The following is a 144,179-nucleotide window of genomic DNA, read 5'->3' on the forward strand; positions in this document are numbered from 1 at the left end:
GTGAAATGTACGCATCTCAGAGCTTCTTTATTCCAGATCTTCCCTCACAGGGATGGATCCAAAGAACGAAAAATCTTCCCTTTGCCTTTCCAAATAAATAGCAAATATTTACTTAGAAGCTAAGTTGAACATTTTCTCTGGAGGAGTCAGCATGTATCTGTAACTCAAGCCCCTCCCAAGATGTGTTTTATCAGCCAGCCTTTGTTGTCTTTCAGGAAAAAAATGAGTTCCGGAAAAAAAGCCTCTAGGGTTGTTGGATGCTGATTTCCTAAACAGCCTCCTAAACTGACAATTCCGTGACATCTCAGGGCTGGTTCCAGAGAACACATGATACTTTAACCAAAGGGAAAATGCTCCACCCAAAGGCAGCATCTCTTGGACCCAAAGCAATTTTTTCCATCTCTTCCTGTCAAAACAAAACAAACAAAACCAAAAAAATACCCCAAACACAGACACACAAAAACCAGAAACAAAAAACCCCCAAACATGGGCTTCCCTGGTGGCACAGTGGTCGAGAATCTGCCTACCAATGCAGGGGACACGGGTTCGAGCCCTGGTCTGGGAAGGTCCCACATGCCATGGAGCAACTAAGCCCAAGTGCCACAACTACTGAGCCTGGACTCTAGAGCTCGTGAGCCACAACTACTGAGACTGCGAGCCACAACTACTGAAGCCCGTGCACCTAGAGCCCGTGCTCTGCAACAAGAGAAGCCACTGCAGTAGAAGCCCGCTCACTGCAATGAAGAGTAGCCCCTGCTCACCGCAACTAAAAAGAAAGCCCGCACACAGCAGTGAAGACCCGACGCAGCCATAAATAAATAAATAAATAAATTTATTTATTTTAAGAAAAAGAAAACCCGAAACAAAAACTTCTAAAAAGAACAAACCCAAAAGAAAAACAACAAAACGAAACCCAGGGCTCCTACTGTCCTTTGTGCTCCCCCTGCCCTCCCTGGATGGGAGAGTCCCAAGCAAATGAGCTTGTGTGTGTGGGGGGGGGGGGTTCCTCCGAGGTCTGAGGTCTCAGGTGAGGACAGGGTGGCACTGGAGACCCATGGCTATGCTGCCCACAGCATAGCAGACATGCAGGCCCACAGATGGACACATTCCTGACTTCTTAGGCTGGGAAAGCAGTCAGGCTCCACGAGAGCCTGGGGACAGCACACGGTGGTGTCTGGGATCAGAACCGCTATATGTGAGTTGGGACCAAACCTGGGGTGGTGGTGGCAGAGCCAGCCTCAGGGCTCATGAATGGGCACCCCAGCTTCCTCCCACTCCTTGCTGGCTTTGGTGCCTGGCCGCCTTTGCCGGTGAGGGGCAGCAGGGAGGAAGTGACCGTGAAGTCTACAGGTGTTTGAACTCTGGTACTGACGCCGAAAACTCAGCCTCTGTGCACCAGTGCCTAATCGAATCTCGGAGACAGAGTTTTGGGTGAAGCAGAAAAGAATAACTTTATTGCTTTGCCAGGCAGAGGGGGACACAGTGGGCTCCTGCCCTCGAAAACAGTGTGTCCCAACTTGGAAGGATAGGTGAGGAGTTTTACAGCAGTAGTTCAAGGGTGGGATTGCTGACAGGATTAGGGTGTGTGCAGGGCCTGCACGCCTTTAATCTGGTCTCAGGTGGTCTCTTGATGAGCATCTCTGTTTTCTTTAATTTGGCCTCAGGTGGTCTTCTCTGGTATGAAGAATGCTAACATCTTCCATTTGTTGGGTTTTAGTTCTATAAAGAGCTCAAAGATATTGTTAATGTGTATCCCTTGAGGTGGAACAAAGACCCCAAGTCTGCGCTATAGTTTCTTGTCTCTGCACACCCTCCCTTCCCTGATTAGTAACTGTTCAAATCTGCCCTTTGGAACTCAGGGAAGGTCATGGAGGCTGGAGTCTCTTCCCTACAAACAAGAAACGGGGGACTCAGGAGCCACATGGGGTCCTGCTTTGTTTCAGTACCCTAGCTTCCACAGGCCACACCCTTGGTAGGATTAGGACACAGACCCAATAACAAACCAGGAATTCTCTGGCTTATTCTCACCAGCGAGACTACAGAACGCTGGCAACAAAGCCCTCTTTTTTAGGGTTACATGCCTACCTGCTTCTCCCTCCCACTGTCTGCTGTGCCCCCAGCTCCTGAGGGGCTGTATGCAGCCCTGGCTGTGGGTAGGGTGCTCAGCTGTGCAGGACTGACAGGTATCCTGGGATGTGGGCCCTGCAGCGCTAAAACTCGAAAGTCCCAGGCAAACCAGGATGGCGTAAACCTAGGCTGCAGCCCCTGGGCCTGTCCCCTCTTTTAAGGTTATGTCCTCGGGCTGGCATTTGAGTGTGATGGTCCAGCTGTCCCCAGACCGTCAGCCAGCTTGTGCCCTGCAACAATGCCCTCAGGGAGCCTGTCCCCTGACTGGACAAGCTGGAGTGTAAAGGTGGCCCTTGCTCCCCACTCCTTGGAGGTCCATCAACCTCCAGTCAGGCTCCAGGGTCCCTCCCAGTTCCCATGATGCTCCTCATGACCTCAGCTGGCCCCTCAGTACACCTGGTCACGTCACAGAGAACTGCCCATGAACGCTCATTCCTTTTCTTACAACAGCAACAAACTGGACTGTCTCCTGGCTTCATCCCTGCGGCCCATCCATCTTTTAACCATTTAACCATTAAGTGATTTTGCCATCAAGCCAGGTGGGTGTGGGACTGCCAACCTCAGGGTTTGCTCTGTCCCATCTCCTAGGATGACCTGGGCTTTATACACAGGCCATCCCATCCTCCCTGAGGGACGCTGGTGTCACAGAAGTATCCGCTTCTCCCTGTGGACCAGAGCCCTGCCAGGCTCTTGGCAAAGACTGTTGTGTCCATCCTCGTCCTCACTTTGAGGCTCCGACCAGCCGCCTCAGATTAGATTGGCCAAATGTCCCAGCCCCTTGTAACACAATGGAGAATAGGGTGATTTCTGGCTGGTCTGCCGGAGTTGTGGCTGATGAGTTGGGGCACGTTGGTTGGTGAAAGTAGGTGGGGATGGTACAGCGTATGTTGAAAGCTGGGCATGCTGAAAGCATTCATGGGCCCCAGGAAGCCCACATACTGTCAAATATATTGAAATTTCCACATTAACTATAATTTTTTTTTGCCATAAAAATTTTGGAAAGGTTTTTATGGGTTTTTTAAAAATTATTTGACTGTATGTAACTTTGTTTTGTGATTTCTCAGCAGTCATCCTGCTTCTATAGGGATTCTTGTGAACTGAGAAAATCCATCTATTCTAATATAATTTGCAACTTGTTTACAAACATAATAACATTTTTTCTGAATTCCAAAATAATGAAGTTTATTTCATGTTATGTTTGATATCAGCTTACTTACATAACCTTGAAATTTTCTTTTCATGGTTTTTAGCCAATAATTGTTTTTCTCAGGTCACATATATTTTCTTAGGTCCCTGAAAAACTCACCAACCTCTCATGCCAGAGTATAGAATAACTCAAAACGCCAAACTGGCTGCTAATCAGAAACTGTTGTGAGGCCAGCACCTTCAAAATGGGGCATGGAGTGGAAGAGGGAAAGGCTGTTTCCTCAGAGGCAGGGTGGGTCCACATGGAGGGCCGGCTCAGGGCTCAGCTTTCCTTGTGGGTGGAGAAGCAGGGCAGCACCTGTAGGGCTGACAGGATCGAGCAGCAGTCTCCCCCTATTCCAAGTGGCGTCCGGCTATTAAAAGGAACGCATGAAGAGGCCATTCGATGGGCATTTTCTGAGTTTGGTAGGCTGCGGCCAGGTGAGAGAGTCTGACCCTTTGAGTGAGTCAGCCTCCGACCATCACCTGGGCCCTCCTTGCACACCTGTCCGCTCTCAACCCAGATCAAGCCTGGGCCCATTATGGTCAGAGCAGTGACAGCTGCCTCTGTGCAGGGTGCTGGGAGGGAGGGTATCTTAGGTTAATTTCCCCAAAGCAAACCCTGAGACACCAAGTGTAACAAATTTATCCGCAGCGCGTTCCCAGGAGGCACTGGGAAAGGAGTGAGCGAAGCTTGATGGGAAACGGGAAGAAGCCAAGGAGGGTGGGATTTCAGATGTGGTCCCGAGGAGGGCGGCCCCCGCCTGACCCCTAGAAGATGCTGGAGGTAATTGTCTGGGTCCCCAGAGTGTGTCCCCAACCAAGGCAAGGGGCCTGGGCTTTTGTGCTCTTAAACCCCTCGGTCATTGCTACGGGCTTCACATCCCCACTGGATGTGTAATTTTCCAGGCACTTTTGACTGTGTGTGGAGGCCAAGGACACCAGCTGCCCACCAAAGAGGAGCCACAGGGACAGGGGCAGGAAGCAACGCCTGGACAATTGGCTGGATGGGTAGGTACCGTGGCACCCTGGCAGGGCGGCCACATTTAGCAGCTAAATATACAGAGCACATGTTTATTTAACATATACCAAGTACTGTGCTATGTGTGTTTGTCAAAGATTATGTCATTTAATGTGCCCCTGTGGCCTTCGCCTGTGGGTGGGTGACCCCCAATATTTAGGCTAGAGCTTGGTGCTTGGAGCAAGAGCATTGCCGGCGGACCTGTTTTGACCCCAAGCTTTGCTGCCTGCTCACTTGTGGCCTTGCATGAGTTCCTTAGCCTCCCTAAGCCTCAGTTTCTTTATCTATAAAATGAGGGCAGGGGGAATAGTATCATGGAATTCAATTAAGGGGAGACAAATGAAGTGATGATCGTTCTGAGCTGAATACAGTGCTTGGCGCATAGTAAATGCCCAGTGAATAAGAGATATGCTTATTGTTGTGTGTTTAAAAAAATTTCTTTAAATGGTGTTTTGAATGTGAGGCAGGCTTATCTCACAGGAGAGTAAATGGTGATGGAAGTTTTGAGCAGTGAAGGAAAGGTAAGAAATAGTTCTTGCAGTGGTGAAAGAATAATTTTACATTTGTGATTGGTTGGTCATGGTGCTGGTCTGCCCAAAAATATTTTGCATGGAGAAGAGACAGGTAAGTAGGTTTATCCTGGGTGTGGACCTCCAGATGAATGTGATGGAGGGAGAGACACCTGCAGGGTCCTGATGAGGGTGAAGGTGGGCAAAGCTGATAGAGAAAGGAGGGGCGTGTTAGTTGTTGAAACGGAGGTTTTCCTGTGGGCGTGTTGGGGCGAGTTGGGAGGGGAGGGGAGACTGTGGCTGAGGGGAGGGAGAGGAGCGGAAGTGCTCTGGAGAGTTTGAGGTTGGGGAACCCAGAAGCCAGGTGGGTTGTCTGCTTCAGACCTGGGGGTCCCGCCTCAACACTTCGTGTCTTCTTTTCACTCAGTATTTGTCAGGTCTTGGAAAGCAATTACTGATATCTCTTTTTTTTTTTTGTAAAAAAATTTGAAAAAGCTGTACCACCTGTCAACTGAAAAAAAATGCACAACTTAAAAGCTGAGAATGGTGTTTTAGTCGGTGGTCTTACTGAGGACTATAGCCTGGGAGACTGCCTCTCAGAAAGCTCTGAGGAACTGTTCCAAAGAGATAAGGGAGGGGCCGGGATATATAGGATGGAAAAAAAAACCAAAAAACACCTACGTAGTCGAACATCAAAAGATTACTGTGAATCACAAAAAACAGACATCCCAAGTTAATTAATTTAATGCTTTTTTATGTATGGGAAGATGCAATACTCTGGGCTTATTGTAATCATTCCTTTGGTATACATCTTAACTACCTAGGGCCAGGTTCCTGTTTTCTCCATCCTGAATTTCTCTCTGGTAGGGGGCAGCTGCAGTGACTGACGGCTTGATGGCCACAACATCCTTTGTTTACTGATGTGGCCAGTGACATTCTTAGTCCACACACCTTTGCTCATGATTCTCAAGCCTTTGCCTCTAGCCCAGGTATCTTTTCTGCCCCAGTCTCCTCTTTTCACCTCCTGCATATGCATTTCTGAAGCCAACTTGACTCTCCCCAATGCATTCTCTTCCCACTTGACTGCCTCTCCTCTCACATTTGGTAAAGCAGCTAGAGTGCCCGCTCCCTTACCTACCATATCTAATCAATTGATCACATACTAATGATCCTACCCCATTAAGACCCTCAACTATCCATTCCTTCCTCTTTGTATTCCTGACCCTGTCACTGTTCAAGTCTCTCCCAGAATAAGAGCCACAGCCTCTCCACTGCTCTCCTTGCCTCTGATTTCACATCCCACATTATACCCAAGCATTTCTCCCCCTTGAAGACAAAGTGGTCTTTTAACTCTTTGAGTTATATTCCTACCTAGCAAGCTTAGATTATGTTTGGGACAACAGTGGTGGAACATTTCCTAATCTCCTGATAAATTAAAACTCCCATCCATTGTGTGTCCTTTAATTGATGCCTAGTCTTCCTGAGGTATATTGGGAAGGAAAAGAAAACTTAGAAATTCAGGTTTTGTGTTCTTTCTTTGTACTTTCCGTATCATTTTACTAATGCTAAATGCCATTTATTGAGTACTTACTATGGACCAGTCACTATGCAAAAGTTTTATGGGTCTTATTTTATTTAAGCCTCAAAACAACTCTATGAGGTAGGCTCAATTATTATTCTCATTAAAAAAAAAAATAGAGCTAATGAGATGACATTGCCCAAGGTCATATCACTAGAAAGCGATGGAACTAGGATTCAATAAAATTCAGGTCTGTTTGAGAAAGTTGTGTTCTTAATACACTTAATGCCTCTATCATCACAATAAATTTCAGTGTTTTGCAGGGTGGATTGGGAGCTTAATGTGAATTTAGTTCAGGAGTTTTATGGCTTCAGGTCTTACATTTAAGTCTTTAATTCATTTTGGGTTAATTTTTGTGTATGGTTTAAGATAGTGGTCTAGTTTAATTTTTTTGCATGTGGCTGTCCAGTTTTTTTCAGAACTATTTATTGAAGAGACTGTCCTTCCCCACTATGTATTCTTGGTTCCTTTATCATAAATTAATGGACCATAAATTCATGGGTTTTTTTCTGGGCTCTCTATTCAATTCCATTGATCTATGTGTCTATTTTTATACCAGCACCATATGGTTTTAACTACTATAACTTTGTAATGTAGCTTGAAATCAGGGAGCGTGATGTCTCTAGTTTTGTTGTACTTTCTCAAGATTGCTTTAGCTACTTGGGGTCTTTTGCGATTCCACACACATTTTAGGATTTTAGGTTTGTTCTATTTCTGTGAAAAATGCCACTGAAATTTTGATAGGGGTTGCATTGAATCTTAGGTAGCTTTGGTTAGTGTGGACATTTAAACAGTATTCTGCCAATCCACAAGTACAGAATATCTTTCCATTTATCTGTGTCTTTTATCAATGTCTTATAGTTTTCAGTGTATAGTTCTTTCACCTCCTTGGTTAAATTTATTTCTAGGTATTTTATTCCTTTTTTTGAATATTAACTTTTTTAAGTTAATTTTTATTTTATATTGGAGTATAGTTGATTTACAATATTGTGTTAGTTTCAGGTGTACAACAAAGTGATTCAGTTATATATATATATATATATATATATATATATATATGTCCTTTTTCAGATTCTTTTCCCATATACATTATCACAGAATATTGAGTAGAGTTCCTTGTGCTATATAATAGGTCCTTGTTGATTATCTATTTTATATATAATATAAAATATTATATATTATATCTGTTTTTGTGCCAATACCATACACTTTGATGACTGTAGTTTTGTAGTATAGTCTGAACTCAGGGAACCTGATTCCTCTAGCACTATTTTTCTTTCTCAGGATTGCTTTGGCTATGCAGGGTCTTTTGTATTTCCATACAAATTAAAAAATTTTTTGTTCTAGTTCTGTGAAAAATGCCATTGGTAATTTGATAGGGATTACATTGAATCTGTAGATTGCCTTGTGTAGTATAGTGATTTTGACAATATTGATTCTTCCAATCCAAGAACATGCTATATCTTTCCATCTGTTTGTGTTATCTTCCATTTCTTTCATCAGTGTAGTATAGTTTTCAGAGTACAGGCCTTTTGCCTCCTTAGGTAAGTTTATTCCTAGGTATTTTATACTTTTTGATGTGATGGTGAGTGGGATTGTTTCCTTAATTTCTCTTTCTGATCTTTCTTTTTTAGTGTATAGCAATGGAAGAGATTTCTGTGCGTTAATTTTGTATCCTGCAACTTTACTAAATTCATTTATGAGCTTTAGTAGTTTTCTGTTTGCATCTTTAGGATTTTCTATGTGTAGTACCATGTCATCTGCAAACAGTGACAGTTTTACTTCTTTCCTTTCAATTTGTATTCCTTTTATTTATTTTTCTTCTCTGTGATTGCCGTGTCTAGGACTTCCAAAACTATGTTGAATAGAAGTGGCAAGCGTGGGTATCCTTGTCTTTTCCTGATCTTAGAGGAGATTCTTTCAGTTTTTCACCATTGAGTATGATGTTAATTGTGGGTTTGTTGTATATGGCCTTTATTATGTTGAGGTAAGTTCCCACTGTGCCCACTTTCTGGAAAGTTTTTGTCATAAATGGGTGTTGAATTTTGTCAAAAGCTTTTTCTGCATCTATTGAGATGATCATATAGTTTTTATTCTTCAAGTTGTTGATGTGCTGTATCACACTGATTGATTTGTGTATATTGAAAAACCTTTGCATCCCTGGGATAATTCCCACTTGATCAGGGTGTATGATCCTTTTAATGTGCTGTTGGATTCTGTTTGCTAGTATTTTGTTGAGGATTTTTGCATCTATATTCATCAGTGATATTGGCCTGTAATTTTCTTTTTTGTGATATCTTTGTCTGGCTTTGGTATCAGGTTGATGGTGGCCTCATAGAATGAATTTGGGAGTTTTCCTTCCACTGCAATTTTTTGGAAGACTTTCAGAAACATAGGTGTTTCTTCTCTAAGCATTTCATAGCATTCACCTGTGAAGCCATCTGATCGTGGACTTTGTTGGAAGTTTTAAAATCAGTTTTAATTTCAGTAGTTGTGATTTATCTGTTCATATTTTCTATTTCTTCCTGGTTCAGTCTTGGAAGATTGTACCTTTCTAAGAATTTGTCCATTTCTTTTTTTTATTTTTATAAATTTTTTTTTTTTTTTTTTGGCTGTGTTGGGTCTTCGTTGCTATGCATGGGCTTTCTCTAGTTGTGGTGAGCAGGGGCTACTCTTCATTGTGGTGTGCAGGCTTCTCATTGTCATGGCTTCTCTTGTTGCAGAGCACAGGCTCTGGGCATGAGGGCTTCAGTAGTTGTGGCATGTGGACTCAGTAGTTGTGGCTTGCAGGCTCTAAAGCGCAGGCTCAGTAGTTGTGGCACACAGGCTTAGTTGCTCCACGGCATGTGGGATCTTCCCAGGCCAGGGCTCGAACCCGTGTCCCCTGCATTGACAGGCAGATTCATAACCACTGCGCCACCAGGGAAGCCCTGTCCATTTCTTTTAGGTTGTTCATTTTATTGGCATATAGTCGCTTGTAGTAGTCTCTTATGATCCTTTGTATTTCTGCAGTGTCTGTTGTAACTTCTCCTTTTTCATTCCTAATTTTATTGATTTGAGCCCTCTCCCTTTATTTTCTTGATGAGTCTGGCTAGAAGTTTATCAACTTTGTTTATTTTTTCAAAGAACCAGCTTTTATTTTCATTGATCTTTGCTATCATTTTCTTCATTTCTACTTCATTTATTTCTGCTCTGATCTTTCTGATTTCTTTCATTCTACTAACTTTGGGTTTTGTTCGTTCTTCTTTCTCTAGTTGCTTGAGGTGTAGGGTTAGGTTGTTTATTTCAGATTTTTCCTGTTTCCTAAGGTAAGATTGTATTGCTATAAACTTCCCTCTTAGAACTGCTTTTGCCACATCCCATAGGTTTTGGGTCCTTGTGTTTTCGTTTTCATTTGTCTCTAGGTACTTTTTTTGGGATTTCCTCTGTGATTTCTACAGTGATCCATTGGTTTGTTGTTTGTTTTTTTTTAACATCTTTATTGGGGTATAATTGCTTTACAATGGTGTGTTAGTTTCTGCTTTACAACAAAGTGAATCAGCCATACATATACACATGTTCCCATATCTCCTCCATCTTGCGTCTCCCTCCCTCCCACCTTCCCCATCCTACCCCTCCAGGCAGTCACAAAGCACAGAGCTGATATTCCTGTGCTATGCGGCTGCTTCCCACTAGCTATCTACCTTACGTTTGGTAGTGTATATATATATGTCCATGCCTCTCTCTCACTCTGTCACAGCTCACACTTCCCCCTCCCCATATCCTCAAGTCTGTTCTCCAGTAGGTCTGTGTCTTTATTCCTGTCTTGCCCCTAGGTTCTTCATAACATTTTTTTTCTTAAATTCCATACATATGTGTTAGCATACGGTATTTGTCTTTCTCTTTCTGACTTACTTCACTCTGTATGACAGACTCTAGGTCTATCCACCTCATTACAAATAGCTCAATTTTGTTTCTTTTTATGGCTGAGTAATATTCCATTGTATATATGTGCCACATCTTCTTTATCCATTCATCCGATGATGGGCACTTAGGTTGTTTTCATCTCCGGGCTATTGTAAATAGAGCTGCAATGAACATTTTGGTACATGACTCTTTTTGAATTTTGGTTTTCTCAGGGTATATGCCCAGTAGTGGGATTGCTGGGTCATATGGTAGTTCTATTTGTAGTTTTTTAAGGAACCTCCATACTGTTCTCCATAGTGGCTGTACCAATTCACATTCCCACCAGCAGTGCAAGAGTGTTCCCTTTTCTCCACATCCTCTCCAGCATTTATTGTTTCTAGATTTTTTTGAGAATGGCCGTTCTGACCAGTGTGAGATGATATCTCATTGTAGTTTTGATTTGCATTTCCCTAATGATTAATGATGTTGAGCATTCTTTCATGTGTTTGTTGGCACTCTGTATATCTTCTTCGGAGAAATGTCTGTTTAGGTCTTCTGCCCAATTTTGGATTGGGTTGTTTGTTTTTTTGTTATTGAGCTGCATGAGCTGCTTGTAAATTTTGGAAATTAATCCTTTGTCAGTTGTTTCATTTGCAAATATTTTCTCCCATTCTGAGGGTTGTCTTTTGGTCATGTTTATGGTTTCCTTTGCTGTGCAAAAGCTTTTAAGTTTCATTAGGTCCCATTTGTTTACTTTTGTTTTTATTTCCATTTCTCTAGGAGGTGGGTCAAAAAGGATCTTGCTGTGATTTATGTCATAGAGTGTTCTGCCTATGTTTTCCTCTAAGAGTTTGATAGTTTCTGGCCTTACATTTAGGTCTTTAATCCATTTTGAGCTTATTTTTGTGTATGGTGTTAGGGAGTGATCTAATCTCATACATTTACATATACTTGTCCAGTTTTCCCAGCACCACTTTTGAAGAGGCTGTCCTTTCTCCACTGTACATTCCTGCCTCCTTTATCAAAGATAAGGTGACCATATGTGCGTGAGTTTATCTCTGGGCTTTCTATCCTGTTCCATTTATCTATCTTCCTGTTTTTGTGCCAGTACCATACTGTCTTGATTACTGTAGCTTTGTAGTATAGTCTGAAGTCAGGGAGCCTGATTCCTCCAGCTCTGTTTTTCGTTCTCAAGATTGCTTTGGCTATTCGGGGTCTTTTGTGTTTCCATACAAATTGTGAAATTTTTTTCTAGTTCTGTGAAAAATGCCAGTGGTAGTTTGATAGGGATTGCATTGAATCTGTAGATTGCTTTGGGTAGTGGAGTCATTTTCACAATGTTGATTCTTCCAATCCAAGAACATATATATATGTATATTTCTCCATCTATTTGTATCATTTTTAATTTCTTTCATCAGTGTCTTATAATTTTCTGCATACAGGTCTTTTGTCTCCTTAGGTAGGTTTATTCCTAGATATTTTATTCTTTTTGTTGCAGTGGTAAATGGGAGTGTTTCCTTGATTTCACTTTCAGATTTTTCATCATTAGTGTATAGGAATGCCAGAGATTTCTGTGCATTAATTTTGTATCCTGCAAATTTACCAGATTCATTGATTAGCTCTAGTTGTTTTCTGGTAGCATCTTTAGGATTCTCTATTTATAGTATCATGTCATCTGCAAACAGTGACAGCTTTACTTCTTCTTTTCCCATTTAGATTCCTTTTGTTTCCTTTTCTTCTCTGATTGCTGTGGCTAAAACTTCCAAAACTATATTGAATAAAAGTGGTGAGAGTGGGCAACCTTGTCTTGTTCCTGATCTTAGTGGAAATGCTTTCAGTTTTTCACCATTGAGGATGATGTTAGCTGTGGGTTTGTCATATATGGCCTTTATTATGTTGAGGAAAGTTCCCTCTATGCCTACTTTCTGCAGGGTTTTTATCATAAATGGGTGTTGAATTTTGTCAAAAGCTTTCTCTGCATCTATTGAGATGATCATATGGTTTTTCTTCTTCAATTTGTTAATATGGTTTATCACGTTGATAGATTTGCATATATTGAAGAATCCTTGCATTTCTGGAATAAACCCCACTTGATCATGGTGTATGATCCTTTTAATGTGCTGTTGGATTCTGTTTGCTAGTATTTTGTTGAGGATTTTTGCATCTATGTTCATCAGTGATATTGGCCTGTAGTTTTCTTTCTTTGTGACATCCTTGTCTGGTTTTGGTATCAGGGTGATGGTGGCCTCGTAGAATGAATTTGGGAGTGTTCCTCCCTCTGCTATATTTTGGAAGAGTTTGAGAAGGATAGGTGATAGCTCTTCTCTAAATGTTTGATAGAATTCGCCTGTGAAGCCATCTGGTCCTGGGCTTTTGTTTGTTGGAAGATTTTTAATCACAGTTTCAATTTCAGTGCTTGTGATTGGTCTGTTCATATTTTCTATTTCTTCCTGATTCAGTCTTGGCAGGTTGTGCATTTCTAAGTATTTGTCCATTTCTTCCAGGTTGTCCATTTTATTGGCATAGAGTTGCTTGTAGTAATCTCTCATCATCTTTTGTATTTCTGCAGTGTCTGTTGTTACTTCTCCTTTTTCATTTCTAATTCTTTTGATTTGAGTCTTCTCCCTTTTTTTCTTGATGAGTCTGGCTAATGGTTTATCTATTTTGTTTATCTTCTCAAAGAACCAGCTTTTAGTTTTATTGATCTTTGCTATTGTTTCCTTCATTTCTTTTTCATTTATTTCTGATCTGATTGTTATGATTTCTTTCCTTCTGCTAACTTTGGGGTTTTCTTGTTCTTCTTTCTCTAATTGCTTTAGGTGCAAGGTTAGGTTGTTTATTCAAGATGTTTCCTGTTTCTTAAGGTGGGCTTGTATTGCTGTAAACTTCCCTCTTAGAACTGCTTTTGCTGCATCCCATAGGTTTTGGGTCATCGTGTCTCCATTGTCATTTGTTTCTAGGTATTTTTTGATTCCTCTTTGATTTCTTCAGTGATCACTTCCTTATTAAGTAGTGTATTGTTTAGCCTCCATGTGTTTGTATTTTTTACAGATCTTTTCCTGTAATTGATATCTAGTCTCATGGCGTTGTGGTCGGAAAAGATACTTGATACAGTTTCAGTTTTCTTAAATTTACCAAGGCTTGATTTGTGACCCAAGATATGATCTATCCTGGAGAATGTTCCATGAGCACTTGAGAAAAATGTGTATTCTGTTGTTTTGGGATGGAGTGTCCTATAAATATCAATTAAGTCCATCTTGTTTAATGTATCATTTAAAGCTTGTGTTTCCTTATTTATTTTCATTTTGGATGATCTGTCCATGGGTGAAAGTGGGATGTTAAAGTCCCCTACTATGAATGTGTTACTGTCGATTTCCCCTTTTATGGCTGTTAGTATTTGCCTTATGTATTGAGGTGCTCCTATGTTGGGTGCATAAATATTTACAATTGTTATATCTTCTTCTTGGATCGATCCCTTGATCATTATGTAGTGTCCTTCTTTGTCTCTTCTAATAGTCTTTATTTTAAAGTCTATTTTGTCTGATATGAGAATTGCTACTCCAGCTTTCTTTTGGTTTCCATTTGCATGGAATATCTTTTTCCATCCCCTTACTTTCAGTCTGTATGTGTCTCTAGGTCTGAAGTGGGTCTCTTGTAGACAGCATATATATGGGTCTTGTTTTTGTATCCATTCAGCCAATCTGTGTCTTTTGGTGGGAGCATTTAGTCCATTTACATTTAAGGTAATTATCGATATGTATGTTCCTATTCCCATTTTCTAAATTGTTTTGGGTTTGTTATTATAGGTCTTTTCCTTCTCTTGTGTCTCTTGCCTAGAGAAGTTCCTTTGGCATTTGTTGTAAAGCTGGTTTGGTGGTGCTGAACTCTCTCAGCTTTTGCTTGTCTGTAAAGGTTTTAATTTCTCCATCAAATCTGAATGAGATCCTTACTGGGTAGAGTAGTCTTGGCTGCAGGTTTTTCTCCTTCATCATTTTCAGTATGTCCTGCCACTCCCTTCTGGCTTGCAGAGTTTCTGCTGAGAGATCAGCTGTTAACCTTATGGGGATTCTCTTGTGTGTTATTTGTTGTTTTTCCCTTGCTGCTTTTAATATGTTTTCTTTGTATTTAATTTTTGACAGTTTGATTAATATGTTTCTTGGCATATTTCTCCTTGTATTTATCCTGTATGGGACTCTCTGTACTTCCTGGACTTGATTAACTATTTCCTTTCCCATATTAGGGAAGTTTTCAACTATAATCTCTTCAAATATTTTCTCAGTCCCTTTCTTTTTCTCTTCTTCTGGAACCCCTATAATTCGAATGTTGGTGCATTTAATGTTGTCCCAGAGGTCTCTGAGACTGTCCTCAGTTCTTTTCATTCTTTTTTCTTTATTCTGCTCTGCAGTAGTTATTTCCACTATTTTATCTCCCAGGTCACTTATCCGTTCTTCTGCCTCAGTTATTCTGCTATTGACCCCACCTAGAGTATTTTTCATTTCATTTATTGTGTTGTTCATCATTGTTTGTTTCATTTTTAGTTCTTCTAGGTCCTTGTTAAATGTTTCTTGCATTTTGTCTATTCTATTTCCAAGATTTTGGATCATCTTTACTGTCATTATTCTGAATTCTTTTTCAGGTAGACTGCCTATTTCGTCTTCATCTGTTAGGTCTGGTGGGTTTTTATCTTGCTCCTTCATCTGCTGTGTGTTTTTCTGTCTTCTCATTTTGCTTATGTTACTGTGTTTGGGGTCTCCTTTTTGCAGGCTGCAGGTTCATAGTTCCCGTTGTTTTTGATGTCTGTCTCCAGTGGCTAAGGTTGGTTCGGTGGGTTGTGTAGGCTTCCTTCTGGAGGGGACTAGTGCCTGTGTTCTGGTGGATGAGGCTGGAACTTTTCTCTCTGGTGGGCAGGTTCACGTCTGGAGGTGTGTTTTGGGGTGTCTGTGGACTTATGATTTTAGGCAGCCTCTCTACTAATGGGTGGGGTTGTGTTCCTGTCTTGCTAGTTGTTTGGCATAGGTTGTCCAGCACTGTAGCTTGCTGGTCGTTGAGGGAAGCTGGGTGCTGGTGTTGAGATGGAGATCTCTGGGAGATTTTCACCGTTTGATATTATGTGGAGCTGGGAGGTCTCTTGTGGAACAGTGTCCTGAAGTTGGCTCTCCCACCTCAGAGGCACAGCACTGACTCCTGGCTGCAGCACCAAGAGCCTTTCATCCACATGGCTCAGAATAAAAGGGAGAAAAAGTAGAGAGAAAGTATTAGTAGAAGTAGGAAGGAAGGAAGGAAGGAAGGAAGAAAGAAAGTAAGAAAGAAAGAAAGAAAGAATGAATGAAAGAAAGAAAGAAAGAAAGAAAGAAGGGAAGGAAGGAAGGGAAGGAAGGAAGAAAGAAAGAAGGAAAGAAAGAAAGGAGGGAGGGAGGAAGGAAGGAAGGAAGGAAAGAGGGAAGGAAGGAAGAAGAAAGAAAGATGATACAGTAAAATAAAATAAAGTAAAATATAATAAATTTATTAAATTAAAAAATAATTATTAAGAAAACAAAACAAACAAACAAAAAAAAACGGACGGATAGAACCTTAGGACAAATGGTGGAAGCAAAGCTATACAGACATAATCTCACACAGAAGCATACACATACACCCTCACAAAAAGAGGAAAAGGGGAAAGAATAATAAATCTTGCTCTCAAAGTCCACCTCCTCAATTTGGGATGATTCGTTGTCTATTCAGGTATTCCACAGATGCAGTGCATATCAAGTTGATTGTGGAGCTTTAATCCGCTGCTTCTGAGGCTGCTGGGAGAGATTTCCCTTTCTCTTCTTTGTTCTCACAGCTCCCAGGGGCTCAGCTTTGGATTTGGCCCTGCCTCTGCGTGTAGGTCGCTGGAGGGCGTCTGTGTTTTGCTCAGGCAGGACAGGGTTAAAGGAGCCGCCGATTCGGGGGCTCTGGCTCACTCAGGCCGGGGGGAGGGAGGGGCGCGGAGTGCGGGGAGAACCTGTGGCGGCAGAGGCTGGCTTGACGTTGCACCAGCCTGAGGCCCGCCGTGCGTTCTCCCGGGGAAGTTGTCCCTGGATCCCGAGACCCTGGCAGTGGCGGGCTGCACAGGCTCCCCGGAAGAGGGGTGTGGATAGTTGACCTGTGCTCGCACACAGGCCCCTTGGTGGCGGCAGCAGCAGCCTTAGCCTCTCCCGCCCATCTCTGGGGTCCGTGCTTTTAGCTGCGGCTCGCGCCCGTCTCTGGAGCTCCTTTAAGCAGCGTTCTTAATCATCTCTCCTCGTGCACCAGGAAACAAAGAGGGAAGAAAAAGTCTCTTGCTCTTCGGCAGCTCCAGACTTTTCCCGGACTCCCTCCCGGCTAGCCGTGGTGCACTAACCCCTTCAGGCTGTGTTCACGCAACCAACCCCAGTCCTCACCCTGCGCTCCGACCAAAGCCCGAACCTCAGCTTGCAGCCCCGCCCGCTCCGGCGGGTGAGCAGACAAGCCTCTCGGGCTGGTGAGTGCTGGTCGGCACCGATCCTCTGTGCGGGAATCTCCCCGCTTTGCCCTCCGCACCTCTGTTGCTGTGCTCTCCTCCGCGGCTCCGAAGCTCCCCCCTCCGCCACCCGCAGTCTCCGCCCGTGAAGGGGCTTCCTAGTGTGTGGAAACCTTTCCTCCTTCACAGCTTCCTCCCACTGGTGCAGGTCCCGTCCCTATTCTTTTGTCTCTGTTGTTTCTTTTGCCCTACCCAGGTACGTGGGGAGTTTCTTGCCTTTTGGGAGGTCTGAGGTCTTCTGCCAGCATTCAGTAGGTGGTCTGTAGGAGTTGCTCCACATGTAGGTGTTTTTCTGGTGTATCTGTGGGGAGGAAGGTGATCTCCGCATCTTACTCTTCCACCGTCTTCCCCTCCGCCCCCCCATTGGTTGTTTAGTAACATATTGTTTAGCCTCCACGTGTTTGTGTTTTTTACAGGTTTTTTCTTGTAGTTGATTTTTAATTTCATAGCATTGTGGTCAGAAAATATGCTTGATATGATTTCAATTTTCTTAAATTTACTGAGGCTTGATTTGTGACCCAAGATGTGATCTATCCTGCAGAATGTTCCATGTGCACTTGAGAAGAAAGTGTATTCTGCTTTCGGATGGAATGTCCTATAAATATCAGCAATGTCTATCTTGTCTATTGTGTCATTTAAAGCTTGTGTTTCCTTATAATTGATTTTCTGTCTGGATGATCTGTCCATTGGTGTAAGTGGGCTGTTAAAATCCTCCACTATTATTGTGTTACTGTTGATTTCTCCTTTTATGATTCTTAGCATTTGCCTTATATGTTGAGGAGCTCCTATGTTGGGTGCATATATATTTGCAATTGTTATATTTTCTACTTGGATTGATCCCTTGATCATTATGTAGTGTCCTTCTTTGTCTCTTGTAACAGTCTTTATTTTAAAGTCTGTTTTGTCTGATATGAGTATTGCTACTCCAGCTTTCTTCTGATTTCCATTTGTATGGAATACCTTTTTTCACCCCCTCACTTTCAGTCTGTATGCATCCCTAGATCTGAAGTGGGTCTCTTGTAGACAGCATATATACGGGTCTTGTTTTTGTATGCATTCAACCAGTCTATGTCTTTTGGTTGCAGCATTTAATCCGTTTACATTTAAGATAATTATTGATATGTATGTTCATATTGCCATTTTGTTAATTATTTTGGATTTGTTTTTGTAGGTCTTTTTTCTTCCTCTTTTGTTCTCTTCTCCTGTGATTTGGTGGCTATCATTAGCATTGTGTTGGATTGATTTTTCTTTTTTGTGTATGTACCTATTGTAGATTTTTGGTTTGTGGTTACCATGAGGTTTTGATATAGCAGTCTATATGTATACAAGATTGTTTTAAAGTTTCTGGTCTCTTAATTTCAAAGGGATTTCCAATATCCTGCATTTGTCCTCTCCTCTTCTCATTATTGCTGGCTTTGGTATTGTACTTGCGTGTGGATGATTTTCTACCTTAACTGTATGTTTGCCTTTACCGGTGAGCTTTCCCATTTGTAATTTTCTTGTTTCTACTTGTGGCCTTTTCTGCCTAGAGGAGTTCCTTTAGCATCTGTTGTAAAGCTGCTTTGGTGGTGCTGAATTCTTTTACATTTTGCTTGTATGTAAAGTTTTCGATTTCTCTGTCGAGTCTGAATGAGAGCCTTGGTAGGTAGAGTATTCTTGGTTGTAGGGTTTTCCCTTTCATCACTTTAAATATATTGTGCCACTCCCTTCTGGCCAGCAGAGTTTCTGCTGAAAAATCAGCTGATAGCCTTATGGGGGTTTCCTTGTATGTTATTTGTTGCTTTTTCCTTGTTGCTTTTAATATTTATCTTTGTCTTTAATTTTTGTCAGTTTGATTAATATGTGTCTAGACGTGTTCCTCCTTGGGTTTATCCTGTATGGGACTCTCTGCGTTTCCTGGACTTGAGTGATTCCTTTCCCATGTTAGGGAAGTTTTCTGCTATTATCTCTTCAAATATTTTTTTTGTCTCGTTCTCTCTCTCTTCTCCTTCTGGCACCCCTATAATGTGAATGTTGATGCATTTAATATTGCCCCGGAGGTCTCTGAGATTGTCCTCATTTCTATTCATTCTTTTCTCTTTTCTCTGTTCCTTGGCAATGATTTCCACCAGTCTGTCTTCCAGCTCACTTATTCATTCTTCTGCCTCATTAATTCTGTTACTGATACCTTCTAATGTATTTTTCATTTCAGTTATTTTATTATTCATCCCTCTTTGTTCTTTAAATCTTGTAGCTCTTTCTTAAACATTTCTTGTATCTTCATGGTCTGTGCCTCCATTCTTTTTCTGAGATCTTGGATCATCTTTACTATCATTACTCTGAATTTTCTTTCTGGTAGATTGCCTATCACCCCTTCATTTATTTGTTCTTCTGGAGTTTTACCTTGTTTCTTCATCTGGATCATATTTCTCTGCTGTCTCATTTTGTCTATCTTTCTGTGTTTGTGGTCTCTATTCTGCAGGCTGCAGGATCATAGTTCCTCTTGCTTCTGGTGTCTGCCCCCTCAGTGAGTGAGGTTGGTCCTGGAGCTTGTTCAGCTTCTTGGTGGGAGGGACTGGTGCCCATCCACTGGTGGATGGAGCTGGGTCTTGTCCCTCTGGTGTGTTTGGAGGTGTCTGTGCGCTCAGGACGACTTTAGGCAGCCTGTCTTTTGATGGGCGTGGCTGTGTTCCCACCCTGTTGGTTGTTTGGCCTGAAGTGTCCCTGCACTGGAGCCTGCAGGCTGTTGGGTGGGGCCAGGTCTCTGTTCCAAAGTGGCAACCTCTGGTAGAGCTCACGTCAATGACTATTCCCTGGGGCCCCCATCACCACTGTCCTTGTTCCCACAGTGAACCACAGCTGACACCCACCTCCCCAGGAGACCCTCCAAGATCCGTGGGTAGGTCTGGCCCAGGCTTCTATGGAGTCATTGCTTTGCTCTGGGTCCCAGTGCACAGAACAACTTGTGTGTCCTCCAAGAGTGGAGTCTCTGTTTCCCCCAGTCCTGCACTCAAGCCCCATTGGCCTTCAAAACCAAATGCTCTGGGGGCTCCTCCTTCTGTTGCCAGGCCTTCAGGCTGGGGAGTCAGATGTGGGGCTCAGAACTCTCCTGTGAGAGAACCTCTGCAATGTAATTATTTTCCAGTTTGTGGATTGCCCATCTGGTGGGTATGAGATTCGATTATATTGCAAAAGCTCCTCTCCTTCCATCTCATCATGCCTTCTTCTTTGTCTTTGGATGTAGAATATCTTTTTTGGTAGGTTCCAGTCTTTTTGTCGATGGTTGTTCAGCAGTTAGTGGTGATTTTGGTGTTTTTGTGAGAGGAGGGCAAATGTTAACTGTTTTGCTACATTATACTAATATACTGCTGCTAAGGCTGCCTAGGAGGGTCCAGGTCTGGGTTCTTGTCCTTGCTCCTCTCTTTACCTTGAACTTTTATTCAAATTTAACTCCCTTCTATTTTATTTCATTAATATATGTTTTAAAAAATTGGGGGGAGATCTGGGTTGGAAATTTTCTCTTTCTGATTAGTTGTGTGTGACCTTGGGCAGGCTGCTCACTCTCTTCTGGTATTTTTTTTTTCCCATCTTTTTCTTCTTTTCCTTCATGCTTCGTCTAGTTTCAGTTGCTCACAGGGGACTGCATGCAGAGGCCTTGCACTAGCCCTTCAGACCAGAGTTCCTAGTGCCAAAAGGCTGCCCTGACACTGCAGCTGGGGAACCATGTTCTAGGTTTTTTATCCTTTTTGATGTAATTCTAAATGAAATTGTGTTCTTAATTTCTCTTTCTGATAATGTTATTACTGCATAGAAACACATCTGATTTTTTGTATATTGATTTTGCATCCTGCAATGTTACAGAATTTGTTGATTAGTTCTAACAGTTTTTCTGTGTGTGGAGTCTTTAGGGCTTTCTCCATATAATATCATGTCATCTGCAAATAGTGACAGTTTTGCTTCTTTTCCAACTTGGATGCCTTTTTTTTCTTTTTCTTGCCTAATTGCTCTGGCTAATACTTCCAATATTATGTTGAATAAAAGCTTCAAGAGTGGGCATCCTTGTCTTTTCCCTGATCTTGTAGAAAAAGTTTCAGCTTTCCACTGTTGGATATAATGTTAGCAGTGGACTCGCGATGTATGGCATTTATTATGTTGAGGTACCTTCTGTCTATACCGACTTTGTTGAGAGTTTTTAATCATAAATGGATGTTGAATTTTGTCAAATGCTTTTTCTGCATCTATTGAAATAATCATATGATTTTTTATCCTTCATTTCATTAATGTGGTGTATCACATTGATTTATGTATGTTGAACTATCCTTGCATCCTGTAATGAATCCAACTTGATCGTGGTGTATGATCCTTTTTATGTGTTATTGGATTTGGTTTGCTAATACTTTGTTGAGGATTTTTGCATCTATGTTTATCAGGGATATTGGTCTGTAATATTATTTTCTTGTGTCCTTGTCTTATTTTGGTATCAGGCCTTGCAAAATGAGTTTGGAAATATTCCCTTCTCTTCTATTTTTTTGGAAGAGTTTCAGAAGAATTGGTATTAATTCTTCTTTGAATGTTTAATAAAATTCACCAGTGCAGGGCTTCCCTGGTGGCGCAGTGGTTGAGAGTCCGCCTGCCAATGCAGGGGACATGGGTTTGTGCCCCGGTCCAGGAAGTTCCCACATGCTGCAGAGCGGCTGGGCCCGTGAGCCATGGCCGCTGAGCCTGCGCGTCTAGAGCCTGTGCTCCACAATGGGAGAGGCCACAACAGTGAGAGGCCCTTGTATGGCAAAAAAAAAAAAAAAAAAAAAAAAAAAAAATTCACCAGTGCAGCCATCTTGTCCTGGGCTTTTGTTTGTTGGGTGGCTTTTGTTTACTGAGTCAGTAACCTTACTAGTAATCAGTTTGTTCAGATTTTCTGTTTCTTCATGATTTAGTCTCGGTAGGTTGTATGTTTCCAGAAATTTATCAGTTTCTTGTAGGTTGTCCAATTTGTTGGTGTTATGCTTATTTTTGTTATTGTTACAGATGAGGTAAATAATGGTCACAGAAATTGTGCCAGTTTTGTCTGCCCTCAAAGCCCACGCTTTTTCTAATGGGTAACCTTGCATTGTTTGTTCACTTCTCTGTGGGTCTATCTGTGTAATTGGGAAGAGTTGAACTTGGATGGGGTATAAACCTGGCTTTACTGAGAACCTGGAGAGGGTCTGGGGCAGAAGTCCCACATTTTCCTACCCCCTATCAGTGCCATCGTGCTCGATGCTCTTCACAGACAGAACCTCAGATGAGGCCTGAAGTCACAGGGCAGTGTCCTGGGGAGTTTAGGTAGTTGGCACTGGAATATAGGAAGGAGGGATAAAGGCTTCCTTTATTTATTGTCTTGGAAGTGGAAATGAGGTATTTCTCAGCTCTTTGCCATTAGCAGTTGCCTGGAGACACCCCTGTGACGTTCCCTGTCTAGTCATACCCTGGAAGTCCTCCCTTGCTGTTGGACCCACCCTCCCCAGCTCATAGGTACAGCCAGAGACATGGCGTGAACATGGGCCCCTGAAACCAACAAATTGGCCTCCCCAGGACAGAAATCTGCCAGTCCTAAAGAGGAAGGATGGAACCTGGTGTCTTATGACAAGCACCTAGGACCTCAGGCTTCCCTAAGCGTCTGCAGGATGTCTCTCTTTGGAGACAGCGTCAAAAGTAGGGTAGCTTTTCCTTTGCCTCCTTGGCTCATTTATCCAGATATATCTCCTTTCTCTCTTTCCTGACTGGCTATGTGGCATCTTAAATGTCTTGTGAGCTGCTATTGTCTTCCTGTTTTCCTCCTAGTCTAAGCCCCCTTCAGTTTTCACCAGCATCAGAGAAACTCTTCTTAACAGTTTCTCATTCCAGGCTTTACCCTCTCTTGTCCATTCCTCACTCAAGTGCTAGAATAATCTTCTCAGTCATCCCACTTGCCCAGTTGGAGAACCTGGACAACTTGCAACCTCATATGATGACAGGAAACCTGGCTCCCAGCTGGCTACATGGTCACCAAGCAGGGTGGAGTTCACCCCCAGGGTTGAGCATGTGCACTGAATGTCTCCTTTGGCTCTGTGCCCTGGGCACCTCGCTGGCCTCATCTGAGCATCAGCCCTGTCACCAAGCTCCTGTCTGTCCCACTCACTTTATTTCTTACTATTCCCTCTGTGCTATGGGAGGCCCTGGGGAGGTCTCTGACATCATGGAGTCATGACACTTCATTTTTCATGGGATCAGGAGAGAATCTGACACCTGCAGGACTGTTTGCACAAGCCCTCCTTGTTTGGAAATGGGAATTGCTTGCTTTCCATGATTCTATTGGAGAAGAGAGAAATCTGCTCCATGCTGCCTCAAATTCAGTAAAAATGTGATTGGATGTTTCTATTGAACTTTCCTTAATTTAGGTCAGAAATTTTTTTTAATTAATAAATTTATTTACTTTTGGCTGTGTTGGGTCTTCATTGCTGGGCTCAGGCTTTCTCTAGTTGTGGAGAGCGGGGGCTACTCTTCGTTGCGTTGAGCGGGCTTCTCATTGCAGTGGCTTCTCTTGTTACAGAGCACGGGCTCTAGGCACATGGGCTTCAGTAGTTGTGGCTCGCGGGCTCTAGAGCACAGGCTCAGTAGTTGTGGCACATGGGCTTAGTTGTTCCACGGCATGTGGGAATCTTCCTGGACCACGGCTCGAACCCATGTCCCCTGCATTGGCAGGTGGATTCTTAACCACTGTGCCACCAGGGAAGCCCCGAGGTCAGAGATTTTTGATTAGATGTCATCTTGGGCATTTCTATCTTGGGATTCCCTCCCCCTAGTACTTGACTGCGGGTTGTAGATCAACCTGACTGTGGCCATGCTGAGAAAAATGGAGATGTGACAACTGGTATCCTTGATTACTTTTGGCCAAGGGCTGGAAGCAGGGCAGGTAATATCTGGATGTTGCTCAGAGAGGTTAACAAAAATTATTTTGCCCAATTCTGCAATTTAAATCATACATCACAAAAAGAATTATAGTTCAATCTGACCCCCAAAACCAAGGCAACATTAATATGAGAACAGTTTGCACACACTAGTCCCTCTCCTTTTCACCAGTTCATGCCCATTACTTGTTCAAAATTCCACAGAAAATTATTTTCTTCCAGGAAGGCATGCCTGATGAATACAGCTTTTTGCCTGAATAGAAAATGAGTGTTTCCCTTAAAATCATTTCCTAGGAAAGGAAGAATCCCCCAGTAGTAAATTTCTTATAAGGTTTCTCATTTTACAGGTTCTCTCTCAATTACTTTGAAAATAAGTTCTGTTTAGGAAAAACCCATTCATCAAAATTCACACTAGTTTGGAAAGCATGTGGAGATCACCAGGAGAATTTCCATAAAAGGAACCAAAGGCAAACCCCAAAGATTTAGCAGTAAGTAACTCCTGCAGTAAGATCTCAATTTTTAATGTGTTAGATTTCATTGTAAACAAACTTTTAAAAGACTCCTTTAAAAAACAAAATGATAAGAGGTTACATTAGAGATGATACATAGGCATTTCTAAGATAATTGGGGGAAACTGTGTTAATATTACACAAGTGGTACTTAGGGCTTGGAATGCTGTTTCCATTGGCAGCTTCATCATGCTGTGTCTCAAACAACTAGATGGGCTGAGCTCTGGAAAGATATGCTGATGATTCAAAAAGGGGAGCTTGTGATGACAAGGAAAGGTCTTGCTGTCCAAGAGCATACAAAGATTTGGATAGAATTATTTCATACGGTATGAGTGAAAAAAACAATAGTCTATATTCCTATATTCTACATAGTCTGACTTAAAATATGGACTGTAGTTAGACATCTGACTATTTAATCAACATCTCTGAAATTTAAACATTCAAGGTGTCCACATTTTTTTCTTTAGGATCTTCTCATTAGAAATTGGGGTATAACTACATTTGGGGCTGTCTCATCATTTAGCCTGGAGATAACTCAGAGCCTGGTGCATGGCTTGGATTTATTTGACTTTTCTGATGTGTTCTTTTTTTTTTTTTTTTTTTTTTTATGGTACGCGGGCCTCTCACTGTTGTGGCCTCTCCCATTGCGGAGCACAGGCTCCGGACGCGCAGGCTCAGCGGACATGGCTCACGGGCCTAGCCGCTCTGTGGCATGTGGGATCTTCCCGGACCGGGGCACGAACCCGTGTCCGCTGCATCGGCAGGCAGACTCTCAACCACTGTGCCACCAGGGAAGCCCTGATGTGTTCTTTTTTAAGGATACGCCTGATCCTAAGCCTGTTTATTTCATCTTTTTTTCCAGACAATGACTTCTGAGGGCAGGGCTGTCCTCTTTTTCTATTAGAACCCTCCTGATCGAGTTTTTTCCTCTTGAGGTGTTGTAAAGTTCACTCATTCATCTTCTCATTTTCCTTGTCTGCAGGATGATAAGATTGAATAAGCTAGTTTGTAAGGATCCATACTGGCTTTAATTTTTTTCTTGAAATTAAAAAAAATAATAATTATTTATTTACTTTTGGCTGCGTTGGGTCTTCGTTGCTGCACACAGGCTTTCTCTAGCTGCTGTGAGCAGGAGGGCTACTCTTCGTTGCGGTGCACGCGCTTCTCACTGCAGTGGCTTCTCTTGTTGTGGAGCACGGGCTCTAGGCATGCGGGCTTAAGTAGTTGCATCACACGGGCCCAGTAGTTGTGGCTTGTGGGCTCTAGAACACAGGCTCAGTAGTTGCGGCACACGGGATTAGTTGCTCTGCGGCATGTGGGATCTTCCCGAACCAGGGCTCAAACCCGTGTCCCCTGCACTGGCAGGAAGATTCTTAACCACTGCGCCACCAGGGAAGTCCTTGAATTTTTGTTTTTTGACTCACCAAGTATATGTGTTGCTTTAAAAAAGCTTTTGCCCTTGGTAGGGGTGGAAGTGTGCTGGGGATGGGAATCAGGAGATGCTTTCATGTTGGAGGTGAAGAGAGGGCGGATTCCTAACTTGCCATGGCACTATGCAACTCTGGGTAAAATGAAATCTGAGACACATGCTAAAAATTAAAAAAAGAAAAGTTTCAATAAGAAATTAAAAAGTCTGTTCTGTCTCTTCATCCATCCAGCTCTTTCTATAAACAAGATTTATGAAGCACCTGTAAATACCAAACACTGTGCTAGGTGCCAGGGACTCAGAGATGAATAAGACAGGGACCCTGCCTCCAGGGGGTTCAGCTCCTAAGTCAGAGAGAGACAAACACTGGCCATTAGTCTGGTCTCAGGACACAGAAGGCCCTTAACTGTGCAGGGAAGGAAAGAGGAGGAGAATGGAAGGTCTCACCCAGGAGGATCTATTTGAGGCTATTACTGGTGAGTAGGTAAGAATTTTTCAGCTGAGCTACAGACTGGGGGCAGAACATTTTAGGAGAGGAAATCATATGCATGGGCTGGGAGGTAGGAAGAAACACAGTATATTCCGGAAACGAGGGAGTGTGTACCTGGAGAGGGGGCTATATGAGGCTGGAAAGAGAGGCCCAGCAGGACCAGGAAAGAAGATGGAGCCTGAAAAGCAAATGCTGGCAGTTTGGTCAGAGTAGCAGGACCTCCGCAGGCCCTTCATGCTGCCAATGCTGCCCCCTAGTGGAGCAGCAGGAGATGGGCAGGAGCCGCTGGAAACCATGTTAAAGGGAAGGCCCCAGAGGTGGACAGGCTGGAAGTGGGTCCCTGCGGTCGGCAGCAGACCCGGGAAGTCTGTGGCAGAACCACCTGGGACAGGTGATCTGAGCACTCAGGAAAGATGCCCTGCCCCCAGATCCTTTCGTCACCAGCTGCAGTCGCCAGATCCCACCGTTAGAGGTTCCCCCCCATCCCTGCCCCCAAATAATGAGACTGTAGGAGTTGTGTCAACATGCATTCTGCTCAGGAAAGTGTGACATCTTTACCTCTCTTTTAGGTGTTCCTGTAAATGCATGTGCTGTGGGGAGGGAAGGCAGGCTTCAGAGCTAACTCAGATGAGGGCATAAGGGGAGAGATCCTGATTAAGGAACTGTACCCTGGGCTCAAGGCCCAGTTAGGACTCTTTGAAGTGGTCCGTCGGGGAGGGGGTGACCGTGAGGTGCTGGGGTAGGGAGGAAAGGACGAGGAGGGGGACAGAAACTCAGAAAGAAGTTAGCAACGTCTGGGAAACAGAAGTGCATTCCTGTACGAGCTGGCCTTCCAGCATGCCCACCATCCAGGGTTTTGCTAAGAGTGGTTGGGTACAGTTGGTATACATGGCAGAGAATATAGGCTTTGCAGTCAGGCTGGAGTTGGAGCCCCTTCTCCTCTCTGTCAACCATAAGACCCTGAGTGAGTTGTTCAACTTTTCTGAGCCTACGAGTCTAAATGGTTCTAGTATCTACCTCTTAAGAGTTTTTCAAGGATTTAATGACCCCAAGTGAACATTCCATAGATGGTGTGCATTTGTTAACCTGTATACACCCTGCACCAGCATGGCCCCCAGTAGGTGATCAGAAATGTCTTGGGCAAGGAAGGGCCCCTCGCCGCAGCAACATGAGCAGCCAACAATTTCTAGTCACAGTTCTGAACGTGGAACTTAGATGTTCTCAGAGGTCCTTTCCTGGGCTCTGATGCTTGCTGGTAACTCAGGTGTTTCTAAGTCTAGATTGAACATTGGGCAAAATCCACACTGACTTTGACCTATAGTGAAGAGTGGCTGCCTTTTCATTCCTTTTTTGGGGGGGTTTCTTTCATTTTAATTAATTATTTGGTTGCACCAGGTCTTAGTTGCGGCAAGCGGGCTCCTTAGTTGCAGCACGTGGGCCCCTTTGTTGTGGCAGGCGGGATCCTTAGTTGCGGGTCCCAGCCTCCTTAGTTGCAGCACTTGGGCTCCTTAGTTGTGGCATGCAAACTCTTAGTTGCGGCATGCATGTGGGATCTGCTTCCCTGACCAGGGAGTGTGGAGTCTTATCCACTGAGCCACCAGGGGAGTCCCTGCCTTTTCATTCTTTAAATGTTCCTGCAGAGTTCTTTCTGTGGTCAGAATCTCAGTGCCTTAGAGTACCTTTTTACTTAAATATTCTCTTTCAGGCCATTCATTTAAAACCATGATCCCCTTTCTGGAAGCGTACAGAACCAGTTCCAGAGAAGTTGATACTAATTCATTTAAAAGCTATCACTAGTCAACAGGCTTTTTCTGACTTCAGCCAAAACTGTAGGGAAAACAATTTCCTATAAGGACAGGATCCAGGTGTGTACTTATAAGTTTTATTTTTAACCGTTAAGATTCTTCTAGCAGAGAGAGTGGCACTGACATATATACACTACCAAATGTAAAATAGATAGCTAGTGGGAAGCAGCCGCATAGCACAGGGAGATCAGCTCAGTGCTTTGTGACCACCTAGAGGGGTGGGATAGGGAGGGTGGGAGGGAGACGCAAGGGGGAGGGGATATGGGGATATCTGTATACGTATAGCTGATTTCACTTTGTTATGAAGCAGAAACTAACACAACAATGTAAAGCAATTATACTCCAATAAAGATGCTAAAAAAAAAAAGATTCTTCTAGCAAAGGAAGCCTGGACTGAGTCAAGGGGTGGGATCTCATTCAGTGTTTGAAGCAGTGCTCTGGGGAATAAATCACTTTTGACCGCTTGGTTAATCTGGCCACTCTATCAAAAGGACCATTCACACCCCTAGCTGATGAGGTAGCCGGAGCGAGAAATGCTTGATCTGAGTTGTCTTCTTTTTCCCCTTTTATTTTTGTGTGTGAGGATTCCCACTATGTATCTCACCACATTATCCTGGAAGGATTCTAATTTCAACAAATGCATAAATGTATAAATAAAAACCATTTAATGTTTTTAAAAAAATGTTCAAGAATGAGAAAAGACAATTCTAGTTATACTTTTCTGACATGTAAAACGACAAAACCAGAGTCACAAGGGATAAATGTAAAAGAATTGGGTTTTGAATGTCCAGAGATTTCTAAAACTAAGCTATGCCTTCCCATGTTTGAAACCTTTAGCAATTGGGAAAAAATAACTATAATCTAAAAAATTTTGAACTTTGAATTTAAAGGTAGGTTTTTCTCCCTCAGAGTAGATAGAACTGTTTTAAGCTGTTGAGGAACCAAGTAGCCTTTCGAAGGTCTTTCTAGGTTGGCCAGCAGCCAACCTAAAGGAGCAGCAATGGGGGCATGGGCTGTTGACCTGGGGTCACTCACTACCTGCTTCCCTCTGCTTCTCCACACTTCCTTCTCTTTCCACCTCAGGTCTCTTTTTCTCCTTCTCTTCTGTACTCTATTAAGTAACCAGAGCATGTTTAACTAGACTGAAACATCTATGTAAGAGCACAGTTTGTTGTCCTCTTGTTTATATTTTGAAAGCATGGAAGGAATGTTTTATATTAATTTAAAAAGAAAAAAGTTTAAACCAGAAGTTAAAATTGTTTCTGTGTCTCTGGGCTAGGGAAACTGAATGCCGAGGGAACTCTGTAATCTTTTTGCAGTAGGATGGATTGGATCCATAATATAAATTAGCGTAAGACAAGAGGTACCACAAAGAAGTCAGGCTGAGCCTGTAAGAGCCACAGCCAGACTTTAAACAAACACATAGCCCAAAGCCAAGACACTATTTCTACAACCTTTAGTATATATGTGAAGGGATGAAGTTAACTTGTGTGTTTGTGGATTTTTCATTTACTGCATATTTAAGATAAAAGCACAGTGTGAAGACACAAATCTAGTAGTTCGGATTTCCTTCCAGGTGGAGCTGTTACTTTCATACACTACTACTCAGCAACCTCAGGGGGCAGCAGTGGGATGCTATGGGTCAACCCGCGCCTCACTGTGACAAGACTCTAGTAGAGTGTGGGCACAGCATCTCTGTACTTGGTTGGTCCCCTGGCAACCCAGTTAAAAAATATCCATTGGGAGGGAAGATGCTGGGATTCCAGAAATCATCTCAGTAAATCCAGAAAAATGGTAAATGAATTTGCCACCTCCAAGTCTGTATTTATTAAGGCCGAGATAGGGTATTGATTTTCTTCTAAACCCTATCCATTATGCTAAATGAGCATTTAAAAAGCCACAGAACCCTCAAAAAGCACCTAGTTTACACAAAGGCCCAACACCAGTAATGATAAATCCTGTTACCGTAAACATTATGTTTAATGACATCTGGTAGTGACCACACCCAGAAAAAAACTGAGTTAAGAATTTATTAAATTTACTTAAAGGATGCGAGCTGATATATAACAGAACATTTAGAGTTATGTCAACATAAAAACAATAGCTGTGGTTACAAGTTGCACATGCAATTCACTGTGCAAAAGTGAAAATACATACAATAGTCTTTCTAGACAAGCCTTCTATATGAAGTTAGATTAGGTCGGGGTACAAGAGCAAGTGAACTTAAAAGGATTGCACTTACAATTAAATGGGACATACGGTATAAATAGGAGACATACCTAATGCTACTCACTGTACTGTAGTACTAGCAAATTGCACACTTATTTTTAGAGTATACTATTCAATATATATATATAGAGAGAGAGACTAAGACTAAAGAATTTTCAAATATCCACCTTTAAACTATCCCTTTATTTCTGACACATCACATTTTGATATTCATGTAACAGCATCTGAAGCATGTAGTTATCATTCTCAAAGCTTATGTTTAAGGGATAAAAGGTCTGTAACATCTATCACCATTGGCCTTAAATTCATTTTCATCATGATCTATCAACTTTAAAGAACTGTGTAATGAAGTTTAACCCGTTTTAAGGAACTGACTACAAAAAGCCTTATTAAAAAATTTAGAAATAGGTAACAAAAGAGCTCATCCAGAGCTGCCTTTTTATTTTTAATGCAATGTATATTAGAATATCGTGGGAATACACATACAAGTAGTATATACAATGAAAAAAAATAGATTAACCCAAAAGATATTACATTTAGCTTTGGAAAGTTTTGTTTTGACATACATCTAAATTCTATTTATAAATAGCCTGAAAAGGAACGGCTACCAAGGACCAGTTTATAGAATTAGGCTGTAAGTTTGCTAGTTTAAAATTTCTTAAACCTAAATATCTTGCCATTTTATGGCTTCATATTCTTTTAATTTACAAAAGTGCAAAGAAATTTTTAAAGTAATCTTACCTGGGCAATAGAATCTAACACGACCTCCAACAGAAAGCTATCCCAATATTTTTAAACAATTGAACTTTAAGTTTTATGTAGCTTATTATTTTGACACTTTACCCATTTCAACAAAAAAACTACTGAAACAGAAATGTATGGTATAGAAATTTGTTCCTAACACCAAAGAGAGGAGGAGGTTGGTGTGGAATATAACGGAATAGACTAGGAAGAGTTCTCCTACTTAATTTATAGTTGGTCAGTACATGCCAGTTAACAGAAATATTTTAGGGAATTCTACTATATAGTTATTCTATTTCTAAATTTATGTCATGATTTTAACTAAACTACGTGAGTAGAAAAAAGACATCTTTTAAATTTGATTTCTATTTATAGTGCTATTTTAGATGTTCCACTTTAAATTTGACTTTTCATAAATATATGTTTTAAAAGTATATTTCAACTTCATTAACCCTTAACTTCACAATAAACTAGGGTCTTGGATGACTTCGTGTGTAAAAAAAAAATCTCTATCAAAGAAAAAGGTTGAAATTAAACAAACAACTAGGCACAGAACAGATGTGAACACAAAACATGTGAATGATTCTGCTTTTTCCCTTGCTTCTGGTCACATGTTGGGTATGTTCCCTAGTGCTGAATGATCCATGTTAAAAAAGAATTAAACTTTTAGATTTTAGTGGGTTTGAAGTCTGATAGTTTTCCAACAGTTATTTAGCCTCATGCCTTTATGAAGGATGAGGGTAGGATACCAAAGACACCAGTAACAATCAAATTACAATAACAACACATGTAACATATGCTTATTATTTTTTTAGTCTTACAAGAGGGCAACTGCATCAAATTTTTGCATACTATATATTTAATGAGTAGTTTATCCACTATCTTAAACATAGTCTAATTTTCACATAAATTAACTGGATTTGTTTCTGGGCCTACCTAAAATATAATTTACATATATCAAGACAGATTATTCTAAGACATGCCTTATGAAAGTAATTTTGTACTTAAGTTTCATGATTGCTTTTTTTGGGGGCAAAGATGTATATTACATAAATATATTTATTTCCTGAATGAATTTTTGCACAGTAACTATATCCATTTAATATGCCTAAAGTGCTTTTGTGGCTGGGGGGCATTCACTCACTGCACCATGTTCTACACAAGTTTCAACATACAAATTTGCTTATATGATGTCCTTTCTTAAATAACTATTTGTTCTGATTCCCAGATATCATGAGTTCACATTTTATAACTGCCCACCTCCCATGTACAATCTCCACACTAAAATGTTCTCCACAACACTGCTATTTGTTAGGAGGAAGGTTAGAGCTAAACATGGTTATAACAACATGACTACTTATTTTGAGGAAATGAAAAATGTAATAGATATAAATTTGTTGACATTTAGCAAGATAAATCCTGTCCTGATTTGGACCAGCCTTTGATAACCAACTTAAACGGTGGTAATGCTTATTACCTTGTAGTGTGTAGTGTGTGTGAGTTTGGGGTCTCTCTGTTCCAACCTGACCTGTCTGTGCCTAATTTTCCTCATCTACTACTGATTCTGACATTCTACCAATCTCATGTTGGTTTTGCCTAAAGTAGAACAGGATATATCAGAATAAAGCATCTGCTCTGTCTCGCAAAGACCATATATGAGAAAGAACTCTGAAAAGTATCAGGCAAGAATACAAGGGATAAAGCATAACAGCAAGTCTAATGCGAACAATATTGAGACAGTAATGAGTCGAATTACATCTCAACTGTAAATGTGTACTAATTTTTCTCAGCCTTTTATTCTTCAGTAACCTCTACAAACTATTTTAAGTTGGCTTGGTTTCTGTAAATTAAATATGACAGAAAAACAACACAAACTTACTTGACAGCAGTAGTCAACCACATGACAATTTCTTCTTACTTACTCAGCTCCTAGTTTTTAGCCCCTGCCTCCTCGTCAAACGTGGTGGGTAGGGAATAACATAAATGCGAAAGTGAGTTTAGTGCTAAACTCTGGAAGCCCAACTCACTTTTCCCCTGAAGAACAGAACATGTGGGAAAAGGTTTAAAATATTCCTAAATCATCATGTAGAACTAAGTTCCACCTACCTCAGAACAGGCAGACATTAAAATACTCTCTCTTCATTAAGTGCCTCTACAATAAGGATATTTGCTAACTGCGAGATTTCCTAAGATCAATATGTACATTTTTGGGGTGGTGCTTTGTTTGTTTTGGTGAGTATTGCCCAAGTCTTCTAACTTATTAGTCTGCTTCAAACACCTACTAGAAAGAAAGAAAAAACTCAGTCTTGGCCTACTTAAAAAACAAAGCATATTAAATCAAAACACATTTTAAGGTGAAGACATACTGTATAAAGTGCCTCATCAACCAAATTCTCTGACGTCTTAACAAGAAGGGTCAATAATGTTTATATACATGTACAGAAGAGTGTTAACAATTTAAGCCTTTATAAATGGCAAAGGATTTTTTAAATGTTTAAGATAGTTCGTCACATTCATTCCTAGCTCTTATCTGGACCCTCTGCTGAGTTTGTGAAATGGATCTTCGGAGGTTGTCAATAGTGATAGAAAGCAAATGTTTGAAAATTTACTTAACTGTCTAATATTAAAAAATTAATATTTTTAGTTTGCCAAGTTAAAACTCCAGAATTCCTTTTCTCCAGTAACTGGCAGCATCATTACCAATGGACGAGAACTAATATTTTATATGTTGGTATGATTATAAATGAGCCCAATTTTTTTTTTTTTTTGTCAGACAACAAAAGCTGGGCTCATATTAGTTGTACCATCTGGACTCTTTTTAAATTATGTTGTCACTTGAAGTAGAGGGTCTAGATCTTGCTCCCCCAATTTGTATGCTAATTCTCCCCAAGATTTGATATTTGATGACTATTCTCGTTAAAATCAGTATAGCTGTGCTCACTAAGTTTACCACTGCTTTTAATTTAAATACGCTCTGTTTTCTAGATAGCAAAACCAAAAGTTTCACTTTATAAATTTCAGACAAGCTTTGTTTTTCTTCAGTGCAAACATCCTGAAACAGCACAAAGTCATTCAGCTATTTGGAGGATGAAGTCAGTTTATGTAGTGCTTTAAGTCAAATCCCAGATATTCTGGAATGGAAACAGCCCACATGGGAGGACAGTACCTTCTTGTCCTTAAGGGCAAATGATCATCTTCAGTGAGTGAAGATCTGAAATCACAGATAAAATACTTTTTTTAGCTTTACTTTACAGGTACTTCCAAAGTTGTAACAGGAGTTAGTCCGTCACTGAGGCATGTAGCCACCTCGTCTTACAGTCTGTGGTAAGTAACTTTTAGGCATTCCTTCATCAATTGTAGCCTCCATCCCAACTGTTTCAAATCTCTCTACTTGTCCTTCGATGCCTGGACCAAAAGCATCTGCTGCAGGAACTTCCTGAAACATTTTCATCTGCCCAGATCCATAGGGCTGTGAAATATGATCTGAAATCTGTTGCTGTTTAAGTCTAACAAACTCTCCTTCATTGACTGATGAAACTTGCTTTGACCTTTGAAAATGCGAAATATCTGGACTGGTTTCATGTTGACTGCAGTTCTGTTTGAAATACTGTTGCCTGGGCAAAATGCTGTCACTGCCATCTACATTATCTACCAGCTGTAGGTCTTCTGGCCGTTCTTCAGAATCTAACAAGGGCTGGGTGGACTCGGATCTTGAGAAGACTTGGACCGATGGCACCTGGTGTCTGTAGCCACTATGTACCACAGTGGAATACTGGACAGTACTCGAAGTGTTCTGTGCAGATTCATTTTCATCACTGCTAGAAATGCTTGGCCTAGAAGATGACATGCATGAAGACCCTCCAATACCACTGCTGTGTCCTTCAGTATTAATTTTTTCCTTCTTGAATAGGTCCAATGATTTTAGATCTTCTGGGAAAGGCTTTTTGTCATTTGCTTCTATTTCCACAACACTTACATCAGTGAAATTGCCATCTGGATACATTTGATCTTTTGAATTAAAATGCTAAGAAAGAGAGAAAATGAATTATTACCTATGGTGCATGTTCATTTAGAAACTCTGAAATAATTACATATGACATATTAGTTAAAGCCACAGAGTAATGAATCTCTGAAACTTCTCAGTAGCTTTTAATGGTGCAGCGATAATCTATATCACTAATTAAATCACGTGAATCACGGATATTGTGAAATGATTCTAAAAAGTATGAATTAGACTGTATTTCCTCAGAATTCTAAGTCAATATTGTTGGTGTTACATTTTGATAAACTTAAAGGTCTAGAAATAAAATTTCATATTTCATGCCTAGTCTGGGCAGCCTAGGATTAATTGGATAGAAAAATGAGGAAAACATTAAATCAAACTCAAATGACTGAAGGTTCATAGGATATACATGTCAATCTGCTAATCTAAAATTAAAGGACTGTCAGAAGATAATAAGTACAAATCATTCCCCCTTTAGGGACGTTCAAGGAATTTACTGTAGGTTTCCAGAAGCCATTTAATCATGTTAAAATGGTAGATTTAAAATTTTATTTTAATATATAACCTAAAATGCTTGCCTTACAACAGAGTTATCACACAGCAGCATTAAAACACAGGTTTTCAACTTACAAGTTCAATCAAATATTTTTAATGTATACTAAATAGAATTGGGAATATAAGGACAAATATGCTGTGGTGATAATAAACTCCTAGAATACATAAGTATTATTTTAAATTTTGACTAAAATTCTCGTTTATGTACTATTTTCATCTACTTTTTGATTTAGTCTGATTATCTTTTGCTTGAACTCTACAATATATCCTAATATGCTTGTGTATTACAAGTAAGTCAGAAATATTTTATCTTACCCTTGGAGGTGTGTGAGGTGACCACTGGGCAATATGACTCTTTGAAGGATCTGGAACATTAGGCCAGATGTGTTTTTTAATTCTGGAGAGAAAAGAAATATCGCATATGTAGAACCACATGTAATAAACAATGAATAGTCCCTATTTCTAAACATTATTATCCAAGAATCTTAAGAATCAAACCAATTAAATAAACAAAAAATACCTACTGTATCCCAAAGCTAACAAAAACGTTATTTTTCTTGTAACCAATAGAAAAAGAAATACTGTTGAAAATGCATAAGGATCTTTATCCTTAAAGAAAAACTGTTTGTTTATAAGACTAAAGCTGGTAATCAGTATTCAATTTTTAAAAATCTCTGAAATTAAATCCTGCAATAAAAACCACTTAAAGGGCTTCCCTGGTGGTGCAGCGGTTATGAATCTGCCTGCCAATGCAGGGGACACGGGTTCGAGCCCTGGTCTGAGAAGATCCCACATGCTGTGGAGCAACTAAGTCGGTGTGCCACAACCACAGAGCCTGTGCTCTAGAGCCCACGAGCCACAACTACTGAGCCCGCGTGCCACAACGACTGAAGTCTGTGTGCCTAGAGCCCATGCTCCACAACAAGAGAAGCCACCACAATGAGAAGTCCATGCATTGCAACGAAGAGTAGCCCCTGCTCGCAACTAGAGAAAGCCTGTACGCAGCAACGAAGACCCAACGCAGCCAAAAATAAATAAAATAAATAAATTAAAACAAACAAACAACAACAATAACACTTAAAAACTTTAGCCAGGGTCACAAAAAATTGTGGTATACCTTCTCTCCCCAAAACAAAACCCCCAAAATGTTCAATTTTCACATTGGTACAAGATAAATTTGATTTTTCACAAGGAAGAAAAGGCTAACAATGAATTCAGGATATCCCCCATCATAAAAAATCTATTTAAATATGTTTACCTTAATACAGTCCCTAGCCCAACATTAGAGGTCCATAGTGTACACAGGTACACAGGAAATGAGTCATCTTGAGAATAAGTTCAAATAAAGATGAGTAATAAGATCCTAACAGACTGTCCTGCAGGAACAACTATGAAATCTGGACATAATATAAAAAGCAATAACGTTAACAACCTAAATGAACTGACCAACCAAAAAAAAAATGGATGAATCCCTTGTAAGACACCAATTACCAAAACAGATTGAAAAAGAAAACTTCAATAGCCCTATACTTGTGAGAAATTCAATTTTTAATTAAAAACCTCCCCACAAAGAAAACAGCAAGCCCAGATGGCTTCATTTGTGAATTCTATCAAACATTTAAAGAGGAAATGAAACCAACCCTACACACTCTCCCAGAAAATAGAGGTAATATGTCCTGAGGCCATTCATTTTATGAGATAATTAGTATTACCCTGAGTCCAAAACTACACAATGACACCACAAAAAGGACAAACCAATATTACTCATGAACATAAAAATGCAAAAATTAACACACCGAATCTAGCAAAATCCAAGGGATGCAAGGTATAACACCTGAAAATCAATGAATAAAATTCATATTTATGAAAGGAGAAAAATCATAAGCTCATCTCAACAGATGCAGAAAAAGCATTTGACAAAATTCAATATCCATTCATGACAAAAACTCTTAGCAAAACATAAATATAAGAACTTCCTCAACTTACAGCTAATATAACATGCAATGGTGTAGACTGAACGTTTTTTCGCCTAAGATTGGGAATAATGGAAAGATGTTGGCTCTTACTTCTATTCAACATAGTACTGAAGGTCTTAGCCAGTACAATGATGAAAAGAACTAAAAGTATAAAGACTGGAATCTTTACTTGCACGCAGCATGACTGTGCATGTTGAAAATCCAAAAAGTGACTAAATTAATTTATGAAGATCTCAGTATACAAGACCAATATATTTACAAGATCAATTGCACTTTTCAATATACTAGCAATGAACAATTAGAAAGTAAAAAATTTGAAATTCTATTTATAATAGCACACAGAAAAAAAAACACTTAGGAAGGAATAAATTTAACATAAGATGTGCAAGGCCTGAAAACTACAAAACATTGCAAAAGGAACCAAGATAAGTATAGAGATATACCACATTCACGTACTGAAAGATTTATTGGACTCATGAACATGTGAACTCATGTTCAGATTGCCTTTTACCCTAAACTGATGGACAGATTCAATAAAATTCCAATAAAAATTCTAACAGATTTTTAAAGGAAATTTATAAGCTGATATTAAAATTTATATGAAAAGGCAAAGAACCTAGCAAAAATAATTTTGAAAAAAAATATTGGAGGAATTCTACCACCTGGTCTCAAAACTTACTATAGAGCTATAATAAATCAAGACCACGTGTTATCAGGATGAATAGACATAGAGAACAATGGAACAGGATTGAGAGTCCACAAACAGATCCAGACTTATATGGATAATTGATTTTGGCAAGATAATTCAATAGGAAAAGATAGCCTTTTCAATAAATGATGCTGGGAATGACTAGATATCTATGGAAAAAAACTTTGACCCTGACTTCACAACATGCACAAAAATTTATTCTAAATAGATCACAGCACAGAGTTAAAATGATTAAACTTCTAGAGGAAAATATAGGAGAACATATTTGTGACACTGGGTTAGGCAAAGATTTCTTAAACAGGACATAGAAAGCAAGAACCATTAAAAAAAAAAACCCTGATAAAATGGACTTGATCAAAATTAAACTTTTGCTTTTCTAAAGTCACAGTTAAGAGAATAAAAAGGCAAGCCACAGTTCAGAATTTGCAAAACATATATTTGACAAAAAGTTTGTAACCAGATATATAAAGAACTCTTAAACCTCAATATTTACAAGACAAATCACCCAATTTAAAAATGGGCAAAAGATTTCAAAAGACACACCACAAAAGAAGATGTATAGGTAGCACATGAAAAGATCTATTACTAGTTATCATGGAAACAGAAGTTACAACCACAATGAGATAGCACTACAAACCCATGAGAAAGAATAGCTAAAATTAAAAACCTTGTCAGTACCAAGAATTGAGGATGATATGGAACAAATGGAACGCTCACATTGCTCTTGGGAATACAAGATGGTACAAACACTTTGGAAAACAGTTTGACAGCTTCTTATAAAGTTAAATATGCACTTACTGTATGACCCAGCAATCTCACTACTAAGTATTTACTCAAGATAAATGATAATATATCGTCACACAAAGATCTGTATGTGAATGTTCATAACAACACATATATATTTTAGCTATTCATCATAGCCAAAAATAAAAGAAACAACCTAAACTTTCATAATAGGTGTACAGGTAAACAAATTTTGATATCTCTATACTATAGAATACTATTCAGCAATAAAAAGAAAAATATTAATTTATGCAACATGGATGAATCTCAAAAATATGTCAAGTGAAAGACATCAAACACAAAAAATTACATGTTGTTTGATTCCATATATGTGAAATCCCAGAAAAGGTAAAACTGCAACCAGAGAAAGTAGATCAGTGATTGCTGCGGCCAAGGGGCTGAGGGAGAGGACACAGTACAAAGCAGAATGAAGAAACTTTGTAGAGTGATGGAAATGTTCTCTATCTTGAGTGTGGTGGTAGTTATACATCTATATACAGTTACAAAAATTCATTAAACTGTACACTTAAGATGGATGAATTTCATTGCATGTAAATTATAGATCAATAAAAGTGGGGGAAAAGGCAAAATTATGAATATGGGTACTTACAGGTCTCGCTTATTAAAGCAGAATAATACTCCCAAAAGGGTTGTCAATAGGAATGCTAAGCAAACAGGTACAACAATAGCTTCAATTTCTCCTTGAGCTAAAGAAAAAGAAAGGAGAAAGAAAGAAAATAACTGTTGACACATATGCTAAAGAGAAATAATGCAACATCCCAACCAGATTACTGTTGAAAAGATGAAATGCCATCCTAATATTTTTTTACAACCTTTTCAAACTTAAAGGTGTTCCTCTCCCCCCTCCCTTCCCCCTTGGTAAATCATATCCTAGCTACTTACACCTTACACAGTAACCTGACCACATAGTATGCATAAAATATATGTTGGCTGGGGGAATAAATTGATTAGTTCAGTTTATTGGATAGATAATCTATCTACCTGGTAAGAGCTTTCAAACCTATTTATTATATTTACGGTCTGCACTCAGCAGAATCTTAGCAAAAGCTTATCTCTGAGTTCTAGAACTAATGGGTAGAATTGGAAAAGTTTTTTCTTTTTTAAAATTAATTAATTTTTGGCTGCGATGGGTCTTTGTTGTTGCGTGCTGGCTTTCTCTAGTTGCTGTGAGCGGGGGCTGCTCTTTGTTGCGGTGCGCAGGCTTCTCATTGTGGTGCCTTCTTCTGTTGCAGAGCACGGGCTCTAGGCATGCGGGCTTCAGTAGTTGTGGCACACGGGCTCTAGAGCGCAGGCTCAGTAGTTGTGGCGCACGGGCTTCGCTGCTCCGCGGCATGTGGGATCTTCCTGGACCAGGGATCGAACCTGTGTCCCCTGCATTGGCAGGTGGATTCTTAACCACTGCGCCACCAGGGAAGTCCCTGGAAAAGCTTTAAACAATCTCAATAATTGCACTATAAATGTAATCTTCTATAAGGAATACAAATGTAAAATTCAGGCAAAATTTTTAATAGTTATTTACTATTTTCAAAAAGATGATAAATCTAACATAGGGCTAAGAATTTTAGGAGAATCTTAACAGGCACAAGGAGTGGCAGAAGTAGGAATAATATCTAAAACGCAGCAAGCCTGAGATTCCTAAATACCACATGAATCCCTATCTGCAATCAAAACTACAATGAGGGGTCACCTCACGCCGGTCAGAATGGCCATTATCAAAAATCTAGAAACAGTAAATGCTGGACAGGGTGTGGTGAAAAGGGAACCCTCCTGAACTGTTGGTGGGAATGTAAATTGATACAACCAATATGGAAAACAGTATGGGGGGTTCCTTAAAAAACTAAAAATAGAACTACCATATGACCCAGCAATCCCACTACTGGACATATACCCTGAGAAAACTGTAATTGAAAAAGAGACATGTACCACAATGTTCACTGCAGCACTATTTACAATAGCCAGGACATGGAACCAACCTAAATGTCCACTGACAGATGAATGGATAAAGAAGATGTGGCACATATATACAATGGAATATTACTCAGCCATAAAAAGAAATGAAACTGAGTTATTTGTAGTGAGGTGGATGGACCTAGAGGCTGTCATACAGAGTGAAATAAGTCAGAAAGAGAAAAACAAATACTGTATGCCAATGCATATATATGGAATCTTAAAAAAAAATGGTACTGATAAACCTAGTTGCACAGCAGGAATAAAGAGGTAGACATAGAAAGTGGATTTGAGGACATGGGGTGGGAGGGCGAAGCTGGGGTGAAGTGAGAGTAGCATCGACATATATACACTACTGAACGTAAAATAGTTGGCTGGTGGGAAGCAGCCGCATAGCACAGGGAGATCAGCTCAGTGCTCTGCAATGACCTAGAGGGGTGGGATAGGGAGGAGGGGAGGGAGGCTCAAGAGGGAGGGGATATGGGGACAAGTATATGCATGTGGCTGATTCGTTTTGTTGTGCAACAGAAACTAACACAGTATTGTGAAGCAATTATACTGCAATAAAGATGTATAAAAAAATAAAAGAGGACTTATTAATCAAATGAATCACTAATTGGGACAATTTATATTAGAGATTTTTTTAATGATTTACCTATGGTTGTTTCTGGTTAACTCCTCCAGCCCCCTGTAACTAGTCTTTTACAGGAAAAAGTAGTATGAAAGTAGTACTACAGTAATACAGTATTCGTTTAGTCTTATCTTTCCACCACACGCATCCCTTTGTAAGTAACTTTACCTCCTACAAAGCATGATAGGAACCAAGAAATCAGATAAAGTCTCAGGAATAAACTATAGGTTGGAAAATATTAATTCCTGAATGCTAAGGTTCTCATACATATGCCAAATCAAATTCAGGTGCTGAACTTCTGCTTACTATGTTTTCATGCCTTGGGCCTTTGCTCATGCTGAACTAAGATGCCTTCTTCTTCCTATCTGTCCACATCTTAACTTCAAGGCTCAAGTATTGTCTTCCCCACAAAATCTTCGAAGGTAAAACTCCCCACTTCAGATATCTTTAAATTCCTGCTCTATTTACTATCTACATGGCTCAAATGTCTCTCTGTTTGTTTTGTTTACTTGTACCATATTTCTTCAACTAAGCTATATGGTCCTTGGGAGCAAATTCCATGCCATGTGAAGTAGCCATAATGAATCCATACAACAATAGATAGGCCAGAGGAAAAAGCAGATGATGAAGTAATAAGTATGATTTCGTTTTTGGAAAAAAATGTATGCACAGAAAAGACTAGAAGGATATATAAATATGTTGAGATTATTTTGGATGAGGGATCAGGAGTGATTTTTCTTCCTCTTTGTATTTTACTGTATAGTCTAAATTCCTTATAATGAACACTATTTTTATAATCAGGATAATATTTTTAAAGTTTATTATTACTATTTTTTAAAGATCATGGCACAAAGTTTTATTTCAAATATTACAGGTATCCCCCCACTTTTGGAAAGTTCACATTATGCCACTTCACTTTCAGGAAAGACCTACATCAGTATACTACAAGCTTTTTTCATAAATTACATTAATGTCTGTTTTTGCTAACAGAAATAAATTTATGAAAAAAGCTTGTTAGCGTACTAACATAGGTCTTTTGTGAAAGTGAAGTGGCATAATGTGAACGTTCCAAAAGTGGGGAATACTCTTTGCTCTATACCACTTTGGCTTATGAAAGGTTTCATAGGAATGCTCTACTTTTGGATGGTGGGGGAAACCTGTATTTGTTACATATATATTCTACAAAACATGTCACCACAAATCTTATCCCATAGCCTATATTTATTATTGGCCATCACAGCAAAGCTCAGGATCTTTTAATATCCATCTTATGTAGTCACTTATCTACTTATTTGCTCTCTCAGCAATCATTCAACCAATGAGGAATATGGTTGAATGATTTATTTATTTATATGATAAACAGCTTATTATTTATCACTCACTGTCTTGGTGCTTGGGTGTGGGTGTTACAAATACAATTACAATAAAATAAGGTAATTTCTATAATGATTCAAAATGTAGTAGATACAGGAAAGAATGCAGTTTAAGTCTGCTTTAGGGAGGCTACAGGAATAGCCAAAACAAGAAAAGGTATAGGGCCACATACTGGGAAAAGACAAAAAGTTGGGAAAAATGACGAGAAGTTTAGGGTCAAAGAAAGAGATTATGAAAGCACATGCACAAGCAGTAATTAGAAGGCATGATCTACTGGACCTGATACTTGGTTTATGTAAGTGAAAAAGATATGAAGAAACTTACTACAATTGCACCTAAATTTCTGGCTTTGGCAAAGAGTTGTGGCATGGAACAAAGAAGGAAAAATGTATTTGAGAAGGGAAGAGAGGATGGCTGAAGTCATAGGCAGGGAATTTGAATAGGCAAATCAGAAAACAGTGCCAAGAACAGAGCTCTGGAGAATACTCAGGAGAGTGCTGTTAGAAAAACAAACGAAGGGAAGAGACAGTTTCAAGGATGAACAGGCCAACAGGGTCAAATGCTGGGAAGCGTAGGAAAAAAAAGATGACTAAAAAGCATGCATTGGATAGGACAAGTAAGGGGTCTTCTGTGAGTGACACTAGAGAGGTTTCAGTGGAGTGGTGGGTTGGAAGCCTGGTTTGAGCAGGTTAAAGACTGAGCTGGAGGTATGGAAATGAGACTTCAAGGGTGGACTAGTCTTTACAGCAACCTGCCCGTAAGAGGAAGAACAAGTGAAGAAAGAGACCACATCCAAGTTTTGCCAGTGAAAAAGTAAACTCATTTAGAAAGATACACGATTCTTTTGGGATTTACAGAGTACAAGTGAAATCAGTCAGAGACAATTAAAGAAACAACAAAAAAGTAAGGAAAAAATTTTCTGTAAAGAAATAACCAAAGTCAGATAAACAACAATATAAAAATCATAATTTATGAACACTTCATTTATATGAATCCAAAGATGCACTTTAAACAAAATTTTAGCATATAAACTAAGCCCATTTTTAGTCTGATTAAATTTTAAAAAGAAAAAAGAGAAAAGAAGAAAGATCAAACATCATTATTTCTTACCAAACTTTGGTGTAGTAAAAGTGAATTCTGGACCATCCTTTCCACCTTCGTCTGTATATGCTGCCATTCGTACCATATACAAAGTGTCACTAGTCAAAGAGGACAGCGTATATTCTGTGTGTGAAGAATCCACATTCACAGCTGGAAGAAATCAATAAGTGTGCTTTATTCAACTACTCTTGCTTGGTTTGGCCTATATTTGACATTGTGAGTGTCTTAAAACATATTTTACTAGAAAACAATGTTTCTTTAATAGGACCATGAAAGCAACCATAAAGCATATTCTCAGGTATCTCTTTTCTGAGGATAATATGCTATACTAAGATGTATAACACAAGAAGGTGAGACAAATTAGTATTTAAAAGCTTAAGAAAAAACACCTGATTCTTAATAGCTGATATAGTTTTATTACCAGTTTCATTTCCAATGATGGTTCTATAAAATATAGTATAATTTCTGATAAATCCATTCTGAACATCAACAGGAAGTTGGTCCCACTCTAAGACAGCTTCATTTTTCCCCACTTTTTTTGTCCGGACAGTAGGTCCTTTGGAAGGTGCTAAAACAGAATAGGGTATTTACCAAATGAAAATCATTAGAATTTAGTAAATCATTAAGACTTCGTAAAATTTCATTATCATGAAATTATTTGAACATAGTAAGACATATCCTTATTTAAAAGGGATAAAATGTCTTTGTTAGTTAAAAAACAACATTTTTCAAAGAAAATAGGTCTGGACTTACGAGCTTGTTTAAGGTATGCCTTTATAGACTCGGGGAGTCCTGGTCCATCAGCATACACTGGAGTGACTGTTATCAAATAACATTTGCTCTCTGCTAGGTTTCCTAAAGTAAGAATAGTGGATTAAGCATTTTTTCCCCTATAGTGAAAAAAACCTAATTAATTCCATTACTTACTTTTACATTATAATTTCATGACCACTGAACTTTCTTTTATTTTTATTCATTTTAAAAAATTGAAATATAGTTGATGTACAACATATTTCAGGTATACTAAATAATGATTTGACGTTTGCATACATTATGAAATTATTACCACTGAACTTTCCTTTTTTTAAAACTGCAACTTTTAAAGTAAGCATTGCCTTTTGTTTACTGGATTCAAGCTTAACAGAATAAAACTGTTTGAAAATAAAAGGTTACTTTTATTGCCAATACAGTGAATAAAAAATATTTATACTGTCAATAAAAGTAATGATTGCATTTATATTCAGGATTTATAAAACACTGATCTCAAATTATCCTGGGTCTTCCTTAGAGTTTGGCAATTTTTGTACATTTTACCTACTTCTCTGAGAACTGCCTAAGTGCAAGATGTCACTAATCAGAGCTAGGGAAAGCGCTAATGGCTGTGGTTTGTCAGGTGACTGGGAAAAAAAGAATTAGTGTTACTTCTCCCAGAAAGTAACATAATTTTAAAAGAAAAAATTATCTTAAATGTTTCCTTTATTTATAATCTCTCCAGATTAACAAAGCAATCTATCTATCCCTTCAGCACGCAACAGCAAAAAGTTTCTTTTTGTTATACTGAAGTTTATACTTTCAATAAGAATTACATTTCCTTAACTATTATGCATGAAGTGACATACGCTTTTTTGATTTCTTAAAGAGAGTAATTTTCTTGATGATTCAATACTATCAAGAAGACAATATTTTTATATTCTGCTGTAATACAGTGATGTTTTATCAGGCCTACTGAGCTATGTGGGGATACCTGCAAAACCTGAAGGTCTCCAGAGCCTATGCTATGCTATAGTACAAGTTCCTATTGTCCAGTTATTATCAATCTATCTCCTCTCTAGCTCCACCTTGCTTTTATTTGGATAAGGTTGATAAACTAGACAACCAGGATTAGTAAAACTATATATTAAATAATAGGTTAATGAGGGCCAAACAGCCTATGTTACGAATAAAGCTCATTAAGTTTATGGCTATATATAAAGATATATGGTATATCTTTGTTAACATGTTTTCTCTGATTAATCATATTATTTGAAGCTGTATTCTAATGGTTTTCCTTCTTTACACACATACAAACTGAATGCTTTGTTTTCTCTTTAAAGTTGTTGTATCACTTGATAAGTAGAATCTTACAATGAGAGCAACCCATTTTGGAGCTCTATAATACATTACTTTCTGTCCTTCATTAGTACTTGCAGTTTAAAAGACAAGGAAATCTAAGTTCTAGTTCTGCTTCGCTTCTTCAACAGCTATAAGAAGTTAATAAGCCATCTAGATGCTCAGGGAAAATATTTTCTCATTAAAGGATGAGGGAATTTAATAAGGTACAGAGATACTATTAGCAACAGAGGTTGAATTATCTTGTATTTATCTTACTTTAGTTTTGTGAACATTCCTTTGATGATCAAAACAACAGTGGAAGATTACAAGAAGATAGTATTAACCCCACTTAGTCCATAAACAGACGCTGCAGTTTAGAGAGGTTAAGTGTGACTTGCTGAAAGTCACAAATCTAGTACACAAGACGTAACTAGCAACTATGATAAACTGGGTATCTTTTCAATGGACCACAAAGCAGAAAAGAATATGTAAAAGAAAAATCTGTCTGAAGAGCTAGAAAAAGGACAGCAACTTAAATGTTTGTAGCCAGGTATACCTCTTAAATAGGTGCGATGTACAGTACCATCTTCTTGTTGCCAGTCTGGGATACAGGGCGATTTATCTGATAACACACACCACTCAAGTATATATCTGTTTACAGATTCATCTGGAGCAGTCCATTCTACCCAAAGCACATTGTCTTTGGGAAATGCTTTAAGATCCGTTATGGGGTAAGTAGCTTTAAAACAAAGTTTGAATACTGATATGATAAATGAACATTTAAAAATTTGATATTCCAATATTTTACATTCTTTTCCATAACCATGTGATCTTGCTATCACGTTTTTGTAGCATATAATATTAACATGTATTTACATGAATAAAAGCACTTTATTATAATTTACATGTAAAGTAAATAGTCGATTTATTTTGGAACTTAAATTCTTCCTTTCCCAAAGTTCTTCAAGTGTTCAAGTGTTTTGTGTACGTAAGTTGTAATGTTTTTTTCTTTGAAAGCTACAGATAAAGCTATAGAAAAACAATATATTTAAGTCATATACATATAAAGTTCCTAAAACATTAAAAATATATTTTAAAAAAGATAATCAGAAAATGCTTAAATGAATTAAGTAGCTTACTGCAAAGTTTAAGTGAGCCACAAAATGATCGACCAGGTTTGGCTGCTGACTGACTTCTAAAAATATGATCACTGTTGATACTGAAGAGACAGTCTTAGAATACTTACAATTTTTTTACAGGAGCCCTGTCCATACCTAACAACTACCCTTTCCCATTCATAAGTCAGGCTCCATCTAAGGGACACAAACCTTGAAAGCCCCAGGCAGGGATAGTTAAAACAGATGCATCTGATTTGCCAACCAGATTTCTTGCTGTCAGAGTTGCTATGTAGCGATCATTTGTGAGGTTTACTGTCAGTTTTGTGTCGTTAACTGTGTACTTTTGTAAACGTGATTTCCATCTTGTGAGAGTCACTTCATAATCCAAGATTTTTCCATTGGCTTCAAAAGGAGGCAATGTCTGTAATAAAATAATTTATTTTAAAAATGTGTTTCATAAATCTTAAATAAAGTTAATCAGTTTTTCTTCATGTTCACAAATTCTGCTATTATGTCAAATCTCTAAATATTTAATTGGAAGGGACTGGCAACCTTACTTTGAACTCACTACTGAAGTAAAACTACTATACACTGAATGAAGACTGACTTCAAAAAGCATGACGGGGGTTCCCTGGTGGCGCAGTGGTTGGGAGTCCGCCTGCCGATGCAGGGGACGCGGGTTTGTGCCCCGGTCCGGGAGGATCCCACGTGCCGCAGAGCGGCTGGGCCCCTGAGCCATGGCTGCGGAGCCTGTGCTCCGCAACGGGAGAGGCCACAACAGTGAGAGGCCCGCATAACGCAAAAAAAAAAAAAAAAAAAAAAGCATGACGTCAACTACGAGGGAAAGCACCATTCTCTTAGCCTTTTGTTCTCTACACAATTCTGCACTGTGGCTATGTTGGCCTAAATTATTTTATGTCTTGAGTATTTTTCTTTCTACCTTACTTTAGTATGATCCACTCATGAACATTTATGGAGTGCACAACAACTTTATTTCCTATTACCAGCATACACTTTGATTACCCAAAACATTGATTAATTATTTTCTATGAGGCACTGAGAAAAGTTTGGTAAAATCAAGGCCACTAGGACTTCCCTGGTGATGCAGTGGTTAAGAATCCGCCTGCCAACGCAGGGGACACGGGATCGAGCCCTTATCCAGGAAAGATCCCACATGTTGCGGAGCAACTAAGCCCATGAGCTACAACTACTGAGCCCGCGTGCCACAACTACTGAAGCCCGTGCACCTGGAGCCTGTGTCCTGCAACAAGAGAAGCCACCGCAATGAAAAGCCCACGCACCACAACAAAGAGCAGCCCCCGCTCACCACAACTAGAGAAAAGCCTGTGCACAGCAACGAAGACCCAACGCAACCAAAAATAAATAAATAAATTTATAAAAAAACAACAACAAGGCCCCTCTTCTCACATAACTTTCACGGAACTACACTGAAATATATATGAGGTATCACCTGTAGTTTAGGAACCTGACTTTTTAATAGTATATATAAAGCTTTGTGTTTCTATTTATTATAGTTATCAAATAGATATCAAAAATTAAGCTCCACTCATAACACCATATAAAATACATTATATGAAATAGAAGAATATAAATAGGCAATTTTTTTTTACCTTCCATATGAGTTGTACAGATCTATAGCCATGAGTATGAGATGGCTCTATCTTATACCAGAAGCTTGGTGCCTTGGATGGTCCTAAAGAAATGACATAAACTTTTTATTATAACAGTAAAATAAAGTCCTAGAAATTATTCTCTTACTTTGTTTTTAATATTCTTGCCCTCCAATCATATGGTGTCTCTAACTCTTTCTTTATACCAGCCTTTTCCCATCCCAGCATGATATGCCTGGGTCTTCCTTTAGTCAGGGTGATAGCTTGATGATTTAGAGTACATTGAAACTCTTTTGTAATCTTAAAATTTTAAAGGTACAAATATATCCTAAGCAATAACCAAAGATGTATCACTATTTCTTATTGCTAAAAATCAAACTGAAAAATCATATTTAAATACATGCTTAAAACCCCTAAATGCATACATTTAAGAACAGAAGACAAATTAAAATAAATGGAGTTAAATGTAGTATAAGTTTACTACCTTATGTTGGGATGAGTCAATGTAATGGGATATTATAAAAATGAATTCACAGGATTGTTGTAATAATCACCAACCATGTGAAAAAGCACTTTACAAAACATCAAGTGCTGATAATTAGGTTTTAAAAATTCAAAATTTTTATAAATATAATTGCAAAATATGGTATTCAACAGAATAAAAAAGGATCTGAATAAAATCTAAGCCGTGATGTGCTGATCATGAAGAGATAACTACAGGTGACAAAACAGAGAAAAGAGGAAAGGCAGACCATGAAGGCTGGGGAAAAAGCTGCTGGTACAGGGAGTTCAAATAGATATATACATGAGTACAGTGCAGAGCCCCAAAAGAATAAAGAACATGAAGTTATAAAGGAAATTTTATGGGCTGGAAATGGTTCCTAACATAAAGAGGACCTAGGAGCTTCCTTCACTAATTTGAAGAAAAGCATAATCCAATGGTTCATAACTTTTTGGACACCAAATATCTCTTTGATTTGACAAGGTTATGTACCATCGCTCCAGAAAATTCACACAAGTACTAACCACAATATTTTGTCAACATTTTGAAGTAGTTCAAGAACTCCCCCAAACTGACCCAAGTACTTTTAAAGGCCCCAAGAATATCAGCTTAAGAATTCCTGACTGCGGCTTCCCTGGTGGTGCAGTGGTTGAGAATCTGCCTGCTAATGCAGGGGACACGGGTTTGATCCCTGGTCTGGGAAGATCCCACATGCCGCGGGGCAGCTGGGCCCGTGAGCCACAATTACTGAGCCTGCGAGTCCAGAGCCTGTGTTCCGCAACAAAAGAGGCCGCGACACTGAGAGGTCCGCGCACTGCGATGAAGAGCGGCCCCCGCTTGCCACAACTAGAGAAAGCCCTCGCACAGAAACGAAGACCCAACACAGCCCAAAATAAATAAATTAATTAATTAATTTTAAAAAAAAGAAAAGAATTCCTGACCAAGACAAAGGGATCTGATCGAGGATTCCCAAACAAGCAATAGTAGGATTACTTTCTTTCCTGGCATTTATCAAAATGAGAGAAAATTCTTGGTGGAGAAGGGGTACTTTACTTTTCTGCCTTTGACATTCTCAATTCATGTAACTCTCATGAAACCTCTGGAAGAGCTCCATGGAAGTGAAGGGATACAGGTGGTAGGGAAGGTTTTAAAGCCATGGCTGCTGCCACTGACACCTAAAGAGGGTGACCATGATAGGAAAATGTTCCCAAAAAACCCCCAAAAAACAAAAAAAAAATACTATGCCATAGGATTATTTCTTGATGGCTACAGAAGAAATTATTAACATTAGCTGCTTTGGGGAAGGAATTTGATTTTACATTGTGTATCTTTTTATGCCTTTTGGATTCTATAGTAATATACACTGTATTATCATGAGAAAAAAAGGGAAAATGAAAATAAATCAACCAACCAAAATGCCAGGATGCTTTTCCAGAGGCTTATTAAGTACTGATAAAAAAGAAAAAATAAATAAAAACAATAGTACAAATATCTTTTTGATAGTGAGGGTCTAAAACACATTTTGCTAGATGGTGATTTTAATGATTCAGGATATGATTCTCTAGTTAGAGATATTTCTGGACTACTCTCCTTTAATAAAATGTTCTGGATTTACAAACCGTTAATGGTTTTCTCGTGGTATCTAAGACACTATTCCATAATTTTCTTTAATTAGGTATCAAAAAGATTTGTACTATCAATAATGCATATTAGATTTTATACTTGATATCCTTTAAGAAGTGTAAAATATCAGTTTGAATAAAATGATCACAAAATAAGAAGCAATGAGATCTGTATTATTAAAACCAGACATAATTTATAGTCAGAGTTCCAATGCTTTTTTCTTCATATACTTATTTACTTACTATCTTCATATGTGATCCCACTCGCTTCTTCACTCCAGTCACTCCAAAACCCTTTACCATCTTCCTTCATACAACGAATCCTAAACACATACTCTGTAAAAGGTTTAAGGTCCTGGACAGTGAATGAAGATCGGGTAGATGCTGTATCTTCAGGAGGAATCTGAAAACAAAGCAAATTGACCAAAAAAAAACCCCAAAGGTATTTATTATAGGTCTTCTAAACTGCCTAAGATTTTAAAAGCTAATTAATGAAATAAGACTAATAACTAATGAAAGAAGACTAATTTGACTCAAGCTCTGGAGAGAAATAAATGCAAGTGAATAAGCAGTCAAAATCAGTAAAGTTAATAGGTTTGGGAAATACAGAAACATCTATTACTAATCCTTTCATCCTTTCTTTTCTTTCTCTCTTTCTTCTATGCTCTTATAACACTCAGGGTCTCAGCAGGAAAAAGATGGAAATTCCAATTAGAATTTAATTCAAGGAGGGTTTACTATAGGAAGTATGGGCAGAGTGTAGGGAAACCTTAGATAGTATAGGCAGTACTCTGGGGCTTCTAGGTGCTACCACCTTTAGACCCAAAGGGATGAGGGGTGGTACCAGAACCTGGAAGAAGAGGGTCACAAAGGGTTAACTTGAGAGGAGCAGTGACCTCAGGTTGAGACAGGAAAGCTCCAGGGAGGAAGCAGGGAAAATAAATATGCTGATCTCACTTCTCTCTCTCCTCTCTCTTGCCAGGACCCCTCCTCCCATTAGCTAGGAACTCACTAGGAAACTAGAGAGAACCAACAGATAAAGTCCATACAGGTCAGCATCTCAAGACAAAGAGTAGGGTGGAGAAGGGTACAGTGTAGATCTAGATAGGCAAAAGGAAGATATCCAGCCCAATTAAGAAAAACAAAAGCTATCTTTGTAGATAAACTTGGTTTTCAGGAAATAAAGACAGATAAGTAACAGGTTCTTTCTACCACTCTGCTCTGAGATTTCAAAACTGAATACCAAATAGGTGTCGAGTCTTTTTTGTACCAATGAATTAAGATTCTATGATATTAAAAAATATTTTGAAGAACTTCTGGTATGTATCCTCTCTGTACAATCCTCATGTACAACATGAAGCATTAATCCATTTTGGTTTGTTGCTTTTTCTGATTGTACTCTGAGCCCTTTAGATAAGTGGAATGGAGGACAGCAGTAGGAAGGTCATGGGCTCAATTCCCTTCTAAGCTCATTATTGCAACCAGAGAAACAAAGCAAAAGCATTTTGTTAGTGATAAATGGAGTTACAACAAAGAATAGTATGGGGAGCTCAATGCTATGATGATAGCCTTTTGAAAAGTTCCAAGTACTTCTTTTGCTGATAGCATCATCTTTGGGTACACTGTCCTTTTCCTTTTCAGTCTTACAATCCCTTCCTCATGGGCTGGCAAACTTTCTATAAAGGGCTAGACTGTAAACATTTTAGGCTGTGGGCCAGATGGTCTCTGTTGCAACTACTCAACTCTTTCTATGTAGCACAAAAACTGTCAGAGACAATATGTAAACAAACGTGTGTGGCTGTGTTCCAAGAAAACTTTACAAAAACAGATGACAGGCTGAATTTGGCCTGCAGATGTCATTTGCTAACTCCTGCTCTACCTTATCTGCATAATCTCTTCATTTTTACTCCTCTACTTAATCTACTTCCTGTTATTTGTGGTCCTTTCACCTCTTGTCAAAAATGCTATTCCCTATCATCCTGCATCACTTCCATATTTCACTTAAAAGCTACTGTACTGAGCAAAATTGTATTTTCTATCTGGATGTCTTCCTGTTGGTCCTTGCTTGAGATACAGATCTAGAAGAAGTGTCAAGCAAAATACTTCACATAACCAGAAACTTAAGACATTCAGAAAATGATTGGGATTTTTAGGTTAGTGGGTTGCAAGAAAGACTATTTGAATAAACAGTAACTTTCAATTTACCTGGTTCCAAGTTGAGGCATCTCTGGTCCTATATTGAATGTTATATTTCAGTCTTATAAAACTCTTAATACTTGAGTTGATCCATGTCAATTTTAAAATACTAGACAGTTCCTCTGAGTTGCTGACTGATAAATTATGTGGTGGATTGGGCTTCACTAAAAAATTAAAATAGATCCAATAGATTATAACTTCTTATACAAAGGCAAATATACTCTTTAGATTTTATTTCACAGTATTCTTTTATTCTCACCAAATGAAATAATTTCTCTAAAAGCAATGCTATGCCATACTATATTAATGGAAAGGAAAGGCTCCTAAAGAAACTCTAGTTTTTTTCCTTGTCAGTTTATTACGTGTGTTAATCTTTTCAGGTTCAGATATTAAAAGACAGTTAAGTATTTATGATATATGAAATTTTAAAAAAGAATAAAAATAGAACATGTATATTATGATTACAATGCTATAAAATGTTTGATATTTGGACAAATACCAGAAGATAACAGTCAAAGTGAAAACAGCTGTGAGTGTGGTTGGATTATGGATATTTTTCTTTTTCCAAATTATTTTTAATGCTGTTGATAAAGTGAATTTGTAAAAGTCACTAAGATAATAAAATAAATGCTTGTTTCTACATTAATTAAACTTAAAACTAATTTATAAACCACTGTATATTCTAATAAATTCTCAAATTTAGGTTTATAACTACCTTTATCTACAGGATCAAAATTGATATGATCTGAGGTAACCTTCCCAAGAGCATTCTCTGCTTCTACCCAGACTTCAATGTTGACAAAATACACAGGAGAATAATCAACAGTACATGAGGTGCGGGTGTCACGTTTTGCTTTACAATCATCAAACTTCTCTGTTGCCCTAAATACAAAAATGGTAGAATCAGTCATTAAAAATAGATTTGAAAAAATTAGAGTGAAAAAGGTTACTTGAAAAGAGTTTGATGAGACCCAGATTATTATAGCTTAGAATAAAAAAGTTAATTATTATAGCTTAGAATAAAAAAGTTAATTCCAATAAGTTTAGAATAAACTGTTGAACACTAAAATCAAAATTTGTTAAAAGTTCACCTGTTTTTCTTTAAAACTGAGTTTGACCTGTATCTTAAAACACAAAATTATTTTCAAAATTTTACTCCAAGAATATCACATTGAGAATGTTATGCTCTATCCCCACTGACCTTTCTCTAAAAATTATTCATTTCCTGTGATATTAGTACTGTTTCTTTCCTTTCCTGAAACAAAATCTTTATTGTACCAGCAATGTCTTTCTTTAAGCACAGTATGCTTTTTCAGAGCACAGTATGCTAGGAGGTGATAGGGTAGGGATAAGAATTTCTATCACCCCAGAAAATTCCTTCAATCCCTTTCCAGGCAAACTCTGGAAACCACTTTCTGATTTCTATCACCATAGAAAATTTCAAGTGATGTGGCTATATTTATTCACATGTTTAAATTATGTATCAATTAAGAATATTTATATATATACTTGCTATTTTTTAAAACAGAAGGATAAATCAAAACTAAACCAAAACAGGCAACTTCTAGAGCAGTGGTCCCCAACCTTTTTGGCACCAGGGACCAGTTTCGTGGAAGACAATTTTTCCACAAACCGGGGGTGGTGGGGTGGTGGTTTCAGGATGACTCAAGCACATTACATTTATTGTGCACTTTATTTCTATTATTATTACAATAATATATAATGAAATAATTATACAACTGGAGCCCTGAGCTTGTTTTCACTTGCCACTCACTGATAGGGTTTTGATGTGAGTCTGCAAGCAGTTGATTTATTATGGTCTCTGTGCAGTCAAACCTCTCTGCTGATGATAATCTGTGTTTGCAGCCACTCCCCAGCGCTAGCATCACTGCCTCAGCTCCACCTCAGATCATCAGGCGTTAGATTCTCATAAGGAGCTCGCAACCTAGATCCCTCACATGTGCAGTTCATAGTAGGATTTGCGCTCCTATGAGAATCTAATTCTGCTGCTCATCTGACAGGAGGCAGAGCTCAGGCGGTAATGCGAGGGGAGGGGAGCAGCTGTAAATACACATGAAGATTCGCTCGCTTGCCTGTGGCTCACCTCCTGCTGTGCAGCCCGGCTCCTAACAGGCCACAGACCTGGTCCGTGGCCTGGGGGTTGGGGACCCCTGCTCTAGAGGGAGGGAGGAAATAAGGTAAAGGACACAGGGAACAGAGACCTCTGTGAACATATCTTGTCTTAGAAGTTTGTGTGGGTTAATTTATTATTTTACACAATGAAGAAAATTCTTAAAAACAGAAAGCAAAATGAAACATATGAATTCTTGTATTGAGTTGGTGGTGTAACACACAGAAAGGAACTATTTCAAGTAACTCTAAAAGAGTAACTTAATTATGTCCTTAGTGAGAGAAAAACAACTTTAAAATTCTTTTTAGTAATCACATTGTTGGTGCTAATACTGGAATTGTTACTCTGTAGCTGTTTTGTTTACTGTGAAATAAAGCAAATGAATAATTATGTTGGTGTTGCTGGGAACTAAGGTTTTCAGCATAGAAGAAAGGCGATATAGATGTTAGATAGATGAATTAAGTAAAAACCTATAGTCTGGATTTTAAATTGGAAATACCAGTATGAGTTCATGATGTATTTTATCTTAAAAACATTCTTAGTTCTTTCCACTGAGAAACCCTAGAAACAACAACCCAGTAGCAATGAGATTCCCAACACCCAGACTGTAGTCTCTAAATAGTACTTCACACTAACTGGAACCATGACTACTTAGGAAATGGTTGATATTAAGATGAACCTGGAACATCATGTCACTTCAGAAATCAGGAAGCTATCAAAGACTAATGAAGCTGTGTCAAAAGGATGAGCCAATGTGAAAAGTTCCCACTAACCAAAGATGGGGCGATTTAAGTTTAAGAAGAATAATAACTGTAATGGATTAAAACACATCAAATATGTTTAAATATGAATCCATAATGAGGAGAAAAACCCCTTACATCTACCTTTGGAGGATGGTAACTTATAAAACTGGTAAATAAAGGGAAAATATTAACACCATTTTGCTTCTCTTATATGAACTGTACGTCAGGGTAACCAATAGTTGATGGAGAAAAGCTTTCTTTAAGTATTTCGAGTGAAAAAAAAAAGAAGAAAAGGATAAAATACCATTATTTTGTACCTCATATATAAATAATGATCACTGATGAATGCTCAAACCTTTAAGTGAAAAACTAATGTGAAACAACATGGTTAAATTCCAAAACCATTCTGCTGAGTCATTAATCCTTTCACAAAAAGAGCACATACTTTATGATTCCATTTATATGACATTCTGGAACAGGCAAAAGTCTATAGGGAAGAAATGAGACAAGTAGTCGCCTTGTGGAATGTGGTGAAATAGGGTGGTGGTTGGGATTGACCGGGAAGGGGCATGAGGGTGTAATAGTACAGTAGTGTTCTATATCTTGACAGGGGTTTAAGTTACACAGATGTATATGCACTAGTCAAAACTCACTGAATAATACACTTAAGATATGTAAGTATATCTTGAGAGAAAAATAAATTTTCTTCTTTTCTTTTTTGGCCACACCATGCAGCTTGCAGGATCTTAGTTCCCCGACCAGGGATCGAACCTGCACCCCCTGCAGTGGAAGCGGGAGTCTAACCACTGGACTGCCAGCGAAGTCCCAAGAGATACTGATACATAAATTTTACCTAAAAACAAAAACGTTCCTGTTTTTGTAAACATCTAGTTAATTAATCTAATTAATGGTGTAAATGCTGAAGTGATTAAGGGTGAAGTATATAAACGTCTGTAACTCACTTTGAAATGCATTAAAAAAAGATTGGTAGATGGAGACAAAGATGCACAGATAAATAGGTATGTGATAAAGCAAATATAGTAAAATGTTAATTGTAGAATCTAGGTAATGAGTATGTATAAACGTTCACTGTAAAATTCTTTCAACTTTTCTTTATGTTTGAAAAAAAACTAATGGGGAATTTTAAAATACCTGAAACCATTGCTCAAACTTAGCATAAGAAAATCAATCAAACATTATGTGGTTGTTCCTAATGGAAGTACACATACTCCTATGAATTATTTTTGAAAAGAAAAAGAAAATCTGATTAAGATTCTAGATCTAATGGCAAGTTTTAGGAAAAAAAGGGACAGAGGAATGTATTAAATCATGTGTAACCATTATTTTAATAACTGAATTGCAAAGAGAAAGAAGAGAGAGAGAGGTGGAAACTACGGTTAAGAGAGACAAAACATATGAATTGGCAATATATGGTGACTATTTACATCTTGAACAAATGTAAAAATACATACATATATCTATGAGACAAGCGGGAAAATCTGAACACTGATTAAAAATGTGACAATATGAAAGTATTTTCAATTTCATTTAGGTATGTCATCATGTTTTTTTAAAAAGTGTCCTTATCTTTTAGATAGATGTACTAAAATATTTATGGATATGACAATATGGTGTCTAGATTTTCTTTAAAACAATCTGGGGTGGGGTATATATAAAATAAGACTGGTCATGAGCGGATCATTGTCGAAGGTGGATGATGAGCACATGAGGATTTCTTACACAATTCTTTCTACTTTCATGTTTCAGATATTCTAAAATAAAAAGTTAAATAAAATGTTTAAAACTTTGCATTTAGTATTACTACTTGACAAAATAAAAATTCTAGCACCAAAGGCTAACTTAATAAATGCAATGCATAACAAATTTAAAATAACTTGCCATTCAGATTTTAAAGTGTAGTTTGTTTCCAGGTGCGTTTCCCTTCCAGGATCCCACTGACACATCATTTTCTTTCCTTCGTTCACAATGCAACTCAAATTTTTAGGTTTTTCTGGAGGCACTAAAAGGGAGAAATTAGAAATTTTCAAAAAGCTTTATATTCACAAATAACATGCAATTTATATACTACTCTAGACATTTAAAACAACCTAAATTAGATAGAATAAAACAAACCCAAGAAAAAAGGACATAATGAAAGACTGGTGATTAAAAAATTAATTTCTTTTCTATTTAAATTCAAATCTTTTAGATAGTAACATACATTTTCTATCATAATTATCATCAATAGGTATGTTTCAAATTAATTTTCTACACAAAATCAACTTTCATTTATAGCTGGACATTATCAACTGACTTCTCCATTAAATGTATTTTAAAATAATATTTGAATGTTAGGAAGAGGCAATTAAATAGAAGCAAAAATGATTCATTTATATTTCTCTCCCTATTGCCTTCCCAAACTCTGCTGGAGGAAAAGCAAATGCCAAAATTATAGTTTTAGGTGATCCACAAATTTGGTAATCCATTCTTGGATCATACTAAGTTTACTTATTTGCCTCAACACGGAAGAAGGACTCTCTCCAGTATTTATTCACCTTCTTCAGGTAGTTGCTTTACACTGCACTTTCTCAGTAACTAAGGGAAATTGAAACTTACTATGAATACAGTCACAGATTTCAATTCAACATTTTTTGGGGGTGTCTAATGTCAAAATAATTTTCCAGAAAACTGACAGATACTTGGCTTTCAGGAAAAATATAAAACTTGTGTTACTCTTTAGGTTTTTTGTATATTTGTAATGCAAATGCAGTTCTACTTCTAAGCTCATTAAAAAAAGTCCAAAACTCACTGAGCTGACAGTTTCTGCATTTCATAAAGACCAATAGACAACAGACATTAAAGTTGTAATTCAACAGTCATGACAAAGTCTGAAATGAGAAAAAAGTAAAACACTTACGGCCTGAAATTATTCTGATTCCATAAACATTCTGATCAATTTGTCCAAATGTACGAATGTTGCAAGTGAGTTGAATATTTAATAAAGATATATCTGTAAATGTGACACTAGATGCTGTTCTGTTTATGACAGTATATTGTTCAAAAGGAACAATAACATGGTTTGTTTTCCAGAAAATGTAATTAGCATTCACATGAAAATAATCCATACATTTTTCCTTTAGCACACAAACTGCTGTGAAATTAGAACCAAGTTGTACAACTGAAGATTCAGGGTGGATATGACCACATGGATCTAGAAGTTCTCCTGAAAAGGAACAATAACAGAAAATATAAAAATGGACTGAACTTTTCTGGTACAAAATGATATTCTGTATCAATGCAGTTCCTCAATCTTCATTAAAATATCTCTAAAGACACAAAAAAAGAAGAAACACTGTGAAATTTAATATGATCAGAACTTAATGTCTAAATTTGTAAAGAAATATACAAATTATACGGCAGATGGAGCTGGATTTAAAAAAAAAACCTATGCAATCTTCAGCCCTTTTTATAATATTTTAACTTTGTTTAGGAAACAGTTTGCCTGCAGCATGATTCATATTTGCTCTGCCCCCAATCCTGTTTCTCGATTCAGACCCAGTGTCTAAATTAGACTCTCCAGAAGACAGGCAGTGGTCTCTGCTCTTCGCCAGTCCTGAATTCCTTTGGAGGTGCGAATGGGGGCATGGAAAGATAGTCTACATTGTTCATGTATCAAAATCAGACAAAAAGGAAAGAGCAAGGGAGCAGTAAAAAACAGAAAGACTAGAATAAGATGGCCAAATACATTGGTTTTCACAATAAGTATATGGGATAAAATCTCATATTAAAAAACAAAAAATTAAATTGTATAAAAAAATAAAATACAACCATATGCTTCATCTATCACCTACTCCATGTTGATGACATCTAAACCCCTGTCTCTGGCTCTAACTTCCTAAGTTTTCAATGGCTTATAAGACATCCACCTGAGATATTCTGTAAGTACTTTAAAATGAACATGTCTAAAGCTATATGCATCATAGTCCCTTCCAAATTTATTCTTTCTTATTCTTATTTCTCTACCTCTGCTAACAACACCACTCCCATCCAGCCATCTAGGCTGGATAACCTTGTAGTCCCCTCTCTCTAATTAGCCTCCTCCCCTGAGTCTTCTGTATTCTTAGTATGTATATCAACCTCTTCTCATCAACCCTATTTTGGCTGCTGGTGCTTAGGCCATCGTATTATACCACAGTCTGATCTCCTTCTAGTTTATCTTACATACAGCTGCCAGAGTTACTGTTCAAAAATGAATATGCCATTTCCCTATTTTAAATTATTTAATGGCTATCTAGTACGATCAAAATAAAATTCTCAAATATTTGGCATGATTCTATTCTCTTTCTCTATTCTCACTGTCCAGAAACTTAAGGCAGCTTTCTCTGGTGAATGTCATTTACCAATGGGATTTGAAGTTCTATCTGAGCTTCAATTTCTTCACTTGGAAAATGAAGTTAATAATGCTATCTTTTTTTAAAATTTATTTTTATTTATTTATTTTTAACATCTTTATTGGAGTAAATTGCTTTACAATGGCGTGTTAGTTTCTGCTTTATAACAAAGTGAATCAGTTATACATACACATATGTTCTCATATCTCTTCCCTCTTGCGTCTCCCTCCCCCCCACCCTCCCTAATAATGGCTATCTTGAAAAGATTTTTGAGATTAGAAATTAGTTATGTAAAGAACCTACTACAATGCCTGGTATTCAACAGGCCTCCAATAAATGGTACCCTATCATCATTACTACTACTCTCCAGACACAAGTAATCTAGTCACATTGATGGGGTCTGGAAGGGTCTCTTAGAGGTGACTGGTTCTAGCGGTTAAGGTAGAAGACATACAGAATCAGAGAATTACGAAACTGAGAAAAACCTTGGAGATCATTTACTTCAACCCTTTATTTTATAAAGAACACTGAGATACTTTTACCGAGTCAACCTCAAGTACCAGGCAGATTCTTTCAATTCCCAACTTGGTCCCAAGTTAGACCGCACAAAGGATAAAACTACTTTAAAAAGCTAAACAATTATCTTCTTATTCCATATCTCTCATAAAACCCATAAGGCCCAGAGTCAGAATGTTTATTTCTTTGTTTCAAAACCTATGATGTGGCCTATTTACATGACCTTGCCATTATTTATACATGTCTATGGCAAGTCCCAGTGCACAAACTACTCTAAATTTCTATCTGTGGCATACTAATAAGTTACCTTGTGATACTGAGCCAGTCCTTAAAACTCCCTTGACCTTACTTTACTCCTTGGTAAAATCATTCCTGTTTTAATTTCTCTATAATATTTAGAGGGAACAGTACCTATGAAATATATACTTCAGAGTACTAAAGAACGTTAAGACATAACCAGAGACTAAATAACAATTTTTAATCACATAGAATAAGAGAAATACTAGAAATGGGCAAATGTTCCAGTTTTCAAAGTGAAACACAGGCTCACTAAAACCACCCCATACCAAACTAAACTCATTTTTATAGGACTACTAGGCTACTTGAGATCAAATTTTAAAAAGAGTATTTTAATTTAAATAAAGGTATTTAATAAAGTTAGTTGGGATATTCATGTAGACAAGATGAAGAACTGTGGATTAGAATATACTATAACAGATATTAGGGGCTTTCCTGGTGGCGCAGTGGTTAAGAATCTGCCTGCCACTGCAAGGGACACGGGTTCGAGCCCTAGTCCGGGAAGATCCCACATGTCGTGGAGCAACTAAGCCCGTGTGCCACAACTACTAAGCCTGCGCTCTAGAGCCCATGCGCCACAACTACTGAAGCCCGTGCACCTTAGAGCCCGTGCTCCACAACAAGAGAAGCCACCACAATGAGAAGCCCATGCACTGCAATGAAGAGTAGCCCCCACTCGCTGCAACTAGAGAAAGCCCGCGCGCAGCAATGAAGACCCAATGAGGTCAAAAATAAAATAAATAAATTTATAAAAAAAACAAAAACAAAACAGATATTAGAATGAACATTATGAAACTGCTGATATTTAGCTATTCTTGATCTACAAAACAGAAATTTCATAGCTTCAAACTAATAGATTTTTAATTGGTTAATTACTCATACATAAAAAAATCACTGACTAAAAATGTCAATGAGAGGGAGACTTAAGTAGTAAGCTGAAGTGCCTGCCCTCAGTCCTTGGGGCAGACTGTATTTTCCAACGAAGGTCATACCTATATATGTATCCCATTGAACATGCTCAGCTTACAAAGTGACTGATACTCCTTCTACAAAGAATGGGGTCTGTATTCCCCTCCTGTCCTCAGATCTGTAAGGGTGCTTATGCCTGCTCCAGCCAACAGAGTGTGCTAAGTGACTTCCAAGGCTAGATCATCAAAAAAATACAACTTCTGACTAGCTCTCTTTTCCTCTTGGGACATTTGCCCTTGGAACCCAGCCACATGCAAGGAAGCCAAGGGCACGTGGAGACCACGTGTGGTGTTCTGGCCAAGCGCCCCAGCAAAGCCCTCAGTCTACAGCCAGCATCAATATCAGACATATAAGTAAATGAGCCTTCAGATGATTCCAGCCCCCAATCTTTGAATATTTTAGCTGAGGCCCCAGATATCAGAGCAAAGAATCAGTCTGACTGTGCCTGTCTGTATTCCTGACCCACATAAACCATGAGAAATAATAAGTAATGTCATTTTAAGGCATGAAGTTTTAGAGTAATCTGTGTGGCAGTAATAGATAATGTAGTCCTGTTATTTTCAACATTTTTATCAACAACTTGGGGAAAAACAGAGAGAGAGACACACACACATATTTATCAAATCAGCAAGGGACAAGACTATAATGGATTGCCAACAATTTGGATGATAACATTAGGATTCAAAATTATGTTGAAAGATTAGACTGATAGGCTAATGGATTTTGCAAGAGAGAAAATTATCTCCTAATTAGGTTGATAAGAAATAAATATATGAGGGAGAAATGGCTTAAAAGGTAACTCATGTGAAAATGATCTGAGAGGGCTTCCCTAGTGGTGCAGTGGTTAAGAATCCGCCTGCCAACGCAGGGGACACGGGTCCGGGAAGATCCCACATGCTGTGGAGCCCTGGTCCGGGAAGATCCCACATGCTGTGGAGCAACTAAGCCCGTGCACCACAACTACTGAGCCTGTGCTCTAGAGCCTGTGAGCCACAGCTACTGAGCCTGTGTGCCACAGCTACTGAAGCCTGTGTGCCTAGAGCCCGTGCTCCGCAACAAGAGAAGCCCACGCACCGCAACGAAGAGTAGCCCCCGCTTGCTGCAACTAGAGAAAGCCCACGTGCAGCGACAAACACCCAATGCAGCCAAAAATAAATCAAGTTAAAAAAAAAAAGATGTGAGAATTTTCACTGACTGGTAGGTAGCTTAACATGAAACTATGGTGTATCTTAGTGGGCAAAAAACTATGTTGCTTTAATAAAAATGATGTTCAGATCAAAGTAAGTAATAAAATCACTATATTCAGACCATGTCTAATTCTGATACATTTATTTTTTTCTTAAGTGCATTTTATTCAATAATAATAATAAAATAATAAATATATAAAATAATAATACATTATTACTATCCTTTTTATAATTCTTACTGTGGGCCAGGCACTGCTCAAATGCCTTCTGTGTATTAACTCATTTAATTCTCACAATAACCCTAGGAGTTAGGGACCATTATTATCCCCATCTTACAGATCAGGAAACTGAGACACAGATTAAGTGAATGGCTAAAGTTTCATAGTTGGTAAGTAGGAGAGGTGGGATGGTATTATATTTTAAATGTGATATGGGAAACTAAGAGAAGAGTCAGGAGGGTAATCAGCACATATAGATTGGAAGCCAAGTCCTATAAAAGAATAATTAGGTAAATTTAGTTTGGGGAAGAGAGGGGTTACAGACACAGGAAAGCAGTCCTTCAATACTTGAAGAGTTGAACATGGGAAAGGAATGTGGGCCTACTATAGAAGGATTTCTAGGATTAATGAGAAAAAGTTACAAGGAAGAAAATTTGGGTTCAAGACTAAGGAAAGACTTAAATAAGGAAAAATTTCAACATAAGGTTTGTATCATTTCAACTGTTTAAAAAGAGGCTGCATTCTTGAACTTGAAGAGGGTTTGACTTAGAGCAGTGCTTCTCAAACTATCTGTGGTGAAGGATCAGTTTAGGTTTTCTTCTCCCAATCTTTCACAAACTTATACTTTTGTTTTATATTAATGTTCAATGGGACAAGTCCACTGATCACATGCTTGGATGTCACGGCTATGTCAAATTGTTAAAAGAGTTTCTAAACATTTATTCTTAATTTCTGTACTCATCTCATTGTGGACCAAAAACAACCAGTTCTCAGACAGGCTGTGGTCTAGTATGAGCAGTATTGCTCTAGGTGACCTCTTTTTTCTGTTATCACAATCACACTGCTGCTCAGTGACACCTTTGGAGTGAAGTGCTAAAAGTTAACAAATTTCCTATTTCTTTATTTATAAAAACAAACAAAATAAACCCTTTTTTCCTTCTCTACGTTAAAGTTACTGTTAGTATAGCTAAACAGGATTTAAGATTACTGAGTAATTGAGTGTTTCAACTCAAATTATACAAATTATAATTTATCAAGAGTATTTTTTACTTCTTAAATTCATTTTTAAGACAACATCATTCTCTCAATAATGATCCTAGAAAGAATAAATATATAAGCATAATTAATTATTCAACATGAGCTTAGTTATGTAATTATACAAAAATACACAAACCTAATTTGTGGGGTTGGGAGGTAGGATATTTCATGAACCTTACCTACAGATTCAGTGGTGAGGAAAATAAACAAGGCTTGCACTATCCAAGTTTGCAATGTCAACATCTTGCATAGATATTTCTGTAAAAGACACATGTAATATTATTTTAAATATTTTTACTCTTACTACACATAATAAATTCAGACACAATTTCTAAAGCTCTTTTGTTTCCACTGTATAGCTGTTTTCTAAAAGGTGGTAAAATTCTTATGAGAATGCAGAAAACAAGTTGAAGTCTTCAGAATATTTTTCTTTATTCCCACTAAAGTTATGGCTACATAAAATATTACTGGGAAACAATTTATACTTTAAGGTTAATTAAAAGAGCAATTCTGTTTCCGTATTATGAAGTCTTGCACTATTAGTAAATACTCTGTGAGACTGAGAGCTTCAGAGAGACAAAATTCTACATGGCAAAACCCAGCATTAGCAACTTCAAAAGATAATCAACAAAATGGGGGAAAGAGTTTTTTGTAATTCATAGCCTGACCAAAAATATCTCCTGACATATGAAGAATGCCTACAAATCACTAAAAAAATTCCAACACCTCATCTTGCCTTTTTAGAAGAAAACAGGCAAGATGAGCTGAACAGGCAGTTTATAGAGAAGGAAATACAAGTAACTCAAACATATGAAATGATACTTTCAACCTCACTCATAGTGAGATACAAATTAAAACAACCCAGATAGGAATGCAAGATGATACACTTTGGAAAACAATGTGGCAGTTCTTTACCAAGTTAAAAGCACATGATAAGCCTCAGCATTGACACTGACAATTATATGAAGTTCAAAAACAGGCTAACTTAATCTATGGGGATAGGTCAGAACAGTGGTTCTCTTTTGGAGGGAAGGTGGTGGGAGGACAGAAGGGAGCATTCTGGGATACTGAACATGAGCCGTACACTTATGATTTGTGAACTTTATTGTATGTAAGTCGTAGTTAGTAAAAATAATAAAACAAACAAAACTACTGCAATATCATTCTCACCTTGAATACTGGCAAAAATATAAAAACTAAAAAGTTACCAACAGTGTTATGAGAATATGACATAAAGGCATTCTCATACACTGCCAGTTATAAACTGGCATAACCTTCCCATCAAATTGTACACCTAAAACTATGAATTTTATTGTTTGTAAATGAGACCTCAATTAAAAACAAAAACCCTACCCAGACAAGGTGTATGGCCAATTTTGCACTATCAGTCAAAATTAAAGTACATGTACGTTTGAATCTAATGATTCTACTTCTAGTATGTTATCCTATGAATATGAGCAAAACAACACATGTACAAGGTTATTCACTACAGCATTCTTTTTTTTTTTTTCTTTTGCGGTATGTGGGCCTCTCACTGTTGTGGCCTCTCCCGTTGCGGAGCACAGGCTCCGGACGCGCAGGCTCAGCGGCCATGGCTCACGGGCCCAGCCGCTCCGCGGCATGTGGGATCTTCCCGGACCGGGGCACGAACCCGTGTCCCCTGCATCGGCAGGCGGACTCTCAACCACTGCGCCACCAGGGAAGCCCTACAGCATTCTTTTTAATAGTAAAAGGCTGAAGCAACCTAAATGTTCATGAATAAGGGACTAGGTAAATTATGGCATATCCAAACACAGTATACATGTAGTCATTAAAAAAATGTACAGATATAGAATCATATCTAAAATACATTGCTACGGTACACAACAGTGTATTTGTTATTTATGGGCAAAAACACAACAAAAAAGGCAAAACATATACTCATTTCCTTATATGTGCATAAAACATCTCTAGAAGGATAAAAATTCAAATACTGGCTGTTTGAGACACTAGAGCGGGAGGGAGATTCTACAGTGTGCTCTTTATACCTTTTCCAATGTTGTACCCTGTGGCTTCAGTACTTAGAAAATAGAAAATAAATATAATTTAAATAAAAAGTACTTAATGTGTATCTCTCCAAGATAAAACTACTAACTTCTTGATGAGGGCTTCATAGTACTACACTTGAAACATAGTATTATTTTACAAAATATAAATACTTTTATACTCCCTAACCAGGTAACAGTCACTCTATAACAAAATAATTTGATAATGATTTGCTTAGACTGTCTCAGGTAAAGCTATAAAGGAACTAAGGTGCAGGATGCATTTTCCTCCACCTATTTTATTCCTTACTTCCCAACTTTAAATAGTCCCAGAGTCGAAAAATCTACCACATCATTCAACTGTTCATCAAAACAACAGAACAGAGAAATATCTGAGCATGTTGGTAGAGTGGTATGTGGTCATGTCATCCTGACCACCTACCTTACCAAGTACCTTGTTCACACTGTAGAGAGGTTTCTTTATAGTTCTGAAAACTGGCAATCTTTCTATTTATGTACTATAGTCTTATAACAAAACTCTGAAACAAGAAGTCCCATGAAAGTATTTATGATTACTTCAAAGCAATTAGATTTATGTGAGCAGTGCCATGAAACACAAGTAAAAGGAAAACAGGCAAAGGTACGTTTCGCATTTTAAGTTAGAAAGTAATGTTTCCTAATTTTTAAAGGATTGTCATTGAAATGTGATAAAGGAACATCTATTAAGGAACTTGATATCATAGTCCAAACCTAAGAGATGGAGACACAATAGTATTGATACTATCTAAAATATTATATGCAATACAGTCCACTTCATTTGGGGGCTTATCTTGTTTTAAAATTGATTGAATTGATAGTACTCTGCTTATTTTTCCCCTTTCATTCTGTTGACAGCAAATAATCAATTTAAGATTCTATTATTAGCACTATCCTTTCTCCTCATCTCTTGCAGAATATTCTATGCATATATTATAAGCACATACTGTATATATTGATTTTCCTTGAAATTTGCATGTTATTTTGGAAGGTTCTATGAAGCCAAAACATGACCACTAACCACAGATACAGGAAAGGATTTTTTCAAGAACTGAGCAGTTGTTCTACAACAGCAATTCCTCAACTATGGTGGTTTCAATATGGTAATGTGTTGAAAGGAGGCATAAGGTGCATCATAAATAATTCACTACTATTAATGTTAAAGTAACAAAGTTTATGGATGATTTAGCTAAAAAATTAGAACAAATCCAAAGCTATCCTTATAGCTGTTCATTCTTACTTTAATTTCCATGGATGTTTTAAGTGGGAGAAAAAGTAGTGGAGTTTAATTGATAAATATTTAATAGTTTAACCCTTTATAAATTATTTTTATTCCTATGGATTGTGATTTTTGAGTTTTTTCCCTTTTAATTTGATAAAAAATTAGGATAGAATGAAAAAGAATAATAAATTTAGATTTACACTGCATGTGAGGAAGACTGTCAGTATAAACTTTATTACTATAGAAACAGTACTACTATAACTATAGAATAGTAGATGAATTACGACTGCCAAATAGAAGGCAAAGTAATATTTGTTGAATAAATAAGCTGAGCAGGGATCAGGATGGGGAAATTTCAACATGGTACCTTTTACATCATGTCATACACAGTAGTGTTATTATGGATAAATTCGCAAAAAGTCAGTCATGCCTACATTAACTGATTATCAAATTAATTATTTAAAAAGTTATCCAACTCTGTTCTATTCCATTAGTACTAATCATGAATTCATAATAACTAATACTTGTATACTATTTCACATTACACAAACTGCTTTCATGTAAATTATTTCACTTGATTCTCCTAATATCCTAGAGAAGCAGGTGGATAGGGTAGGGATCATTATTTTATTATTTTTTTAAAGGTTTTTTTTTTTTTTTTACAGTAGTTTTAAGTTTACAACAAAATTGAAAGGAAGGTAAGGAGATTTCCCACAGACCCTCTGTCCCCACACATATATAGCCTCTTGCATTATTAACATCACTTCTCACCAGAATGGTACATTTCACCAAGGATGAACCTACATTGACACACTATAGTCACCTAAAATCTCTAGCTTACTTTAGGGTTCACTCTTGGAATTGTACATTCTTGGGTTTGGAAAGGCAGGGATTAATTATTGGAACTTTACAAAAGAAAAAACAAAAATTCAGACAGGGTAAGGTACTTACCCAAATCACAAAATTAGTAAGTGAAAGAGCAGGGATCTGAAACTAGAGCAGGGATTTGAAACTAAGTCTTCTGCTTCTAAATATCATACTCTTACTCTTTTCATTGGGTCTCACTGTAGAGAGGAGAGTCTTGTTTAGAAAGATGGTTTTGACAATATATTTTATATGTGTACTTAAATTCCTGCCACCTACTGGTCTTTCAGGTTTTGAGAAAGCATCTCATTTTAGATATCTTCTGAGTTTCAGTATAAAGCACTCCCATAAACACTTGTATAAGAGTATTCAAGTATCCTAGTGTAGCTTTGCTACGTGCTTGGAAACATTATTGGCTCCCTCATGCTTAATCCAAACCTCCTTGATATCCATGTATGTCACAGACATGTGAAAGGAACATTTTGTTGAATCTGACAAAAGCAGTTAAAGCAAATCTTACACAAAATCATACCTTTTGTCTTACACTAGCAGTAAGTTAAGGCTACTGACTCCTCAACTGCCAAATTATTATATGCACACAGACGTAAAAATTCACTTTAAAATCTGCTCGGTATTAGGTTAAATTCTAGCATAAGGAGAGGTCATTCCTCTTTGAAATGTAACAAGATAACTTCAAACTCAGATAAGGAATTGAATCCCCCACTATTGTTTCACACACGTTAAACCTTTGATATAATTTAATAACATATAAGAAATTTAATCTATAACAAGGATATTTTTAAATGCAAAGAAAATACATAATTATTTTAAAACTTTCAAATGAACAGGAATTGACAATATGTCACGTGAAAATCCCCTATAATCCCATCAAGGTAACTGTGAACAATTTGGTGTATAATCTTACGAAAGTTTCTATGTGTATAACTTTATATTGTATAAATATATACTTTATCAGTCTACAAAAATGGGATCACAAAAATGTTCTGTAACTTTTTTTCCCTTAACACTATGTATTGGACATCTTTCTAAGTCAGTACATAAAGATAAATTCCTTGTAGTCTTTGCTCAAATTCACCTTCTCATACAAGTCTTTTCTGACTAGCCTATATTGCATATCCTCCCTTTCCTATTTTTTCTCACTAGCACTTAACCTTCTAAAATAGGCTGGCAAACATTTCTTGTAAAGGGCCAGATAATAAATATTTTAGGCTTTGTGGGCCTTCAGGTCTCTGTGGCAACTAACTAGTAAACTCTGTTTTTGGAGTGCAAAAGCAGTCAGTGACAGTATGTAAACAAACTGGCATGGCTGAGTTCCAATAAAACTTTATTTATAAAAAGGGAATGCATGCTGGATTTAGTCTGCAGACCATTGTTTGCCAATCCCTGTTCTAAAATACTATTTAATTAACTTATTTTGCTTATAGTCTGTTATGGGTTGAGTTGTGTCCCCGCAAAAGATATGTTGAAGTCCTAACCCCCAGTACCTCAAAATGTGACCCTGTTTGGAAATAAATCTGTTACAGATGTAATCAGATGTTAAGATGTCATACTGGGGGGCTTCCCTGGTGGCACAGTGGTTAAGAATCCACCTATCAATGCAGGGGACACGGGTTTGAGCCCTGGTCTGGGAAGATCCCACATGCCGTGGAGGAACTAAGGCTGTGTGCCACAACTGCTGAGCCTGCGCTCCACAACTACTGAGCCCACAAGCCACAACTACTGAAGCCCGCGTGTAGAGCCCATGCTCCACAACAAGAAAAGCCACCCCAATGAGAAGCCCGTGCACCACAACGAAGAGTACCCCTGCTCACAACAACTAGAGAAAGCCTGCGCACAGCAACAAAGACCCAATGCAGCCAAAAATAAATAAATAAATAAATTTATTAAAAAAAAAAAAAAGAAAAAGATGTCATACTGGAGTAGGGTGGGGCCCTACTACTATATGACTGGTGTCTGCTATGAGACAGAAATACACAGGAAGAATGCCATGTGACAACAGAGGCAGAGATTAGAATGATGCAGCTGTAAGCCAAGGTATGTCAAGGACTATCAGCTACTACCAGAAGTTATGAAGAGGCAAAGGATTCTATCCAGAGTCTCAGAAGGACTTTTGGTCTCCAGAAACTTAAAAGAATAAATTTGTTTTAAGTTTGTGGTACTCTGTTATAGCAGCCCTAGGAAACTAATACACTGTTGGTGTCCCCAAAATAGAATGTGAGCAGATGAAGTAGGAAATTTTGTATGTTTTGCTCCTTGCTATATTTCTAGTATCTAAAATCATACCTAGCACAGTTTAATTTGGGTCTTTTTCATATCTTCCATAACTCTACTTTTTGAACATATAGAACACAGTTATGGCAACTGCTTTAGTGTCTTTGATAATTATAATATGTGTCAGCTTTCGGTTAGTTTTGATTAACTGAATTTTCTCTAATACATATATTTTCATGCTTCTTTGCATACCTGGTAATTTTTGATTAAATGTCAGACACTGTGAATTTTACCTTGTTGCGTGTTGGATACTTCTGTATTCCTATTAAAGATTCTTGAACACAGAATCCTGTCCTGTTCCAGGACAAAGTTAACTTACTTGAAAACAATCTGATCCTTTCAGGTCTTGCTTTTAAAGATAAGTTGGGTGGGATTGGAGCAGTGCTTATTCTGGGACTAATTATTCCCTACTACTGACACAAGACCCTTCTGTGTACTCTATCCAATGTCTCATGAATCAAGATGGTTTCCAATCTGGCTGGTGAGGACAGGCACAATTCCTAACTAACCCTGTGGAATCATTAAGCACTGTTACCTCTAATCCTTTCATGAGCTTCTTTCTCAGCAGTTTCTTTTTTGTTGTTGTTTTTTTGTTTGCTTTGTTTTGGCTGCGCCTCATAGCATGTGGGATCTTAGTTCCCTGAACAGGGATCGAACCCACACCTGATGCAGTGGAAGTGTGGAGTCTCAATCACTAGACTGCCAGGGAAGTCTCGGTAGTTTCTTTATATGCATGCACTCAGCTAAATAACTGAAGGGGACTCTGAAGCTTTCAAGAATTCTGTTGTTTCAAGAGTTTCAAGATTCTCCAGTATTCTCTCCAGTATTCTCTCCAGTATTCTCCAGTACTCTTCAAAGAGTATCCACTGAGCTTAGCCTAGATTTCCCCAACCTCTGACATGGTTTGGAAACTCTCTCAAGGTAGTACGCTAGTTCAATCATAGGATCTACCTCATTTGTTTCCCATCTCACAAGATCATTGCCTTTCATCATCCAGTGTCCAGTGTCTTGATTATCACTGTTTTATGTATTTTTTCTGTTTTATGGTTGTTTCAGACATGAGGGTAAACCTTATCCTTGTTTCCCCGTTTCGGCCAGAAGTTGCAGAGTCATTTGGATAACAAATCAAACAAGGATTACACAAGAAAACTATTGTCAAACTATTATGAATTGGTGTGAAAAAACCTAAATAAAGCATTTGCAAATTTGTTCTAGCAATGTATTTAAAAGAAAAAAAAAGCCATAAATACTAACAAGTATTTTGCCTAAAAATACAAGTATGGTTCAACATGAGAAAAGATACCAATGTTATCCACTATATTTTCTAATAGATTAAAGACAAAAATAACACAATCATTCCACTAGATGCTTGAAAAGCATCTGATAATATTCAACAACTGTTCAGCTACAATTTTTAAATAACAACAAAGTATTAGAAAACTAGACTGAAAGAGACCATCTTTATATTCATGAAGTAGATAAGAGGATGGACTCTGTAATCAGACTGCCTGTATTCAATCCCAGCTCCTCTATTTTTTGTAAAACATCTTAGGCAATTTATTTAATATCCCTAATTTTCATTTTCCTTATCTGTAAAATAAGGATAACCCCACGACCTACTTTCGTAGGACTTCTGTCAAGATTAAATAAGGCAGAGGGGGGCTTCCCTGGTGGCGCAGTGGTTGAGAGTCCGCCTGCCGATGCACGGGACACGGGTTCGAGCCCCAGTCTGGGAAGATCCCACATGCCGCGGAGCGGCTGGGCCCGTGAGCCATGGCCACTGAGCCTGCACATCTGGAGCCTGTGCTCCGCCACGGGAGAGGCCACAACAGTGAGAAGTCCGCGCACCGCAAAAAAAAAAAAAAAAAAAAAGTCAGGGGAGGGGAGAGGGTAAGCTGGGACAAAGCGAGAGAGTGGCATGGACATATATACACTACCAAATGTAAAACAGATAGCTAGTGGGAAGCAGCCACATAGCATAGGGAGATCAGCTCGGTGCTTTGTGACCACCTAGAGGGGTGGGATAGGGAGGGTGGGAGGGAGACACAAGAGGGAGGAGATATGGGGATATATGTATATGTATAGCTGATTCACTTTGGTATAAAGCAGAAACTAACACACCATTGTAAAGCAATTATACTCCAACAAAGATGTTAAAAAAAAAAAGATTAAATAAGTCAGTATACACCTAGTGCAGTGTAGTATACATCTGCTGCATACTACATACTCAGTAAATGCTAACAGCTGTTATCAGTGCAGCTCTTGGTGTTGCTGCCACAGTACTTTATCAGAAACCTATAGTAAACATCATATTTAAAGATAAAAATTAGAGGCATTCCTATTAAGGTCAGGATTCAAACAAGATGCTTGATGTCATCACTTATTCAACATTGTTCTAGAAGGCTTAAACAAAAATATAATAAACAAAAAACAAGATACAAAAATGGAAAAAGAAAAACTTGTGGATGATATGAAAACAAAAAGAATCAAATAACAAACTACTAGAACCACTGAGAGTTTAACATAACAGCTGAACAAAAGATCACCAAAAAACCCCTCTCTCAGCAATAACCAGTTAGAAAATGTAATAGAAAAAAATCCTATTGACAATAGCATCAAAAACTAAACTATATCTAGGAAAAACAATTAAATCAGAACAATGCAAATAGTTTATGGAGAAAACTATAAAACTTTACTAAAAAGTTCATTAGTAAGACTTAAATATCATGGAACAAATATATATATATATATATATAGAGAGAGAGAGAGAGAGAGAGAGAGGGAGAGAGGGAGAGAGAGGGAGAGATATCAGTTCTTCACAAATTTATATATCAATGCAATACAATTTTAATCTAAATTGCAAAGTGGTTTACTTTACAAACCAATTTAAAATTTCACATAAAATATTAGAAAATGGCCCAAAGCCAATTTTCAAAAAGAAAAAACAGAATACTTGATGTACCATCTATTAAGATATACTATCAAGTTATAGTAATTAAAACATGGCATTGGCATAGGAATAGAAAATTAAATCAAGTACAAAACAAAAAGTACAGAAACAGACCCAAGTATATATAAGAATTTAATATCTTATGGAAAAAAAAGCTACTGGTATCACTGGGGAAATAAAGGACTATTTAATAAATAGTATTGCGACAACTGTCTTCACAAGCAAAAAAATAAAGAGCCCTACTTCATCACAGATACATACACTCCAGATTGATTAAGGACATAAATGTAAAAGTACAATTGTAGGACTACTAGAAGAAAATACAGAGTATGCTTATGACCTTATAGTTAGAGCAGGTCTTTTACAAATTATCTTTGACTGTCTGAGATCTATGAAAAGGTTTAAAGAGTACTTGGATGACCATCCATGTTCTCACCATAGCTTAAGAAATAAAACATTACAAATAAAGTTTAAGCCAAATAAACAGTTCTTGCCCTTAAGAAGTTCAGTTTAGAGAGGTGGAATATGTACAGGGTGCTACAGGAGTAAAAAGAATACCCAATTCAGACAGGGTCCAGGACAGCCCATCATGAAATAAGAGTAAAGGTTTTCTGGACAGAGGGAGTAGCATACACGTGAACTATACACCATCTTTGACTCTATAACTGTAGATTACCAATGGCAAAATCTCAGAGCATGCCAGTCTACAAACCAGAGCTGTGCTGTCTGAAACACTTTGTGTTAGGGGGAGTGCGTAGGGGAACACATACAACAGAACACCCAAACAAAAACAGATTGTGCAGAAGACCAGTATGAAATGCATTATTCAGAAGTAATGATAAAACTAATCTACCTTAGAGCAAAGGGTGAAACTGATTAATTTGGATCAAGAGCAAATGAAAATTTGGAGGCTGAATATTCAAATTTTAACAGGGCAACAGATTTATTGTGCTGAAAGGAATGAAGCTCTTGCTATGGATACGTATACATTCAGCTTTAAAACAATAATCTATACTATAGCCACGTTTCAAGAGATGTAGCTTTCTTACTCATGTCAATTGGCTAACACTTCTCATTAAATCTCACTAAGATATACTAGATAGAATAAAAAAGAGATTGTAGCCATTGTGACAATACCACAAGCATTTCTGAAGCATTTCACATTGTTGACCACCTCTGCTTTCTGAATTTCTCATATCTCTTGGTTTCTATGTAACCATATCATGTGGTTATATTCTTTCCTTTATTTACTTTACTGAATTCTCTGCTAGGTTTTATCTTCTGGCTATGAATGTACCCAAAAGTATTTGGCGTCTACTATTCTTTTAAAATACCAACTTCTTCAAAAATGTATGACTTCAACTACTACCTTCACACAAAATAATTTCAAATATTCTGAGATCTTTCTTCTAATTTCAGTTATGTATCATCATCTTGGATATTCTGTCTCTGACTCAAATAAGTTTAACAGGTCTAAAAACAACGTACACATATACATACACATACTCATGCCCACATAAATACATAAATGCATGCACTTAAAAAAAAAAAATCACAGTGCTTTTTCCCCCCATCTAAAAACACTCACCCTTCTTGAATTTCCTACCACGATGGGGTCCATCATTGTCTCTTGCCTATCCATTACATTCTAGCTTTTCTCAGTTACAAATCTTATTCAGTCTTCCTTCATGATCCTTCCCACTTGTTTTTTCTTTTCTACCCTCCACCATGACCAACCTAATTTAGGCACTGCTCACCTCAATACTTATAACTGCTTCTAGTCTCTTTTTTCCCTCCAAATCATTCTGAACATTATTATTGATGGATGAAATCTCTCTAAGCATACTTTAAACTTGTCACTCTTTTCCTCAAAAGCTTTTTAAAAAGGGTGAATAATAATGCCAAATATTTCAGCTATTTAAGAACGTAAAAATTTGGTTTCAGTGTGCCTGCCCAATCTATCTTCTTCAATATTTAAGTCTATTCTAAAAAAACCCAAAACCCTCTACTCAGATTTTGCCCTCAAGCTCTAGAGAAAACAGCGAGCAATCTGGTTTCTACTCAGATCATGCTGAAATTATTTTTGTAGTTTCCCAAATGCAAAGCAAATATTTAAGCTCTTCATTTTACTTGACTTCACCATGCCATACACAATTTGGTCTTACCTTTTATCATGCCCTACCAGCTACCCCTACAGACTTTAAGCTCAAGTCACAGCAAACTACTAGACTTTCTCTAACACACTTTACTATTTCAGAGTTTGGGCTTCTACAAATGCTATTCCTTGGCTCTAGAATGTCTTTCTCCAAACTGTTCTGCACTGTCTATATCTCAGATGAAACATCATCTCTTCTGTGGAATTCCCCCCAACCCCCACAAACATCTTTGCTCCCAATGCACTTGTATACAGTTCCCTGACAGGATTCATAACACTGTATTGTAATTTTTGTTTATATGTCTTGATATCCTGAGAATCTAACATACTCTAAAGCACATAGTGGACAATTAAGAGTGGGTTTTAAAAGACCTTCTGGAATGGCCATATTATTCTAGTTAACTGTCACTCAAGTATACTATATGAAGAGGTAGTATATTTACCATCCTTAGGAGCTCAGATTCTGAAGCCAGGCTGTCTAGGTATAAATTCTGGATCTACCACTTAATAGCCGTGTGGCACTGGGAGAGTTAATTAAGCTCTCTATGCCTGGGTTTCCTTCTTTATAAAAGGAGAATAGTAAGATCTACTTCATAAGGTTATGAAGATTAAATGAATTAATATAAGCAGAGTGTTCAAAACAGTGACTGACAGAAAATAAGTATTATACATATACTGACTATTATAATTACTATACCTTGATTATTTATGACCCTTTCCACATATACCTCTATTGGAATGGGCTCCTTTCATTCTTCCCTTTATCCAAATCTTACCCAGGTTTCAAGGCTGACCTCTGTTAAATCCTTTCATCCTTTCAACTCTTAAATGGTTACTCCCTAATTTAAATACCTATAGCATCTTCTGTATCACTCTGCATATAATGAAAACTGCCTTGCATACTTGTCATTTTTCACAAAATGTCTACCCAATTTCTGTAAACTCTTTGAAGGTCCTAAGGACGACTCATGCATCTTTGTCCGTTCCTACAGCAAGTACTAAGTGCTTAGTGTTTGTTATGTAAAATAATAAAGCTCAGTAGAAACTTCAACTCTGATCAAAATGTCTCTGCAATCAAAGAAATGGAGAAGACTGTGAGAACATTCCATGCTTCTCTAAGAGCCAAGCTGCAAATGTATTAGCGCCAGGGAATTCTGACTCCCATTAAAATAAGCTGTTCTGAAATAGCTTCTGGGAGAAAAAAACCCTCCCTACAGAAGAGTTTTGGGGAGTTCTTAAGTTCCCAAACCAAATTGTAGCAGTGGATCCTCTATGAGAAATGTGTTAACATGACACAGTGACTGATTGAGAGCACAGGATTTGCAATTACATAGATCTAGGTTTCACAGGGACCCTGAGCTTCAATTTCCTTCTCTATAAAGTGGGTATTGTAACACCTACTTCACAGGTATATGATAATCGACATCCACCCTAATGTTTAACTGAAATGCAAATTCCCTTGAAAAAATTTTAAATAAACTGAAAACACGGCAATTCGTAAATAACTGAACACATTTTTCATTACCTAAGAAAATGTATTAAATTAGCTGTGTATTTATAATATTCTAAATTACCTATGAGAAAATTAAACAAGTGTTGTCAATAATATGGAATTGGGATGAAAGAAAAGTTGTACTACAAAATTCATCCTCCCTTTCTGACACTTTCTCCATCCTGTAAATTTTTTCTTCCACTTGTGATTAAAAACAAGTGTTCAAAATTGTCCCCAAAGAGAAATATTTGGAAAGCACTATTTAACTTAATAGCAAGTTGGTTCTAACATTGTAGTATTCCAGCTTACAGTTAAAAAATACTTCCAAATAGGAATTAACATGAATTTAAGAAATTATGATAATGGCGAATAGCTCATACGATGATCTGAGTAATTTCAAATTAAGAGTTGTTCCAACTTGAAGCTGGCAGTCACACAGTCTAAAGGGTTTGTTTACAGCACTGACTAAACCAAACACTCCAATCTTTTAGAATATTCATCCTGGCATTCTAACAAATAATTATTTTAAAGCAGTATAATCGCTGAAATGCCCAATACTACACAAATTAAACCGAAATGGGTTTCCTTCTGAAGAAAAAAAGAAAAGAACAAAAGTGGCAGGTCTTATTTTTAAGCTGTGATTTTTTTTCAGTTTGAAAAAATACTGAAAAACAGAACCTTGCTACTTGGAATCATCTTTAAACTTGGGGGAGCGGGTGAGAGAATTTAAAAAGACAGAATTCGGCGCCTTTACGATACAGTGGTATGCGGGGTTCATTAGGGCCAGGCCATGTAAGCGATCAAAAGAAGAAAAGAGACATTAGCTTGGAAATTATATAAGTATGGTATAACTTTCAGCAACGTTGAAACGTTACCATTTAAGTATGAAAAGATGGCTTTGGGGAAAGAAAATTCACCTTCGAGTTGAAAATGAAGGGTCAAGTGCGGGACTAGTGGAATTTAAGGGGAGATGGAAAGAGGACTGGGGAAAAAGTGGGGATTTGGTAACCAAAAAGGGGTATGGTTCAGAAGGGCGTGTGTGTGTGTGTGTGTGTGTGTGTGTGTGTGTGTGTGTTAAAGTTGTGGAGATCAAATTCGGAGGTGTGGGAACAGGGAGAGGAAGGAATGTGGGGATTTCCAGGCTGGGATAACAAGAAGTTTGGGGCGCGCGCTGTCGGGGCGCCCCTCTCCCGGAGAAGGGTGGCCCCCTCGAGTGCCAGGTCCCCTGGCCGCCCCGACGCAGCCCTCCCCCTCCCGCTACACGGCCCTTCAACTCGACCACGGCCCCTCCTCACCTAAAGGCCGCGGTGACTCGCTTCTCCGCGTGTCCACAGTGCACGTCCCCCTCGGCGCCAGGCTGGGCCGGGCCCTTCGGCCGGCAGCCGCGGGCCCCAGCTCAGCTGCGTCCGTGCGTTCCCAACGGGGCTCCGCGGGCCTGTAGGCTCCTCGCCCCGTCCTCGGGTCACTCCCGGCTCCTTCCCGCAGACGCGGCACGCGGCCCTCCTCCCGCGGCGGGGCGACGCGCCCCCTGACCCCGCCCCGCGGCGCTCCGTAACGCCCCGCCCACGGACTTGGGATCTGTAAGCTGATTGGCGCCCGCGAGACCCGACGCGCGCCGGCATTGGCTCAGCGGCTGCCCGAAGGCGACGGGGAGGCCCTCCGAGCGGCTGCGATTCCCGTAACGCGGTTCCCGGCGTCCCGGATTCGGGTTGCTGCGTCCGCGTCGTCTCTCCCAGATGAGATCGAAGGATTCTCCCCACCTCCCCTCTGCTGGCGGAAGGAGCAGAATGTTCCATTTTTCCGTGGAATAACGGGGTCGTGAACTGAAGTCCGGGTGGTGCCCGCGCCTGCCGTCCTCCCTTCTTGCCGTGGCCTCTTCGGCCTCCCTTCGAGGCCTTCCCCAGGGTACTCAGAGCCGCGAGGGACAGCCGGGTGTCCTTGGGGACCGGGGAGGCGTGGGAGCTCCTGAGGGAAAGTGAAGGGCTCGGTGGCCATGACTCCACACGAGATTACCGCAGATTGTGGCGGCTTCGGTCCAAGTTTTATGTAAACGAACCTTGCCACGATATATATATTTAAGTTAGTAAATGAGTTTGGGTGTGATTGATCAATGAACCCCAGAGTTGGTGACATGCCAAGAAACTAGTTTTTCTTGCGGTTTGTACCTCCCAATCTGTGACAAAAATACGGAGTAAAAACCAATTTCGTTAAAACTCCTTCTTCCCCGCTCGTGGTCCGGAAAATGAACCTTCAGGCTCACTTTGATTCAGTTTTTTTCCGAAGCAAGATGAGAAGCTTAGAAGATAAGCGTGTGTGTGTGTGTGTGTGTGTGTGTGTGTGTGTGTGTGTGTGTGTGTGTGTGTAGAAGCACGCCCAAGGCCAGAACCTTTTGTGGAAGAATGGCAGACTATAGAAGGGCAATAATGGTTTAATGCACCTGAACAAATTATAGCCATAAGTTAACAATTATAAGGTTCTTCATTATATTGGGGATTCAGATAGAGTAAAGCACAGACCAAATTATCATCTCTTAGTTGATCAGATAATTTTTAAAAGGCACAGAAAAGTGGGCCTGCTACGTGCCTAGTGCTAAGGGAGTCCCAGGCAAGCTTGGGGTTGGCGCTGCAGGAGAGACAAAGCTCCACTGTGTTTCACTCTTGCTGCTCCCTGTCATCCTGTTATCTAACCTGTAGAGAGTGACTGGATTGTATTGTAGCTCTGCCATTTATGGAGGTGTTTAAAACAAACTTATAAAATGTTAAATTGGGGCTTCCCTTGTGGCCCCTTGTGGTTGAGAGTCCCTTGTGGTTGAGAGTCCTCCTGCCGATGCAGGGGACACGGGTTCGTGCCCCGGTCCGGGAAGATCCCACATGCCGCGGAGCGGCTGGGCCCGTGAGCCATGGCCGCTGAGCCTGCGCGTCCGGAGCCTGTGCTCCACAACGGGAGAGGCCCGCGTACCGCAAAAAAAAAAAAAGTTAAATTGGGGAGGAGATAAATTAGGAGTTTGGGATTAACATATACACACTACTACCTGTATATACAATAGATAACCAACAAAGACATACTGTATAGCACAGGGAACTATACTCAGTATTTTGTAATAACCTATAAATGAAAATATCTGAAATACATATAGCTGAATCACTTTGCTGTACACCTGAAACAAACACAATATTGTAAATCAACTATACTTTGAAAAATAAAAATAAAGTTGTTAAATTAAAAGTTTTATTTAGATCTATTGGACATTTATTTAGGGACAATGTGTAGAGGTTAAATGTACCTTCTGTTTCCAAAGTGCCTGGGTTTGAATCCTGGTATTGCTACTTTCCATGTCTATGATCTTGGGCAGGTCTTCTCAGATTTTTCATCAACCAAATGAGAATAATGGTACCAACCTAAAAGGATTGCTTCGAGGGTTAAATGAATTAAAATACATGAAGTGCTTGGCACACAGTAGGTGCTCAATAAATGTCAGCTGTTACCATTATTGAATGTGCTTTCTCGACCTTTTCGTATTGCAGTGTATATTGAAAATGATGATTCTTCTCTGGCATAGGGAGAAGATAGAGGGGAACAATATCTCACAGCACACTAGCCTGCCTTATGCACTGGTCAGGAAAGCAAAGGACTGAGTTCTTTTGTGGATATCTTTGCATTGGCTAACACTAACCCATAAGAAACTCACATTTTGTGGAGAATGGTTAAAGTCCTAGGTTAAAACAAAGAAACAAGGGCTTCGCTGGTGGTGCAGTGGTTAAGAATCTGCCTGCCAGTGCAGGGGACATGAGTTCGAGCCCTGGTCCGGGAAGATCCCACATGCCGTGGAACAACAAAGCCTGTGCGCCACAACTACTGAGCCTGTGCTCTAGAGCCTACAAGCCACAACTACTGAGCATACCTGCCACAACTACTGAAGCCTGCGCACCTAGAGCCTGTGCTCTGCAACAAGAGAAGCCACCCAGTGAGAAGTCCGCGCACCACAATGAAGAGTAGCCCCTGCTCGCTGCAACTAGAGAAAGGCTGCACGCAGCAACGAAGACCCAACGCAGCCAAAAATAAATAAAAAAACCAATGAATCAATATTGGAGAAAGATTTTTCAGGATAGCAAGAGCCCATCTCTCCTTGGCTGGAATTAGATGACTCTCCAGATACCTCTGTAGGATACTGGTCCTGAAACAACCACTTTCAGGATAAGGATTTGTCATTAGCACGCCCTATCAAAATGCAAAGATAAGTGGGGAAAAGTGACATATCAATTGAGAACTTTCCATTTGTGCTTTGGGACTTATTTGGGATTTTAGATGTGTCAGCAGCAGAGAGGGAACCTGTACAGTGAGAGGGCAAAAAGAGGACACTGAGGTTACTCAAGTGTAAATGAACAAAGCTAGGGGAAAATGCTATAGAACAAAGGTGATAAATGTTGAAGACAAACTCTGCCTGCCTTGCTATTTGCATAAATCTGACCCTGACCAGGATGGCCATTGATTTCCTTGCCTGTGCTCAGTTGTGTTTCTGAAACTCTGTGTCAGCCTTGAATTATCCTCCTGTCCTGCATTAACCTAATGATTTCAGCATCCATGATAACAACTCAGCACGCTGACCTCGCAATTTCTCATCCTTCTCTTTTTCAGTCATCTTCAGCTTCACTCATATCAGGAACCCACAGATGTAGCCACACCTTGAAGCCAGTCATCAGATGAAATTACTCCATCTGCAAAATTTTGGCTTGTGAGTTTCCCTCTCTACCCACAGCCACCTACCCTCTACCTCTCTTACTTACTCCCACTGAGTCTGTAGTTTGTCCTCAGTGTGACCTCCAATCTTTGTTCTCCTAGTTTATCAGTTTTTTCCCACACCTTCTTTTATCTTCCTAAACTCTGAGAACCCTTTTATCAACCATTTTAGCTGCACTCTCACTAGTGTCTTTAATTCCCTTGACCTTGAGCCATGTTTACCTTCTCAATGTTATTTCCTAACTATTTCCCTTTTTCTTGAACTAGCAACTCTATCCCAACATTTATTCTTAGTGCAGAACCTTGTTTCATTATTCCCTGGAAAAACCAAGACCATCATTTGTGAGTATCTTCTTTTCCTCTAAGAGGAAGAACAATCTTATTCTTTTAAAAGATTTCCTCCTAAGTTCTTGGTCCTGCCTTTACCAGGTTCAGTCCCCTAGTTTTATATTTTTCATTATTAGCATAAAATACCTTAGAAAATTTAAAGAATTAAATATTAACTCAAAGAGTTGGGGACAGCTTTTCTGTGTGTTAAAATCTTTGTAACCTAATAACATCTAATTCACTGAACAGAATTAAAAGTAATTAATTCAATATATGTTTCAAAAAAATGAAGCAGCTTAAGGGACATTATAAACCACTTAATAAGTTTGGGGGCTTCCCTGGTGGTGCAGTGGTTGAGAGTCCGCCTGCCGATGCAGGGGACACGGGTTCGTGCCCCGGTCCGGGAAGATCCCACATGCCGCGGAGCGGCTGGGCCCGTGAGCTGTGGCCACTGAGCCTGCGCATCCGGAGCCTGTGCTCCACAACGGGAGAGGCCACAACAGTGAGAGGCCCGTGTACCGCAAAAAATAAATAAATAAATAAAAAGTTTGGAATGAAATATGAACTTAAATCAAGTTGTAACCAAATTTCCAAGCTAGAAAACAGGAAAAATTCATTTCATAGCAACAAAACTTAGCAACATTATGACTCCGTTTTGAAAATACTACTGAATACAAAACTACAGTAATCAAAAACATTGTGGTATTGGCACAAAAACAGACATGGATAACTGGAACAGAATAGCCCAGAAATAAATCCACACACCTATGGTCAATTAATCTTCCACAAAGGAAGCAAAAATATACAATGGAGTAAAGTTTCTGCTAACTTCTCAATTTTAAAATGATAGTCATAAAACTATGATATTATAAGTCTGAATAATGGTCACCAATAACTATAAGTGGCCTTCCAATAACTAGAAGGGAGGAGGAGGGGCTTTTTGAGATTCTGGTCATGTTCTGGTTCTTGATCTAGATGCAAGTTATATGGCTGTGTTCAGCTTGTGAAAAATTTTCAAGTTGTACTCTTTTAGTATACTCATTTTTCTGAATATATATTATTCTTCAGTAATATTTTTATTTAAGTCTTTAAGCCATTTTGAGTTTATTTTTGTGTATGGTGTAAGGCTGTGTTCTGACTTCATTGCTTTACATGCGGCTGTCCAACTTTCCCAACACCACTTGTGGAAAAGACTGTCTTTACTCCAAAGCAGGGAATCCGGTCAAGCTGTACTCAGAATCCTGACCCACAGAAACTGAGATAAATGTGTGTTGTTTTAAGATGCTAAGTTATGCAGCACAGAAGACTAATACAGCAGGCAAAAGTTCAAAGCTATCCATGTAAATGTTCATAATGAATGTTATTTTTACACATTCAAATCAAGCAGTTCTTAAGTCAATAAGAAGATCTGTATCTGGTGAAGGAAATATATCAAACAGGAGGCTGCTCTGGTGTCCTGAAGACCCAGGAATTAAGAGGATCTCAACCATTCCAATTTATTCAGTTAATTTTTTTTCCATAAACATTTATTGAGTATCAGCTATGTGCCAGACACTGAGATTTGGATCTAAACAAGACTCATGTGTTGTTCTTCCCTCAAAGTCTAATGAGAGAAAGAGAGAGAGAAATAAACCAGCAATTATAGTAAAGTCATAGAGCATTCTATGTAAGAGCATTCTGGGAGTGCTCCTGCATGAATACTTCAGAAACTGGGGGATTGTAAGAACTCTGTGCTTATCTCTACCTCCAATCTTACATCCTCGGACCTTGTGGTGGATTAAAGATGGCCACAGGGCTTCCCTGGTGGCGCAGTGGTTGAGAGTCCGCCTGCCGATGCAGGGGACACGGGTTCGTTTCCCGGTCTGGGAAGATCCCACATGCCGTGGAGCGGCTGGGCCTGTGAGCCATGGCCGCTAAGCCTGCGCGTCCGGAGCCTGTGCTCCGCAACGGGAGAGGCCACAACAGTGAGAAGCCCACGTACCGAAAAAAAAAAAAAAAAAAAAAGATGGCCACAAATTCTTTAATATTCCTCTGTGGAAGATGAGTTCTATTTCCCCTACTCTTTAACTTGGGTAGGCTTGAGTGCTGCACTGATTATTAAATAGAGTACAGAAAAAGTGACACTATGCCAGTTAGGGGGGCTAGCCCTTAAGAGGAGCTTTTGCCTTGGTCTCTAGAAGCCCTGAGCTATCGTGTAAGAAGTCGTACTACCTTGATAGACCATGTGAGAGGGCTGAGGTGACACGGAGAGGGACAGTGGCCCAGCTGTCCCGGCACCAGGCATGTAAATAAAGCCATCTTAAAACTTCCAGACTGTATCAGTTGCCAGGTGAATACTACTGTGATGCCAATCAGGGCTACAGAGAGCAGAAGAATTTCCTTGCTGAGCCCTGCTCAAATTCCTGACCCACGAAATTGTGAGATATAGTAAAATGTTTGTTGTTTTAAGTCACTAAGTTTTGTTAAGGAGCAATAAATAACCAGAATGAAACCCTCAAATCCGTCATGCACAATGCTGAAAATCTGACCATCTTATTCTTTGAAGGTCTGTCAATGCCTTCCTATCACCTTAGCCCATTTTGTATGTCATAAAAATCCTCCTTCACCTGACCTTTACTCACTTCTCCAGCCTTATCTCTACTATAACCTCTAACTCCTGGCTGTCACATTACCAATTTGCTAATGGTTCCTGGGCCAGCCTCCAGTATACTGTTTCCTGCTTCCATGCCAAAGAAAGAGCTTATGCTGTTCCCTTGGCCTACCATCACCTTCTTCATTTTCTTCATTTAACTTGATCACCTTTCTTCAGTGTCTTAGGGGTTATGTCCTCCTTCCAGAAGTCTTTTCTGACTTCTCGCTGCTCTAGGCCCTGAGAAACTCACAGCAAAAGAATGCAAATGAGGGACTTTCCTGGCGGTGCAGTGGTTAAGAATCCACCTGCCAATGCACAGGACACGAGTTCGAGCCCTGGCCTGGGAAGATCACACCGTGCGCCACAACTACTGAGCCTGCACTCTAGAGCCCATGAGCCACAGCTACTGAGCCTGCATGCTGCAACTACTGAAGCCCACGTGCCTAGAGCCCATGCTCCGCAACAGGAGAAGCCACTGCAATGAAGAGCCCGCAAACCTCAACGCAGAGTAGCCCCCTCTCGCTGCAAGTAGAGAAAGCCCATGTGCAGCAACAAAGACCCAATGCAGCCAAAAATAAATAAATTAATTTTAAAAAATGAATGCAAATGATTCCAGGTGATCTCCTCTACTTCCTTTTTTCCAGAGTGAGCTAACTTCTGGGTCATTAGGAGAGGGCTTCTGTCCTCTGTCTTGACATGCCCTGGTGTCTGTTGAGATGAACAATAGCCTTATGTGGCTCTTAGGTGTCATCACTGCCACATTAGGCACCTATGGAGATGTCTTTGGCCCACTTGGACTCGATATACATTCCATTCCACTTCCCACTTTCATGACTCATTGTCTTGACTATGTAGCCTCTTGCTCTTCTCTTTGCCTATGCCTCTCTGGGGCTGCTAGAGATTCAGAGGAGCTGCCTCAGGCTTTCCTTACCTATGGCACTCTATGTGGCCATCTTTAACTTACTACTGTCACGATATTGTGGGCTAAGAAACATCTGCTAGGCTGCTGCCTCCCAGGATTTCATATGGTAACAGATCCCCAACATCATCATGAGCCTTCATCATCTTTCCCCACCTTAGATCTAACCTCAAGGTAAGGGGCATGGTGGAGGACCTTTTCTTACAGTTTCAGTATCTCAAGTTCTCTTGCTTACCCTCATTTATCCCCTTTTGTGTTCCTCAACTTGGAAAGTCTCTATCTAGTCTGCAGGTGGGGGTGGGTGGGAGGTTGACGTTAGCAGAAGGGACAATTAAAACTGGTCAGCAAACACTCTTCCCAAATCTCTGTCGTATACCTGGACCAAGGCTTCTGAACTTGGAAGAGTTTGACACCTTTATTCTCTGCTAATGATGTGCTAATTTTTCTAAAGCAATAGGGGAAAGTTAGTAAATAGGGGAATGCAGAGAGAAAAAGCATAATTTGGAGTGAATACTAAAATATCTTGATATACCATAATAAAGTTTTTACGCTTCCAAATCTATGCTCTCTCTTCTCAGATTGGCCAAGACAGTCATAGGTAAGAAACCCCAAATTGGAATGAAGAGTGTCTACTTCTTTAGTCGGATTTCTGCCATGTGGGTAGTGAGAAGGGAGAGATCAACTAGATGAAAACTTGCTTTCAAGTACCTGGGCCCAGAGCTTAGAACTGGATATTTTCCCAGGGGTTGATTGACTTGGGGGCTGAGCCTCATAGGTCATGTAGAAAATTTCCCAGTGACATTCAAGGTAGCCCACACTTTCTATTGTGGTAAATAAAGGGAAAAACTAAAAAAGCTACCTGGCACTGAACTTCTTTTGGTGGCTAGCTCAGTTCTGCGTTGTGTAGCTGTGGGAGGGAAGGTCACCGCTACATGTCTCTCCCGCTTTGGCTATTTCTTCATGCCTTCCTTTCTCCTACACCCTCTTACCTCTTAACATCATTATCGTGGATGTTTTTCCATATACAGCCTTTTTCTGCATGCATGAACGCATGAACAAGAAATGAAAGAATGAGCAATAGCTCCCGTGTGTTTACCTGTAATGGTAGGAGGTGGGAAGGAAGCTGAGTATGTCTTTAAATCTCTCTAGCGTCTAGCTGTAGATGGGCTAAAGAACCCAACCTCAAATGCAGAAAACTATTCAAAACCATTTACTCTGTGATTTTGATTTAAAAAAAAAAAGATAAAATGATGTTTTTTCTAGGTAGGAATACATTGTGCTGCTTCCTCTAACTGCTCAGAGACAAATTTTTGATGCCTGAATAACAAGGGTAGTCATAACAGCAACCATTTTCTTGAGTGTAGCTTTGTGACAGGAACTCACTGTATTAGGTATTTTATATCCCAATTAATCCTTGCAATGTGGAAAGTGTTGTCATTCCCATTTTATATATGGGGAAGCAAAAGTTCTGAGGGTTTAAACAACTGGCTGAGGTCACACAGCTAGAAATCTGTTCATGGGGACTGAAACCTAAGTCTTTATTGCTGAAAGTCATATTCTTTAATGATGCTACATTGTCACCTCACCACATGTCTCATAAATGCCTCTAATGATTTTCATTATTTTGTGCTTATCAAAATGTAATGAAAGAGGCTTTGGAGAAAATTCTTTTCTACCCACAAAGCTTTGTCATGTTGTTCCCTCTAAATCAGGGCTGTCATGGTGGTAACTTCTATGAGTAAGGATTACTGTGTGTGAAAAATCTGGGACTTGAATCCTGAGACTATGCTCTTAAACACTCTGGAAACAGCTATTTATAAACTATAGTGTATAAAGTTATTTTTATAATTTAAAATATGTACAGTCAGTCTCAATTTCTGTATCAGCTAGGGCTCCTTATGCTAAGTGACAGAATAACCCAATACTACTTCTGAGAAGTCCAGAGGCTCCAGGAAAACTTTGATCCAATAACTCAAATGATGCCACTAAGGATGTGTCTTCTCTCTGTCTCTCTACTGTGTTTCCACAGTATGGCTGGAGCCTTGGACTCTACTCAGTGGTCACCTGGGTCATTACCATGTTTCCACTCCGTGGTGACAAAATACCTGCAGAAGTTTGAAACTTAACATTACCACACCATTTTAATAGGGGAAAAGTGGAAGCTTGCCTTTCCCCAAAGCTCTAGCAAACATTTCTTCATGTCTCATTGGCTCTAATTAGGTTACATGTCCACACACAAACCATGGCAAAGGGGATGAGCTAAGCTGATTAGCTTCAGTCCATTGGGTCCCACTTCTGTGGTTCACACCAGACACATGTCTGAGAATGAGAGGGTGGTTCCCTAAAGCAAATACAGGGAATTATTTCATGGAGGGAGAATGTACACTGGGCAGGAAATGGCAGGTGTCCACGGCACCCATGCTCCTACGGTCTAGAAGTATTCATATTTTCTAAGAATATTTTTTACTTGCATATACTTTTTGTTTTGTTTCTTCATCTACCATTATGGCGTAAGCAATTTCCCATGTTGTTAAAAGCTCATTTTACTAACTACACTCATCATGCTTTTATTAGCTCAATGAAATCTTCAAATAGAGTCCATCGATATAGATATTGACAGTAGACGTAGCTGGAGGGTATGGTAACTTCAAATTAGCCAGGGTATCGTCTCAGAAGGAGGCAGCTGCCTGACTGCTCCCAACTACTCTTGCTTCTTCTACAGCTAAGCCTCAAGCCCCTCTCTGCATGGCTTTTGGGGTTTGGTTTGTGAGGGGAGAGGGTGAGGAGAGTGTAGGCTCAACCAGTATTTGGCCTACTTTACCCTATCATCACCATCCCCCAACAGAAAAACTGTAGACACCAACACATACTCCTTCATGACCTGAGAAACTTTATAGCTTGGGTAAAAAGACCAAACAGTGGGAAGAAATTAATTAGAACTATGGCACATTATGGGTGGAAGGAGCTGCCATTGTATGACTCTGAAAACCTTCATCGTGGCCCTGGCATCAATCTCTGAAGATATACAATATCGCCTCTGTGTGAGGTGTTTTTCATTTTTGGTTGGAATTTTCACTTGTAAGAGGGCCAATTTCGCTAGGATTTGGCCAGAATATTTTAGATCTTGAATTTGTGGGTCCAAACTCATTTGTGCTTTTTCTAAATAGAATAGTTAGGTTGAATCTAACAGTCAACATCGTGCCAAGCAAAATATTTTCTTCTTTGAGGCAAGTAATGAGTTCCAATATTCTTCCTGAGCCTTTCACACATAAGGAAACAGGTCACATCAGTAAAACTGCCTGGGGGGAAAGTATATGATAGCATTTGTAAAGCTAACATTCTAGGAGAGGGAACCATACAAATACAGAAAATTATTAATTGCTATTTTGTGCCCTTAGATGACTTGATGTTTTGTGTGTTAGTCTCTAAGTGAAGTTCACAGTGATCACATTATGTGTGAGGGTGCAAGGCACTGGCCAAGGGGTAGGTAGCTGTTGGCTCTGATTTCTGTTCTGCTGGGCCTTGATGGAAGCAACCAGTTAGGTGAATAGAGGCAGGCAAACACCTTTTACATGATGTGAAATTGGTAATGATTTGGTGTTTATGATTATGGGTCTCAGAAGAGTCACTGGAGAGGAGACAGAAGACCAGATAACTCTACCACTTCTCAGCTCTAGTAACTTTAGGCGGGTTACTTGTCTCACCTGGACCTCCATTTCCTCATCTGTAAAATGGAAATATAATCTTTTTCAACAAGTTATTAGGGGAACCTCCCTGGTGGTCCAGTGGCTAAGAATCCATGCTCCCAATGCAGGGGGCCCTGGGTTCAATCCCTGGTCAAGGAACTAGATCCCACATGCCGCAACTAAGAGTTTGCATGCTGCAACTAAAAGATCCCGCACATGGCAACGAAGATACTGCGTGCTACAACTAAGACCCGGCGCAGCCAAATAAATAAATAAATATTAAAAACGAAAACAAAAACAAGTTATTATGACCATTATGAAGAACAGTATAGGGGTTCCTTAAAAAACAAAAAATAGAACTACCATATGATCCAGCAATCCCACTCCTGGGCATATATCCTGAGAAAACCATAATTCAAAAAGATACAGGCACCCCAGTGTTCACTGCAGCACTATTTACAATAGCCAAGACATGGAAGCAACCTAAATGTCCATCAATAGATGAATGGATAAAGAAGATGTGGTACATATATACAATGGAATTTTACCCAGCCATAAAAAAAAATGAAATAATGCCATTTGCAGCAACATGGATGGATCTAGAGATTATCATACTAAGTGAAATAAGTCAGACAGAGAAAGACAAATATCATATGATATCACTTATATGTGGAATCTAATAAAAAATGATACAAACGGACTTATTTACAAAACAGAAACCGACTCACAGATCTCGAAATCAAACTTATGGTTACCAAAGGGGAAACGTGGGGGAAGTGATAAATTAGGAGATTGGGATTAACATATACACACTACTGTATGTAAAATAGATAACTAATAAGGACCCACTGTATAGCACAGGGAACTCAATATTCTGTAATAACCTATATGGGAAAAAAATCTGAAAAAGACTGGAGGTATATATATATATATATATATATATATATATATATATATATCTCTGATTCATTTTGTTGTACACCTGAAACTAGCACAACATTGTAAGTCAACCATACTCCAATAAAAATTATTTAAAGAAACCCAAGTTGGGGCTTCCCTGGTGGTGCAGTGGTTGAGAGTCCGCCTGCCAATGCAGGGGACACGGGTTCGTGCCCTGGTCCGGGAAGACCCCACATGCCGCGGAGCGGCTGGTCCTGTGAGCTATGGCCGCTGAGCCTGCGCGTCCGGAGCCTGTGCTCCGCAGCGGGAGAGGCCACAACAGTGAGAGGCCTGCGTACCGAAAAAAAACCCAAAAAACCCCCCAAGTTATTATGAAATCTAAATAAGATAGTGTATGTAAAGTTGATTTATGTGGAAAAATACTTTATAAATGTTAAGGTATGTTACTATTGTCATTATGATTATTATTACTATTAAGTTTTATCATGCAAAGACTTACAGATTGATGAGTAAACTGTCATAGCTTAGTAGAGATCTGTGGCTTGGGGTCTCAAAATAACAACAAAAACATAAATGTTGGTACTAGTCTCCATTTTACAAAAACAAACATAAATATCTACCCCTATTTTACACACAGACAGACACACATACAGCAGTTTGTTTAATTGGTGCCCTTGGTAATGATGGGGTAGATTTTTTTGACCTTTTTAGTTCTTGCTCCCCACTTGTCAAGTAGTCAAGGCAGGATTCCTTCCAGATTCCAGAATCATAACTTCTGAGAATTGGTAGATACACCAGAAATTTGACTGTACATCCAACCTTCATATTTTACAGATGAGAAAATTGGGACCTGCTCTGCCTCTAATTGTCCCTGGTTCAAATAAATAATTAATGGCAGAATTGGGATGACAAAGCACAGTCCCAGGCTCTTACCACTGTCACAAGTAAGTGTGACATAGGACCAAACGACGTGGAGCAGCCTGGGTCTGACATTAAATCCTCAAGTGATCCCATTACATTGAGATACAGTCTTTTGTCTGTAAATAACTGAGGTTTTTGAGTAACTGGCTGAGCCTGATGGAGGTCAGATAGGGATTGTTCTGATATCATAAATTGTATTATCTGTAAGGATATTGTTTAGAAAACATTACCATGGTATAATTCTTGTTAATTGCTTAGGATGAGAAATTATACCCACCATTTATTAATCATGCATTATGTGCCAGGTATTCACCTTAAGATAACTTAATCCTTCCACCAGTCTGGAGAGTTGGTATTAATCTCCCATTTTACAGATGAAATCAAAGCTCAGAGAGGCTAGGGAACTTACTCAAGGGCACAGAGCTGGTAAATGTCAGAGCCAGGATTGCAAGCCAGGTCTGTAAGGCACTGAAGCCCAGACTCTTTCCACCACTTAGTGTGTATGGATAACTCAGAGACAAAGACTGATTGTCTCATTGATGGCCACATCTTTAGTTGCTAGCCAATTTGAAAACAAAACTTCTGCACAAGGATTAGTTGTCCTAACCCAGAGTTGCTAGCTTAACACAATTCACACTGTTAAGATTCTCTACTTCAAACAAGTGCTCGGAATCTTCCTTGTTACAGTGAATTCACAGTGTTGTGACCCCAGCTCTCCAAATCTTTCCAAACACGTCAGGTTCCTTCCTTGAATGTGAAGGGAAGGAAAAGAATCACTGTACATAGTCAAATATGGAAACTTTGGTTTGAATAAATGTAAGAGGTAGAGATTTGGGCAAACACTCAAGTTAAATAGGATTTGGTTACTGCTCAGGGTTAAGGCATAACAATAAATACTTTTCGGATAACTAACTGAAAGACAGATGTGTCCCCTCTTTTTCCTGGGAACCGTACGCATACTTGAACATCCAGCAAAGGATCCTGGAGAGGAAGGTGAGAAGATTTTTACTATTCTACAATTGGACTAAAATAATCTTACATGTAGAAATACACATTATGCTTTCCTTTGGAAAACCTCATTCTACGCACAGGGCATATGGACTGTGAAGAGGGTGGGCAGATGACTAAGTTGGGGTCAGAACATCTCTGAGTCCTGGCTCTGTAACTTCCTGACTATGCAGCCTTTGGCAAGGTGCATAATCACTCCAAATTTCACTTTCCTAATGGGCAACGTGGGACTAACAAAGGCTGCCCCTGGGTACTGCACAGGGATGGTACGAGAACCAAATGACAGAAAGACCATAAAGCACTAGGGAGATGTAGGGAGTTACTATTAGCTGCAGAACTTCCTTGCTTTGTGTGTGACTTGCTGTGATAGGCTGGTGGGTGGGGAGATGGTGGTGGGAAGTGTGGTGCTGAGGAGGATACTGGTAGTGTTTGCATTTAAACCACAGCTGCCGGCAGAAAGCCAGGGCCAAGCCTGATAGCCTAGCCGCACTTGAGACTTGTTTTCTCTCTTCACGCTCGTTCACCGCCTTGCCCGTGAACAGGGAAATATTAGGCCCTTCAGCTCCTACAGCCACAGGGAGGAGGGAAGCCAGCACTGAGCGACAAATAAGTTCGGCTCCTAACAGTAACTGCTACCTACTGAGTGCTTACTGTGTGTCAGGCATGATGCCAAGTATTTGACCTATATGATCTTATTTATTTCTCATGTCAGAAAATGAGATAGGTATGATTATTATCCCCATTTTACAAATGAGGAAACTGAGAGTGAGAGAAGATAAATAACTTGCCCAAGATTATAAGTAGACAGCGGTCTTCACCAAGAGTCAAACCCAGGTAGTCTGATTCTAAAACGCACATCCTCAAACACTAAGCTATACTGTCTCAGGAGCCCGAGTGGTCTCTGTCTCATGTGCCTCACACCTTTAGCTCCCTGCCGTCAAACACAGCACCACTGGTGGGATCCTGTTTCTGAAGAAAGCAAATGCAGAGAAGGGGGTTGGGTGCTAATGATGATCTAGAAACTCCATTTCCTACTCACCACATAGACCTGCCTCAGTGTGGTAATGGCCTGTCCTGTGAGGGTGACCAAGCATTTATCTGGTAACCTGGGTCTTTTTGCTCTTGGAGATTCCAGCTAATAAATGTCATAAAGTTGTCTAACTCTAGTTTTAGGCCACAGCAGGATTAGAGTTGTAATTAAGGCAGGGTTTGGTGTGGTGGTCATAGCCAAGGAACATCTGTGAGCTGGGGATGGGGAACAGTGGCAGCAACTGGTAGCACACCAACTCCCATCTCCATGGACCAAGGGAATCACCATCTATAGGAAATATTTCCTGAGCATTGCTGGGATGCCACCCACTAAGCCAGGTGCCGGGTATCTACACACAATAAGGTACTTAGACATAAGAGAAAGCAGTAGAAGGTAGGATATGGTGAAAACAGATCAGTAGCTCAGAAGGTAAGTGACTTCAAAAGAGGAGCAGACAATTTGGAGTAGAGCAGTCAGGATGACCTTTATGAAGGAGGGAGTGAATTGGACTTTGAAGGAGGGATGGAATTTGACTACGTGAAAAGGAGTGGGGATTGAAGGGAGAAATGTGAGAAAGGATAGCATTGTAGGAGAAGGTATAGTGCCAAGGTAGGTTCAAGAAAAGTGGGAATGAGCGCTAGTGTGTAAGGATGCTTTCAGCTAGTTGAAACAGAAATGGCTTCCACACACATAGTCCAGAGGTTGGGTGAGCTTCTGGATGGCTTGAACCAGCAGCTAAACAGTGCCAGGTTTTCATGTCTCTGCTTTACAGTTCCTAGAGTCACCTCTAACAGTCAGGCAATATATTCCCTGCTCACATCCAACAAAAGAGAGATTGATTTATCTTTCCCAGAAATCTCCAACTAACCTCTCTTTGTATTTCATGGGCTCAAACTGGCTCTAGGCCTGTCTGTTTGCAAACCCGTCATTGAAGGAAATGGAATATTATGATTGGCTTACACCAGTGGATCTCAGACTTTAGTCTGCATTGGAATCACCTGGAGGGCTCGAACAAACACATATTGCCACCTTGTTCTACCTAAGAGTTTCTGATTCAGTAGGTCTCGGGTTGGAATTTACATTTCTAACAAGTTACCATGTGATGCTAGTACTGCTGGTCTGGGACCTCACTTCGAGGACCACTATCTTAGAATAATCATTTGGGGGTGGAATGGAGGTTGGGGCCTCAATCACAATGTCTCCTACGGATAAGGCCACCAAATGTCCTGGTTTGCCTGGCACAGCTCCTCTTTATGTCTGTTAAGCCAGTGTAATTATGTCCCCTTTACTCTCAAAAGTGCCCTGGTCACTTTCACATATAAATTACATGATTACCTGACTATAAGGTGCTTTAGTTGAAGACAGAGATCCTTCTCTACAAGTGAGCACGGGCTAGGATTCATCAATAAAATATGTCTTCCAGTTGGGAGATCTCTTCTTTGTCCTGTGTCCAAGGATCTAAAAGAGAGAAGAAATGGCCATCAGTATCAACCATATTTTACACTGTTGGATCCTGACTGATGTGTGTTAGGAGCATTGCTCTTAATTTATATGGAAAGTGTTCTCTACTCATTGTAAATACAGCTTTTGATATCCTTTTTGCTTAACGTTCTTAACAGTATAATTCATTTTACTGAACAGTAAGGCATCAATTGCAAATAACTCATTTTATGTCTTACAGTCATCGACTTACAATTTTTATGAAAATATGAAACATATTTTATATCAAGCTAAAATATCATATTTTAAAAACTTTGACCATAATGCAGCTCACAGTAAAAGAGAATTCAGAATTAATAAACAGTGTTGGTTGCCAAGTATTTCTGCTTCATCCAGAACTAAACGTTTTTGTTGAAAATTTACTACATCTGGCATAGTAGGAGGCCATGTAATTTCTGGAAGAAAAGCAGTGAAAGAATATTCCTGTTTCTCTTTCTTAACCTAGTAGCTTTTTCTTAGCTTTTCCTACCTAAAGGTTGCCAAAGACTAGATTTGACATGATCTTACATATTAGATACCTCCAACCTTATTCATATAATCTGGTTTAACCTCTTGAGTTTCTTAAGAAACTGATAACAAGCAGTGTTGGGGATGCAGATTAAGTGTTTACTTCAACCACTTCCAACCCCACACAAAATCACAAACTCAAGCAAAATCCAGATGATAGTCACAGACATCTCATTGCTCTTGGCAAAACCAAGAATTGTGAAATTTTACTTAATCCAAAATTGTTTGAATTTTGTTGTTCTAAGCCTTTTGCTAGTTTCTTCTTATGCCAAAATAGCCACATATGGTTTCAGTCCTTTGAGAGAAGGACAATTTGGGCTGAACCTAGTAGAATAGCAACGTTTTAAAAGTTTAAACATGGTAGAATTTTTGAGTTGGAGAGAGCCTAGTAGTCTTCTGCTCTAAACTGCCGTTCATTGTAGTAATCTCCCCTCCAACACCAGTGAGAAAAGGTTCTTTAAACTGAGTTACTGTTGCCAGTGATAGAAAGGCAACAGCCTCAAAGGGTGAGCAATTGGTTTCATTGTTGAACAGTTTTCACCAGAAACATTTCTTACAGTGAGTTACAACGTGTCTCCCAAAATGTTTACTTTAGAGGACTATAGACTATGCTATGGACTAAACTGTATCTTCCCCAAGTTTGCATGTTCAACCCCTAACCCCCAATGTGACTGTACTTGGAGATAGAGATTTTAGGAAGTAATTAAGATTAAATGAGATGATAAGTGTAGCATCCTAATCTGATAGGATTGGTGGTATCATCAGAAGATAAGGAGAAAAAGATCTTTCTCTCTCTCCATTTCATGCACCAAGGAAAGGCCATGTGGGGACTCAGTGAGAAGACAGCCATCTGCAAGCCAGGAAGAGAGCTCTCACCTGAAGCTGAATAGACCGGCACCTTGATCTTGAACTTCTAGCCTCCAGAACTGTGAGAAATAAATTTCTGCATTTAAGCCACTCAGTCTACAGTATTTTGTTATAGCAATCTGAGCTGACGAAGACAGACTGTATGGACTGCCTTTTCAATACCAGAGGTCTCAGCTATCATGCCCATCCTAACACAGTCTTTAAAATGAAAATTCACAGTGACTTCCATTTTCTTTATCTGATTGCAGTCCAGACTGCCCCTTTTGAGATCACTCCAGCTTGGATCTGTCTCATCAAAATAATGTTGTCTAGAACTGAAAATATAATATTCTAAATTCATTCTGACCAATGCAGAATACATTAAAACATTATTTTCTATAAGTTAGATTCCATGTCTTCTTGTGGGCCGTACAATATAACATTGGTTTGGGGTTTTCAGGAACACATTATATACAGGTTAAATTTGTGGTCACCTAAAATCTGCATATTTTAAATAATGAGCTTCTTTCTGGGCCCTGTAATCCAGTAGCTTCTTGGATTACCAAGTATTAGACCATATGAAAAAAAAGGTAGAAGTTTAAAGAAAACTGATACAGTTGACCCTTGAACAACATAGGTTTAAACATATACACTTTTTTCCCCCAATAAATAGCACTACATGATCTGCAGTTGATTGAATCTGCAGATGTGGAACCTTGGATGTGGAAGGCTAACTGTAAAGTTAAACTCAGACATTCAAGTGCATGGTGGGTCGGCATCCCTAACCCCCTCATTTTTCAAGGGTCAAATGTATTTCACCATATAGCTGTGAACTCCAAGAGCCAGGTGGTTTACATAATATATATCAGTTATATACTATGTTGGAAGAGGTTAAATGCTATGGAAAACAAGAAAAAGTACAGCAGAGTAGGAGGTTTGGGGATTACATTCCTCTGGCCAGAGCATAGCAAGAAGCACTAGATCTCATTAACATGATTGTCACTTTTTCTATTTCTGTTGCCTCAAACTCAGCTGTGAGTAAATTGATTAATTTGGAAATTTATTACGTATTTCACATATTTAATATCTCTAATGCAGGGTTGTTGTAGACTATGCTAATTAATTCAGCTTAGGAAATAGTCACTGAGTTATTCATTTAGAATAACACATTGTGATTTTATTTATTAGTGGTATATCTGATTTTGAAAGTGCCTTCATTTAATCAATTGATTCATCACCCACCATTCAGTCAACAAATATTTGTGGACTGCTTGTTAGGCAGAAGGTTGAATTATAGGTACATGTATTAAAGTTATAGTTACAGAATTACAAACTCTAGAATTCCTGGGTGTTTGTAATGGTGGATAGGTGCCTAGAAATATGAAGTTAAAAATGGCAGTATATATATATATATATATATATATTTGGCTACATTGGGTCTTCGTTGCTCTGCACAGGCTTTCTCTAGTTGTGACGAGTGGGAGCTACTCTTTGTTGCAGTGCACGGGCTTCTCATTGTGGTGGCTTCTCTTGTTGCGGAGCATGGGCTCTAGGCACACAGGCTTCAGTAGTTGCAGCACGTGGGCTCTGTAGGTGCAGCACATGGGCCCTAGAGTGCACGGTCTTCAGTAGTTGTGGTGTGCAGGCTCTAGAGCACAGGCTCAGTAGTTGTGGCACATGGGCTTAGTTGCTCCACGGCATGTGGGATCTTCCCAGACCAGGCATCGAACCTCCCCTGCACTGGCAGGCAGATTCTTAACCACTGAGAAAATGGCAGTATATTCTAATCCAAAGAATATAGCTGAGGTATAAGCATTTTTCTGTTTTTGCTTTTACCAATAGGTAAGAACATGTTAGTTGGTCTCACAATACCTCCCTGGTAGATAGATTAGCATGTTTTCCTCATTGTATGTGTGGGGAAACTTGAAACTACAGGAAGATAGGTGTCTTACCCTTAGTCACTCAGGGAGTGTTAATATTGCAGTGGAAACCATAGATTTCAGGGTCATCGTCTAGCAACATCTGATCTTCAGCCGATTAGTATAAGAGTTCATGCAGCTTTGGCTCCAAGTCTCTGGGAGCCAGGGAGCCTTCACTGTAACATCACCCAGACCTCCCCTGTTTCTGGAGTCCACATCTTCGGTGTCAAAAGGCCTCAGGTATCAGAAGTTCTCAGGGTGCTCCAGGCTGTCTGTCTTTGCCAATGGGGTTCAGCCCTCCCTCTGGTCCAGGTATCAGTAGGTGAAAGTAGGGGCAGGAGAAAAGGCCAAAGAAGGAACCAATCATATTTATTCCAGCTCCTTTATCTTACTGCTGCTCCCAACTTGTTACTTATCCTTCTCCTAATCAATTACAGAAAAAAAAGGAAAATGATAATCACAAAAGAATCTAGATAAGTGACCCTGACCACTTAGCTTCTGGGAATGTCATGTTGTTGGGCTACACCTGCAGACCTGCAAGCCTTGTAGTTGCCCAGCCCTGAGACAGAAGAAAGAGGCCGGAGACAGCGACAGAGACAGCAGTGATTTATTGAACAGATCTTACATGTCCGCAGCAAAAGGTCCTGCTGTCTGCTGTCCACTGTGTACGACAGACAGCAGCAGGACATGGCAACAACCTTCACTACTCGGGGAGAAGGAGGCTACCATTTATAGGGGAAATTGACCTCAGGTTGACTCATCAGTTACCAGGGAAACAAGCAGTTGGGCCACATCCTTCCCAGGCCCTCAGGTTAATGACCATCATGATGGCAGATGTTTCCCTTTAATAAACTAACAGGTAGAGCCATTCTGGCCTAAGGATTAGAACAGTCACTAGCTAAGGCAGGGGGCAAGCACGTTCACATAAGGAGGGTGTAGGTGAAGCAGGGACTGGTTGAGCAGGGGATGTACAAACAGCAAGAGAACTTCTTGAGTGGCCTGACCATACACATGTTCACCCCTTACCTTTTGCACATTGTCATCTGGTGATTTTCAACCTGGATACAAAATGGGCAGAAGGCATATTACCCTATTGAGATGTATTAAAAACACCTAGGGGAAGGGTGTTAAAGCGTGCATCTCTGCCTCTGACCCTCCCAAGAGGATCTCATACTAGCAAAGGTTCTCAACCCTGGCTGCACATTAAAATTACCTGGGGAATTAAAAACAAAATTCCCAGGCCTGGGACCCACCTCCAGGTGTTCTGAGTTCCTTGGTCTGAGGTACAATCCTGACCAATATTTTTTGAAAGCTCCAATGGGCTTTTTATGTGCAGCCAGGATCACTGCTCTGGTAATCCCCTGTGGCTGACAGGAGAGTGTCCTATCCTCAGTGTCCTACTTCCAGGTGTGTGAGTGTTGACAACAAAAGCTTGAGAACCATCAGTCCAGTGATTCTTTTTTTAATAAATTTATTTATATTACTCATTTATTTTTGGCGGCGTTGGGTCTTTGTTGCTGCACGCAGGTTTTCTCTAGCTGGGGAGAGTGGGGCTACTCTTCGTTGTGGTGAGCGGGCTTCTCATTGCTGTGGCTTCTCTCATTGTGGAGCACGGTCTCTAGGTGTGCAGGCTTCAATAGTTGTGGCACGCGGGCTCAGTAGTTGTGGCGCACGGGCTTAGCTGCTCCGTGGCATGTGGGATCTTCCCAGACCAGGGATCGAACCCGTGTCCCCTGCATTGGCAGGCGGATTCTCAACGACTGCGCCACCAGGGAAGCCCCAGTCCAGTGATTCTTAGACTATGGTTCACACACCAGCAGCACTGGGATCACCTGGGAATTTATTGGAAATGCGCATTTTTGGGCCTAACTCCAAACCTACTAAATTGGAAACCCTCTGGGTGAGGTCCAGAAATCTATGTTTTAAAAAACACTCCAGGTGATTCTGTTGCATAGTAAAATTTGAGATCCACTGTCCTAACCTAATCTATGGTATTCTGAATTTGTAATTTGAATATTATTGAGTTCGGTACCTGTCCTTTCTGATAGAGAGAAGATTCTAGTTATAAATGTGAATATAGATAAGGCTTTGTTTGGATAAAGAACTTAAAGTGTGGCTATAGAAATCTTAGACACTAACTCTGAAGGACTCTGGGGTAAGGACAGAGGAGGTACATGTTTTTTGTTTTGAGATATTGGCTCTTTCCCAAGAAATCACACTGCGTAGGCAGACATCTCCTCCCCTTGAGCTAAATCTCTTTTTGTATTGACTATGAGTTTATATTTTAACCTACACAAGGTAGGCCCTTTCCTGTAATCAAACAATATTTTCAAAGACAATGAAGATCAGCAAACAAAGCCCTGCACTAGACAAAAGGACTGAAAATACTCAAAGCTACCCTCAGCCAAGACCTGTCCCTGGGAATCCATTGGGTCCTTGACTACAACAATAATGTTGATTTGGTAATGCTAGAGAGCTGTGGTCATCACAGTTGGGGCTGAAGAGTGCTATCTTCTGATCCCTTTTGTCCCTCAGTGATCCCATTAGCTCTGAGAGAACCTCTAGATATGAATCTTTGGAGGTGAGAAGATGTGTGTTTTCATGCATGCTTCATATTATCATGTTTCCAGCTTTCGATCATATCAGTGAGGACTTGAGCAATGCCCTAAAGCAGGAAAACTGTGCTGTCATTAGAAAAGCCTTCCAGCTGACAAACTTTCATGCAGGGTCAGATTTCTTTCTCATGGAAGAATTTATTATATTATCAAAGACCTCAGATCATGTTGGATTAGACTGCAACAGGTCTAAGGGTTAGGCTGCTTTAGAGCTCACCTGCTTCAAATAGCTCTTAAATTCCTGAAGAATAGATCACGCCTACTGGGACTGAAGACACATTTAAAGTCAGAATGTAATGATTCAGTCTGAGATTTCGTATCAAGCCACAGGAACTAAAAATGCAAGTATATTTCCCAATGGGGAACATGGCCTGTAATCTTAATCCATTTAACTTCCTCAAATTACTGTATTACTCAAAACAGCCTATTTCTTCATTAAGCATAGATGAATTTCCTCTGTCGTAACTGTCACAATCTGACCCAATGGTACAGCCAGGCTCCCCCGGCCACCTGTGTGTTCTCCTTCAAGGAGGTGAAGCCACATCGAGCAAGCAGAATTGGTCTAGCTAAGACCATGTGCTTGGAATCAGATTACCCAAATTCAAATCTACCCAGATTACCCAAATTCAAATCTACCAACGTGGCTTGTTAGGGGTGGAAAGTGTACTTTCTACAGTACAGTTTCCCCACCTGTAAAATGGGGAAATAACAGTACCAACCTGCTAGTATTAGCAATAGCACAGTGTCTGGTACACAGGGAGTGCTCAGTAAATATTACCTCTTATTTGAGTGGTTTACAGCATAATGGTTAAGAGCAGGATTTGAAGGCCAAACTGTTTGGTTCAAATCCTAGATCTGCCACTTACTAGCTGGATGACCTTGGATATGTTTCTATTTCCTTATTTATAAAATAGGAATAGAAGTAATGTTATTTCACAGGTTGCTGGAAGGATCAAATGAATTAATAAATGTAAAAGGTTTACAACAGTAATTAGCATATAGCAAACCTGGATTAAGTATTAGTCCTGTGATACAGGAATCATGACATAGAATTCTTTTCAGGATATAGTAGGGATGGGTCAAGATCAGGTAGAATCAGACTAATATTTCTCTCAACTTCCTTACCTAAGACTGGCTTATTTATCAGAGATGGAGGTGAAAGGGAGCCCAGAGGAAACTGGGACAACCTGCCAATACATTTGTTCCTCACATTTGTGGGGCATCAGACAGAGTGTTAATGAGGCCCGCCTACCATATTTTAAATGCTTAAAAGTTATAGATCAAGTCAATTATACCTCAGTAATAAATAAATAAATAAGTTCTGGGGATGTAGTGTATAGCATGGTGACTATAGTTAACAATACTGTATTATATTTTTGGAAGTTGTTAAGAGAGTCGATAGTAAAGTTCTTATCATAAGAAAAAAAAATTGTAAGTATATGAGGTGATGGATATTAACTAAACTTATTGTGTTAATCATTTCACAATATATACATATATCAAATCATTAGGTTGTACACCTTAAACTTATACAATGTTATGTGTCAATTATATCACAATAAAAATGGAAAAAAGTTATAGATCAAGCTAAAAAGCTGTTAAATAAAACATTTTAAAAATCCTCCTATCTTGACAAATATTTCTTCATAACCACCTGGAAGTTCAGGTTGGAATGTAGACTTCTCAGAGTTCCATGCCAGAAGTCGGAGGTCAAGATCAAGCCAGGGTCCAGCCCCTGGCCCTGAGCTTCTTCCTGAAGCCAGTCTCAATGTTCAAGGTGTACCCCCACCCCCGTGGCCTCCACTCCATACACAACTCAGTAGTAGAAGTGTGGTACCTGGCAATCTCTAGGGAAGCCCCAGGTGGATATTCTCTAAAGAGCCTGGGTTCTTTGGGCAGAAAATTCCAGAGGCTTGGGTACTAGGAACTCATTCTAGAGGGGGATGTTGTACACTAAATGTTTGTGTCCCCCCAGAATTTATATACTGAGGTCCTGACTCCCGGTATGGCTGTATTTGGAGATAAGGCCTCTGAGGAAGTAATCAAGGTTAAATGTGGTCATAAGGGTGGGGCCCTGATCCAATAGGATTAGTGTACTTATGAGAAGGTACACCAGTGAGCTTGCTTTCTCCCCCTCTCTCTTTGTGTGCACAAACTGAGGAAACGCCACATGGAGAAGGTGGTCATACAAGCCAGAAAGAGTCCTCACCAGAAATCATCCTTGCTGGCTGACTGATCTCAGACTTCTAGCCCCTAAAATGTGAGAAAATAAATTTCTATTATTTAAGCCCCCAGTCTGTGGTATTTTGTTATGACAGTTGGAGCTGACTAATACAGGGAGTGTGAGGCAGGCTCCTGTTGGCACACCCCTTGGCCCTGAAGAGTCCCTGATCTGTGTGGAAGAAAGGCAAACCAGAGAAGAGCACTCTAAAGAGTCTCTCTAAAGAGCAGGCCTCAGGGCAGGAACCTCTTTGAGCCCTAAGCATGGTCCTCCCCGAAGGTACTCAGGGAGAAGTGGAGAAACTATGACTTTCATTTGTACTTGGTCTAGGGAGAGAGACTCAGCATGGGAATTTAGGCCAAGAACTAAATGGACCTTGACAATTATGGTCATGGACTCTTCAGCTAGAAGTTACCTTAGGAGTCATTTGGTCTTAGTTTTACAGTTGGAGAAATTGAAATCTACAGACTTCCCACAGTTTGCATAGAACCTTGCAGAGACTTTGACTCTAAAATCTTAGGCATATACTCTTTTAATTATTAGCTTAAGTTTCCCAATTTTTGGATTAACTTTCAGAGGCCCACTGAATTTGCTAGGAGAAGAACTTTGGAGAATGCTTTAAGAATTCTTGCTTCGTTGTGGACCAGAGCTGCTCATGTCTGCTTGACCCAGAGTTAATGAGACGAAAGCCTTTGGTTAAAAAAACATACATAGCCTCCATGTAATTATTTGCATTTTTCTCTATACTAATTACCTTCAGGAAAAGTGCTTAATAATGTTTTCAGGGCAAGACTTTGGATATTTACAAACTGTTATTCACCCCATTAAGACAAACATATGACTAACAGCAAATATGGTCCTATGAGGTTCAAAGGAAATGTCTGTTTACATTAAAAGTCTATTGAGGTCACATGAAGGAAGCACTTTTGAAACTGGGCAGAGGTGGCCAAGCTGTAGCTTAGTAATGGAGCTCATATTCTCTCACATTCCTGAGGGCCTGTGGGGGTTGAGAGGGGGCCATTTGGGACTTCAGAGATCGAGGTCTAAAGAAATAGGGTCAGCATCCAGCACCCGTGGAGTTCAATGCAGCTTCTGTCCTTTCTTTGACGATAGGTAACCTGTTCCACCAATGACAATGAGAGCCTTTCCAGGCAGGGAGAAAAGTCTAATTATAATAATAATCTTCATTTATCTAGGGTATTTTCATTTCCAAATGACTCCTACACATTTGAAGGCATTTGAGCTGACTGATCCTATACTTTTATTATTCCTTTTTGGGAAATGACAATATTAAGATTCAGAGAGACTAATAAAATGATTGGCCCATAGTCATGCAGCTGAGAAATTTAGAGCTGAGTTCATGTCTTCTGGCATCAACCTTGGTAGGGTGCTGTAAAAATAAAACAGCCAGAGAGTATGGACATTTCTTATCCAGACCTTGGCTGTGCTTGTCAAAGGAAATTGTTTTAAGAAGGTAAGCTGATGTATTTTGTCTTCTCCTACTAATGCTATAAATTTGTGAGCATGCTTTGCTCACAGCTTGGGCAGTCCAGGTGGTTCCCAGGCCTTTCTCTTCTGTCTCCAGGAGGACAGAGTTGTGGCCCTTTTCTCTCTGAAGCTCTGCTTTTGACAAAAATGATCAATGGCCTCTGCTACTGCTCTTAGGTTTGAGTGGATAAGATTGGGGAATATCTCAGGATATGCAGTTTATCTCCTGAAAGGAGTAAAAGTCATTCACAATGTTCCAAATAATTCTGTTAAAACATAATCTAATGTTCACTGGCTTTTCCCTGATTACAAGAGAAAAAAAAAATCTTACAGATTTCTTTGTAGAAAATTTAGAAGGCACAGAAGAGTATTAAGAGGAAATCAAGTTCACCTGTAATTCTACTTCTGCGATAGCCACTGTGAACACCTTGATGTGTTTGCTCAAGTCTTTCTGTTCTGTATTAAAATACTTAGACCACTCTATATACATATTATGTTATATCTTGCTTTTTTTCATATGGTAGTATATATTATTATATTTCCTCATGTCATTAAATATATTTTAAAATGCGTGTTTATTTTAGTAAATGCTTTCCTGTTGTTGAACACTTAGGTTTGTATCTATATTTTTCAGGTTTATAAATAATTCTATAATAAATATTCTTCATGTGAGTCTCCATTTTTATCTCTAACATCCTCAGAATTGAATCTTGGACATGAAGTTATTGGATCAAAGACTACAAATCCTTTTAAGATCCTTGATACTTAGATCAAATTGTTTTTCAAAGAGGCATTTCCAATTTATTCCAACACCTGCAGCACAGAAGAATGTTTCACCACTTCCTCTCAACACTAACTCTTGCCTCATAGCTTAGCACTGGGATCAGGCTCCTGAATCAAACTGTCTAAAATTGAATCTCGACTCAACCACATCCTAGCTCTGTGGACTGGGAAGAGTTGCTTAGCTGCTCTGTGTCTTGGTTTCTCTTCTATTAAGTGGGCATAGCAATCCTGCCTACTTTGTAGATTAATTATGAAGTTTAAATGATGTATTACAAGTAAATACTCAGAAGAGTGCCTAACACACAGTAAATACTCAATAAATGCTTGTCTATTATCATTAATAAAATTCTCTTCCAATTTGATATGTGAAAAACTATCTTGTTGCATTAAATTTCATTCTTTGATTACTGGTGATGATAAACTTGTTTTATGCTTATTGGCCAATGTGTATGTTTGTGAGTTACTATTCATGTCCATTGACTACTCTGAATTGGGGTTGAAGTTTTCTTGTTATAGATTTGTTGGAGACTTTTCCATAGTAAGGATATTTACCTCGTGCATGTCACTATACAGCAAATATTTTTCACAGTTTGTGATTGGCTTTTAATCTCTGTTTATGATTTTTTTTTGTTATATAAAAGCTTAAATTTCTATGTGGTCAAATTTGATGTTGTCTTTGACTTCTTTTTCTATTGCTTTTATGCTTAGAAATCCAACCCTTTGCCCATATTAGTTTGTAATGCATAATTTATCATTTATAAATTGAATTTTTTATATTCTAAGGTCTGTTTTGAGTTTCACTAAAAGGTTCCATTTTTGCATCAATAAAACAGTGTTTTAATTATTCTAGCTTCATAATATGTTTTAATACCTGATAGCTTTCGTCTTTCAAAAATTTCTTAGAAATTCTTGAATTCTTATTCTTTCAGTTTATGATTATTTTAATATCATGTTGTAAAGTTCCCATGCATGAAAAATCTTTTAAATTACACCCAGATTTAACTTATAAATTAAACCTGTTTTAGGAACATGGATTATTTCTTCATTTATAACAATTTTATTTTTAAAGTTTCACAGGTCTACAGTTTTTGTGGTTGTTTTCATGTAGGCCTATACATTTCTTGCTAGGATTATTTCTACAGTTTTTAAACATATTTTTGTATTATAAGTGGGCTGGTTTTTCCCACTATACTACCTAACTTATTGCTGGTATGGGACATTTACAGATTTCTGGATGTTTTGTATTTGACCACTCTGAGGAACTTTCTTAGGAATTCCAAAGACTTACGGTTGAGTCAGTTGGATTTTCTTAGTACATAATCAGACCATCTGGAAATAACATTAATCTTTTTGAAATCATTGTATCTTTTTCTGTTTCATGGATATTGTCAATTGCTGAAAATGTGTGGAAAATGCAATGTCTAAAGCAAACTTTTCTTCCCTGTTCTCTCCACGCCTATGGCAAATTTGCTGAGAATGAGTTGGGGGTGGGGGAGAGGAGCAGGGATGGTGCTTGTCTGCTAATCTGAGAATAGGCAGAGAACGCCTTGGGGCTCCAGGTAGCACAATTTCCGTAGCCTGAGGGCTGGCTCCTGATCTACTGTTGTCATCGATCTGCCACCTTCCTTGTTTCCTTTCCTTCTGCCTGAAGGTGAGGTGAGGATATGGCAGTAGCTGCACCCTCTGCACCCAGGAGAGAAGTTGCTGACACGCTTCTTGCTCTACTAGGAGCCTGTTCATCTTTGGCCAGAGATCGGACCTTGGATCAGCTGTAAGAGCCCTTAGTGCACCTGCCCTGATGCAATTCCTCCCTTCTCTCCATCTTCCCTGCTCCCACCTTCCTCTGAGCCACCAACTCTCAAACTGACTCCTGAAATAACTTTCTAAATGGTTCCCCTCCAATCCATTCTCCTCTCAGGGTCATATTTTTAATAATCAAAATCAGAATGCACTCCCTTGTTAAAAACCTTTCAGTCCCCATAGGACTTAGAATGAAATACAAACTCCTTAACATGGTCCCGTGTGATTAATCCCTTTCTATCTCCAATAGCATCTAGTACCACCTCTCTTTTCCTTGTTCTCTGGGTTCCTAGCACTCTGCCTTCTTTCTGACTCTAGAACACACCAAAGGCATTTTCACCTCAGGTCCTTTGGACTTGCTACACCTTCCCCCTGGAACATTATTTTTCTCCAGCCCTTGGCATATGTTCACCTTCTTATGATTCAGGCCTCATATCCAATACCCAGGTCCCCACCCTTCCTGCTCTCAGAGCAACTTGTTTGTGTTCTTCAAGGCACTTATCACAATCTGTAATGATCTTGTTTATTTGTTCACTAACTTATCATGTGTTTGCCACCTGGATTGTAAACTTTATGGTGGCAGGAAATTTTGTTCTGATTACGTCTGAATCCCTGGAATTCAGAACCATGGCGTAGAAGGCACTTGAAAAACACTGCTTTAGCTTGAGTTATTCCTAGAAAATGGTGTCTGCTACCAGGGCTTGCGTGCATTTGGGGAAGTAATCTCATGTAAGGTTGGGGGTTGGGGGACTTCCCTCGTGGGGCAGTGGTTAAGAATCTGCCTGCCAATGCAGGGGACATGGGTTTGAGCCCTGGTCCAGGAAGATCTCACATGCCACGGAGCAACTAAGCCCCTGCGCCACAACTACTGAAGCCCACACGCTTATAGCCTGTGTTCTGCAACAAGAGAAGCCACCGCAATGAGAAGCCCACGCACCACAACAAAGAGTAGCCCCCGCTCGCCGCAACTAGAGAAAGCCCGCGCACAGCAACGAAGACCCCACGCAGCCAAAAATAAATAAATAAATAAAATATTAAATTACTTAAAAAAAAAACTTATAAAAGAATAAAGATTGGGGGCTGGGGAAGTGGTCACTCAAAGATGGGGGATCGTGGTGACACGCACCTTCTGTGCGGCCTTCTAGAATGTGTCTCAGAACTGTCCATTCAAGGGACAGAGGAAGGGGGTATCTACCTACCAGATTCTGTTGCAGTTCTGGTCAAGGGCTCTCATTTCCAATGGGCGCATGCAGGACCAGCTATAAAATTCATGAGGCCCAGTACAAAATGAATTTATAGATCCTTGTTCAAAAAGTAGTAAAAAAATTCAAGATAATGATAGCAGAGCCTTAAACCAAGCCTGGGGCCCTTCTGAGCACAGAGCCTGTGACACTGTACAAGTCTCATGGCCAAGCCCTCAGGTCCCAGGTGTACACCTGGGCGCTAAGCAGGTTCTGGGAAGGCATCCTCCTGGATGCCAGAGTATCAGAGAAGCCCCAGGGCAGAAGAGCTAGAGGGATGAGGGGCAGCTGAAGGAAGGTGCTGGCAGGTTACACCTGCAAGAAGCAGGTTTCCCAGAAGTGGCTGGAGGAAAGGGTGGGCTGAGAGGATGTCAGGCCGGGCCACTAGAGGTATCAGATACCCAAAAGAATAAATGAGTTTTGTGTTACTATTGCTCATTGAAATATACCTAAAATTCCAGTAAACCTAAATGATAAGTTTGAGAGTAATCATTCTTGTATTTTTGATGTTACTGAATACATCATTTTTGCTTCACCATTAAGTATGATCTTGGTATTGGTTTAAGTGAGATTATATTTATTATGTGAGAAAACACCCTATTCCTGGTATTCTGTACAATTAATTATTAAAGTATTAAATAATAAAATAGTTTTGTTTTCTTCTGTTCTGGTTATCTACTGCTATGTCACAAAGGACCCCAAACTTTAGTGGCTGAAAATAACCACCTTTTTTATAGTTTATGACTGAGTGGGTCAGAAATTTGGGCAGGGCTAGGTGTTTCTCCTCCACCACATAGTGTCAACTGAGTCACTGAACATTCAGCTGTGGGGTAGGCTGGTCTGGAGGGCCCAGGATGGCTTTGCATACATGTCTGCTATCTCAGCAGGACTGGCTAGAAGGCTGAGCTCAGGGACAGTCAACCAGGGCTCCTACATGTGTCCTCTCCAACATGGTGGTCTTAGGGTAGTCAGATTTCTTACTACCCTTCTCAGGGCTTCTAGAGGGTCCAAAGGGACCTGGGTGGCAGCCGCAAGGCTTCTTGTGTCTTAGCCTCAGAAATCACAGAATGTCACTTTTGCTACATTCTACTTGTCAAGAACGTCCCTAAGGCCAGCCAGGATTCAAAAGAAGGGGAATAAACTGATCTTCTCAGTTGGAGGTGTGGCAAAGAATTCGTGGCCATCTTTAATTTACCACACTCCTGTTAAAGTTTCTTGTAAATCACATGGTAGGACAACTGATCCCTTTGGTATGGAACCAGTGGTATCTTCAGTTAGGGTTGCCATATAAAACACAAATATCGAATGAGACATATTTATCCTAAAATCTATTTGTTGTTTATCTAGGCATCTTTTTTTTCCTCCTAAATCTGGCCACTCTATCTTCATTACTCTGAAGTATGCTGCATATGTACTAAAGTATACGGTAGATATGCCAGTGTGCCCTCAGCCAAGGGAGATGAGCTGAAGATCAAAGTGAGAGTGGATCTGTAACATAAAGCAAAGCCAAGGAGCAAACTTCACGGGAGAAAGGGCTGGTTTACTTTTCTGATCAACTGAGAATTAGCTAGAAGGCTTTTTGTTCTTAGACCTAGTTTCTGCAAATTATCTAAAGTGTAGGAAAGTCAATATGCAACAGTAGTAAAAGGTCTAGGCTCTGGAGTTAAACATATCTGGACTCAAATGCCAGCTCTCCCCTGAGTAGCAGTGATCTTGGGAAGAAAGTTGACTCTCCTGAATGTCATTGCCTTATTTATAAAAGAAGGGTAATAGTACCTTACAGGGCCGTTGTCAGGGTTAAGTGAGTGCCTGTAAAGTCCCTAGCACAAAATGAGTGCTCACCAAAATTACTTGTTACTATCATTATTTTAAATCTTAATAAGTAGAATAGGCTGAACATAATTGTTTTTTAATTACTGAAATTTGGATGAAAGGCTACTCTTGCAAGACATATAGTTACAGTTTTTAAAAAAAATTCTTGGTATTTTCATGTAGCTGGGCACATAGAAAGAGCTCAGCAAATATTTGCTTATCAGCCTCATTCATTTGTACACACATTATAAAAGAAAGAGAGGTTAAATGGTTCCAGCTAGTTCACTTTGAGGTAAAGGAGAGACTGCCCACTCTTTAGAAAACTCCCTCTAAAGTATGATTATCTGATTGTGAGACATTTGGGGTGATTTGCTTAAAGTGGTGTCATTCCTCAATAGTCATGTTGCTTATGTGCTAGTGACTAGCCTTCAAACCCAACACCTACTCAACCTCAAAAACCCTAACTAAGGGCTTCCCTGGTAGCGCAGTGGTTGAGAGTCCGCCTGCCGATGCAGGGGACACGGGTTTGTGCCCCGGTCCAGGAAGATCCCACATGCCGCAGAGCGGCTGGGCCCGTGAGCCATGGCCGCTGAGCCTGCGCGTCCCAAGCCTGTGCTCCGCAATGGGAGAGGCCACAACAGTGAGAGGCCCGCATATCGCAAAAAAAAAAAAAAAAAACCCTAACTAAAATGACTACTTTTTATCACTTGCAAAAAGATAAAAGATTTAATCTTTTGATTTTACCCTTCTGTTCTCTATTCACCCACAAAATGAAACCAGCTATAGTATTATCAACCATTGAGCCCACTTTGAATATCAACTGGCCAGTGGGGACAGCTCAGCCCATTATTCCTCAAGGACTAAAAAAGTGTGCACACTCGGGAATTCCCCGGCAGTCCAGTGGTTAGGACTTGGCTCTTTCACTGGGGGGGCCCCGGTTGGATCCCTGGTAGGGGAACTAAGATCCCATAAGCCGTCTGGCATGGCCAAAAAAAAAAAAGTGTGCACACTAACCAAGCAAATGTGTTATAAACTATTGGTACTGTGGGTTACATCTAAGTTTATTTACTTTAAGCACTGACACAATTTCCTAAGGCATCCTAGAGAGCAGCTCTGTCCAACAGAGTTTTCTGAGATGATGAGAATGTTCTAGGTCTGCTGTCAGGTATGGTAGCCAGTAGGCACATGTGGCTATTGAGTACTTGAAATGTGAGGAACTGTATTTTAAATTTCATTCAATTTTAATTAATTTACATTTACATTTAAATCGCCACATGTGGCTGGTGGCTCCTGTATTGCACAGTGCAGCTATCAACAATGACATTTGGTCATTCTACCGATTTTTTTTAATTGTATTTTTAAAAATTTATTTATTTATTTATTTAATAATAATAAATAATAAATAATAACCTGTGCCGGGTCTTAGCTGCGGCATGCATGCGGATCTAGTTCCTTGGCCAGGGACTGAACCCGGGCCCCCTGCATAGGGAGCGCCGAGTCTTACCCACTGGACCACCAGGGAAGTCCCTCTATCAATGTTAATAAAATTCACCAAAAGTTCACTTCTGTTCAGTCTGTGAGCCTCACGAATTCAGAAAGTTAGTCCAAGCTTGCTTAAGTCTAAGGCAATATATTCTAGATCCAGGACAAGAAGTTCCATTTCCCTATCTCGTACCCAAGGTGAAACAGCTAATTGATCGTGGCATTTTTTTCCCTTCTGAGCATAGAAGCTTTATAATCTTTCCCACAGCTAGACTCTATAAAGCCACTACCCATTGAGAGGAGTTAATAAGCTGATACTTACTGAGGGCTAACGATGTGTTGAGCATTTTATAAAGCCTCACGTCATAATTAAGTCCTAGTCATTCCAGCCACACAGATCTGCATCTTCTTTGTGTTAGAAACCAACAAGATATTCTTCCAAATGTGGTTGGATATCAACCTGCTCTGAGACAGCCCAGTCATTCAAAGGACAAAGGAGCTCATTTCCCTCCTCACCATATTTGACAAAACTTTAAATATTGATCTTCCAATTTTCATTCCACTACATTAATTGCATGTACATAACGGAGGCTGGACATGGGGGAAGAAAAGCAAAACAACATTTACTAAGTGTCTGTGTGAGCACTGTGGAGGATGCTACAGATATCTGATGTCATTTAGCAGCTAGAAGAACCACACTGACAGAATATAAAAAGCATCTTTAATTTTCCTTCTCTGCTGTACCTCCCAAGAGGTGAATAATTTTTGGCAGAGGATATTTAATTCAATTTGCTTATTAATTCATTCACTTACTCCTTCAGTGATATTAATTATCTATTAAGCATAAAAGCCAGTGCTGGGTGCTGGGAGAGGCATATAGACAAGGTCCTGGTTTCAAGGTGTTCAGCTTCTTGGAGTATAAACTTAGAATAAAGAGCCAGGGCAATACAGAGAAGAGAGTGTTTGAAGAGACAAGAAAGGATACAAAGAGAGGTGACCTTTGAACTGGGTGTTGATGGATGAAAAGGGTTCATCAGGCAGGAAAGGAGAATCCAGACTGCAGTAAAATCGTTTATAGTAGCATGGAGGCTTAACAAAATCATGTGACATATTTGAGAAATTGCAAGAGGTTTACTATTACTAAAAGTTCTGCTCTGGGACTGATGTGTTGCCATTTACTATGGTATGTTGTAAATTACTTTGCAATTTCACGATGAACTCAAAGTAATCATTTGGTATGTAAGTGAGGTTGTGCTTGTGAAGCTGTTGTCATGCGAAATATCAACATGTTACAATACTGAAGTCAAGTCAGAGGGAAAGTGATCTGCTGCTAACTAGCTATCTGATGTCAGGCAAGTAAACTTGGTTACTTTAGGTTTTAGTTGCTTCATCTATAAAATTGAGAAGTTGATGTAGAATTTAGTCTTCATTTTTTTCTACTATTCCAAGAAACAATAATTATCCTAAGGAATCATTCTCAGAATGAAGGAAAAAAGATCGACAGGTATTTATTGAGTCTGCCTCCATAAGCTTGTAAGCAAACAAAGGAAAAGAGAGTATATCTCCGGTATAAATTTGTACAAAATGATTAAAACCTGCTAAGATGGTATTAGATGGAAGTTTAAGCATAATTATGAGTCTAAGCTGTACTGTTTGAAGAAGAATTGCCAGACTTGCACAAAGCAATCAGAAAAAAAAGGTACTGCTCTATCAATATCGTGTTCTTAAAAAACAGTTATTATTCCTGAAACTCTGATAAGAAAGGTTCCAGTAGGCAGGTCAGCTGAGGTTCAGCCAGGAAGGCTATTTACTTAATATTGTTGCTGCCTGGATTGAAGGGAAAGAGACACTCTTAGTTTCAAACTCAGCCTAGGCTATAACACATGGTAAAAGGATTTGTGTGTTTTCTAGCAAGAAGCAGATGTTATCAGTAATAATAACTCTACATAGCTGCTGCTATTGTAAAATTCATGTATGAGAACTGATGTCACATTCATGTGTGATAAATGCCATTTGTTCTTTACATAAAGAAAGATAGTAATGTATTTTCAAATGATCAGATAGTTTAAAAACTATTTGATTTGTTAAAACTAAATTAGGAGGTGAATTCTCTAAGGCCAACTGGTGGCGGATCTGAGGCTCCCACTCCTACAGATTTCATTTCATTCCAACAAATATTCATGAAGTATGTGCCAGGCACTGTGCTAGGGGAGGTATACATTGAGGGATGAAACAGACACAGACTTGGTCCTCATAGAGCTTAGAGTCTAATGGAGGAAACACATGTACAAATAAATACAATAATAAATATCTCACTAAAGCCTTAAAGGAAAACAGCAGCATGCTATGAGAGAGAAAAATGAGGATAATGTAATTTAGGTTGAGGACCAGGGAAGTAGATCCTGGCTGCTCTTTTCACTGCTTGTTAAACAGACCCCATTCAGCTGTCTATTAGGGATTTCTCAGAGTAAAATAATTCTGTAAGTATCCAAGTGATTTAAGTATTAATTCAGGGTTTTGTGGCCATAAGAGTTTTAAAATCTCCGTCCTTGACACACTAGTCAAAAACTATTTTCACTCATAGCATCTTGACCCACATTAAAAATAGCAACATAATCCATGTCATCCCCTTCAGATCTAGATAAAATTTCATAAAACCTCCCTCATTCCATGCTCTGTAGAAGTCAAAGTCCATTCCAATACTTCTATAAATTCCTTAAGATTTTATGATCTCATGGTCATGGCTGGCCCTGAACCCCTGCTTCTGTAGATGGGTTTAGACTCTGGAACATATTACTTTCCTGTAAATGCGGTTTCTGTTCCATGCCATGTTAACCCAGATGTGAAACTCAGCCTCCTTTATGAGCACCACAGAGCCCTCACTCTCATAGGACATTCATATGTATAGTAGACTTGTTTTTAAAGATTTGAAAGGGGATGAGATGAAGAAGAACCTTGTGTTAGTCAGGACAAGTCCGCTTAACCACTATAACAAACCAGTCCCAACTGCAATAAGTTAACAACAAGAGCAAAAGAGGAAAAGGATGATTCCTTACTCATGTCACAGTCCAAAGGAGATTGGAAGGAGTCTGATCCATCCAGTCCTTCACAGGCTGAGGTTCTACTCATCTAGTGGCTCCAGCATCTTCTGGGGTCCTTGGGGTTCTCCACCTGATCCTCTGTAGCCGGCCTGTAGGAGAGGGCAGGGTGTGGAGGATAAGGTGGGAGTTATATTTGCCAGGCCTGGAGGAGGCCCACATCCCTTCCGCCCACATTCCTTGACTAGAACTAGTGCTATAGCTACACCTAACTGCTAGGGGGCTGGTAAACGTAGTCTAGTTTTGAACCAAGGAAAAAAAGAAAATGCGTTTGTAGAACACTGAATCTGTCTTGGTCAGAGGATTTACACCACAGCAACACAAACAACTTCAAATTTAATGTTACATCTCCTAACTTTTAGATTCCTTGCCTTCTCACTACTAGGGATTTTTAATGCAATGCTCAGGCTCATGCCAACTCGTTCTTCTCTCTCACTTTATTCCTTCTATCCTTTTCTTTCTTTCAATAACCCAATATTCCTGTTAATTTTTTCTGAAAAGGATTTTTAACTCCCTCATCGTCGTCTCGCACAAGTTCCTGAGGCTCTCAGCGTCCATCTAAATGTCTTATCAGAGAACAGACCGTTCTTCAGTAGACAATTCTTCACAGGACTTGAATGTGAGGCCCTCTAAAATACTGTATGACATGTGTCTGTGCTTCTCAAAATGGCATAAATGTATTATTGGGAATATGAGGCTTTATGCCTGGAAATACATAAAGTCTCAAGATAAAAATAATCTGTTCCTGGCTCAGAACAATTCCCCCAGGGGCCATGTCTGTGCTCTCCCCTTCCTTTTGAAGAATTGTTCCCTTGCACCCCACTGCTCTAACATGCAGTCTGAATCTTCTGGACGTGACTGATGTGTGTGTTTGTGTGTGTACACCCACGCAGGTTGCATTCTTTCTTCCCTCTTTTATGGTAAAACTGAAATACGTGTCCCCCAAATCCTGCCATATCCTCAACTTGCAGAGAAAAGCAGAAGCAAGAGGCACGGGGGAAAACTGTATTGGTGGTGTCAAGCCCTTGAATTATTCTTTCCCTTATCTTTTCTGGTTATATGAGCCAATAGATGCCCTTCCCTCTCTAAGCTGGTTCAAATATGGTCTGTCGCTTACAACGAAAAGAATTCCGATTTATATAATGAACATGGCAATTTTCCCAAAAAGTCATCTTTTACTATCAAATTCATGCAACTCCCCAACATGATTTTTATTTTAAACTACTACTTGGAGGAAGACTCACTATTCACAGTTTGGGGAAAGATCAAATTACCTCCTCCACAGAGAAGGAAATTTTGCCTAGGGACCTGTGAAATAATGAGCTTTTTATGCACTTTATTTTTGGATGTAATTTGGGGTGTGGGGTAATAGCAGCAGAGATGTGCAATAGAGTAGCAACACCAGAAAAGTCTGCCGAGCCATCTGGCATCAGGAGAATTTGCCCAGCTTGCTTCCTGGAGGGTGTGATAAAATTGGTAAATAATTTATAACAACACAAGGACTTCTAGAGAGGCTTATAGGAAAACTCAGTGCTGTCTCAAACTGCTAGAGTAAGCTGTAAGTCCTCAGCTTCCTCCCCCACTACAAAAAAGTGCTAGTTTTGAATGGAAAGGAAACACTTGTAGCTCCATTTCCTCTCAGGCACAAGCAGCTCTAAAAAAAGAAGCAACATGAACAGAATGCATCATTTGCAAAGTGATGAGGAAGCAAAGCAATAGTGGTAACAGAAATAGTTTGAGGCTAGGGCAAGCAAAAAGAATTGTAAATTAGAAAATGTACTCTAGTGGGATGGAAGCATCAGATACCTCACTGCACTACCTCACTACCTCACTACCTCTCTGCACAGGAAGATGTTTTGTTTTGGTTTTTTTCCTTTGTCACGCAATTGAAATGAGCATTATCTTCCAATCTGAACATTGCCTACTGCTTTCTTTTCTTATACTTGGAAGCTTCTATTTGAATTTTTTTTTTTTGCGGTACGCAGGCCTCTCACTGTTGTGGCCTCTCCCGTTGCGGAGCACAGGCTCCGGACGCGCAGGCTTAGCGGCCATGGCTCATGGGCCCAGCCGCTCTGCGGCATGTGGGATCTTCCCGGACTGGGGCACGAACTCGTGTTGCCTGCATCGGCGGGCGGACTCTCAACCACTGCGCCACCAGGGAAGCCCTTCTATTTGAATTTTATCCACCTTGTTTAAGTAGATGGTTAACTACAGCAGGATATGGCTTTTTTCTTAAAGTGAGATTGGGCACAGGTTAGATCCACAATTAATGAGGTTGGTTACTTCACATAAACATCTGTCCACAATTTTCATTTGTTTTCCATAGTTGTAAATTTTCGCAAATAAAGGGATCTATGAAGAGTCTATTGTCAAATATGCCACTGACTCACTTTGCATCTTGGTTAAATAAACCTCTTGTTTTCCTTTCTGTAAAATAGGTGTCTAATCTTATAAAAATAATCAAAATGGCCTACACTGAAGTTGATTAGGATTATTGGATTTATCACATGAAAATTTCTGGGCTTTGGTTTTGATTTGGGGTGGATCTTAAAAATAAATTGTTAAACATGATGTTAAATATATGTTTTGATAAGTTCATAGGTTGCCTTCTGATCTCCATCAGTGGATATGATTTCTCTATGAATCTGATGAAGATTAATCTGATTAAGAGATAAAGCATAATTCACATTTAAAAAAAAACGTTCTAAAGTCACTGCATTTGTTGTAGTGATTTCAGTTTGACAAACACTGGAACAAAACCACTGCATAGGGCTTCCCTGGTGGCGCAGTGGTTGGGAGTCCACCTGCCGATGCAGGGGACGTGGGTTCGTGCCCCAGTCCGGGAAGATCCGGCATGCCGCGGAGCGGCTGGGCCCGTAAGCCATGGCCGCTGGGCCTGCGTGTCCGGAGCCTGTGCTCTGCAGCGGGAGAGGCCACAGCAGTGATAGGCCCGTGTGCCGCAAAGAAAAAAAACAAACAAAAAACCACTGCATAGCCCATGTCTGTGATCTGCCACATCTGACAGCTTACCGTCGTGCTTCTTATCTGTGGAAATGTCCAAATGCCATGATGATAAAGAGAGATAGTAACTGTAACTTGGCAGGCCCCAGGTGTCCAAAGTGTAACTTGACTGGGTTATAGAATAACCAAGTTGTCCAGCATTATCTACGCACTTGTTCCCCAAAGAGGATACACATCATAAACATCCAGAGAACTTTAAAATGTTTTCCAATTCATTTTAAAATTTAAACATAGTAAAATTCACCTTTTGGTGTTAAGTTCTATGAGCTTTGACAAATGCTTGTCACCACCACCATGATCAAGAAGCAGAACCATTTTACCGCCCCTCCAAAAATTCCCTTGTGTTGTTTCTGTACTCAAAACCCACCCCCACCCTTAAACTCTGGAACACACTAATCTCTTCTCTGTCACTACAGTTTCACATTTTACAGAAGGTCATATCAATGGAATACAGTATGGAAAGGGGATTCCTTCACTTTGTATGATGTACTGGAGATTCCTCCTTGTTGCTTGTATCAAAAGTTTGTTCCTTTTAATTGCTGAGCACTATTCTATAATACGGATGTATCACGGTTTGTTTATATATCCCCAACTGAGAGACTTTTAGGTGATTCCCAAATTTGGATGATTATGAATAAAGCTGCTATAACCATTCATATATAGCTCTTTGTGTGGACGTACATTTTCATTTCTCTTCGGTAAATACGTAGGAGTGAGATACCTAGAAAGTTTTGAAAAATAATCCCATGTCCACTGAATTTCAATCTCTTGGGTATGGGGCCTTGGAATATATACTTTTAAAGTGCTCCTCAGGTGTCACTTCTTAATGGGTATGGAGTGTCCTTTTGGGGGGATGAAATGTCTTACAAAGAAATATAAATGTCTTACAAAGAAATATGTGTGATTATTGCACAACATTGTGAATGTACTAAATGCCATTGAATTGTACACTTAAAAATGGTTAATGGTTGGGACTTCCCTGGTGGCGCAGGGGTTAAGAATCCGCCTGCCAATGCTGAGGACACGGGTTCGAGCCCTGGTCCGGGAAGATCCCACATGCCACGGAGCAACTAAGCCCGGGCACCACAACTACTGAGCCTGCGCTCTAGAGCCCGCAAGCCACAACTACTGAGCCCGAATGCCACAGCTACTGAAGCCCACATGCCTAGAGCCTGTGCTCCGCAACAAGAGAAGCCACCGCAATTAGAAGCCCGTGCACCTCAACAAACAGTAGCCCCCGCTCACCACAACTAGAGAAAGCCCGCATGCAGCAACGAAGACCCAATGCAGCCCAAAATGAATAAATAAATAAATAAATTTAAAAAATGGTTGATGGTTAATTTTATGTTATATGACTTTTGCTTCAATTAAAAAGAAACTAAAAAAAAGTGCTCTCCAGGTGATTCTGATTTTTGGAAACTCCGAACTTAGGAAGCTGTGTGTGGATAGGTTTCATGTTTAAGATGTCTGTACTTGTTAGAGGTGGATCTCAGGAGAATGAACTGGATCTTGGGTCCAAACTTCAACTTGTAAATCTGTGACAAACTGAATTTTCTTTAGAAAGCTCAGGGAGTCTTAACAACTTTTGGTGGTTAGAAGGTAGGCCTGTAGGTTATGTGCCCTCTTGGAGGTTGCTCCTGGTTTGGATGGATCCAGAATTCTGAGGTCATCAGAATTCTGTTGTGGTCAAACCAGAGCTCCAAGGAATTAGCATGGAGCCTGGGTCCAGCCTGTCCTGGAGTGGAGCAGTGTAGCTGAGATCCTTCTCACCAGAGGATTATCAAGGGGTGGGATCACAGGGATGTTACAGTTTAGACCTGAACTGGTGAAGAAGATTCAAGGATTGAACTTCCCTTCGTGCACGTAGGTTGCATCTGACCATGAACATAAAGAGGCAATTACTGCCCCACCACGTACATGTTGCCTTTCCCACCTTCCCCTGCTTCCTCAGGCTGACTCAGGGCTAGGAGCATTTACTACATATTTAGTCATGGGGATGAGGGACAACCAGGCCAACTTGTAGTGAAGATAATTTGTTTGGACTGGCTGCTTCTTCATCTCCCTTTCTAGACTTCTTCCCCCAGACTTGATGCATTTCTAGACAGACTATGTGTGGCCTTCCACTCCAGTAGGACTTTAGGTACTAGACCATTTCTGACCACTTCTCTTTCCTCAACCTTACTATTCCTGTATCCTATCCTCCCTTTAGGGCTAGTGTGAAATTGGACTTAAGGTGTGGTGAATGGCAGGGTCTTAACATATATGCCCTCTCTCTGCTTCTAGGTGATGTTTTATTCCCTCCTCATTATCACCTGAAGAAATGAGCAGGGCAGGAGTGTGAGGACACATGGTAGGGCTGTTGGTGAAGATATTTTTTTGGTCAGGGGAACATTTAGATGCATGTTACATAGGAAATTGACTGGAATGTATTCAGCTGTTTATATAAAAGCTCAAAATTCCAGAGTATTCTATGGAAGCATAGAGTTAACATGCTTATCCACCCATCCATTCATCTGTCCATCCATCTACCCAATAAACCATTATGGACCCCTCCTATGTACATGCTACTGTGCTATATAATATACTGTAATATATGTTGGGAAGGAGAGGGGAAGAGACAAAGATAAGATAAACAACTGCTTAAGGCAGTTATTGTCAGGGGTTTATCATCTGAGAGAGAATTTGAAAATCTTGGCTTGTACACACAATGAGGATCCCTAAGGAAAGCAATACAACTGCTTCACAGACTGTAAGGGAGACCAAAAAAGCACATAATGCCATCTTAGCAAATCGTACCCAAAGGCGCATTTCCCACAGGGCTGTGGTTCCCCAGGTCTGCACCCCTCCTTGGTTATACTAGTGGCTAGCAGGCCATGTTCTGTCATTAGTAACAGCTCTCTTTGTGGGAATAGTGGTGTAATTGTGGACAGAGGTTCATGCTGAGTTCTATTTATAGCCTCTGATTACTCATTAATATGTTACCTTAGCAAAGGCTAGCTCCAGAGCTAGCCTTCTATTACCTTTAGTCACAAACATTCTCACTGGAGTATTCTGATGAAATAAAAAGCAAATCGTCTGTAAAACACTCCCAGCAATTTGTACATCAGCCTTTTAATTGGTGTAATATTAGCCACACTTACATTTAGTATTGTAAACTACAATTTTCAAAAGTACCGGCATCTCCTGGTGTTTACCAACATGTAGATTTTGTGTTAAGGAAAAAAAAAAAGGATTCACTGGTAGTTTTCTAAAGAGTTTAACCAGCAGTTGATCTGGAAATATGTTAACCAACCTTCAAAAGTATTTTCGTTCCCGGAAGTCTTTGTGCCCTCTGTGACTAGGCCTTTGGTGACATTTCCACACACGTGACTTCACACTCATCACTTTGATTCCAACAGCGAAGTCGTGGTCAGGGATAACTCTGAGTTTTGTAGAGATGTTGAAGACTTTGAGTATACAGTGCTTTTATCAATTCAGTCTGAAAAACAATCTCTGTGGTTAAGCATATTAAATCCTCCTGTGCTTTCAGAGCAGCTTGGCTAAAGGGTATTACTGTGAACATTGGAGGGTGAGTGGGAGATAACTGAGACCAGAGTGCTGTCACTAAGATGAGTTCAAAGGAGTTACTCATCTTCTACGCATTTTGGCAAAATCTCATAATCAGATATTATTCTATGCTTTGTTTAAAAGACAGCATACAACAAAGACTACCAAAGCCAAGTGCTAGCAAAGATGAAAGCAACTGGAGCTTTCATACATTGCTGATGGAAATGCAAATGGTACAGCCACCTTGCAAAACAATGTGGCAGTTTCCTATAAAGTGAAACATACGCTTAGCCCTTATAACAGTCTCAAATGCCTAGGTATTTACTCAAGAGAAATGAAAACATATATCCCTGGCAGGGAGTGGTGTGTGTGGTAGAAACAGAGCATTCAGGCGGAGGAAACAGCATTTCCAAGAGCGTGACAAGGTGGAGGAACTGAGGATGTGGAGGATGGAGGGTTGGGAGAGGCAATAGGATGAGGCTGGAGATGGCCAGTGTTGGGCTTGGTGGGCCATGGCAGACTTTGGTCTTTATCCTGAGGTTGATGAGAGACTATTAAAATGTGTAAAGCGGGCTTCCCTGGTGGCGTAGTGGTTGAGAATGTGCCTGCTAATGCAGGGGACACGGGTTCTGGTCTGGGAAGATCCCACATGCCGCGGAGCAACTAGGCCTGTGAGTCACAACTACTGAAGCCCGCGCGCCTAGAGCCCGTACTCCGCAACAAGAGAAGCCACTGTGATGAGAAGCCCGCGCACCGCACAAAGAGTAGCCCCCGCTTGCTGCAACTAGAGAAAGCCCATGTGCAGCAACGAAGACCCAACATAGCCAAAAATAATAATAAATAAATAAATTTATTTGAAAAAAGCACCATGTTTATACCCATATCCAGAAATATACAGAAATATATGTGGCTGCAGTATTTTAAGTTCTTAAGCCCCAGAAGCAGTGGGTTAGGAGCAGGATGAGGGACTGGATAGAGTTTTGAGTACAAGGAAAGAGTTGCAACTCCGTCTTCTATCTGTAGCAGAGGGTGGCAGACTATGGATTTGGGGCCAAATACTGCTTGTTTTTGTATGACCCACAACCTAAGAATGGTTTTTACATTTCAAATTTGAGATAATTGTAGATTCATATGCAATTATAATATGTGCACATATTACTATACAGAAAAAAATTAGACATACTGGATTCATCAAAATTAAAACTTCTGTGCATCAGTGAAAAGGCAACCCACAGAACTGGTGAAAATACTTGCAAATCATATATCTGATAAGTGATTAATATCCAGAAAATATAAAGAATTCTTACAACTTAAAAACAAAAAACCAAACAACCTATCAAAAAATGGGCAAAAGACTTAAATAGACCTTTTTCCAGAGAAGATAAAAAAATGGCCAATAAGCATTTGAAAAGATGCTCAATATCAATAATCAATAGAGAAATGCAAATCAAAACCGCAATGAGATACCACTTCACACCCATTAGGATGGCTATTAAAAACTAGGAAAATCCATAGGGAATTCCCTGGCAGTCCAGTGGTTAGGACTCAGAGCTTTCACTGCTGTGGCTCCGAGTTCAGTCCCTGTTCAGGGAACTAAGATCCTGCAAGCCGCACAGCGCGGCCAAAAAAAAAAAAAAAAAAAAAATTAGGAAAATCAAAATAACAAGTGTTGTCAAGGATGTGGAGAAATTGGAACCCTTGTTGCACTACTGGTGGGAATGTAGAATAGTGTAGCTGCTATGGAAAACATTATGGTGGCTCTTCAAAAAGTTAAGAATACAGTTAAAAATTACCAACCATTAAAAATTACTAGCCAAAAATGAGCCAGCCATTCTACTTCTAGGTCTACATCCAAAAGAATTGAAAGCAGGGACCTTTGTACAAACAAATATATGTTTGTACACTCACATTCATAACAGCATTATTCACAGTATCCAAAAGGTGGAAACAACTCAAATGTCCATCAATGTGTGATAAGATAAACAAAATGTGGTATACACATACAATGAAATATTATTCAGCCTTAGAAAGAAATGGAATTCTGACGCAAGCTACAGTATGGATGAACCTTGAAAACATTATGCTAAGTGAAATTAACCAGACACAAACAAATACTATATGATTCCACTTATGATGTACCTAGAGTAGTCAAATTCATAGAGACTGAAAAGGGACAGCAGAAAGGGAGGAATGGGGAGATATTTTTTATCGGCTACAGAGTTTCATTTTGGAACAATGTAGAAGTTCTGGAGGTAGATAGTGGTGATGGTTGCACAACATTGTAATGTACTTAATACCACTAAATTGTAAACTTAAAAATGATTAAAATAATACATTTTATGTTATGTATATTTTACCATGATAAAAAAATCAGAGAGATCCTGTATACTCTCTAGTTTCCCTCAGTGGTAACATCTCACAAAACTATACAGTACAATATACAATCAGGACACTGACATTGATATAATCCATTGATCTTGTCTAGAGTTTCCCAGTTTTACATGTACTCATTTGTGTGATTTTAAAATTCTTAAATGATTGAAAACAATCAAAAAGTAAAATTGTGTGACACATGAAAATTATATGAAATTCAAATTTCAGCACTCATAAATAAAGTTTGGAATATAGCCATGCTCATTCATTTATATAATATCTATGTCTACTTTTTTAAAAATAAATTTATTTATTTTTGGCTATGTTGGGTCTTTGTTGCTGTGTGCAGGCCTTCTCTGGTTGCGGCGAGGGGGGCTACTCTTCACTGCAGTGTGCGGGCTTCTCATTGTGGTGGCTTCTCTTGTTGAGCACGGGCTCTAGGCACCTGGGCATCAGTAGTTGTGGCTTGCGGGCTCAGTAGTTGTGGCTCATGGGCTCTAGAGCACAGGCTCAGTAGTTGTGGCACACGGACTTAGTTGCTCCGTGGCATGTGGGATCTTCCCGGACCAGGGCTTGAACACACGTCTCCTGCATTGGCAGGCGGATTCTTAACCACTGCGCCACCAGGGAAGTCCCTCTATGTCTACTTTTGTGTTATACTGGTAGAGTTAAGAAGTTGTGACAGAGACATATGGCCTACAAAACATAAAATATTTCCTATCTGGCCTTTATCTGGTCAAGTTTACTGAACTCTGTTCTAGAGTACAACCAGCTGCTTCCTCAAACCCTCCCTGCCCTCTCCAAAAAAGGTAGTGAGTGTAAAATAACTTAGGGGAAACTACTGGATATATGCATAAGTTTAGGCAAAAGAATCATAATGAAAATGGTAAATTGACAAGAGTGGTATTTACATAACTTAAGTTGGTGCTACTTGGTCTTGTTGGGAATCTTAATTGTCCCCAGTGGGCATACTCACTTCTGGAGAGTGTTGAATATTATTTTTTTGGTTCTTATACTTTTGGTCATTATATCAGTGGATATGTTTCTGATGCAAGTAACAGAAAACAAAATTGAATTGAATTTAAATAATAAAAATTTTTTTTTTACCTCTCATTAAAATTCTAGAAGCAAGGGGATTCCAGAGGTGATTAATTCAATGGCTCAAAGATGTAACCAAGGACCCAGGTTCTGTCCACTTTTCTGCTCTGCCATCTTCAGCTTGTTCTCAGGCTCATCCCGTCATGTCCTCAAGGTGGCTGCTGTAGTTCATCATGTCCTGAGATTGGAAGAGGGGAAAAGCCATGACCCTTCGTCGTGTTCCATTGTAAGGATGATGAAAACTCTTCCAGAAGTCCCCTAGCAGCCCTGCTTCCTGCATTGCTTTATAAACCTAAATATTGATAGAATACCACGATCAGCCTAGACTAATCAGGATTCATCCCTGGAAGGGGGAAGAGCCCAGTGTTTCTGAGACACATGGTCATCTAATACTTGAATACAACTGGGATTTTGTTAGCAAAGGAAAATGTGGGGGAATGAACACTGGGAAGCAACAAACAGTGTCTGCCGTAGTCACAGTTTAGATTGTCTGCAACCTCAGTTGCAGAGTCTGCGAACCAGGATGTGGCTTTTACCAGACACCAACTCTGCTGGCACCTTGATCTTGGACTTCCCAGCCTCTAGAACTGTGAGAAACAAATTTATGTTGTTTATAGGCGACCCAGTTTATGGTACTTTGTTATAGCAGCCCAAACTGACTAAGACACCATTCAATATCTCCTTCCATCTGGTCTTAAAGTATTTTTGAAAGTTGACTTTCCTTTCTTAGGTGACATAACTCAGTAGTAGTCATCTCAATCTGTGGGTAGAAATAAAATACTTAGATTAGCCTGGTTCATGCAGAATCTCAAATTTACCCACAGCTAACCCACCCCCTCTTTTTAGGAATAAGGAGAAACAAGTCTGAGAAATGTACCTCTGACTGAAATAGAGAAAAGAGATCAATGGTATCAATGAGAGGGCTTCTAGGAGAGTGAAGTTAGACAGGTGGGAGATGCTATGGAGGGACAGCCTGGGGACTGAATACTTACATAAGAGGGGCATTTGGGGCAAAAGGACATTAGAACTAAATTTTGGGGGTAATGGCAAGTGTCTTCTTTAGACTCTGTTCTCACACTGATCTGAATCTGAAATTTTGAGTGATTAGAAGTTTGGATGGGGGCTATTAAATTCAGACTAGTCCAGAGGAAGACTGTCCTGACAAGACTTAAACCCCTGTCCCCGCTAATCAGCAGCTTTCCGCACCTTCAGGCCTCTCCGTACATCAGTCCTTGCTTGCTTCTTCCAGCAGGTCTATTGCCTCTACAAAGATAGCTCAAGTCTTTTGGAGGGTCCAGGGCGGTTGGGCCTCCCCCTCCCATGATCAGATCTCTTTCCTGTCTGAATTATTTGTAATGCCATTCCTAGGCCAGAGTGCCTTCACACTCTCTTTAAGAATCTTCTCAAACTTCATTTGTATCCATCTGCCCTGAGTACATTTTACTGATATGCTGAGTACAATTTGAATCTTGGTAAGCATTCTCAGAGCATTCCTTATAATGAATGGGGATGGGGAGAGACAGATGGTGGGATAAATTCTGATGGGATAGAAACAAGTTCCACCATTAGTGTTCCCCGAGATTAAGTGACAGAATGCTGGGATGATGTAAGAGGCACACTTGACACCCTTGGTGAGCAAGCGGAAGTATGAGTGTGGAGAGGGTAAGTGGGAAGCATTAAGAGGATGCTTCACAGCTAAATATTCCACCTTCAAAATCTTTTTAGTTTTTGGTGTGATAAGTAGAGAATTTTTGCTACAAATCTTTGTGGCTATGATACAACTATAAACAGAATGTTTTAGAAATAATGTTTTATTCATTCATATCCCTACTCTCTTGAGATAGGAGGCATAAAATGAACAGTACAGCATGAAAAATAATTAGAAACAAAAGAAGAAAGACAACATAAAACAGAGCCAGGAATGTGACTACAAAAGTACACCGTAATTATTAGTCATGACCCGAGTGCAAATTTAACTTCAGGCTTACCAGCAACCAACTCAAAGTGGGAAGTATGACTGGTTATACAGTTCACATAATTGATAAGATAAAAAAAAAAAGGCCAGTGTCTTCGAATAAGTAAATCATGCTTGGTACTAGGACCAGACAAATTCTTTGGAGAGTCTCCTGGAGTAGGATAGTGTGAAACGCTGAACAACGTGCTCAACCATATTCTTATAGGAGATCCAATGATAAGCTCTTTCAGTCCAGCAAACTGTACTGAAGGGAAGGGTGGGTGGTGGTGATGGTGGGTTCTTTGATATATCAGTATGTGTTCATAACTGTGAAAAGCCACAAACATATTGCCAGTTTAGAACATTTCAATGTCTCAGTGAGGAAAAATCATTAATAGTCCATTTTCTAGCAGAAGGAGAAAGTCCCTCCTTCAGAACCCTAATATCACTGTTCTCTCTTCAACCTATGGCATGCAGCATACACACACACACGCACACGCACACGCACACACCCCTCTAAATTCTTATTCCATGCCTTGGCTGAATGAGGGAAACATTATACTATAATTATTTTTATTTATTTATTTTTTAATTTAGTTATTTATTTTTGGCTGCGTTGGGTCTTCATTGCTGTGTGTGGGCTTTCTCTAGTTGTGGCGAGCGGGGGCTACTCTTTTTGTGGTGTGAGGGTTTCTCATTGTGGTGGTTTCTCTTGCTGCGGAGCACAGGCTCTAGGTGCGCAGGCTTCAGTGGTTGCAGCATGTGGGCTCAGTAGTTGTGGCTCGTGGGCTTCAGCAGTTGTGGCTCATGGGCTCTAGAGCACAGGCTCAGTAGTTGTGGTGCACAGGCTTAGTTGCTCCGCGGGATGTGGGATCTTCCCAGACCAGGGCTCGAACCCGTGTTCCCCTGCATTGGCAGGCGGATTCTTAACCACTGCGCCACCAGGGAAGTCCCTATAATTGTTTGTAAAATTAAAAAGGAGCCACTAATTAAGATTACGAGGAACTGACACTAGGCAATAAATTATAATTAAATATTATCCATTCTGTTACAATAGTAGAGCCAGATTTTGTAGGTCCTGAAGCTTATACAACTTTGGGCACTCTCTTTAAGGAAAATAAGATAAAATTATGAAAAAATGGGTATGAAAATAAACATACAGAAAGAGGAAAATAAATCACAACAAATTACTAGAGCTGTGGAGATTTGAGTTCTTTCCTTCTGCGATTAGGCAATTTACCAGAAATGCTTACATGGAAATGCTTCTTCCCTTTCCCACCAGCAGCTAACCCCCAGCACTCACAGGGGCCTCTGCAAGTAAGGGGCCCTGCAGCTTAACCTTCATTAATTCATGGCTTTATAGAAAATCTTGTCCTCAGTTCCCATCACTAAGTCCATCATGTTTTCCTGGAAGATTCAGCTTCTCCCTTCCTCTGATAATGCAAACTTTGAACTGTCACTGACAAGACCCCAAAGAAATCAATGCCTTTATTTGAAAATGACTTCATATCCGTCTGGAAAAAATGATAGCTCCCAGACTTGTTCTTTTAAAAGTGATCCTTTGCCCTCACTTACAGGTCATGCTCTAAATATGGGTATCTTTGGCTGTCACGCAAGAGAATTTCCAGAGAAGTGTTTTGGGGCCAAAGAGAAGGAATGTGAGATCTGCTCTGCTCTGCAGCAAACAGCAGGAAAGTCAGATATCTCTGAATGTATTTTCTGTACATCTTGTCCTCTCTTCAAATCAATTTTACTTTCATTTCTTGGATGAAGAGCTAAGATCAAGTTGCCACTGACTAGCTGTGAGAATTCTGACTTCAGTTTTGTAACAAATGAATTTGAAAGTAGAAAAGCCAGATGGAAAAACAATCTCCAATCTGAAAAGTAAAATTTACTTGTAGAAAAATACTGCCTATGACTTGGAGAAAAATTAGAATTATTTATAAAATGACGTTGGTTTTGCTGAGAGTATTTCCTCTCACTTCTTGTAATTTTACTCTGGGATTTAAGCAGTGTTAGCATATTTGCTACACAATAGATTTCCTGTAGTAAGAGGAAAGAGTCATAGGCTGAGTCTATCTGAAGAAAGGCAAGGCTCTCTGATGATTAATACAAAATGTAAAGTGGTCAGATTTTTTTAGACATCAGCAATCAGTTTAACACAGGAAGATTCCCCCTATGTGACCATGGCTCCTTGCCATAACTGAGCTCCTGGCGGCTGCTTCATGGCAGTGATCCCCCTCCAGGTCCCTGGAAGGTTGTGTGTGATGGGAAATTAGGTGAGTCTGAGTACACAGGGGAGGCAGGGCTCCGAGCCAAGGCTGGAAAGCAAAGCCTGGGATTCTCAGGGCTGATATTTAATCTTCTGGCCCATGGGTCTCTGCAGAAATTGGGGAACGCTTTTATAGAATTGACATCTTTGCTTAGAAGGCCACAGGGCTGCCAATGAGAACATACCAAGCTGAACCATCAATGTGTTTTATAGGAGAATCTGAGAGGAACGGAATGGGAAACAATGCATAAGAAGGTAAAAAAAAAAAAAAAAAAAAAAAAAAAGAAGAGAAAGCAGAGATAAGTTCGAGCTCAAAGTATGGAGAAGAAACACAGAGAAACTGTTCTGAAGCATAAAACTACAATGAGCTCTCAGTAACTCAGAATAGTGTCGAAGAGTTCTGATTTGGATAAAAACAAAAATAATACATTCATTTTTAAAGTAAACATAAATTTATTATTTTCAGGCCTATTCCTTAACAGTTAAATAGCTGAGAAAACAAGTAGAAATCCTGCTGGGATTGCTTAAATGCCTAAATGAAAAAAAATTATGATGAGATTAATTAATTGTTCTGATCTAAATATATGCTGCCAAAATACTTCAAGTACTTGAAAACTTCAGAAGGCTAAACATGATTTTGACATTTGTTCTGCAAATCTTATTTTTCAAAATATTGAGATTTTGACTGTATCCTGAAATTCTTCTGTACTCTTTCTCTTTAGCAGGATGAGAAAGAATGTCGTCTTATTCCATGTGGAATACATGTAGCAATAATAACAATTATTGTAGCAATAATAATAATGGTTCCCATTTTTTGTTTGTATTTCCTATGTACCGGGCTCTGTACTGATCTCCTTTTCTTTTTTAAAAAAAATTTATTTAATTTTTTATTTTTGGCTGTGTTGGGTCTTCGTTGCTGCACATGGGCTTTCTTTAGTTGTGGTGAGCGGGGGCTACTCTTCGTTGTGGTGCACAGGCTTCTCATTGTCGTGGCTTCTCTTGTTGCAGAGCACAGGCTCTAGGCATACAGGCTTCAGTAGTTGTGGCACGTGGGCTCAGCAGTTGTGGCTTGCAGGCTCTAGAGCTCAGGCTCAGTAGTTGTGGCGCACGGGCTTAGTTGCTCTGCGGCACGTGGGCTCAAACCCGTGTCCCTTGCATTGGCAGGCAGATTCTTAACCACTGTGCCACCACGGAAGCCCTGTACTGATCTCTTTTTGCATATGTTTTTGAGATTACATTTTTTAAAAAATTGGTAAACTCCAGCCACTAAAAAATTTAAAAGAAATTGAAGAGCATAGACTAAGTAAGTCTGAGGTAAGTCTTCCTTCCATTCTTGTTCCCTAATCTTTCCCCCAGAGTCCACCGGCCTCACCAGTCTCTTTTGTTTGCCTTCCAAGTTATTGTGCTGAGCATTTAAAATATATTATTTTGTTTAATCCTCACTACAACTCTATGTGGTAACTACGATTATTATGGTAACTACGATTATCATCATTATTAATAGATGAGGAAACTGAAGCACAGAGTGTAACGTTATCTTCACTCCAGATGGCCTCAAAGCCTGGACTCTACTCTCTCTTTCCTTCACCTGCCTGTCTAAATCCTACCCATCCTTCAGGGCACCGCTCAGAATAATAATTATAATAGCAGAATTTATTGAATGCTTTCCGTGTGCCAGGCGCTTCCACACACGATCTTATTTAATCCTCATAGAGCCCTACGAGGCATGTGCTATTATTATCCTCGTTTAACAGAAGTGAAACTGAGACTTAGAAAGTCACACGGCTAATAAGTGGCAGAGGTCAGATTCAGTCACAATGGTTTGATTGAGGCCCTTGCCTCCCAGCTCAGGAAACCTCTCAACACTTCTCATCACAAAGCAAGATGAGAGCAGCTAGCAAATCGTCCTGTATTATTCTCTGGCAATTCAGCCTTCTATTGATTCTTCTCTTTCAACTTTGCTGTCCACTCCTGGAGAGCAAAGACTCTATTTTTAATGCTTGGTCATAATGCTTAGCAAGTGCCTGATGAATGGTAATTTTTTTTATTATAAAGAAAAATATTAGCTCCATGTGAGCAGTTGTAGAAATCCTAATGAGATCTTAAAAAATATAACAAGAACATGGACTAATGAAAATTGAACTCTTTAAACTTCCGTCTGGAATTATGTCATCAGCATATTTAACTTCTGAAAAATCATATCACTGTGCACTGGAAAAACTGAGAGGAAAAAAGTCAACTTAGAGAGGGCAGTGATTTAGAGAGGCCATATGCACCAGGAGGCTGCGGGCTGCCTTCCCTGGATGGGTCTCCATTCCAAGGGCTTCTCAGAGTGTGACGTACCTTCTTTCTGAATGTGGTTCTATTGCTTCTACTGTGTCTTGCTGGGTTTTGTTGTTTATTTTTTGTTTTTAAATACAACACAGCCTCTGCAAGTTGACTGTTTTATCTGGTGTTCAACTGAGGACACTGAACTGGGTTCAAACGTTAGAAGATAATCCAACAATATATCCTATGTTTAGGGAAATTAAAGAGTTTTAATCTGAGCTTACACATTTTCTACTTTTGGAATCTAACTGCAGTTTCAGATGCTACAACACTGTACCTTGTATCTAAGGACAAAGTTGGTCCCTAGCCAGGAAAACTTCAGATCCCATTAGTTCACTTGCTAGTACTGGGCAAATAAATTTAAAAACTACTTTCCACAGTGAAAAAAGATCTGTGTGTGAAATGAGGTTTGTTTTTTTTTTTTTCGCGGTACGTGGGCCTCTCACTGCTGTGGCCTCTCCCGTTGCGGAGCACAGGCTCCAGACGCGCAGGCTCAGCAGCCATGGCTCATGGGCCCAGCCACTCCGCAGCATGTGGGATCTTCCTAGACTGGGGCACGAACCCATGTTCCCTGCATCGGCAGGCGGACTCTCAACCATTACGCCACCAGGGAAGCCCTGTTTTTGTTTTTTATTGGTTTGCCTTTTCTCTTTCCAGTGACATGACCTCAACTTGCAAATTAACCCTAATCATAGGTGAGGCCTTTGCTTAAGAAACTGAGGGCAACACACTCTGGTAGGTCAATTTAGCATAAACTTCAAAGTAAAAGGGATCCCTGCTGGGTGAAACATCAGGTTAGACATTCTCCAAGTTTCCTCCCAAACCTCTCACTCTGTAATAACATTCCAACAGCCCTAGGTCTATTAGAAAAAAGGTCTTCTGAATAATTTATGGCCTCTTTCCTTTACCAGGCACAGTAGCTGCTCTCCAGACCCTTCTATTCCTTTGGAAGCAATTGGATGCTGGATCATCAGCCACTTTGGGCCACTTTGCTGGGCTGTGGGGACCACTGCTCAGGCCTGCAGGGACATATATAACCTGCTGATTTGGGGGTGCCCCCAGTTACTGCTCTTGTCTGCCTCCTGTTAGGTCAGGGTACCACAATGAGTGGATTAGTTAAATTTAAGGAGGATTAAGTGTTATTTGAGAATATTTGTCCCCTGGAAGCCAAGGCGGGGGTAGAAGTCTACTCTGGAGCACTCTGAAAGCGGAACAGACTTCTGGAGCTTGAGCACAGGGCCTCTGGGGCAGAAAAGCAGAACACCAGGAAGGGTGATGGAAATTTGCTGGGGAAGGCTACCAGCACTTGCCTCAACCTCTGCGGCTGCCTGATAGTTTCTATGTCTCCTTAGAGCTGTCTTGCCTTGTTGTGACCCATTTCTGGCTTTTCTAAGAAATGGCTTTCTCGACACCCTACCCCCGAGACCCTCAGTTAAACTTTCTTTCCCCTTCTCAGGGGCATATCGCCAGAATGGGCTTAAAAGGCCATGTCCTCTGACAATTCCCTTCCCCATACCCCCCTTTCCACCCAGTCTCACAACCCCTGCCCCCCCAAATCTGAGAGTGCTTTCTTGCTAGAGCAGGAAGGCCAGTCCTGTAACTTCTCTGCCCCGTAAGCCTTCCCATTTATCAAGCCTCAGCCCAAGTGTCATTCCCTTTAGGAGGCTCCCGACCCCTCAAATACGAATTCCCAGTTCCCACCCCACCTGAGACCACACTCCTCCCTCGCTGCCACGGCACCTGACACATTGATCTGTCTGGTCTGTCTACTTGTCTGCCTTTCACCCTGAGCCGTTACCGTAACAACTAGGTTTCATTCATCCTTACCCACAGTCCCTGCAAACAGTGTTTTGGGGAATAATTGACCTGCATGGGGAGCTTTTCCTCTTCTTATCTTCCTAAGCTCTTTCACATTTTTACACTTTCATACATCTTCATATGAACAGAAAACTGGTACGGTACATAGTGAATACTCATTTAGCCAGATTTACCCAGTTTTACTAATTGCTTACACCTTGCCATATTTACTTCACCTGCTCTTTTTTGCTCAACTATTTCAAAGTAAATTTCAGATTTAATAACATTTTACCCCTAAATACTCATGTATACACTTCTAAAAATAAAGACTTTTTGTTTTTGGCTGTGCTGCATGGCTTGTGGGATCTTAGTTCCCCAAACAGGGACTGAACCCAAGCCCTCGGCAGTGAAAGTGCAAAGTCCTAACCACTGGACCGCCAGGGAATTCCCAGGACATTTCTGGACGAACTATGATACCATCATCACACATATTCATATTATCACACCTAATAAAATAAACAATAGTTGCCAACTATCACCACTGTCCCCAGAATTATTTTTACCACTGGTTTATTCAAACTAGAATCCACTCAGGGACTATACATTGTTAGGTCCCTAACCAACCAATTGGAGACAGTCAATTGTTATGTCCCTAACTTTCTTTAAACTTTCCACAGTCCCTTCCCCTCTTTCCCATGTTTATTGACTTGTTGAAGAAATCCAGCCAATTCAGTTGGAAGTCCCACTTTCATGGTGCTGTTTAACTTTACCAGACTTCCAAGGTGATCTGACCTAAGAATCACAGCCACCGCTGCAGGATTCTTCTCCACGTCAGGGACCTTCCAGTCCCATTGTCTCCTTTGTTCTCATCACCTAAGCACAAATCCTTAGAGCAGTAAGACTCAAGACTCACCCTGTGCTCTCGCATCTTCTGCTTGGATGTCCCTTTCCTGTCCTTGCTGTCAGCTGGTGTGAGCCTTCCAATAAAGCAGGGACCTGCACAGCTTTCCCTTCAGCTGCCAGCAACTGCTTGAAAGCCTGGCTCCCATAAAACATGCTGGGGAGAAAGCCTTTGATCTTGGGACTCTGAGTCTTCATTATTGGTAGCAGCAACCAGCAGCCACCATTTCTGAGTGAAGTTAAACTCTATCCTCCAACTTCCGCGAAGTCAATAAACCACTTAAATTCATCCCAGAAAAAGAACCTGTTTCCTAAGTGATGTAAGGTCCAGCAGTGCCACCCCTACTCTCTTGCCCCAGATAGATGGTCTGCCTCCAGGCAGAAAATCTTTCACACTGGCTGCTCCCGCTGGCAACAGGTGTTTCCACTGATTTGAAGGAGAAGCGTGAGGGATTTAGTCTCTGCCATAAAGCCATTAGAGAGTTCTCTTGGCTGAGACGCTCCAGCAAATCACGCAGGAAGAGCACAATCTATTTTCCATTTCAGAGGGCGGGGTGGAGGTGGGACATGGTGGGCAAGCTTGGGCGGGGAGAGAATGGAGTCGGTGGGAGACTGGGAACAGCTGTGTGTTTAAATTGGAGGCCCTAGGCCACGGGCACTCAGAGAACATGAAAATTCAGGCACACAGAGGATTCCTGAAAGTGTGGATCCCTCTTTAGGTGAAGAGAGAAATGGAGGAGGAGAGTCATGGCAGCACGGGGTGTGGGCTGGAAACCCCACAGGGACAATTCCTGCCAGCCTGATATGAATATCTAGCTGTTTACTTTGGCTCATGGGATTTCTATAGTTGTGTTTGGTTTTTTTAATGAGGAAAAAACTCTCCAACAACTACATTTCTAGTGGTGGAGTAGGTCCCGTTTTTTTCTTCCTGAACGTGGTAAAATCCTTGATAGGTAACAAAGGGGAGGAAAGAGAGAACTTTATAATTTTACACAAAATTCTCAATTTGGAGGTCAGTTAAACCTTTTTGTTTTCTGGCTCTTCCTCTTCATAATTCTGTTTCCTGGTTTCCCTTTCTGCTGTGATGCTCCCTTCCCTGTCCCACGCCCCCCAACACACACACACACACACACACACACACACACACACACTCCACTCTCCGGCAAAATCAGAACATTAAGTTTTGAAATAGTCGTTGCAGAAGTTTATGGAATCTTCTTCTCTAGTGGTTTTACTAAAGCAGGTCTGAGCCTCTCTTTTTTGCAACAGCTTAGGGAGAGAGTGGGTTCGGGGGGAGGGTGTTGGTGAGAGATCAGGTCACCTCTCAAGGACTCCCCTCTTTGTGGTGCACAGAGAGCAGGGGTGGCAGAAACTTGTGTGTTCCCTCCTCAAGATCCAGTGGGAGGCCTGGCTTTTTTGGCAAATAACTTGCCCTCCACTTGGTTACGTGGTTGATTTGGAAAGCAGATTCCGAAGAACAGCAAGGAAAGCTGGAACCTTGAAAACTGCTTTCCTGTGAGGGCCCTCGTAATGCACAATCGGGGCTGGATCTGGATCACCTGTGTGTGCAGAGGGCCCTACAGCCTTCTGGTGTCAGCTGTGTGGGGTGGAAATTCCCCTTGCCGCGTGAAGCCGCAGTGGGAAGTGATGTCTGGGAGTCTGAAAGAGCTTCAGCTTTCTGGGAGTATATTATGAAGCCAACTAAGTAACAGGAAGTCATCACTTGGGCTTTACAGCAGATTAATGCTTTATATGAAGCCAATGAATACAGAAAATGGTCTAAAGATTTGTTAAACAAACAGGGGGCTGCGGGGAGAGGGAGAGAGATGGGAGTTAGCATCTTCAAGTTCCCGATAACCTGCTGTGTGAGTGTCAGGAAGTTGATCTGGTGTCTAAGTGAATTGCACTGGCCCTTTCTGGACCTCTATCTTTAGGATTTGTTTTCCTTCTCTTTAGCCTTTGCTTCTCTGAGGTCAGCCCCCACTTCTTCAGTAATCATTTCCTGGGGCACCAGTTCTTCTTGGGCTTCAGAAAACCCTCCCTTCTCTGTCCTTCCCCAATGGTCCAGTGATTGAAGGCTCACCGGGCACACAGCAATCATACCTATGAAGGAGGCGGTGCCCAGGAGTTGTCAATAGCTGGGCTGGTCCCCACTCTGTTCACTGGAGCTTGGCTAAGGCATCTCCTGGGCCTACAGTTGGAGGCTGGGAGTTAAGACCCAACTGTTAAAGGAAGAAAAGAGAACCATTTAATGAAAAGTTTTGTTTTGTGTTCATTTTTACTTACAAGTGAAACCACTATCAGAGAAAATTTTTGACTGTAAGGTTGGCATCTCGCTCTCTCTCCACGTATATATATTTTAAATAAGTCTTCTGTTGGGGAATCTTTCTTCTACTTTATAAGAGAAAATAAGAGCCACCAGGGAGAAACTCCGTCAAATTCTTGCCACACACCTACCTGCAGGGATGCCTATCTTTTCCTCCTTTCCTTCCATCATAGTTGAAGTGATTGCTCATTGCCAAGGTCAGTTGTAAGGCTCTGTATTTCTCTCACAGTCTGATAGACTCTGCTCCATGGCACGTCCCTTCTCTCTCCTGCTGCCTCACTTGCTACCAATTCATTTCATCAGCATTTAAACAAGTCCAAATATCTACTATCCTAAAAATAATATTCTCCCCAGCTTCTACATTCCTTTCCAGTGTATTAACAATATTTTCATACTTCTGTATTCTCGACGCTCTGGCACTTGAAGCCTTGCTGGCCACGGAAGGTCTTCCCTGTCCCCCCTGCACTCCCACAGGGTTAGCTAATTCCCAGAGATATAACACAACTCACCGGAGAGTGTATTTTTCCTATGCAAACTAACCAATTCGGGAGCCCACACCCCAACTACCTCCCTTATGGGTTCTCACAGGGTTCTTACACTTGGCCCACTATCCTCCTGCCCTAATCACCCCAGGGCCGGATACCAGAGGACTAGAAGTAGTTCCTATGCTGCAGAGTCTGCTAAAATTATTCCAACTATAGCCAATCCTAAGCCTACTTACCCTGCCTTGCCTTCCTGTGAAAACCATAATCAAATCTCCTGCCCGTGTTTCCCAGTCTCTTTCTTCCTCCTGGTGCTTCCCTGTGGGACCCTGCGTGGCCTGGCCCCCCTCCTCTTGAAGACAGTGAGTAACAAACTATCCTTTCAATGGCAGTCATCCTCTGATCTGTTGGTCTCATATTACTGGAATAATAATGAAATCTACATTGTAAAACATCCACCTACTTCCTTGTCGGTTCCTTTTGTCTTCAGTCAAGTGTATTGAAACAGGTGCCTATACTCACCATCACCACTTCCTTACCCTCCACTCTGAAATTCTCCTTGAAATCTGGCCTCTGTCCCGACAGACATTCCTCTGCTACTGTTCCTGCCAAGATCACTAATAAACCTGTTGCTAAATTTTAAGACTGCTTTCCCAGCATTATCTGATTTGAGTTTTAAGCAGCATCTGATACTAGTGACCACTATCTCCTTGAAACTGTCTTCCCTTGGTTTTAGTGATATTCATCTTTTCCACCAGTTTCTTAGAATCCTTTGTGCGTTCCATTTCTGTTTATCTGTTCATTGTAGAATCCATAGAAAATTCAATGTTGTACTTGTCATCTCCACATGGATATCCTACCAGCATTTTAAACTGGGAACTTCCTAAACTGAACTCATCATCTCCATCCCTTAGCCCGTTCCCCCTCTGTGCTCCCTTTCTCAGTGAACAGCAATGTCATCCTGGAGTTGGCCCGGTCAGAATCCTGACGTCCGTCACCCTTGGCTCCTTCTGCCACATTCCCCACATCCATCAATCACCAAGGCCCATCAATTTTACATCTTGAATATTTAAAATCCATTTATTTCTTTCTATTCCCAATGTCTCTATGTTAATTTGAGTTATTGTATCTCTCACCTGGTTAATGCAGCAGCCTCCTAACTAGTCTCCCTGACTCCACTTTTGCCCTCTTTCTTCCATTCTTCATATTGCAGCCAGAGCTCTTTCTACACATTCATATCAGGGCGCATGCAACCTCCTTTCCTTACTTTACACCACTTTGATGGTGCCTCATTATCCTCAGGACAGAGTCTAGATTTCTCCACATGACCTTCAAGGACCTTCATCTTGTGTTCTTTGTAATCCTCTCTGGCCTCTTGCCTCTTTAATCCCTAATTAAAGCCTTTTCTCATTCTCAGGTGCTCCCAGAGCCAATAGAATACCTCCACCAAAAATCTTACCACACTCTATTGTCAGTGCCTGTCTCCTTGCTTGTTTCGCTAATTGTTATAAGCACCTTGAGGGCAGCACCGTGTCTGGTTAACTGTACCATGTCCAACACCTTGCACAATGCTGGCACAAATAGCTGCTGAATAAATGACTGTGATTCCAGCCAATGCTTGTGGGCAAGAGTGTTTCAATGACATGGTCTGTCCTGAGAACACTAAGATGATTGTCCTCACGCTTCTTTTGTCAACAAGAATAACATTCGTTGAGCATTTACCATGTGTCATGCAATTTTTCAGGGTTAGGGAAAGAAGCCAAGCCACTTCCTTATTCTTCCACTGAAATGACATTTAAATAAGCTCACTTTCTTTTTTTCTTTTCTTTTATTCCATTGGTGATTAAAACTGAGATCATTCTTATAGGGACTAGCATATAAAACCCCCAAGGACTAATCGCTGACTTTAAGTAACAATGACCTCAGGGTGATAGATTATCCATGATATATTTTGACCATATACATATAGTCATTCATTAGATGCCTGGAAATATTAATGCCAAACCATCACCACTTAAAAATGTGCTTGTTTAGAGATTGTTTTTAAGCTTGTTGAGCTGGACCACATGTTCCCCATCTCCAATAATTAAATGAATAGTGAACTAATAAGCTATCTTTTGGTTTGCTTGTAGGAATGCAATTGTTAATATGTACTGGGAAAACGGAGGTCATTGTGGGGCACGATGAAGTCATTATTGATGAGTCAGTGGAATTTCTGTTGGTTTCCTGGAGCAAACAGATATTTACATATCTGAGCTTTTGAGCATATCTGGCAGGGGCTGAAAAATATAATGTATCTTACATATCAGCTTGCAGTTGCCATCCCAGGAGTCTTTACCCACATTGGTTATAGAACAGTTTGCAAAGTCCTAATGGGAGTAGCCAGGCATTCCTGGATTAAGTTATTCCATTTCATCTTCATGGAGAAGAAGTTGCATTATTTAATGCTCCCTCAAGCCACCATTCACACTGGGGAGAAAAAGTGTTGTCTTAGTCAACTTGAGCTGCTATAAAAAGTACCATAGACTGGGTGGCTTATAACAGTAGAAATTTATTTCTCACGGGTATGAGGCTGGGAAGTTCAAGATCAAGGTGCCAACAGTTTTGGCAAGGGCCAGCTTCCCGGATCATAGACAGCTGTCTTCTCCCTGTGTCCTCACATGGTGGATGGGGCAAGGGAGCTCTCTGGAGTCGCTTTTATAAGGGCACTGATCCCATTCATGAGGGCTCCACTCCCATGACCTAGTCAAGGGTGAAGGTATTAGTAAGTGGGGCCTTTGGGAGGTGATTAGTAATTAGGTCAGGAGAGTGAAGCCTCATGCATGGGATTTGAGCTCTTGTAAAAGAAATCCCACAGAGCTCCCTGCCTCCTTCCATCATGTGAGGACACAGTCAGAGGTCAGTAGGCTGCAATCCAGAAGAGGGCCCTCACCCAACCATGCTGGCACCTTGATCTCAGATTTCCAGCCTCCAAAACTGTGAGAAATAAATTTTTGTGTTTTCTAAGCCACCTAGTCTGTGGCATTTTGTTATAGCAGCCGACAAGGACCAGGACAAATGGATCTTGCCCAAGAAAACTTCCTAGCGTAGAGATAATACCCCAATAGAAAGGCAGGCAGTCAGAATCTTGGGGCAGATGGGGAGACACAGCGAGGGAGACTGAGTGAGATAAACGTTAAGAAATCCCACTGGGGGAAGAGGCAGCTATTCCATAGCTAGCACCCAGAGGGCAGAGGCCAGAGCGCAACCTATCAGCATTGAAAGACTGCATCTTTGTTCCCTCATCCACTCTCTCTCCCTGGGTCTGACCCTGGGGGTGTCTAAAACATTTGCTAGGGAGTTGGATAAAGGAGGAGAGAAGTAGTCAATGACAGCCAGTTCTCTGCTGCAGGCTTTCAAGCCTGAAGACAACTTGATCTAGAAATTTAGATTAAGAATTAGGTTGGAGTTTCAATAACAACTGTTCTGAACTTTTAAAACGACAGACTGTTCTTGGGACTTGAACACCTATGGGACCTGCTTGAGATTTTATCTGGGGCCTGAAAAAATGGTCCATGTTTACTATGGAGTGGTGGACAAGATTAAAACTGCTTTCATGTTCACACTCTGTTGAAACTGTTTTCTTCAAAAAATGGGTCACATATACATTTTGGAATGTTTGCTAAAAAAAAAATTCAGCTTGATACTTTATGACCTCTTTTTACGTGTCTGTGTGTACATCCATACACACATATCATAGACTCATAATCATAGACTTGTACCGTTGGAAGGATATTTAGAGATGTTCTAGTCCAAAACACTCAGTTCATAATGAGGAAAATTGTGCCATTAGGATCTCTTTCAGTTTTAAAGTTCTCTTTGACTTTATGGTATTGACAGCCACTCAAGGAAGATATTGCAGTAAATCACACTTTTCTCTTAGGGATATGCATTAGACTATTGTAAAGCAGGATGAAGTAACCTCTGGTATTGGGGAGGAACTCAGGATACCAGTTGGCCCATTGCTTCTGAAGAGAACATAAGGCTGACCGCTTTTTAAAAAAAATTTGACTGGGGATCTGCCAGCTTAAATAACTGCAGTACTTGACCGAGAGCCAAGCCTGGGAGGCCAAAGACACAGAGTCCAAAGATTGCCCTTGTTTTAGACAAGATCATTCCAATTCACCTTCACAGAATGCTTGGTCCAGGGATTTAGGCTTGTAGGCTTCCAAGATGTCAATCTTTCCATAGAGCCTTGGCTCTGTATCCCTGGGTTTTTCTCCCTACCCCAATGGCAGAGACAAATCCAGAGGGATCTTTCAAGGAGATTTAGGCAGGAAAATAGAGGAGTAGGCAATGGCCACAGTCCATTAATCTCATTTTCTTCTGTGTTCTCCATTTAACATCACCAAATTGCCTCTCCCTTACCACTCAGGAACCACTTATCCTGTGTAGAATATGATTGGCAGGAGGTGGGCACGTCTACTGCAGCTTGGCAAGCATTCCATGGTTGATAGAGCCCTAAAGATGCTAATACCACTCCCCTTCTCTTCTTAGGCCCCCAGTGGTTTTGAAGTAGCAGCAGTGACTGAGTGGTTAAAGTCTCAGAGCAGAGAGGCCATTGCCTGGAGCTGTGTGTGTGTGTCAGGGCCTTGCATATTCAGACAGACACTGAGAGCAGTGACAAGTGTATGGAACCTTCTTGGAGAAATCTCTTGGGCGATATGCATTGATAGAACCCAGGAGTTCAGCATCTCAATGGCCTGGGGATTGAAGGAGAAGCAGGCTTGAACACAAAGATCTCTGTTTCAGCTTCGGGGATCCCCCAGCACAGTTTCAGGTTGACTCTAGTAGGAGACTCAGCTTGTCCCAGCTCTGGGCTAGTAAGCCTCCCTGGCCTGCAAGAGCACACAGGTTCCCACTGCTTAGGTTGCTGGTCACCAAGAATTCTGAAGAAGCTTTAGCTCTATAAGCAAAGCCAAGAACCACTCTGTGGTTTTGCTGACGTTTTCCTTTATAGTTATAGAGGATGAGGAACTTTTCCAGAAAAAAGAGGAGATCTTAACAGCAAAAAGCTTCTTGCCCTTAGAACGTGATACAATAAAATGACTGAATTAATTGAATGACTGCCCATCAGTTTATTCTCATTGGTATTTTAATTATCTCCTATTTTTTTCTCTTATGACTACCTGTTTGCTTTCAAGGAAACTAATAAAATCACCTTTTAATAGAATCACTACTGACCTGGGCCATTGTATTGTATTAATCAGGGTAGGTAATAACTACTGTTAAAACAACTCCTAAATCTCAGTAATTTGAGACTAGAAAGGTTATTTCTTGAAAACATTAAAGTGCAATTGGGTCTTTGGCAACTGGAGTCAGATCACTTCCAGCAAGTGGTTCCACCACCTTCTGGGCCTCAGAGCTCTCCACTGGGTCTTCTGCATCTTTCTCCTGGCGAGGGAATAGAGCCAGCGTGAGTGACCCTATGAGAGGTTTTAGGGAAGTCGGCACATCACAGCCACTCATGCTCAGGATCAGCCCCGGCCTCGCTCCACTGCAAGGGGCTGGGAGAGGTCGTCCAGCACGTGCCTAGGAAGAAGAGGAGGCTGTGGTCTAGGTGCGCACGGCAGTCTCAGCAGCAGCCCACCGATCCTCCTGCAGAGAGCAGTGCGTGTGGGGACTGTGACCCCAGGTTCTAGAGCCTAGCCAGACTGTCTGCACCGGAATTCTGGCCCTGCCACTTGTAGCTGTGTGACCTTCTTTGTCAAATGGGCATCATAATGGTATTCACCTTTTAGGGCTGTGGTGAGGGTTAAACGAGATGATTCCTGTAAGTACGTACTGAACTTAGAACAGTGGCTGCACATGGTAAATGCCTGAGGAATATTCAATGTTCATCATGAACAGGAAGCACTTAGACCAGGCCTGATAAGAGGATGCAAGAGGACATCAGCTGTAGTGTTTCTCCTTTCTCTTACTGTGACTTCAACTACAAATGTCATTTTCTAACACGTTCAAGGTCCTCTACTGACCTCCAACTGCTTCTCCTTTTTGTATTTGTTCTCTTCTTTGCTGCAAGTTTGGGTGGCTATTTCTGTTCCTGATTTTTATTTCTTTCTCCTCCATCATGTACCCTCAAGCTGTAAAAGTCTTCTTTATTTATGCCCCACTCTGGCCTCCAGTCCCCTGCCTGCCATCAAACACCTCCTGAAAAGTTCCTCCTAATGAAACCTTGTCTTTATTGCCCATTTAAAGAATGGCTCTAAATTAAGTGGAGTGGTCCCCTCTGGTTTTCTATTCCCCCTGCTTTTATTGTATCAATTCTCATAGGAAATGAAACCCAGCAGAATCTGGGCTATTAGCAGCAGCCATGCCAGTAACTGGGAATCAGATTTTATGGAGTTGCTGGGATACTGATAGGACAAAGTCAGAAAATAGAACCTGAGATAATTAACAGATTTTGTAATTGCTTTATCTGCATGAAAGCAATCTGGAGAATTTTGGTTGGTATCCTCATAGACAATGAGCTTTATGAGAGAAGGCGTTTTGTTTTATTTGTAGCTGTAGCTCCCTCACCTGGAACAGTGCACATAATGGGTGTTCACAACTTTTTTGCTTAACTGTTAGCAGCAGAAAGGAATGGGTAAATGGTAAATGAGAACAAGGGAACATTTATTTATTAAAGATTACTTTTTTTTCCTACCACTACTTTTTATGGATTTTTAATTAAAAGAGTAAAGTCAATATTAATAAGTATTTTTCTTTGCACCAAAAAGGACACTAGCAATGTTGGAAGGACTAGCATATTTTATAAAAGCATATGTCTTAGGTCCAAATGGCCAGTCTTCTTCATCATATTATTCATTTTCTTTTAAAAATTGTCAAGAAGACACATTCTTCAGATTC

General features: G+C 39.9%; 1 protein-coding gene and 2 long non-coding RNA genes across 3 annotated transcripts; 1 reads left to right on the forward strand and 2 right to left on the reverse strand.

Annotated features, from left to right (window-relative positions):
- Nucleotides 1–29,979: 29,979 nt before the first annotated feature.
- IL6ST (interleukin 6 cytokine family signal transducer) lies at nt 29,980–79,157 on the reverse strand. Its single transcript, XM_067730706.1, has 16 exons — nt 79,018–79,157; nt 64,867–64,945; nt 58,989–59,294; nt 57,971–58,091; nt 53,913–54,079; nt 53,207–53,361; nt 51,245–51,404; nt 48,878–48,960; nt 47,457–47,667; nt 46,685–46,867; nt 44,791–44,892; nt 44,459–44,605; nt 44,047–44,187; nt 39,574–39,670; nt 35,811–35,892; nt 29,980–34,961 (listed from the first exon to the last, which is right to left on the reverse strand). The coding sequence occupies exons 2-16, from the start codon at nt 64,928–64,930 to the stop codon at nt 34,224–34,226; spliced, it is 2,757 nt and encodes a 918-aa protein (XP_067586807.1). The 5' UTR covers nt 64,931–64,945; nt 79,018–79,157; the 3' UTR covers nt 29,980–34,223.
- Nucleotides 79,158–79,380: 223 nt separating this feature from the next.
- Nucleotides 79,381–96,846, forward strand: LOC137221300 (uncharacterized). The gene is made up of 3 exons (XR_010941964.1): nt 79,381–79,627; nt 82,358–82,454; nt 96,703–96,846. It is a non-coding gene; the product is annotated as an uncharacterized lncRNA (long non-coding RNA).
- Nucleotides 96,847–115,158: 18,312 nt separating this feature from the next.
- Nucleotides 115,159–137,107, reverse strand: LOC137220688 (uncharacterized). Its single transcript, XR_010941743.1, has 5 exons — nt 136,941–137,107; nt 136,587–136,705; nt 125,242–125,410; nt 121,508–121,636; nt 115,159–115,286 (listed from the first exon to the last, which is right to left on the reverse strand). It is a non-coding gene; the product is annotated as an uncharacterized lncRNA (long non-coding RNA).
- Between the last annotated feature and the right edge of the window lie 7,072 nt (nt 137,108–144,179).

The sequence above is a fragment of the Pseudorca crassidens genome, chromosome 3 (assembly GCF_039906515.1).
Source record: "Pseudorca crassidens isolate mPseCra1 chromosome 3, mPseCra1.hap1, whole genome shotgun sequence".
NCBI classification, from domain to species: domain Eukaryota; kingdom Metazoa; phylum Chordata; class Mammalia; order Artiodactyla; family Delphinidae; genus Pseudorca; species Pseudorca crassidens.

Bases quoted from the DNA above. Each gene is read 5' to 3' on its own strand.
- IL6ST (XM_067730706.1), bottom strand. From the start codon at position 64,930: ATGTTGACATTGCAAACTTGGATAGTGCAAGCCTTGTTTATTTTCCTC. The intron at 44,606-44,790 runs GTAAGTCCAGAC...ATTCTGTTTTAG, and splicing joins GGCATACCTTAAACAAGCTC to CACCTTCCAAAGGACCTACT. The intron at 44,188-44,458 runs GTAATAAAACTA...GATTTCTTCCAG, and splicing joins CATCATTGGAAATGAAACTG to CTGTGAATGTGGATTCTTCA.